This window comes from Lynx canadensis, chromosome A3 (genome assembly GCF_007474595.2).
Source record: "Lynx canadensis isolate LIC74 chromosome A3, mLynCan4.pri.v2, whole genome shotgun sequence".
Lineage (NCBI taxonomy): Eukaryota > Metazoa > Chordata > Mammalia > Carnivora > Felidae > Lynx > Lynx canadensis.
In genome coordinates this window covers 118,733,307-118,835,039 of record NC_044305.1, presented here as the reverse complement: position 1 = coordinate 118,835,039, position 101,733 = coordinate 118,733,307, and the positions used below count along the sequence as shown (strand labels likewise).

The following is a 101,733-nucleotide window of genomic DNA, read 5'->3' as shown; positions in this document are numbered from 1 at the left end:
GAGGAAACTGAGGCTCAAAGAGATGATTTGGCTGCCAAAGGGCACAAAACTACCCAGTGATTGAGCCATTGATTCATTCATTCAATGTTTCCGGAGGGCTGACTGTGGGCCCAGAGCTGAAAGACCTGAGGAGTCATCAGGGAGCTCCCAAGCATAGTGTCGGTCAAGAACACGCAGTTCTAAAGAAATATTATTTCCCTGGTGGTGATCTGTACCAATCCAGAGATTACACTGAAGAAAGCCCCCAGGGTGACCTGTGAGAGTCTTCACAGACATAGAGGCGGCATTTGAGCTGAGACTTGAAGAATGACTAAGAATTTTCCACAGAAAGCAGTGGTATTCCAGGAAGGGAGCAACATGGGCAGAGATACCCAGCATGAGAGGACGCAGAGTGTTGACAGAAACCACAAGATGTTCTGGATCACTGAATCACACAGAGGCAGGGAGGGGGCGTGGCGCAGAGACTGGGACCGGCTAGGCTGAAGAGACATTCGTGTGATGGCCAGCGTGTATGAAAGGCACAATCCTAAACGCATGCTAACTCAGGGAATCCTTCTCTTGCCTCGGGGCTGGGCCTCCGGAGCACAACTTACCCTCCAGAGCCCCTGACGGATCCGGCGGGAGCTGCCTTCTGAGGGACTTCCTCTGCCCTAGCTTGGGCTCCTCGGTCCTGCCCTGCTTCTCTTTCCCCTACTCCTCTCCTTGGGAGCACTTCCCTAACAAATGCACATCTCAGCGACTGCTCCTGGGGAGCCCACCCCAAACCCCTGCTCTATTATTTTCAACCACTTACGGCTACTTGGGCTGTGCTTTATTCGTTCACTGTCTGTCCCTTTCCACTAGAACATAAGTGCCACGAGGACTCACTCACTTGTGCCTTCTCATGCCCGGAATGGCAGCTGGCACAGAGTAGGTACCCAAAAGGTATTTTGCTGACTAAATGATCTCGATTAATTCTCACACTGACCCTGCGAGGTAAAAATGATCAGCCCATTTTACAAACGAGGAAACGGTTTCAAAGAAGTTTAATAACTTGGCCAGGATGACACAGGGAGCGTCCCGCACCACTGTGACTCCAAACCAAAGCTCCAAACCAAAGCTTAGGCCTTCAAACCCAAGCCCGTGTTTGCAATTTCCAGAACATTCTAGCGTGCAATAATCTAAACTGCTTCTTTGGCAAAGAAGTATCCTCCTTCCTCCTTACGCCACCCCCAGTTGACTACTTCAGTGCCCTGTGAGGCCCCCCCCCCCGGTTCCCGGACAGATTCTGGCTCTTTCTCACGTTTGTTTCCTCCTTCTCGCCTGTGAAATCTTTTAGGATAAGACTTTAGCTTACTCATCTTTGCTTCCCTAGCACCACGCTGGGGCCCGACAGAAGACTGGCGATCCGCGCATGCTTGTTCAATGGAAGAAAGCAAGGACTTGTCAAGTTTGTTCATTTCTGTGGTATAAATATGTCTACCGTGGTCCAGAGCAGGCAAACCAACCTCTGTGTTACTGGATGCGGAACCGCAAAGGATATGCACAGCTGGCCTTCAGGAGCCACAACGAGCCGGCTCCAGGGCATCACTGACGGCGTCCACTTTATGTAAGAGAACGCGGAGATTCAGAAACTTACCCCAGTTCACACAATCAATACCAGCAGGGGACGGGACTCAGACCCAGGCCTGACTGCCTGCAAGCTCGCTACCCCTTCCCCCCGCACCACACAAACCCTCTCTGCTGAGGCCGAGGGGGACTGTGTTCACAGACAGAGTCAGAATTCAAAATCAGGAGACGTAGGTTTGGAGCCTGGCGTTACCACTTTCTAGCTGTGAGGCCGAGTGGCACCACTCGGCTTCTCCCAACCTAAGGCCTCAGGCTCCTCATCTGTTAAATGGGAGTGTGTGATCAACCTACATGGTTTCTCTGTGGGCTCAGTCTTGAAACGAAAGCAGCGCCCCCCACCCCCAGTGGGATGAGGGTGAGGAACTGCTCCCCGAGGAGCCTCTCTGCTCTGAGGACACTGCTTCCCCGCCGCCCTTGGGGCTCCTGTCCTGCCTCCTTCTGTGTGGGGGTCTGTCACTAAGGCAGGAGGAAGCATCCTTTGGCGCCTGCTTCAGGCCCCACCACAGGCTCCGTCCCTCAACCTCCTAACTCCGAACATTGCAGCGCAGGCCCCTCCCTTCTGCCCTTCCCCAGGAGCTCAAGCCCAGCGAAAACCAGAACCCTTCCCAGAGCGGCTGGAATCCTGTGCCCCATAAATCAGGATGCGTCCTGAGCGGTGAGACCAAAAGAGTGCTCTGGAAAAGGGAGAGAATCCTTTGATGATCATTTCCAAATGCCATCCCACACCCCAGAGCTCAGACCCATCACCTGAATTAAACCATCTTCCACCACCCCCCATAAGGATATCTGGGCTCAAACCCCCCTCCCTCGACACCCAACATCCCTTCAGACCCCACACTCACTCAACCCAGCTGACTTGGAAGGAGGGAGGCAGAAGGTCTTTGAGGACCCTTGTAAAAGGGAGACTGAGCTCTCTGGGGACCAAGTACGTCCTCAAATCAGGCGAATTCACACACGCACGCACGCACACACTCCCATCTATACCTTTATACTGATCTGAGCCTCCCCGGATTTCAGAGCTGCACATTGTGATGTTGACTCCAGGCCTCAGAAGAAGCAAAAGCTATTTCCGGGTGACCTGAATCCCCGCGGGGCACATAGGGAAGCAGAGTAGGGGAGAGCATGGGCTGGAAACAGAGCAAACAAGAAAGAGGAGGAGAAATTCCTGAGTGGTAGGGCTCCTGGAACTGACAGGAGGGCCTCCTGCCCTGCAGCTAACTGGTAGCACCAGCAGCTGGGGCCTTCCAGAAGGCAGGTTCGGCCTGGCACCCAGGGGACGACTTGGGTCTGAGAGAGGGACCGAGTTTTCTGATTTGATGGGGAGCTCAGAGAAAGTGCTCTAGCCTTAGAGGATGGAGGAAGGCTGGCCCACAGCAAGGTCTGGAAACCTCTCCCCACTGGGCTGGTGTAAGCAACCAGCCGGAGTGAATCACAGGGGCCAAGGTTGTCCTTGCCCTGGCTTGTGTGCAGGGCCATTCCAGTGCTTTCCTTTAAGTATGCGCCTGAGGGGTGGTGTGAGCAGAGGCAGGCTGGGGACAAGCAGAGTTCAGAAGCAGTGGTGGCCTGGGGTCAGGTTTGTCACATCTCCTCCGCATCAAAGGGCGAGGTAAAAGGCACTAAGAAACATTCTCTCTGTGGGAACCTGAGCCAAGAAGAGGTGATTAACGATGAGAGGAGGATCCAATAAGCCAGGCAGCATGACCAGGGGACCAGATGACCATGCGGCGTCGCCCTGGTGAATTGACCATTCTTCCAGACCAGACCTTGCCAGGGTCTCAGGACTGATCCAATCCATGGAGCTGACTTGCCAATCGAACTGCCCAAAGTTGGGAATCTGTAGACCGGCCTTGGCCGGTGCACTCAACTCTAATGGGGGCTCTGAATACCCACAGCCCCCACCCAGGCTGCCCCCAGCCTGCCACTGGACCCCCCTGGACAGCTGAGGCTGCGAGTGTGGGATCCGGGCAAAGTCTGAGGGCCACTCCTTCCTGGCTATGGTGAAACACGATGACCTTCTCAGCCCACATCAGAACATGAGGCCTGATTCCTGGAGTGGTTCTAGATTCAAGGACTTGCCCCTGCATGGTGTTAAACAAGCATTGCCCCCTGTGGCTCAGGTCTCTTCTTTGCCTCTCCCAGGTCCATCACCCCTGAGCCTCTGCCCCTAGTCTTTGAGTGGAGTGAGTCCATTTCATTACACTCACCCTGAGCCTGCCGCCCAGGAAAACTCAGCGGGTGCTGAAAGCTGTCAAAGTCATTGTCCTACAGCTACAGATACCGTTGGCTGACTTCTTCAGAGGGTGAGCGTAAGTCTCTTGAGGGCGGCTTCTGAGAGTTGCCCCAGGTCCTGCCCACGAAAGGGGCCTTGGGCTCTCCCAAGGCAGATGTGGAATCCCTGAGAAAATGTAGGCCTCCACCCACAGAATGCCAGGGCTGGCCAAGAAGGCTCGATAGACCTCCCTGTCCCATACCACACACGACACAGACAAGGACCCTGAGACCCAGAGCAGGGACACGGCTACTCCCCGGTCACAGAAATGGGTTCCGGGCAGCCCTGGGCTGAACCTTGGGCTCCTCTTTCTCGTGCAGTTCACCCTACCGCTCCTGAGCCCCTGCTCAGACATGGAGGCACAGCTTTCCTGAGCCTAGGTACGTACCCACACCTCTACTCACTCTCTCAGGATGAGTGTTGGTAAAGGCCAGGGCGAACTCTGGCCAGGGCAGGAAAGTGCTGTCTAAACACACAGTGGGGCCTGCGCGTCTGGCTCGGCTGGCTGTCACCCGGGCCAGGTGGGCCTCTGACACACAGCAGGAATTTCCATTCGCGCATCCTTTGGCTGGTTGGGATCCAAGGCATTCTTTAGCCTTTTTTCTCCACCCCCCAGGTGTCTCCCCTGCCCTATGAAGCTGCACTCTGGGGTCCAGAGCATGGGTTCCTAAATTCACAGGGAGGCTTCAGGGACCCCCACCTTCCACCACCCCGGAGCCACCGGTTAGTACTAAAATATAGGATTCTAGAATGTAGGAGCCAGAAAAGAGCTTTTAAAAATTCTCCACCGTGCACTTGAAGCTCAGAGAGAAAGGTGACATTATGTCTGAATTCACTGCACCAGTGAGTGGTGCCACCACGATCAAACACAGGTTTGTCTAACCCTGACACTACTTTCCAAGGTCACCTAGAGACACCATAAGCCACGGGAGGGAGTCTCAAAGATGAAGCTGTAAGCAGGAGCTGAGCCACCCATGTGGGGAAACTGCCAGATCTCAGGAGAAGACCCCAGAACGGACAACTGAGTCGCCAAGAACACGCGCCTCCCGTCACCCCTTCTCTTGGCCTAGCGACAGCTTCAGTACCTCCTTCACAAAGGCAAGGCCAGGGAGGGGTTGCTGTCCCCCTCGTGGGCCCGTGACCCTCTCATCCTGCATCACAGCGGTGGGGAGGTTTCCTGGGTTGGGGTGAACTTGACCCTGTTTCCAGGGCATTCCTTGGGCAGTAATAAGGGCCTTGACCTGGTGGACATGCGCGAAATGCAGATAGAGAGGCCGGGCCCACATATTGGAGCTTGATTCTGGTGGGATCTTTGTCAAACTGTGCAGGGGCTGCAGAAGGCTGCCATAGGCAGGAGGTTTGTCCCCAAGGCAGGGTCCCTGGTGGTTAGGGCAATACCTATGCCTGCAGACCAGGTTCACAGCCAAGGGGAAAAAACTGACTTACAAGTTGGATGGCCTTCTGCGGGCTCCTCCCTTGGACCCTGGGAATGTTCCCCAGAGTCATAACTAACACCCCAGAGTGGGGGTCTTCACAAAGCTGGAACTCTGGAACTCTGTTCAGGGAGGTAAAAGTGGGGGAGGCGATGGCAGGGAGACCTTTTTGCCCCTGGGGCCATTTGGCCCACGCAACTTTCAAGCCCCATGAAATTCCTAGAATGACGTCCCCAGTTACCAGCCCGGCATTTCTCCAAAATAAGTTCTGTGAGATAAAATCAAAGGGTGCTACAGGAAAAAATTTTCCGTGGTCAGTAAGGCTAAACCAATCCTGGTTCCTCAAACATATTACAGATTTCCCGCAGATCTCCTGAAGCAGCGGTTCCCAGCCAGGGGCAAATCCATCCCTGGGGAACATTTGGCAATATATTTAGACATTTTGCGTTGTCACGACTGGAGGAGTGCTGGTGGCATCCAGTGAGTAGGGAGCTGGATGCCGCTGGACATCCTGCAGTGCACAGGACGGCCCCACCTCACGGAACCATCTAGTCCAAAACGTCAAACAGGGCTGAGATCCAGAAACCCTGGCCTGGAGCTTTGCAAACTCCCAAGGGAAGTGTCCAGGGTCCACAGTGAAGAGAACGGTTGTGATGCTTAGGGGACACTCAGGGTCTGCTCTCCCCTGCCGTATGTGAGGCTCTCCTCTCTGCTGTGAAGCAGCGGCTGCCGCCCAGTACAGAAGCTGAAGGGGCCAATTCACACTGTTCCAGCCTCTCGTGAGGTAGGGTGCAGGCGCATGACCTCACCCAACCGACAGGATGCATCTCCCCAGGCTTTGAACCCCAAACTCGTGATGCAAAGTGGCGGGAACTATGCAGAAGCCACTCTGGAGAGGACGGAGGCTACCTTCTACCTCCAGAGCCTACACTCGTGACAGTTCTAGAGGCAGCACTCAGTGTTGGTAGAGCTGGTGGCACAAGCTAATGTATGTGCCCAGTGGTGGCAGCGTGGGGCCAGTCCTTTGGGCCTTGTTCCTGGCTGCTTTGCCTCTGACCTTGGTTTTCTGGCTCTACAGGAGATTCTGTGAGCTACCCAAGATCCTTAGAATAAACCCCTTTTAAACTTAAGTTAGCAGAATTGGCTTCTGATGCTTGCAAACAAGAACGAACTCTGAGGGATGCTCAGTTCCCCTAAACACATTTGGACACAGGATCCTTTCTTCTGGAGAACATCTCAAGGAGCCTTTGTTCCATGAGCCCTTGAGGGATGCTGACCAGAATGACAAAGGGGGTTCCTATAACCTCTGCTCCAGCCAGAACCAGACCACCGTCATGATCTACCTCTCCCCAAGGCCACTGAGGATACCCCGCACCTCTCTCCTGGTCCTCGCGGAGTCAGGGCTAGCCCACAGCTGCCCTCCACCCCAGGGCCCAGAATAACCACTGTTGGCTCCAGTCCTAACAGCGGAACAAAATCAAAGGGTGAAAACGATCGGGCTTGTTGGAAGATGCAAGGAACCGAAACGTGGATGTGAACTCTGTTGCTTGCGCCGGCTGATAATGTTGGCAGGTCAGAGAAACGTTTAAAAAGAAACTTGAGGGAAAAGGAGGAAGCTTTAGGAAAGGCCAGCTCTCTATCCAGAGAAGAGTAAAGCTATTTCAGGGAACTCTGTGCCCCGATTTCATGGAAGGTGCGGAGCCGTGTTTCAGGTGTGTTTAAAGAGAGCAATTTTGGACGCCAGTCATTCGTGTACTCAAAAGTACATGTTGAGCATCAGACGTGCAGGTGCTGGGGAGACGGTGTTGAACCAAACAGACGCACCGACCTGTCTCTGCCTTCCTGGAACTTACGGTGCAGTGGGAGAGACAGACATCCAGTGTTTGAGGTGCAACTGGTCTTTTCGTTGGGATGGTGGTTCATCGTCAGGGAGGAGAGGGGAGCCAGAGGACCACAGGATGAGGGACCTGACCTCTCTGGGGCCAAGGAGGATTTCCCTGGAGAAGGGACCATCAGAAGAGCAGGTGTGTGCCGGGTGGAGACAGGGTGAGCCCGGGCAGAGGTAGGGTTCACGCTGAGATGGAAGGAACATGGTGAGTTTGGGGACCTGACAGAAGCCTCGCAAAGCCCAGAAGGCCAGGGCAAGTGGACCTCACAGCCAGGCTGGGGAGGTCGGGGGAGAGGATCCCTAAGAGTCCACAGGCCACAGTGAGGTCCAGGTCTTCAACCTGAACGCACAGAGAACCACCAGTGGGTTCAGACTGGACCCACACGACACAGGCTGAGGAGAACTTAAACTAGAAAAAACGATGTGGCTTCTTCCGTGGGTGAGGCAGATGAAAGGGAACATGGCCCCAGATGTGGATAGGCATCCGGGTGAACTAAAAAGGGGGAGCAGGAGGGGGAAAGTGGGCTTTGGGAAGCACCTACCTCATGCTGAGTGCTTTCCATGTGACTTTGCACCTTACAGCAGAGCTGAAAGTACCATAAAAGTCATCCTGGCCCAGCACAGATCCAGAAGGCATGCCTCTCCGTCCCCTCCCTCCCAGGGTTTGCCTGACCAGGCCTGAAGGCTGTCAGAGAAGTTCTGGAAGACACAGGCAGGGCCCTTGAGAAGTTGGGGGGAGGAGGAAGAGTGGGAAATAAGGGAGCGGGCAACCCACAGTGCTCGAGCAAGCAGCTTCCAGAGGGCAGGCTGGGAAGGAATCTTAGAGAACGGGTTGGTCCAACCACCCCCTTTACAGATGAGGAAACTGAGGTTCAAGGTTCAGTGACAGAGCTGGAAATAAAGCTCAGGTTTTTGGCTCTTTTTCCAATGTTCTTTCTACTGCCCCAGGTGTGTGTGTGTGTGTGTGTGTGTGTGTGTGTGTGTGTGTGAGAGAGAGAGAGAGAGAGAGAGAGAACATATGTAAATATGTGGCTAAGACAAGGCCATCCTTCTCTCCAACCATCCACAATCCAGGCTGGCCATGATGTTGGCATGAATTAAGATGCTTATGGAAATGAAAAAAAAAATGCTTAAGAAAGAAGTTAATCTCTATATGGGGGTGTCCAGTTCATAAGGTCAATATCTTGCTTTTTTATAAGTCCTCTTCCTGTTTTTTCAAAGAGGATTTGGTGTTCTGAGTCCCAGCTGGGAGCTTAAGAAAACAGAACAGTGTTTCTCTGTCTGCTATATTTCTTGCAGCTCTAGGCCTCTCTTGCTGGACCTGGGGACAGGGACGTTGGCTCCTGGCCTTGGTGCAGGCCAGTTCTGTGCCTCGGTTTCCCTCTGTGTACAGAGGCATGGAGCTTTCCCTTCCTGAGTCCCTCTCTCCATTCTTGGGGAGAAAGTTGGTCCAGCCAGAAAGCAAAAAGGCTCAGACACAGGAGCTAAGAAGTGGGACTCAGTTAAAGGAGTTCAGGGGACCTGGTCTACCAGCTGAAGGGAACCACAGGCCACAAGGAAGACTCTAGAGGCGTATGCAGAGGGAGGAGGAAGATGCAAAGACCACAGGGTGTTGTGGGGAACAACCCAGGAGTCCTACATCCACCATTTACTGTCCTGGTGGACTGTGGAGACTTCCTCCCTCCTTGGGAAAATGGATGTGACAGTGCGACCATACGTGCACAGGATATGTGCTCTTACAACTGAGTTTGGGGGAAAATAGGAGAATTATTTCTGGGGTCATCACTGGCAGGTGGACAGAGGCCTTAGTGTGGCCATTTGTTTTTCCCTAATTTTTAACTTTTTTTTAATGCTTATTTATTTTTGAGAGAGAGAGAGAGATCATGAGCAAGGCAGGGGCAGAGAGAGAGGGAGACACAGAATCTGAAGCAGGTGCCAGGCTCTGAGATGTCAGCACCGAGCCCGACACGGGGCTCAAACTCACAGACCGCAAGCTCATGACCTGAGCTGAAGTCAGATGCTTAACCAACTAAGCCACCCAGGCGCCCCTTAGTGTGGCCATTTGTATCCCCCAGCCAAGCCCCTGGAGGTCAGCCACCTTTTGGAGTCCCTGCCTACCAGACCCTAAAGCTTCCTAGCCCAAAATTCCCAGAAGAAGACCCCCCTCTGAAGAAGGCTGGGCCCCCCCCGCCCCGCCCCACCAGGGCAGCGGGAGGTGAGCTGGAGCCCCACACAGGGCTAACTGGATTCTCAACAATTTGACTACAGTAAAAAAGTAGGTTCCAGTTTCTCCAGATTCCGAAGGTCAACACAACTACCTCCTCTCAAGTCTGGTGCCCTGGCCATTGCCTGGAGGCCCATCACCTTCTGCGCTAGGCGGAAACTCAGCAATGGGGTTCCGACTCAATCAAGATCCAGGCGCTGTCATCATGTTGCATTCCCTTGACCCTTCCCCTCTCTGGGCCTGTTTCCTCACCTCTTAAGTGGCAACTTAGGCCAGTGGAAGCCCCCACACCCACCAACCCACTTACACACGCATGTAAGTTCCCTTTGGCGCTTATCTCGAGATTCTAAATCTCCACTGGGTCTCTGCTGAGTGTCTCGCCTGGCTCTAACCAGCTCAGTCTTTCCATGGCCCACCCACCCCAGTCAGACCCAGCAAGCCCCTTCCCTCGGCCAGATCGCCTCAGCCCACTGGGGATTCCTCCCTGGGCTGTGCCTCGGGGTTGGTTTTCCCCAGCCCTTATCCAGGAAAGGGGGAACAGAAGGAAGGGAAGGAAGTCCTCTCGGCATGCCAGTCCTGATTTAAGGACTAGTGGTCCAGTATCTCACCCAATCCTTCCAACCCATCTTAAGAAGGTAGGCAGGTTCAGGGTCACCTGAGTGTTTCAGTCTGTCGAGCATCTGACTTCGGCTCAGGTCATGATCTCGCAGTTCGTGAGTTCGAGCCCCACATCGGGCTCACGGCTGTCAGCCTGTCAGTGCAGATCCCACTTCGATCCTCTGTCCCCTTCTCTCTGCCCCTCCCTGGCTTGCGCTCTTCCAAAAATAAATAAATATTTTTAAAAAAGAAGGAAGGCTCACAGCCGGGCAGGAGTAAGACCCACCCAGGGATGCCAAGCCCAGAACCTGGCCTTTTTCCTCTGCCTCACAGCTGCCTCCCTAGATCTACTCCGTTGAAAAAGGGCAGAGTTCTCTGGCCAGCAGGTCTATCCTGACTCAATTCATCAAGCCTTTATTAATAGACCAGAAGGTCTGTTTGCCAAGGTATTAAGGGACAGAAAGGGTCCGCGAAGCCTATAGGGTAATTCTATTCTGGCCTCTGGGCTGGGGCTCAGTCCCTCCCCCAGGGCAGTGTCAGGCCATCATCAGACACCCCTGTGCCTCTGGCAGCCGTTTTCCCATTTGTCCTTTTGGATCCAACAAGTTACAGCTCATTCCTTTGGCCACATTGTTCCTTAACGACATCATTTTTTCCATCTCCCTGACAGCGTGGTGCCCTTCCGCCTGAGTGCCGCCTCCCAGCTGATCTCCATCTCCCCGTCGTGCTATGGATTCCATGCACCGTCTCTGGACCATCTGAGATCTGCACAGTGCAAAGACCAGGTACCGACCTGTGCCTCCCAGGATGACCCAACACCAAGACCCGCCCTCAACCAGGTGGTTGAATGGTTCTTCCCTGTCATATCCCTTGATGCACTGAAAACACTGCCCTTCTCCCAGGCACCCAACTCAAAGCCGCAAATCCATCCTCCAATTTGTGCACAGTCTAGAGACCCTTCAGAGTCCCTGTCTGGGCCAGGTGCTGAGCACTGTGCTAGGGCTGGGCCATGGGCAGCTTGGCCTCCTCCGTCACTCGGATTGGTCACTGAGTCCCGATTGTTCACGACAGTCCTATCTCCCAGCCCCTTGGCAAGCTGGCCTCCCCCTCAGTTCTGCCCTGTTTCCTACTCAGAGTCAAGCGTCTGTCCCTCTTGGAGCAAACCCGGGTGCTGGGTCCTGGACCTTTCTATGGCCATCCTCTCTGAGCTGCCTATTCATTCACACAGCTAGTATTTTTTTTAATGTTTATTTAGTTTTGAGAGAAAGAGAGAGACATAGTGTGAGCAGGGGAGGGGCAGAGAGAGAGGGAGACACAGAATCCAAGCAGGCTCCAGGCTCTGAGCTATCATCACAGAGCCTGACACAGGGCTCGGACCCAGGAACTGTGAGAACATGACCTGAGCCAAAGTCAGACACTTAACCAACGAAGCCACCCAGACGCCCCACAGCTAGTATTTTTTTTTTAATGTGTGTTTATTTACTTTTGAGAGAGAGCCAGAGAGGGGCAGAGAGAGAGGGAGAGCAAGAATCCGAAGCAGGCTAGACACTATCAGTGTAGAGCCTGATGCGGGGCTCGAACTCACGAACCATGAGATCATGGCCTGGGCCGAAATCAAGAGTCAGACACTTAACCAACTGAGCTACCCAGGCACCCCAACACAGCTAGTATTTTTTAAGCTCTACGTGCCAGGTCCTGTATTGATAGCACCTTCTGTTCTTCCCCCCCTATTGCTACCTTGTTCTGCCCTCAATCATTTTCTAGAGAGGCAATGTGGCAGAAAAGTCAAAGCATAGACTTTGGAGTCAAACTGATCTAGGCTTGAATGCTGTATCTGTCGTGCATTTACCTATAAGCACTTAGACAAATTGCTTCACGATGAGCCTCAGTTTCATCATCTGCAAAATGGGAATGCTGCCATTCCAAGGGCTTTGGGGAGCACTAAGTGCAATTACATACGTACCTGGAAAGATGTGCATTTCTGGCAGAAAGGCAAGAAAGAGCCTGGAGCATTTGGAAGGATCGTGAAGGATACAGGATGGCTGGTGACAAGAGCCCTAAGTGGACCAGAGGGGATGAGGCCAGAGAGGTCGGAAGGGCAGATTGTGGAGGCCACACCGAGGAATGCAGGCTTGGCTCGGAGGGCCACGACCTCGTGCTGGAATAGCTCTGCCCACACACCTTTCAGGCCCCTCCGCTGCCTCCAAGTAGCGCTGCAGATTCTCAGGCTGGTGCTCCAGGCTTTCCAACAAGCTCTGGGTCCAGGCTTCCCTCCCACCACTCCTGGAATAACATGGGGGAGAGAGTGGCTTCTTCCTTTTGGCCTCTCTCCTGGAAAATGATTCGTGTGGGGTGCTGAGGAGCAGGGCAATCCAAGCTTTCCTGGTGCCTCCACCTCCCTGCACATCCTACCCCCGTCCTCCTCCCTGCCAGCCTAATCCAGGAGACTCAGCTCTCCTCAACCCCAGCGTCTCAATCAAGGTTGCTTCTTCTCCCCGCAACAAATGCCCAAAGGCTGTGCATGGCCGAGTAAGGCCACTGGATGCCAGTCAGCACGAGGGCTCCTCTTTGAGGACAGACCAAAGCTTTGGTCTAATTACACCAGCTATCTGAGATCACCAAGGCCAGGGAAAGCTGGAAGTCAGGTGGCTCTCACGGTCCGCTCCCCCAAGGCCACCCTGCTCTCAAAGCTACAATCATGAAAACTGAAACAGAGAGAAGGGCCGGAGAGGGAGATCTGGGTCCCGGCTGTTAACAAGAACATTCTCATCTTTTTTTTCTTTTTTTTAATTGAGATATAACTGACATACGCCATTGTATTAGTTTAGTGCACAACATAATGACTTAACATCTGTGTACGCTATGAAACGATGGCCACAATAAATTTAGTTGGCACCCATCTCCACACATAGTTACAAGTTTTGTTCCTATTATGAGAATTTTGAAGGTCTACTCTCTTAACAACTTTCAAATATACCACACGGCATTGTTAATTGCAGCCGCCGTGTTGTATGTTACATCCCAGGAGGCTTTCTTTATCTTATAACTGGAAGTCCGTACCTTTTGACCACTTTTACCCATTTTGCCCACACCTCACCCTCTGGCAACCATCACTCTGTTTTCCGAGTTCAGTTTGTTGTTTTTTGGGGTTGTTTTTTTTTTTCAGATTTCACATATAAATGAGATCACGGGTGTTTGTCTTTCTCTGGCTCATTTAGCTCAGTGCAATGCCCTCAAGTTCCATCCATGCTGTCGCCAATGGCAGGATTTCTTTCTTTTTTATGCCTGAATAATATGCCATTGTGTATATATTTTCTTTATCCACCCAACATCAACGGACACTTAGGTTGTTTCCATGTCTTGGTTTTGTAAACAATACTGCAATGAACATGGGGGTGTAGGTATCTTCTCAAGGTAGTGACTTTATTTCCTTCACATACCCAGAAATGGAATTGCTGGATCATACAGTCGTTCTATTTTTAATGTTTTTGGAGAACCTCCATACAGTCTCCCTAATGGCTGCCTCAACTTACGTTCCCACCAACAGCGCGTGAGGGTTCCCTTTTCTCCTCACCAACACTTGTTATTTCTTGTCTTTTTGGTAATAACCATTCTAACAGGGGTGGGGCACAACAATCTCATTGTGGTTTTGATTTGCCTTTCCCAGGTGATTAGTGATGTTGAGCACTTTTTCATGTACCCATTGGCCATTTATGTCTTCTTTGGGAAAATGTCTATTCAGATACCTGTCCATTTTTAAAATTTTTTAATGTTTAGTTATTTTTGAGGCAGACAGACAGACAGAGCGTGAGCAAGGGAGGGGCAGAGAGAGAGGGAGACACAGAATCCGAAGCTGGCTCCAGGCTCCGAGCTGTCAGCACAGAGCCCCATGCGGGGCTCGAACTCATGAACCGTGAGACCATGACCTGAGCCAAAGTCGGACGCTTAAATGGACTGAGTCACTCAGGCGCCCCGTCCACTTTTTAACTGGATCGTTTGGGGGTTTTTTCTACTAAGTTGTATGAGTTCTTTATATATCTTGGATCTGAACCCTTATCAGATAAATGATTTGCAAATATTTTCTCCCATTCCATAGGCTGCCCTTTCATTTTATGGATGATTTCCTTCACTATGCAGGAGCTTTTTAGTGCATAGTCTCACCTCATAATCAAATTAATTAGTCTTAGTTTTACATTCATCATCTTGGAGTCCCCCAACCACCATGTGAGGGAGGCAATGTGGAGACCGCTCCACCATTTAAGGAGGAAACCGAGGCTCACAGGGGGGCCATGACTGGCCCAGGTCCCACAGCTGGTCACTGCCTTCTGTTTCCTCCATGAGCCTACTCCTCGGATGAGTTTGGGTCACACACCAGTTGCTTGGTCCCGACCCAGAATTTCAGGGCTGGAAGGGGCTGATGTTTAAAATCTCTCCTCCACATCCTACCAGTATCCGGAGATCTTTCACAGAGTTCTTCCTCTGGGAAGGGAGCAAGCACAGATAGAAGGGGCCCTGCCATGGCCCGGATGTCACCTGTCTCCGTCTTGCTCATCTCATCTCCAGGGACCTCCTCTGCCATTTTCTCCGTCTCTAGCATCACCTAACTTCCTTCAAGAATCTGGGACTCAGAAGCCGCTGAATTGTGGTTAAAAAAAAAAAAAAAATCATGGCTAGTTTTTCAGAAACACACATTTCATTCAATTTCTAGAGGAGGGCCTCCATCATTTTTAAAAATATATCACTTCAGGGGCGCCTGGGTGGCTCGGTCGGTTGGGCGTCCGACTTGGGCTCAGGTCATGATCTCACAGTTCGTGGGTTCAAGCCCCACATCAGGCGCCGTGCTGACGGCTCAGAGCCTGGAGCTTGCTTCGGATTCTGTGTCTCCCTCTCTCTCTGCTCCTCCCCTGTTCACACTCTGTGTCTCTCTCTCTCTCTTAAAAATAAATAAACATTAAAAAAATTTTTTTAAATATATCTTTTCAGTTATTTTTCTTTTTTTTTTTTTTTTAATTTTTTTTTTTTTTTTTTTTTATTTTTGGGACAGAGAGAGACAGAGCATGAACGGGGGAGGGGCAGAGAGAGAGGGAGACACAGAATCGGAAACAGGCTCCGGGCTCCGAGCCATCAGCCCAGAGCCCGACGCGGGGCTCGAACTCCCGGACCGCGAGATCGTGACCTGGCTGAAGTCGGACGCTTAACCGACTGCGCCACCCAGGCGCCCCTTCAGTTATTTTTAAAAACATAGTCTGAGTAATTAGACCCTGCAGCATATATTTCCATCCTGGACTAGAATCCAAATATGGACTAGATGGACCACGTTTCTGTTTTGTTTTGTTTTGTCTTGTTTTGTTTTGTTTTGATTAAGCCACTTTGTTGAGCTATGACTGACATACAAAAAGCTATATATATTTAACGTATACAACTTGCTGAGTTCAGAGATAAGTATACATCTGTGAAGCTATCACCGCCATCTATGCCATAAACATAACCATCACCCCGAAAAATTTCCTTCTGCTCTCCTCACTTACTATGATTGTTATTTGTCACAAGAACACCTAACAAAAGATCTTCCCTCCTGGGGAATTTTTAAGTATACAGTGCAATATTGAGATGGACTACAGTTTTAAACTCAGAATGAATCCTTTTCAGGTTATCTTATTCGCTTGACAGACCGGGAAACTGAGGCTCAGGTCAGAGAAGTGCTCTCCCCAGTGAAATTTGGCTCTTTAGCGGAAGTGCCAGATCTCGACCCAGATCTTTGAGTCCTCATTCAAGGCCACCTCCATATGCTGCAGCCCCACTGTGGCCTGAAATCTGGCAACCTGGGGAAGAGACCAGGGGACCGCTTCCTGAGCAGCCCCTAGCCCCAGACCAGCCCGCCTAGACCTGAGCCTCACGCTGCTTTGATGTTCCTACTCACACACATGTCTGGCTCAAATGGCTGTCCCTTTGGACTGCTGCAAGGGGCTGATTAGATGTAATTGCTTTGCCTAGAGCGAGCTATCTGCTTAATAGAATCAGCTCCCAGTAATTAGCCTGCCAAAGGCCCATTTCCCTTGCTGGAGTCCTAGGGCTTCCAGGCCCTTACTGCAACCTGTGAGCATCGGGCCTCTGCAGGCACATTTGGGATATAAGTCGGCGGGCCTTTGGTCGGGTCGGGGTGGCTGGGAGAAAGCAGAGCTGTGGAGGCTTAGCGAGGACTCTGGGTGCGGCCTTCCCTGGGGCTAGGGAGTCGCAGCCTTTCAAGGTCGGAGGGGCAAAGTGCCTGGCACAGAGGGACCGCTCCTTACATGTTGACCAGAGTCCGACTGAACCTCAAGGGGCAGGTCGTCCAGCCCCAAACCCAGTACATTCAGCAACCAAGTCGAAAGGCATTTCTTGGGTTGATGGGGGGTGGGAGGGAGGGGAGGGTGGGTGATGGGTATTGAGGAGGGCACCTTTTGGGATGAGCACTGGGTGTTGTATGGAAACCAATTTGTCAATAAATTTCATAAAAAAAAAAAAAAAGAAAGGCATTTCTTGCAGACCTACTATGTGGCAGGCGCTGTACTAGCTCCTTGGATCCTTCTAAAACAACCTCAACCCAAAGGACCAATCCGGCTATGCTTGCATACCTCCACTGCCCAGGAACTCATTACCTCACGGGCAGCCCATTCCTTCTTCAGAGCCGTAGAGAAAGTTTGACCAGTTTTGAGCTGAAAGGTCTTCCACTGTGCCATCTCCCACCGCTCACTGGTCCCTCCTAGGCTACCCAGAGCAAGGCTAATCCCTCCTCCACGGGACGGCTCACATGTCCCCTGCATCTTTGCCCCAAGCTGAACGTCCCAAGTGCTTCTGGTTGTGCCAGGTACATCATGCTGGTGAGGTCCCTCGGTAATCTCAGTAATCATTGATGGGTCTGAACCCTGCTTCTGTGGGTCGATTCCTGTCTCCCAGCATGACCAGGAGCCCAGCAACAGGCACCACAGGGGGCAGGAGTCCTCTCCCAACAGAAAGAACTACAGCCCCAGCCAGAACAGGACACTACCCAAGGAGTGCCGCGGTGGTGACCCAGCCCCTCCACTGAGGGAAAGACACCCAAAGCCTGCTCACTGGAAGTAAAGTCACCTCTCTTGCTCTCCCCCTCCCCCCCACCCCGACCTGGACACACACATGCGCACACACACTGCTGTGCACGCTCACGGGCGCCACTCAGTATTCACTGGCTGATTAATCATTGCAAGTGCTATTATAATTTTTGCGTTTGGTCCTGAGACAAGGCTGCCTCTGCTTGTTTCTCAGAAGCTATAAACCTGCAAAGAAGGATTTCAAGATTTGTGAGGATGTTGACTAGATCTTCAGACTCTCTTTTTTCCTTAGCAGCAACATGTTTGTTGGGAAATACAGGCCATGGCCAGTCCAGAATCTCTGTAGAGGACAGGCTCTCAGGGACTTAATTCTTGCTATGGGAAGGAAGCAAGTCTAGGGACTTACCCTGCAGCCAAAGGCTGGGAGGTCAGGAGAGTGGGGCTTGAGTCCCAGCTCTGGCCCACAGTCTGTGAGGCTTGGAGGTGCTCTCTCCCCGCGCTGGGCCTGTTTCCTTATCAGACTGCATGGTCTAAGGTTTCCCCTAGCTTGAACTATTCTGGAGCCATGGCCAAACACAGAGAGGATGTGAGTGGAGGGGAAAAGAAGGACCGGAAGATGGAAGAAGGGAAGACTAGGACCAAAGCCAAAAGTCTTATACTCACAGCCCACACACACAAGTCTTATACTCACCACACACACACACACACACACACACACACACACACGCCCCGGGCTGGAGAGCAGTGGCTGGTTTTCTCCCAGACCTCTCTCATCACCTGCTGGCCTGTCCAAGACCCCCAGTATTGGGGGCTTTGCTCACTGCCCCTGACCCAAGTGTGGAAGAGAGGAAGGTGTTAAAGGGAGAAGGGAAAGGGAGAGAAGTGGGAAATTAGTAGAAAATAGGGAGGCATACAAATGGCAAAAACAAAAGTGAATCAGGAGTGCCTGGGTGATTCAGTTGGTTATGTGTCCAACTCTTGATTTCGGCTCAGGTCATGATCTCACGGTCCATGAGTTCTAGCCCCACATAGGGCTCCAAGCTGACAACACAGAGACTGCTTGGGATTCTTTCTCTCCCCTCCCCGACCCCCACTAAAGCTCATGCGCGCTCTCTCTCTCTCTCTCTCTCTCAAAATGAATAAATAAACTTTAAAATTTTTTTTTAAAAAAGGGAAGTGAGGGCCAAGTAGGCAAACCTGTGCGTTGCCGGGGAGAGTAAACACCAAGACAGATGCACTGAGGACAGCCTGGCCGTGCTTAGGGACACTTGTGGGTATGCGTCCCAATGCAATTTCTCCACAGGTCCTCAAGGACACACGTGCCAGGAGGCTCATCTCAGTGTGGTATCCAGGACCAGAGATGGAGACCACCAAGGAAGCCCTCTCTAGGGGAAGGGATTCGCCAAACGTGGAGACTGTAGACTTTGGAGCAGGTTTTCTGCGCATGAACGAAGCAAGCCTGACCCCCCACAGCCACTCCGGGAAGACCGGTTGGTTCCCACTCTCACTAATAGGACAGGCAAGTCTGAACGCAGAGCTGCTCACCCAGCTCATCTGGGGCAGGACTAAGACAGAGCCAGGTATCCACCCCCTAGCACAGCGCTCTCTCCCCAACGGCTCCCACTGCCTCTCCTTTGTGAACAGCTGCCTTTTGTGTTTGGTTTGGGCTTGAGATGTTAAATAAATAGTGTCTCTTGACAAATGCAAGCCGGCTGCACTGGGACTGGTTACGCTCTGTAAATCCAGACTAATCCTCTGTGTCTCTCCCTCAGGGATACACCGAGAAACACCTCAGTCGTACCCGAAGCGCCCCGAATCCGATCAACCGGCCCCCGGCCATCAGAGGCCACGATTCCTGGTGCCGCTCTCCACCAACCGTGTCCCTGTCTGTGCTGCAGCTCCTGGGCCCACCAGGCCCCTCCCCGTTCTCAGGCCTCCATCTAGCTGGATCTTGAGATGGTTCTGGATACTCCTTCCTACAGCAAACCAGGGACCCTATCCCAAGGCCTTATCCCTGCTCTGCAGGAGCCTATGGTCTGGTCTAGACAAGATAGACCCGAATACCATGGGAGGCTCCGTTCCAGCTAGTAACGAATAGGGTCGGGATTTGAACCTGAGCTTGTCTGAGTCAGGGTCAGCTTTTTTACTCCCTACCTCACCCCTTTCCCCCATCCTCCAGCCAAACTGGCCAAGGATGGGGGCCTGGTTCTGGAAAAACAATGGACAGAGAGGGCCCTGGGCCCCTCATCCCTCACACCACATTCTTGGCCATTGCAGGATGAGCAGTTGTTAATCATAGGGCCAAGTCTGTCATTAACATCACAAAATGTCAGAGGGAGGGGATTCTTTGAGATAAGCAACTCTTTCATTCTACAGAAAAGGAAACTGGGGCACAGAGAGGCGATGTGAGTCTCTCAAGTCCACCAGCTAGTTGGTAGTTGGTTGTAGCTGGGACCAAACTCCAGGTGTCTAGACTCCTCTTCAGTGCCCTCTCCACATGCTTCCTCGGGCCTTAGGACACTCACATGGGTCTTGCCTTCTCTCCTTAAGCCAGGTAGGGCTTGCTCCAACTTTAGAAGTGTCTGTTGGCAAAGAGTCACAGAAGCAAATTGCGTGGATTTTTCTCCCTCCAGACTCTGCTGTCCGTGCTCCTGTCCCCGCTGACACCGATCTCTAACCCCGCAGGTGTAGGAGGCTTTAAGGACTTCACCGTGTACTGAATACACGACAAACGTAAGAGCAACTCTGATGTGCAAAGCACCGAGCTCCCCACTGCGGCGAGGCGTGGCACAAGAAGGGACTCCACCCTGGAGAAGATAATGAGCCAGTGGGGAAGACAGGTATTAAAGAACTGATCGATCGAGGCGCCTGGGTGGCGCAGTCGGTTAAACGCCCGACTTCAGCCAGGTCACGATCTCGCGGTCCGTGAGTTCGAGCCCCGCGTCGGGCTCTGGGCTGATGGCTCAGAGGCTGGAGCCTGTTTCCGATTCTGTGTCTCCCTCTCTCTCTGCCCCTCCCCCGTTCATGCTCTGTCTCTCTCTGTCCCAAAATAAATAAACGTTGAAAGAAAAAAAAAATTTTTTAAATAAAGAACTGATCGATCTACTAGGTAAGAGGAACGTCTGCTGAATTGAAGCTTCGGCAACGTGCTATGGAAGCCCAAAGGTGCTAGGGGTTCTGACTGGAGGTAACTGGGGAGTGCTTCACAGAGAGAGTGGCCCTTGAGTTGGGTCTTGAAGCCTGAACAGGAGTTCAATAGATAAAAAATGGAGGAGTCGAGGAAGTACCAACATCCCAGCTTATGGGAGCCACATGAGTCAGAAGTAAAGCATGAAAGTACTTAGATGTGTCTAGAGCTTAGAGAGGAATGGTGTGGAAGATAAAGCTGGAAAATAATATGTGTATAATGTTGAGTGCATAATAATACACAGCAACGAATGATAGTTAAATTCCGTACCATTTATCCTACCTCTGATTGCGCCCTTTTCCTCACAAACTAAAGTCCTAAAAGCAGTGACTAAATCTTTTCACCTGATTCTTGGAATAACTAGCGAAGCAGAAGTGGGCCAGGAAGGTCATGGGATGTTATAAATGAAGGGAGCAGAGACATGTCCTGGTCCAAACCACTCCATTTATGGACATGCAAACCAAGGCCCAGGGAAAAAGAGTGACTGGCCCTGAGTCCCACGGGAAGCAGGTAGAAGAGACGGGACCCCAGCCCAGGCCCCCCAACTCTCTGCCCCATGTTCTCTACGCTGCATCAGATTCCAGAAAACAATCACACATGAGGCTGACCAGTATAATGATTGGAGGGATGTAAAATATCTCTTTCTAACCAGCCCAAGGCTTCCTCCACTGGAGTCACCAATGGAGTGGGAAAAAATAGAGCATGGAGAAGCCATCGCTGAGCAGATTTTGTCATTTATAAAAGACAGGATTGATAGAGATGCTTTCTGACACTTGGCCCTGGGCAGAAGGTGAGGCAGCCCCATCAGGGGTGGGGACGTACAGCAGGCCACAGGAGTCCTGGACAGAGGGAGAGGTATAGGCTTCTAGATCTTTGGCACTATCCCACCTAGGTCAAGGGTGAGCTGATGGAACTCCTGTCTGCAGGACCCAGGGCCTTCTCAGAAATCTAGACCGGCACCAGCATCGCTCCCCACCAACCAGTCTCCCCTCCTGAAGAGTAGAAAGGGAAAAGGGGCAGGGGAGTGAGAACCGAGCTGCCCTCCTGGGCTCCAGGCACGCCGTGGATGTGTTGTGTTCCCCTGGCAGCAGGTGTCCTGATCCCATATATATGGGGGCTACAGGAGAGACCCCAGCCACGGGACATAAGTCTTGGCCCCCTTTCACTCCCTGTGTGACCCTGAGCAACCCCCTTCCTATTCTCTGGGCCTCGGTTTCCTCATCTGTAACATGAGAGGATCAGGTTAGCTGATCTTTAAAGGTCCTTCCCGTTCGAAGTGCTGTGAGAACAAGCTTCATCATAATTAATAATAAATGCCCTGCCCCTAAAGAGAGCTTTTTCCCTTTTCCAAAGCTCTTTCACTCATAATATCACCGTTCATCTGCCTAGCAGTCTGGCCTGGCAGCCAGAAGCAAGCAGACCCTGGACACACAGTCTTTCACACTGAAAACCGGGCCTCTTGAGCCTTGCTCATCTAGACTGGCTTTGGGGGAGTTGGCTTCTGGGGTAGTGTGGCCAGGAGGATGGAACCTAGCTTGTACCCTCACCCCTAGGAAGCCAGGAGAAGCAGCTCTTGTCTTCTAGGGAGCCAGAAGATGCCAAGGGGGAAGGCCTGAAATGGGCTGAGTAAACGACCAAGGGTGTGGGCCCAGGAAGTTTGTGTCAGATCAATGACTCCGGTATAATTACCTATCCCACTTACAGGTGAAAAAAACCTGAGGGTCCAGGAGTCATTATGGAGACGAGAATGGGTTTGGAAGGCAGACTGAAGTCCCTTCCTGCCGAACAACCTCGGACAATTCTCTGCACTGCCTTTTGCCTCAGTTTCTCTATCTATAAAATGGACACAACCATACCCACCTTTCAGGATGGTGGTAAGACTAGAGCTAATAAATGTAACGTGCCTAGCCTGACACACAGCAGATGCTTGATACACACTCTTTGGATGAATGGTTGAAAGAAGCAGTGGGTTGGTGGTCTCCCTCAGAGAAGCATTAAAAGGCTCAACAGTGACAGGTCAGGCCCGGATGTGGGCAGATGGCGCTCCTGCTTCTGGATGGCTGCCTCCTCAACCCACCCTCAGTCAGGGGCCTGGGGCCTCTTCCATCCTGTCTCTCCTCGTGGCCCGTGCCAGGGTCCCGTGAAAGACTCTCTGACCCTCCTTGGCAATGGGATTTGCATTCCGATCATTCTGCTCACTCAGCCCATCCAAGTCTGGAGTTGTTTGAAGCTAAGTAAGGCCTGCGGGATCATCTGCCACGGCACCTCATCGAGGAGATAAGGAAGTGAGACTCTGAGAGGGGCAGTGACGCCTCATCTGAGGTCCCACAGCCTGCGCCTCCTCACCACCACTGCCACCATTTTGACAGAAGAAGAAACTGAGGCATAGGGAGGCCTCCTGGTCTTCAGCAAGCCTGGTCTGGGCTCCAGCTGCCCTATTCTGTTCGGTTGGGATGCCTGATGTTGATGTCCAGTGCTCTCTCTGGCAGCCCATCCCAAGCCCAGGCTGGCCCACTGGTGCAGGACAGGGGCTATGGATGTCTGGACAGCCGGGTAACCGCGGGGGGGGGGGGGGGGGGGAGCCTGGGATTGAGTGCTACTGGCCTAGCCTCCCAGCCTGTGCTTTCTCAGCCAGTTCCAGGAGCCGTGCTGACCTGGGAAGGGTCACATTTCATGAGAGCAGGGCTTTCCCTTGGGTGTTGGCCCACCGTGCCCAGGTCCACAGCTGCGCCCTGCTGTTTCTAAGACAGCGGTGGCCCGGCGCAGGGTGGGGGGTGTGGCCTGGGCGGAGGGAAGCTTGGCTGAGTCCCAGTGCTGGCACTAATTCACTGTGTGCCCTTGCTTGTCACTCGACCTCTCTGCGCCTCAGTTTCCTCACCGACATAATAAAGGGCAGGACAGCGAGGCCCAAGGTCCCTTCCAGTTAAAGCATGCTGTGATTTCGGTGGAGGTTGGGGGGGTGGGGGTCGCTCTGCCCGTTCCTTTTCCCTTCCTTGCTCTTCTTTTTCCGTCATCAATTTATCTCCAGCTACCCAGGTCTCCCTGTCTCTGTCGCTCTTTCTGTTTCCATCTTTCGCTCTCTGCCTCTCTCGCTCTGTATTTTTCTGCCTACCGCTTCTTTTACTGTGTCTGTGAGTCTACCTCTGGTTTTATCTCCCTATCTGTCACACCCCCCTCTGCCTCTTTTTCCTCTCTTTCTCTGTAGTTAGAGCCGTTTCTCTCTGTGTCTAGTTATCTCTTTCCCTGGGTCTCTCTCCCTCGGTCCTGCCCGGTCTCTCCGCGGCTCTCCCGTTCGCTCCCCCACCCCTCCCCCTCCGCCAGCCCCCCTCCTCCCTCCCTCGGCGCGTCTCCCCAGTCCTTATTTGGCTGGGCGGGAGGGCTGGCGGGAGGAGGCGGCCTGCGGGCGGGGGGCGGGGGGCGGGAGCGGGGCCGGGCGGAGGAGGGCGGTGGGTGGTGCTGAAGGGACAGCTCCGCGGCGGCAGCGGCGGCGGCGTTGGCGGCGGCGGCCCCGGGGCGCGGAGCGGGTGCCCGGCGCGGGGAGAGGCGAGCGCAGCCATGCCCCAGGCCGCCTCCGGGGCAGCAGTAGCGGCGGCCGGGGCCGGGGCGCGGGCCGGGGGCGCCGGGGGGCCGGCGGCGGCTCGGGCGGGACGATGAAGCGGCAGAACGTGCGCACGCTGGCGCTCATCGTGTGCACCTTCACCTACCTGCTGGTGGGCGCCGCGGTCTTCGACGCGCTCGAGTCGGAGCCCGAGATGATCGAGCGGCAGCGGCTGGAGCTGCGGCAGCAGGAGCTGCGGGCGCGCTACAACCTCAGCCAGGGCGGCTACGAGGAGCTCGAGCGCGTCGTGCTGCGCCTCAAGCCGCACAAGGCCGGCGTGCAGTGGCGCTTCGCCGGCTCCTTCTACTTCGCCATCACCGTCATCACCACCATCGGTAACTACTCGCCGACGGAGGGCGGGGACCCGGGGGCTGGGCGCCGTGTCCCGGGGTAGTCCCGAGCCGGCCAGGGCTGGGGGGATCCCCCGGAGAGGGTCTAGGCGCCGAACCCCGCGCTGCCAGAAACCCGAGTTCAGCCTGGCTTGTCTGCTCCGCGGGGACAGGACTCGGGGGAGGCGTCGATTCCTGGCTCCGGACCTGACTCTCTGGCCGGGCCAGCCCTAACTTGTCCCTGCCAGGCTGCGCGAGGGCCTCAAGGGACTCTGAAGTGTGTGAGAGGGGCAGGAACGACCGGCGGAGGCTGGGGAGGAGGGGTGTGGCCGGGCCAGGCCCTGGAGCAGAGAGCTGAGTGTAGAGCGGCGGGGAGCGCGCGACTCCTCCGTGTCCCTGGCAGATGGGCTTCCGCACCTTGGCGTGTCTACACAGGCTAGGGCTCCAGGGAGACGTGTGGATGCAGGTACTCCGGCACTCCGCGGCACTCCCGCCTACTCCCGGTGCCTGAAACAACCCGTAACTGCTTCAGTGAGTGCCGCTTGGAGTGTGTGTATGTGTGTGTGTGTGTGTGTGTGTGTCTGTGTGTGTGTGTGTGTGTGTGTGTGTGTGTGTCCAGATCCCAGAGTTTGGGCAAAGCCAGCCAGTGCGTTTAATTTTCTTAGGGCAGCAAATCTGATGCTGGAAGCCAGATCCAGCTGTCTGCCTTCTCTGCTGTCCCAGGAAAACAGTCACCTCGCAGGAATGGCCTCAGTTCTCTTCTCCAAACAGCGGTGCAGCAGGCCACACACACACACACACACACCCAGACTCTCTCACAACATAGACACGGGCACATGTACACACAGGTGCACACACAAGCACACACAAGACATACACAGGCACACGTACACACAAAGCACACGAATGGATACCCAGGAAAGGGATCTCCAGAGAGGCCCTTGACGTGCTATTCAAAAAGTGTCCAGATAGGAGTAAACACCTCACTCGCAGCCCAGGACCCTGTGATTCCAGCCCAGCTCCATCACTTTTCCCACTATATGACCTTGGGCAAGTCCCTTCTCCTGTCTGGGTTTCAGGCTCACGCCCACACAATCAGGGGTTAGCCGAAATGATCTCAAGCATCCCTCCTAGTCCTGGCATGCTCTCAGCCCACCTTCCCCCAAAGCCCATTGGGATGCCTCCAGACCTCCATCCTTCCCATTCCTTCTCCTCTCTCTGGTCCCCCTCCTTGCCTTGGCTGAGCTCCCAGGGGCTCATTGCCACATGGCATAGCCCATGACAAGATGGCAGTGTTTTCCTGGGAGTCCACAGAAGTTGAGGGAGTAAAAGGCAGGACTGGACATTATTCCTGCAGTCTATCCACTTGGGACTGTGTCCCAAGGCTCCACTCCTCTCTGGGCTCCATGGGGGAACTCTGCTATATAGTCTCTGCATTCCCCTCTTGGAAGAGGAAGAAAAGGGCCCCTGGAGTGGATAGGGGTACCTCTGAGTCCTGCTGACAGGGCAGAATCGTCGGACTCAGACCTGCCCCAAAAGAAGCCTCCCCTCCCCACTTCCCTGCTACCTGCCAAGGTTTCAGGAGCAGTGAACAAGCAAGTTAGGCCTTCCCCCCATCTCTTCCCCCATGTGGTACCTCTGATTATGTGTCCCCTTTCTTAGTCCTGTGGTCCCTAGGTCCACAAGTAACTTCCCAACTGACTTTGCCTGCAGCCTCGTTCTCCCATGGAGCGAGCGCCCCTGGACAATGCCGCCAGAAAGAGTCTCCCCAAAGTGCAGCTCTGACCATACCAATACCCTCTCAGAGCCCTCAGTGACTTCCAGCTGCCCGTGGAATCTGGCCCATGCTCTTTATCCCAAATTTTAAGGACCTTCATACCTGGCGCCAACTGTATGTCCGACTTCATTTCTCACTTCTTATTGGCATGATCCCTCCACTGCAGCCATGCGGTCTGTCTCCCGAGAACACCTTAAGCGTGCCTGTCTGGCACACCTTTCTCTCGGTCTTCTATTTACCTTGTCCAAGCTAATCTTGCAAGTCAAGCTCAGATCCCACTTCCTCCTTGAAGTCTTCCAGACCATCTCAGGCCACCACTCTAGACGGCTACAGGACTTACTGTCACGACAACCTGGGTGACACAGTGTGGGCTCTCTTGCCCCGTGTGGGCATGGTTATTTACATTTTAGGGGATGTGTTTTGTCTCTTTGACCACATACTGAATTGACCTCCACGTGGGCAGGGCCCTGTGGTTCCCATCTCTGTTCTCCCAGTGCCGGCACAGTACCCTGCCCCACGCGTGAGCACTCAGAGAATGCTATCCATGGGCTTAAGGTGTGCAGAAATGAAAGAGTGTCCTCCTTCCCCTCTATCCCTGCCATTTCCCAAAGTGCCTGTAGTCCTTACCAAGAGAGATGCTAAAAGCTGGGGGTAGAGGCAGACAGAGTGCAGTTCTGGTGATATTTGTTGATATAGTGCTGGGCAAGAGGAAAGACAGCATCAAAGCACCACCCTAGTTCTGTGGGGGCCCCAGAAAGGCACTGCCCACTTCCTGCCCCACCCAGCCATCCCTGGCTTTTTGTCACCTCTCTCTCTGGCTACGCCATCTGGCTGGAAACAGTCCACAGGGGCTCTGCTCTAAGAAAAGCCTGTCTGGGCTGTGATCAGATGGCTGGAATGGGCCCTATATTAAGCTGATCTTGACCCAAAACTCAAAGGCAACAGCCTCTGTCCACCTGATCCCTCTGGAGACCCACATAGGTCTCTCAAGGCACCAGGACTCACACTGGGATAGAAAAATGACAGAACCTGCCACTTAGTGATCGCACTGCACTCCCATCTCACCTCTTGAATCTCAGCCTTCACCACTCAGGAAAGTTGCCAGGGCAGGCATCGTTAGCTCCGTGGCATAGATGAAGACATGGAAGGGAAAGTAGGGGAAGGGACTCCCCCAAAGCCACGCAGCTGGTGAGCAGCAGAGTTAGAGCAAGAAGCTAGGTCTTCTGACTCCAAGCCCAGTGCTCTTTCCCTGCCGGTCTCTTGGCTGCTTCTTCTGCTTCCATATGCCGTGAAGCCCGGAGCCAGCTGAAATTGGCATGGCCAAGACGTGCTCAGTGATGCCAGCTTGCAGGGCGCTCCTGGGCAGCCCTGATTGGTCGAGGGTCGGCAGGGTCTGAGTTAGTCATTCACCTGGTTAGTCACAGTCTCCATGAGCTGCAAGGATTCCTCCAGCTCCCTCGTCCCTGGCCTCCCAGCCAGGAAACCCTTCCTTTGTTGTGCCCTAAGTTCATCAAACGCAAATGGAAACTCTTTTCTGGGAAAGCTTAACCTCTCTAGCTGTTGAGTCATTAAACTCCTCCGGGGCCCCAGCCCCATCTATTCATAGCCCAGAGGCTGTCAGAGCTGGAAGGGGACTCAAGATCAGCTCGTGCCACCCCCTCCTCTTACAGATAAGGAACCAGAGAGGTGACAGGAGTCACACAGCCAGAAGTTAGCAAAACCTGACTCCCCGGTCTCTGCTCCTTCCGCTTGTTCAGGATGACTCTTTACTTATTATTATGACTAGGAGCGGTAACAGCAACAGTAATAATAGCGGCCACGATTTCTTGTCTACTCTTTGTCGGGCTCTACACCCTCTCGTTGGATCCTCTCACCAATCCCTCCAGAGGAGCATTATATGACCCCCACTTTTCAGCAGAGGAACCCAGGGCTCTGTGTGTAGATGACTCACCCATGGCCTTGTGACTTGAAAGTATGGCACCTGCCCAGATTCAGCTGGGCCTCTTTGACTCCCAGGCCCTGGGTTTTCCGCCAGTTCTTTCTCAACCTCGAGAACCCAGTCCAGACCCTCAGATCTTGAGGGCACCGAGGCGGCAAGGCTTGTCTTCTCCCCTGGCAAATCCCTTCCCAGGCGAGTGCCTCTCACTCCAGCGCCCCGCAGCCAGCCTGCTGCTCCCTGCACCCCGGCCGCTGACCAACCCAGACCACGTGGCAGAGCGGTGCCCGGCACCGGGCCCCAGCTGAGACTGCCGCGGGCTCACAGGTGCTGTGCTCCCATGTGGGCCCCCGTAATCCTCGGGGCTCTAAGGCAACGAGAGGCCAGGTGATTGATTAGCTGATGGAGCTGGGGCAGAAAACCTTCTGTTCTGCTCTCTCCTCAGCTTCCGGCCTGGTCTCAGCTGAGCACAGGCTCGCATCACCCACCACGTGGCCTGGGAGTCCTTAGATTGTGAACTCAAGCAGGCAGCTCATGAAGGAACCTGTACTTTTTACATCTTTCCAAGAAGGAGGAAAGTACAGAAGTGACCTGCCACCCTCTACGTCCCAGAGTCCTCCGATAAAAGAGTGAAAGGAGACATCAGCAGTGATCCAAACACCCAGAGAGGTGCAGGTACAACCCTGATTAGAATCGAGGTCTTTGGGAGCCCCCCACTGGAGTTCCCTCCATCACCCCAGCCTATTCCCCTCACCACCCACCATCTCTCTTAGCACCGAGACCTCTGGTTGCTTATCACTCCACTGTTCCCAGGCCTCTGTTGGCTTGCCGGGGTGGGGTGGAGGGGCAGCCCAGCCTGGACTGGTCCTACCACCCACTTTCAATCAGCAATTCCCTCCTCCCTGCCCACAGGCCACCCCTCTGCCTTTTCTGTGGCGGTGTAGGAAGGTGGGCCAGAGCGCCTGGGTTCGTTTCTCGACCCACCTCCCCACCCCCCACCACTAGTTATGCGATCTTGAGCAAGTTACTTAGTCTCTCGGAGCCTGTTTGGTCATTTACAAATGGGGAGAAGAATATCTGCCTCCCGGGATTAAAAGGATAATATAAAGGAGTGCCTGGTACAGAGCAGGTACTTAATAAGCAATATCTGCAATGATGAGTGCAATTAACATTATTTTTCACGTCTGATTACTAATACTCCCCACACAGAAGGGAACTGCTTGGTTTCCCAAGGATTACCAAGACCACAGCCACCTCTGCTCCCTCCTAACAGGTAGGGGACAGGGGGTTGGGCACCAGAGGCTGCCACATCCTTCCCTTTATTCTCCTGATCCCACTCTCCCAGCCCAGACTTTCCAGATCCTCACCCACGACTGGAGGCCACCTGACATCCAGGCTCAGAGGCAATGCTCCCTCCTTTGAGCAGGCAGACCCTGCAGAAAACCAGCTAAGGACAGTGAGGCACACAGTAGGAGGGGAACCTGCCCTGGACTGGAGCGAGGAAGCAGAAGTTCAGCTCCACTTAGCCCAGCTGCTGATCCTCTGTGACCATCAGTTTCCTCATCCACAAAGAGGGTGTATTTGGTCAGAGGTCCTTCTGACTGTCATGCCTCCTACCTAAGTGTCCCCTTCCCACCCATCACGGTTGGGGGACTGGAGACACGGAGGGAGTGGGGGCAAGAATAGGACGGAAATAGAAGACACACGCCTGGCCACAGTGGGGACAGGACAAACACAATAACTATTTTCAAAGAAAACATAAACAAGCACAGATGAGAGTAGTGCAAATCACCACCATAAACAGCTTTCAGCTGGCAGCACGAACGGTGAATCTGCGAGTCAATTTTGTAATAAAAAACAAACGTAAAATGACTCCCTGCCGCCAGCCAGCCAGCAGCAAGGGAAAAGACCCAGGTTCTGACGGAGATCATTATCAGAGACCCAGATGGGCACTCCCTCACCCCCCATCCCTGCCCTGGATGCAGGGAACTGATGTGTGTCCACAACACGTCAGGCAGTGTCTGGGGCACTTGTCACAGCCTGCGTTCCCACTGCCGCCCTGAGAGGGCAGGCGTTATCATTCTGTTCCCGGCAAGGAAAGGGAAGCTCAGAGAGGTTCCAAAATTGGCCCGGGACGCTACAAATATAAAATGGTAGTGCCAGGGCTCACTCCCAGGGCCGTAGGGAGTATCTTTTCACAGAGCCATGCAGCTCCCCGCCCCCCAGCACCCCCGCCCCTGGAACGTCTGCTGCCCCTTCTGTAGGCACGTCACAAATGATGTAGGATGGGTGCCAGGGTCCGGCTGTGGCCTCAGCTTCAGGATCTCTAGCCCTCAAGAGTATTTAGCCCAGAGAGAAATCAGAATTTTAGCTCCAACCCTCTTATTTTACAGGGTGGAAACTAAAATTCAGATGGGAGAAGGGGCATGGTCAAGGCTGCAGTTATTGTCAGAGCTGGCCTTGGAGCCTCCCTTGGTGTTCTTGCCCCCCTCCCACCCCCCACCCCCCCGTAGGCTCTTAAATAAAAGAGCAAGCTGCCAGCCAGCCCGCTCTGCTTGCCCTGGGTCTCCTCCTGACCCGCCTGTTAGCCTCTGGCCATCAGACAGCCACATGACAAATGCCTTTCTAGGCTGTTGTCGCCGTGGGGAGAGCAGTCAAGGGTCCCAGTGATGCCGCTGCCTCCCCACTTGTCCACAATTCCTCGTTGTGGACAACTGCGTTGTCCCGAAACTGAGGTCCCAGGCAGCTCCCGGAGACGCATCCCGCACCCTCACCTGGAGCCACCCCACCCCAGGCTACTGCCACAAGTCACACCTTCCCCTTCCCCTTGTTCAGAGCCGGCCTCCGCTGCCATCTAGAGCAAACAGCTCCAGTCCTCCTGGTCCTGTGGCCTCCTGGGATCCCTGCCAGGCGGGGGCCCACCTCCCACCCTCCACCCCCACAAAAACTGCCTCCTCACTGTCCCTGATTCCCAGTGACACACAAGGACTCCTTAGTGAGGGGACGCACGGCTGCTGGCAATTCAAAGCAGGAGCCAGGCCTGGGAGCTAGAAACGGGGTTCTTTCTCTCTCCTTAGACAAATCCTTCCAGCTCTCTCTCGCTTCTGCTGCCCCTGAACTCACAGGAGGAGCAGACACTTCCCTGGTGTGCCTCAGTCTTCCCATCTCTACAGAAGAGATGTTCCGCAGGGGAACTAAAGAAGCCCTGCTCAGCAACGTGGAGCCACTAATGGTTTGCAAACACCGCTGTGTAGGGAAAGACCTGGTTGATCTTATTTAAACGCAGAATCTGAACCAGTAGGTCTGGAGTGGGGGCCTGAGATTCTGCATTTAGAAATGCAGAAACCCCCAGGGGACACTGATGCTGTTAATTCATTGTCCGCACTTTGAGCAGCAAGGATCTAAACAACCTGGAGACCTGGGAATAGACATGAGGTGTAGACTGTGGTTTTAAGGACGAGAGTGTGTAGAACTGGAAAAATCCCTAGGTATCTGGTTGTGGAGCATCAGAGTCAACGGCCTCAGAGCCGGTGGATCCCTACTCTGAGGCCGGAGCGGGGCTGCGGCTTGCCCCGCAGGACAGGAGCCCTCCGTGGAGCCTAGGTGGGGCCCCGAGCTGTGCGGTCACGCAGGTGGGGGAAAGTGAGGAGGGGAGTGAAGAAGGGCTTGTCCCCCTGGGAAAGCCTGAAAACAGGTGTCTGCTGTCCTCAGCTCATCCACCTGGGAAGCTCCTTAGATCCATGGACAATGGCTGCCCTGGAGATTAAATGACCAAGTGGGAAACTGGCTTCTCCCTCATGGAGACTACCCATAGTCCCAAGGGGCGGTACAGCCTCCAGTCCCCATTAGAAGACGAGGTTTGGGAGCATTTCTTCTTTTAAGAACCCCAGCTTCCTGTGGGCTGGGACCCAGACAGCTAGGGCCCACGGAGGTCCCCAGGCCCAAGGTCCTCTGGCTACTAGATACACTGACTCTGCCGTAAGCGACAGTGTGGAATGCAGCTGGCAGGTGAAGGCCAAACTTTTAAGAGAGACATCAACAACCTAGGAAACAGTCAGAGCAAGGGAAGAGCATGTCAAATGAGGTACACTTGATGGGGACAGGCGTGGAAAGCAGGCATGCAGCCTTCAAATATTTGCTGGGCTATTGCAAGATTAAAGACCCGACCTCAGGCTGCTTGGGCCCAAGGGGTTGAACCAGCACCAGGGGGTAGAATCCATAGAAAGACTTAAGTCCAATCTAAGGAGAACTTGCTAAAGTTGCAGCTGACCAAAGATGGACTGTGCTGCCTCGAGAGGCAGTGAGCTCCCCATCACAGGAAGCATACAAGAAGACACTGGATGGGCAAGCTGCAGAGGATGCCTGTATCAGTCAGGGTTCAATCAGAACCAGTAGAAGAGATATATTACAGGGAATTGGCTTACATGACGGTTGTGGCTAGAGTAGACCATCAGGACAGACAAGCTGGAAGTCTTTCCAGCAGCAACCCTAGATTAGTGTTTGATTAATACCTAAGGCAAGTAGATACATTAAAAAGATCACTGGGGACTAAAATAAATGGCTTTTAAAATTCTTCCCGACCTTGAGATGCTCTGATTTCTTGATCTGTAAGGGGGCAGCCTGGAGAGCCCAAGTACCCAAAGTGGACTCAGCCGTGTCCTGGGGGCCCCCAGGGCCTCCGGATCACCTTCCAAATGGAACTGTCTTCAGCCTTCATTTCAGTTCAGTTTACCAAAAATCACTGAGGTCTCCTGAGTGCTAGGCACGGTACTTGCCACCAAAAGAATAGAAAACTAAGACCCAGCTCCTGCCCCAAGGAGCCTCTGGTCCAGTGGCATCCTGAAACCACAAGTTGAATGTTACCCATGCTAAATCCTAGTAAAGTGACTCAAAACAGGGATCTGAGAAGGCTTCCTGGAGCAGGTAGCACTTGAGGGAGCTTGAATGAGGAGTGAGGACTCCAGTAGGTGACGATGGGCAGTGAGAACTTTCTGGATGAGGGAATAGCATCAGTCTGAGGGGCATGAATGTACCCAAGGAAAGTGGCAAGGACAGATCCTAGAGGGGTAACTTCTGGACTCTGGTGGGTGGACTTGATTAAACCACTGGGTGCCCCATGACCCTGGACGAACCAGTGGATCACCTTAATTGAATAGTAGGTACCTCCTTGACCTTGGTTGAACCCGAGGGTGCCCCAAAACACAGCTGAACAAGTGGGTGCCCCCAGGATTCCAGTTGAACCACAGGGTGATGAACCTGAATCCCGACTGTCTCCCTTCACCCTCGCCCTGGTCACCCAGCAGACCTCAGCCCCCAGGGAAGTCCCTCCCTCCTGTCACCACACTTCCTTTTCTGGGCCACAGGGCCACTCGGGAGCCCAGACCAAATCCAGTTTTATGGATGGTATGCAGGAGCCCCAGGGCAGCACTGAACTGAAGGAGATGATACTGTCACACAACACTGTGTGGACATCTTCTGCATGGACAGCCCCAGACCCCAGCTCTCAGACCCCTTCACTCTCCTTGAGACTTCACAGCTTGGCATGGACTCAGTGTCCCTCTTCAGGAATGTGTAGGGCCTCTCCCGACCACAGCCCCAGTGCAGAAATAACCATCTCAGAAACATCCGGAGAGGCACATTCCAGCCCTCCAGCCACAGGACCATCTGGGGGGCTCTCTCCAGTGACCCAACTGTCAGGCCCCAGTGGAGCAGCCAAGAGAGAGAGAGAGAGAGAGAGAGAGAGATGCCAGACTCCCATACAGGAAGCAGCTCTCTCCTCTGGGATGGATCCAGTCCTCCTCCTAGTGTAGAAGGGCTCCCTGGGACCTTGGGGGCAAGCGGGGGTGCAGGCAGTCGCAGGCAGGAGGAAGCCTCCGATTGATGCACCAGGGGGGTCTGCCCTGGGCCGTTCCGTCCTGATCTTAGACCTGATGAGAAGCACCCACTCCCCACAGAGCCTGCCTCAGTTTCCACGGTTAGGAACCAAAGCTGCCATTAGCTGGGAGGTTTCTCTGGGCTGAGCCTGTGACACGATCACCTCATGCGATCCTCACAGCCAGTGGCACTGTTACAATCCCCATTCTACAGACCAGGACCCTGAGGCTCGGAGGAGTTAGGGAAGGCGTGCAAACGCACACTGCTGGCAAGTGGCAGACAGGGATGTGTAAAGCACACACAGCCCGTGGCGTATAAAGCACTTGTTCATATAGTATCTCTTCTGAGGGTCCTGTGGACCCAGAATCACGGGTATCATTACTCCCACTTTGCCAATGAATAAACCAGACTAGAGAGCATAAGGTCACTTCCTACAATCCTAAGCCAGTGATGTGGGAGCAAGAGTCAAATCAGGACCCCTCCCCAAACCTAAACCACCCTCTCCCCCAGAACACAAGTGCCCTCGCCTCCTACACAGTGGCTAAAGGTAGGTTATTCCCATGACATGGATGTGGGGACATTGCAGATGCCAGCCTATGGAGGGCAGAAAGGGAAATATTGGGGGGGGGGGGGACAGTTGTCACTGGGTGGCCTTAGTTTCACACATTTGCCAAAGCCATCTTTCTGAACAGGATGGGAGCCCAAGACTAGAAATGAGAACAGAGTGACGGTTCTTAGGAGTGGCCAGTGAGTGAGAGAGGGGGCTTTGCCAGGGGCCACTTGGGCAAGTCACCTGCTTCCCAGTGTGTAGGGACAGGTGAGATGGCCCCTGCGTGCCGAGTAGGACACTTGTCCCCAGTAACAGCTGTTGTTTGGAGCGAGTGATGGGTGTCAGGGCCTGACTTGATTCATTAGGCCTGAGCTAAGCCCAAGAGCCTGGAAGTTTTAGAGTCCCCCAGCGAAGGGTCTGCAGCCAGGTTTGGGAAGCACAGGAGAGAGGAGAAGTTATTAGAATCAGCATTCTGTACTTTGGAGGCTGGGCCACTTACCAGCCAGCCTCTAGCATTTTCTTTCTGGGTTTCCTTGGTACTTAAGAAACATTCAAGGGATGGCTAAAGAAGAACCTTTGGAGTTTGCGAGCCAAAGCTCCTGGGGCGAGCCAGGTGGCGGAGACGGCAGGAGTCGGTGGGTGGCCCCAGGAGAAGGCGGCACCCCCCTCCAGGTAAAGGGGACTGGGAGTCTTAGTGGGGTCCTAGGGACAGGCTCCACCTTCACGGCTTTAGCTCTCAGGCTGCTCTTAACCCCAGGGAAGGGAATCAGCCCCAGCGAGGCCCGTCAGCCATGTGAGCACCACTCACCTGCGAACAAATCGGGGGGCTTTGGTCCAGCTGAGCCACGTGACTCCCTCTTCAATATGACCTTGCATCATGGGTTTTCCAACAGTGAGGGTTAAACACGGTAAGACCCTCTGGGGCCGCCCTTGGTCCTTGATCCACCTCTAGGTGGGGCCAGAGAGAGAGAGAGAAACCTGGACCCAAATTCAGTGGCAGGCCTCCTTCCCTAGCGTGTCACGCCCAGCTCAGTGCCCCAGAGTTGGAAACACTTGTCTTCCGTGGGACCAAAGAGGCCCTGAGGTCCCCTGCCTGCCCCTCAGAGTCAGCCACTGGGTTCATGGAGGTGGGCTATGGGTCCTTTCTCAGAGCTGTGGCTAACGACAGCTTACTGCAGTTGAGTAAGGAAAGTGGGACACACGATCCCCTCCGTGTTTCTCAGTTCTCTGGCTGGGAGACCCACAGCAGGTCACATCCCCCCGGCCTTATCCATGAGGGACCGGACTGGTGTGTCCGAGCCCCCCGTATAGCTCTGACCGTCTGTGTTGGACCTGCTCCTGGCCTCTACCTCCAGCCCTTCCTAAGAAGCACACAGGGTGACACGCTTGTCCCCACTTCACCCCATGCTGGCTGAGCCCTGGAGGGACTTCCTCTGTGTCAGTCCCAAGAATAGAGCTCTGTACAGGACCTCCAAGTCACCCCTTTCGGAAAGAGAGCATTTCTGACTGTGGCCGAGGCCGCGCTTATCAGCAGAGCAAGTCTGCTGTCCCAGCCCCTGGGACAGCTGGAATGCAGGAGCCTCCCACCGGAAAGGGCGGCACCCCGGCTGGAGCTCCCACAGTAGTCCGTGGGTGGGGTGTGGGAGGCAGTCACGGTGCTGGGAGCAGGCTGACCCCAGCCAGCGCCGTCTGACAGGGGGTGGCCAGGAGAGAGGCTGCAGGGTGAGCTCAGGGCGCTGACGCTGGCATACTTGTGCAGAACAAGGGCTCAGCTTGGCAGTGGATGGCATCGCAGCGAGCCCTGGGGTCCTCGGGATTCTTTGAGAATCACTGATTCAGTGCAACACTTCTCTCTTCCAGATGAGGAGACGGAGATGCAGGGCGGGGGCGGAGGGAGCTGGAGAGTGAACCAGAAGTTCACAGAGCCAGTTCTCAGACCCAGCCTCCCGGCCCTTTCCACTCCCTCAGTATGCCCGCACAGTCATCCCTCCACTCCCTCTGGTTCTCTGAGCATTTTCCATGTGTCAGGCACCACTCTAGGCCCCAAAGACTCAGCTCCTTACAGTGTCTACAGTTGAGAGGAAGTAGGTAGGTGTACCCAGGGCCATGTGGTCACAGGTAAACAACGTCATCTCACTGGTAACAAGTGCCAAGAGACAGCAAAACAAGAGGATGTGGCAGAGACAGGGATGGGCAGAGGGTTCTAGACGATGCAAAAATCAGGAAAAGCCTCGGGGGGGGCAGAAGAGGGAGGGACAGCAAATGCGAAGTTGCCCGTGGGCCACAGTTGGGCATGTTTGAGGAAGAGCGCAGGAAGGGCAGTGAGCTACAGCATACTGAGCCAGGGGGAGGAAGCGTGGAAGGGTTGGGTCTTGCAGGGCCATGGAGGCCACGGTCAAGAGCTTGGATTTTGCTCAAGGTGTGACGGAAGTCACTGGAAGATTTTAAGCGCTGTGTTGTGTGATATGACTAAAGTTTTTACCAGATCCCTGTGGTAGGGGTCAGGGGAGGTCAGGTGGTTGTAATTCAAGAGGGAAGCAGGGAGACCTGCCAGGCTTCCGGTGGCCTGAGAGAATGAGGGTAGGTTGGACCCAGGTGAAGACTGTGGATGTGGTGAGCAGGCATGAATTGAGGGCATGTGTTGGGGCAGAGTGGCCGGACCTGATGCGGGTGTTGGGGAAGAGGAGGGTGGGAGAGGACTGTACGCATCAAGGAAAGAGGATAGTCAGGGGTGGCCTCTGACCTAAGCAACCGGATGGAGGGTGAGCATTGTCTGAGACGGAACGCAAAACCCAGGGAGTAACAGGTTTGGTAAAGAGATGAGATTCGAGAACTTCTGTTTTCAGACATACAAGTTAATTTGCAGATGCTTATTACCAGCCCCTGTGGGCAGTTAGATAGACAAGTCTGCAGCGCAAGGGAGAGGTCAAGGCTGAAATACAAATCTGGGAGTTATCAGATGGAAATAATATTTAAAGTCACGAGGCTAGATGAGATCACCTGGGAGGAGCGGGGAGCAGGGGAGAAAAGCCCAGGGCCAGCAGCACCACCACCGCCCCCAACACGGGGAGGGAGGGAGAGCAGGAAAGGGGGCCTGCCAGACACTGGAGAGGAACCTGGAGACCAAGAGCAGTGTTTCAGGAGAGAGGGAGCTGTCAGCTGCCAGCTGCTGCTGGGAAATCAAGTCAGATGACCGCAGGGAAACCACCAGTGCAATTGGCAGCCTGGCGGCCATGGGAGACACTGACTATGAAAACAGAGCGCCACGTTCAACAGCTTGTTCCGGGAGCAGAAGGTGGTAGGGGCGACTTCTGTATCTGTGGAGCCGGAGGGGGAACAGAGGGACCAGGTTTCAAGAGAGGCAAGGGAGAGAACGCACGGCCGTCACGGCTCCCCGTCTTCAGGCCTTTTTCCTAAATGCTTCGCAAACCCTCCTGCAGAGGCCCGTGAGCAGTTATCATTATGTCCATTATGCAAACGAGGTCCAAGTTCCAGCTCAGTTATCAGCTCAGGGCTCCCAGCCAGGGATCCAGTCCAGGCCCATCTGCCCCCAAAGCCCCTGCTTGTCGTGCAGCAGCCCCCCAACCGGCCCCTGGTTCTGCCAGTCTCTCCTTGCTGCTGCCTCCCCCGTCTGCCCCGTCGGCCCCACCTCCCCATCCATCCTTGTCCTTTGATCGTTTCTGCCGGCTTCCAGCGGTCTTGGCCTCTGCCTCCCTCCTCTGGGTGAGCTCTGCTTTTTCTCTTTGATCCGGCAAGTCCGTCTTCAGCTGTGTCCTCAGCTGGGCCCTGTGTCCCTCTCCCTGTCAATGCAGGATGTCCTCACACCTCTTCTCAAAGGTGGGGGGTCTGCAAGCACAAGGGCCTTGGGGGAGCCCGGGTATGTGGGATGGGAGTGTGGTTCCTGCCCACCCCGCAGCTGCTGCTGGGGGCTCTTCAGGCCGGGCCCAGCCGCAGTCCAGTCCCCACTTAGCACTGAGGGTCCCGAGATGCGAGCTCACAGGCCACAGATGCACGTGGAGGCAGCCAGGAGTGGGCAGCTGGAAGGGCCAGGCATTCTTACCCTGATGGATCAAGACGGGCCTCAAAGTTCTTCTCAAGAGAATGGGACACATGGGAAGCGGTGGTCAGGAGTCCCAAATAGGGCGACATAGCTGACAAAACGAGCCACCTGGCTGCCACCACATGCCTCCAGAGAAGAGCGGGACTCAGGACCTCAAAGTCCGTTTTGGAGCCAGATGATTCCAGCGGAAAGTCACGAGGCAAGGCCTAGAGACAAGTAAGGTAGAGAGGAAACCTGCCGGGACCTGGGCCACGTCACTCTCCACCCAGCCTGGCTGCTCTCCTCCCCACCCTGCCTACATCCTGACCCAGACGAAGGGAGGCCCAGAGCCCCCTTCAGCTCCTACCTCGGATTCTGAGGCCCTGCCGCCCCCGGCTGTGCTGTGACCCGGCTCCCAACTGGAAGAGATGAGCAGAGGGGACACGCAGGCACCACGGGGCCCAGCCACTCCCCAAAGCCCTGACAGGGGGCTGTGGTAGTAATTAGCTTCTCACACATCCCCGGGGTTATTTTTAAGCCTCGTTCTTCCCTGGTTTATTTTTAAAGTAACACTGGCACGCGGCTGGCCAGCTGCCCTTCCCAGGTGCCGTGCCGATTTGGGCCAGGAACGGAGCAGGGCAAAATGTGTCCCTCCCCTGGGGCCCCCCACCGGGTGCCAGAGTTAACCAGCCCCTCACTGGATGGCAAGGGAAGTCCCTGCTGCTCTGAAAGCCCAGGTCCAGCCTGGGGCGAGCAGGTGGGCTGGCGGCGGGAGAGCCCCCCCTCCTCCCGCTCGGCCCGAAAACTCTCACATCTCTGTCCTGCCACTGATGCACACGCTCCATGACCTCGACCAGGTCAGCTCACCTGCCCAGGCCTCAGCTTCCTCACTGCTCAGCTGGGAGAGTGATAGCCATACCTGCCTCCCTGACTGTCAGACACTCAGAAAGAGAGTGAGAAACTGAAGCAAGGCTCGAGCATACAGGAAGGCACTGGGATGAACTCTCCATGCAGCCGGGCTGCCCCCCACTGTCCCACTAAACTCCCATGAAGCCCTGCCTCTCCCCCTGGGCGAGTGACTCCTCCGTGAGAGGCTCCTCGGTTCCCTTCATCTCTTACCCACCTGCCCGGAGACCAGCCTTCCACATTTGCAGTCTGGCCGAGCTCTGATCCAGGCTGCCCGGGGTGCAGGGGCAGCTGTCAGGCTGCTGGTGGCCATTACAAGGCTTCTGCTTGGGATGGGGGTGGAGAGGGCAGAGCCCCCACCCCCACCACCCCCACCCACCTCCTCCCTGGCAGCCTTCCAGAGAGCTCAGCTATGGAAAAGCACTGCCAAGGGTGAGCTCCAAAACACTTTCCTCAGCTCCAGAGCAATAGCTAAGCCTGGAGAGGTATGACATATGGTAGAGGACACCGAAAGGCAGGTTGAAAGTTTGGGCTTCCTTCCCTGTAGTCAATGGGGAGTCACAGAAGGTTTTTGAGTGGAGGAGTGACATTTTGAGCCGAAAGCAGGTTTTTACGCAGAGAGCAGAGTGGGGCATAATCTGGAAGTTGGGGTGGCGAAGGTTAGGGAAGGGGCTGGAAAGCTGCCAAGGAGGTCAGGAACCACTGCCCAAGCCCAGACTGCAAAGGGTGAGGGCCTGGATGACTCTGGTGGCTAAAGGAACAGAAGAAAAGGACAGGACTAGGAGGACTAGGACAAGGTGTGCAGGGGAAAAGAGGAAGGGACGGTGTTCAGTCCGGCTAAGGAATGAGCACATTAACAGGAATTGGGCAGTACAGAGAGAGCCAACGTGGGACAGAAGGGTGCTTTCGGGTTGTCGCAACAAGCTTGGGTGTCCCAGTTCAACCACGTAGAGCATGGAGTAGAGCTGGAGGCAAGTTCTTGGCGGCCCGCTCTGGGAGCCAGCATCAGAGCAGCTCATGCAAAGTCCTGCCCCACTCTTACAATCAGGGTGCAGCGGGTGAGACTGCAAAGGACCAGCAGAAGCAGGAGAGTGGAGTGTCCACAAAGGCGGCAGAGGAAGACTGGCCATCGGGGATGAGCGTGGCCAGAATATGAAGGACAGTAAGGATGCCAACATCCAAGACCCTGTGTGTGGTTGTCCAGGTTGTACACTGTCCAAAAGAATCCAGCTGATGGGTTAGGAAGCTGAAGTTCAACATGCTCAGCAAACTATGCACTCCCAGAGGCTACATCCAGCCAGAGGGGCCCATTTTTTTTTTCTAATTTATTCTAGAGTTGCCACATAGGTACGGACAGCCCTGTGCCACAGGGTCCGACACTCAGGAAATTCCCGAGGTTTTCAGCAAGAGTGGTCTTGGTGAAGTGCGGGCAGCTAAAGGGGTGAGAGGGGAGGCAATTCTTGGGGGAAGTAAGACCAAGGAAAGAGCATGGTAGGCCTGTCTCCCTCCCTTTAAAAAAACAAACAAACAAAGAGACAAACTTGCGGCCAATACTGAGACACTAGGAGAGGACAGTTTGAAAATACCGCCAAATGGGGGGCCTCCAGAAACAACGCCAGGAGGAAGAGCCCAGGACCGGGGCAGAGTGCAGTCAGGGGGTCGGCCTTGGGAAGGGAGTCTCTCCTCCTCTGAATGGGAGAAGCTGGAAGGGAGCAAGGCCCACAGAGAGAACAGGAGAAACAGTATGGGGAGGGCCTCACTCTGCCATGTTTTAGATGTATGACCTTGAGCAAGTCACTGAACCTCCCTGTGGCTCAGCTCCTGCATCTTTAAATGGTAATAATAATAGTACCTACCAAATAGGGTTGTTTGAGGATTAAAAGAGGAGCATGTATTAGCTCGCTTAGAGCAATGTGGCACGTGGTAAGCACCATATAAAAGTCAGCCAGTATTGTTTTGAATTGGGGAGGAGGGAGCCGTGACAGAGGCATTTAATCATTTGAATAAAGTCAAGTGCAGAGAAAGCTAGCTTGCCCAGATTCCACATTGAGGAGGGGTGGGGAGGGGGGGGGCACAGCAGAACTGTAAGCAGTAGCTGGAGAGAGCTGGGTCCCGCGGAGACAGCCTGGGTCCTGGGGACGCTGCCCAGCTTGGAGCTCTTGGCACCATAAAAAGCAAGTTCAGGGCACCAATGCATAAATAGGAGCCTCTATAGGCCATAGGAGCCATGAAGTCATTCTCCTATTATACCGGATTCTGGGCTGTGAACAGCGGTGAGGGTGGAGGGCTTAGAAGGCGGCAGAATGGCAGAGATAATTGAAAAGGCTGGGAAATCAGAGGTCAGAAGAGAGGTGGCAAGCCCAGGGTGAGTCAGGCAGTGGGAGGCAGGCTGGGGGACGAGCGTCTGCATCCATGTCTCTGTGAGAAGGGCAGCGTCCCCAGGGATGGGGACAGCTGCTTGCTGTCTCCAATGAGGACAACAGGCTGAAAGGGAAGGGTCCGAGCCTTGGTCACCTCATTCTGCCTGAGGAGCATTTCCGACAGGGCGTAGGGTGCAGTGAAATGTGTTTCCATGGAGAGTGATGGAATCTTAGCCTCTGAGCGGAGTCTGTCTTTGTGGGGGAGGGGCTGGATCTGGGGACTTCTTTAAATCCTAAACAACTTGAAGGGACAGCAGGGCCCAGAGGCCAGGTCCTGTGAGGGGCTCTTCCTGTATCGAGGTGCAGACTGTCCACCCATCTGGTTCTTGCATTCTCTGCCCTGGATGGTGGACAGAGTCACGCCAAGAGGCTACTGTGGGGACATGTGGGGTGCTGGAGCCAGTGTGTATGTGCATGTGTCTGTGTGTGCACTTGTGCACACATGCTTGTGTGACTAGTGGGGGTGGGGACACCACATCTGCAGGCCGGCTCAGAGGGAGAGAAGGTCCCGGCAGCTGGCTCCAGGCTGAAGTCCCTGTTGCCTGGAGTCCCTCTCCTCCTGGGCACTATGCCAATCTGCACCATCTGAGCTCCTGAGCCCTGGGGAGAGTGCTGAGCCTAAGAAAAGCCTCCTTCACATCTCCTGGCATCTGTTCCCAAATTCCCTGCCAGCCCAGAGCTGTCTGGGCCACTAGCCACGACCAGAAAGGGGAGTGTGGAAGCAGGTGGTGGAGACAGGGTCCACAGGGGCCACACTCACTCCAAGACCATCCCACCCAACCCAACCCCTCCATTAAGACTGGCTCCCTGCATCTGCCGGGAATCCGCTGTGGACGCTGGGCAAGGTGGGCCAGCGGAGAGAGACCCACCTCCGTGCAAAAGCCTAACACCTGGCAGAGAGTGGCGAGGGCAGGAAAAGGTGCCATTCTTCCAGTTGGGGGAAAGCGTGTCCAAAGAGGGGGCCCGGAGCCGTCCTTGGAGGGCAGGAGAGATGGAGGAGGCAATTCCAGGCAGCTGTAACATGAGGAAGTGCCCAGAGGTGGGATGTGGGAAGGATGCAGGGAAGCCTCGCAACAGAAGGTACTAGAAGTGTTGGGCCAGGCCAGGTAGGGGGTTAGTTGTGGACACCGCAGACTGCATTTATACATCTGGGGAATAAAAGAAGGCTTCCGAGGGTGGGTGGCAGCTCAGAGCTGTGCTTAAAAAAGTAATAACACTAATAACAGCTCCTGCTTCCTGAGACTCTCCGTGTGCCAGGCCTTGTGCTAGGCACTTTACCCACTGTATTTCTAATGCCCAGGCCACCCAGCTACCTAGCAAGAGAGGGGCTCACGGGGGCAGTGTGAGTTGTGGGAGAGGCAGCAGGTCTGGAATCAGGAGACCTGGGTCTCAGGTTCAGCTCTGGGGCTCTAACCTTGGGTGAAACACCCACTTTCCCAGGCTTCACTGTCCCCAGCTGTTGAACGTGGACCACCCCTGCCCAGAGGGCCACACAGGGCTGCTGTAAGGATCAACAGGAATGTTCCTAAACACTGTAGAGTGCTGTGCCCACGTGGGTCTCCTGAAACTCAGCCAGGGCCCTTCCGCTGTGCTGCTCACCTCGTAGGGCACACCTTGTCTGGTGCTTGGGAGCCCAGCCCCTCCATCTGTAGCCGCTGGCGCTTAGTCAAGGCCCAGCCCCTTTGGGCCAGCGCAAGTAAAAGGGAACAGCAGCGCTTTGCCAGTGTGAAGGTCAGTATTCAAAAGCCAAGGCCTTTCCCTCCCTCTCTCGGGCCACCCCTGTCTCTGCTATACCCAGCCACCCTGGCTTCTCTTCCCCTGCAACTCCGACTCCCGCGTGACTTTAGCTCACAGTGGTCCTAGCCAGGACCCAGTTCTTTGTAAACCCAGCTCCCCAAAGCTGACCGGCCGGTCAGCCTGTAATCACAGTCCCTGAAAGAGATAACCTGACTGGCTCAGCCCAGCGGACAGTTTGGGTCCTCTTGGATCAGGTGTCCATCAGTCGTCCAACCAACTGCAGGCTAGGCCAAGGTCACATGGGGCAAAGGGGCTGGCCAGGCCCTCAACTAAGGTTGTTGCAGGAAGGGGGAAGGCACTCCAGCCATGTCCATCGAAGACAGCCTTCCTTGGAGCCCTGTCCCTTTGCCCTCCAGCTTCCCCCTCCCCACTTCCTGCTCAGGGCCATATTGAAGTATCCTAGGAGTCTCCAAAGAGACCTCCAGAGGGCTGCTCCCTGGGACAGAAAGGACCAGCCTTTGGAGGGACACCATTTCCCTCCTCACATGGTTTGAACACCCACTGTCCTGCCCTGAGGCATTTACAGTACTCTTAGGATGATGGCCCACTACACACGTTTTCCATGAGCTGTCAACCAAGTGCATGGTCCCAGGGACACCCAAGAGTGTCTGGACTCCGAAAGCCAAAAGATCTATGTCGAATCCTGGCTTTGCCAATTTTTATCAGTCCTTAGCTTCCCTGAGCCTCAGTTTCCTTATCAAAATGGAGCTAACAGTGCCTACCTTGAAGGTCACGGTGAGGACTGGAGATAATTAACATAAGGGTGCTGGATTGGGTTAGCGGTAGGGGCACTAAGGGCAGAGAAAGCATAGGCTTCCCTCTGGCCTGGGAATGCCCTCCCTTGCTCTCCCTCCTTCCTCACACACTCCCCCCGCTCCCCATTCCCACCTGCCACCCCACACTCAGCCTCACACAGTGGGGGCCAGGAGGCAAGTCTCCACCAGGGGACCGAGCCTGGGCCCTGACCGCCTCTTAAAAACCGTTGTCCAGTGTCCAGCACCACCCGGGCCAGCTGGCCCCCTCCCCGCTTTCCGTGCAAGCAGACTTGACTAAATGAAGCTTTGCTCACGGAGGCATCACTGCGCGTTAGGAGCTGGGTCAATACGGCAGGCGGGGTCCGCCAGGAGAGGCAAGGGAGTGGCAGAGACGGACGCCGTGAGGAGAGCTGAGAGGACGGGATGCTGTTGGGGCCAGAGCAGGAGGAAGGTTCCTCAGAAGGCTCCTCAAGAGGGAGAAGGCAGGGGATAGGGGGGCAGGGGATAGGGGACAGCAGCCGCCGTTGCATCGGCACAGGGAGGCGGTGAGTGTGGAAAAAGGGAGGAAGGTCTTCACCATAAGTCTATAAGTCGAGGATTGTGCTAAAACTAAAAATTTACTTAAACAAAAGAGTAAATGGTAGAAGGAGGAGGAGGACAAGGAGGAGAAAGGGGGACAGAGAGAGTACGGCCTCAGACAATAACCTTGGCCCAGTTTCTGGCGACAACAAGGGCCAGGCAGCTCCGTGCACGAGCCAGGTGTTCACGCCAGCCCTGAGCAAGACTCCCAGGTATCCGGGGACACCCTTTGGAGGCCTGAGGGAACATGAGTGCCACGTTCCCAGCCACAGGAGCGCTGGCAGGATTGCTGTGCCTTTCATCCCCCTCCGGTTTCCAGGTGCCCACAGGAGCCCCCTGTCTGGGTCCCCCTGTCACAGGAAGGTGCCTCTGGCATAGACTCCACACATCCTGGGGCAAGTCTTTACTTCAGGGACCGTCTCCTCTCAGCCTCCCACTCGCCTGCTTCTCTTCCCAGAGGGCAAGACCGAGCCACCCTCAACTCCATGTCCTCTCCTGGCACGGAGCAGAGTAGCTGGCGCAAAGCAGGGGATGCTTAAGAAATGTCTGCTCAATTAATTAACTAAGACAGGCTAAGAGGAACGAAGCCATCTTTGCCCCTCTGATTTTCCAACTGATATTCCTGAGACCAGCCAGGTGCTGCAGCCTTCCTGGGTCCCCTGCCGCCCACTCGGCCTCTGTAGGCACCACGCCCCCCTCTTCCAGGGCTGGCTCTGAGCTCCCCTCTGCCTCTTGCCATCCGGCTCAGGCCAGGAGGGCACCTTCTGGGGCACAGCAAGGCCCAGCCTCCTGGGAGAAGGGCCTGGATGGGAAGAAGGAGGAATGGTAGCTGGAGGGGGCACCTGCTTTGACCCCAGTCCAGAAGCCCGGGAGGCCACCGAGACGCGGAAGAAAGAGCGGGAAGGCCTGGCTCTGCCACGTGCCCGTGCGGCCTGGTCCAAGGCACCCAGCCCCTAGGCTCAGTCTCCTCAGCTGAACACCCCAGGCACCTGCCTTCCAGAGTGTAGCATCTAATCCGCCAATGTTGGCTAGACTGTGCACGGTGACAGGCCTGAATCTGTGCCCCGACTCGGCCACTCACTGGCTGTGTGGTCTTAAGTGAGTAACGGGAACTTTCTGTGTCTCCGTTTTCTCACCTGTGAAATGGAGATAATATCTCTCTCATACAGGGTTTGTGGAGATGAAAGTAAATGATGTGCATGAAGCACTTTGTACGGTGCCTGGCACAGCAATGCTCAAATAGATGTGAACTTGGTCATTATTACTGTTATTACTACTGCTACATTGTACTACCACTGGACCTAGAAGTACAAGCTACCACTCACCCTCAGAGTCCAGAGGGAGACTCGGAAAACAAAATGAGAAAAGGGTGGGGGGGGGCGCGCAGCACCTAGGTGGCTCAGTCGGTTAAGCGTCTGACTTTGGCTCAGGTCATGATCTCACGGTTCCTGGGTCCAAGCCCGTGTCGGGCTCTGTGCTGACAGCTCAGAGCCTGGAGCCCGCTTCCGATTCTGTGTCTTCCTCTCTCTCTGCCCCTCCCCTGCTTGTGCTCTGTCCCTGTCTCTCAAAAATGAATAAATGTTAAAAAAAAAAAATTTAAAGGAGGAGGGGGAGGAAAGAAGGAGGAAAAAGAGAGAGAGACGGAAGAAAAGGCAAAGAAGAAGCTAAAAAAGTAAAAAGAAGCAAAGATTCCAGGGCCCAGGAGGCTGGACTCCAGGGCTAGATGGGGGTCCACTGGGGACCCCTGGGGGCTCAGCAGTCAGTAGGGGGAGCCTGGGGACCAACAATACTCCCTAACGCCTTGGCCCATGTTAGCCCCGGGAGACCTAGACAGGGAGACGTGGTCATCTCCTCCCTGACTCCATGTGGCCTCCTGCGCTAGGAGTGGGGTCGCAGACCCCATGTGGCCTCCTGCATGGGGGTGGGGTCGCAGACTTCAGTCTGCCTCGGCTGTGGGCCGTATTCAGAGCACTGCCGGCCAGGCCAGCCTAGCTCCGGCCCCCTTGCAGGAAAATGCAAAGGGTTCTCAGGCGACCCACGGCATCCGCTCAGCGCAGACTGGAACAGCTCTGCGGACATGCGGGCCCCAGTGACTGTGCGTCTGATGTGCAACCAGAGGCCCAGTGCCATTGTTTGGGGGACCCGACAGTGCTTTCTCCACTGTTTGTGGGGCAGGATGCACGGCCCCTCTGGAGGTCCAGAATCCTAGAATGTCACAGGGCCTCAAGAACATCTCTAGCTTCTTCATTTCCCACAGGAGGGCCTCCAGGCCAAGAAAAGGGCAAGGTCTTGCCTGTGATTACACAGTGGAACAACTCAAACCAGACCCCGGCCAGGTCTTCTGACTTTCACTCCTGTGGAAGAGTCCTGGGGCAGCCTGGGGCAGTGGAAAGAGAACTGCCTTCGAATTTCAAGTTTGGTTGTAGCATCCATGGCCAGAGATAAAACCCTTTACTTCTCTGAGCCTTAGTTTTCACATCCGTAAAATAGGAAGGAAAAGAAGAAGAACGCCTAAGGGTTGCTGTGCAAGCTCAAACGATAAGAGGTAAAGAAACTGCTTTGTAAATGACAAAGCTCTGCACAAGTAAAACACAGAACATATTACTATTTTAGAACTTGGAGCACTTGCACGTGTTAAGGACTCAAAAAGTCTGCTGGTTGAGGGGATGAAGGTTTGAGGCGTGTTGAGTGATGAATAAAGGGCTCTGAGCACTGATTTGTTCAGGTGGGTAGGATCAGGGAGGCTTCACCGAGGGGGTGACTTTTGAGATGGGCTTGGATGGAAGAGTAGAAACCCATCAGGAAGAAAAAAAGCATGTGGGGCCTCCAAGGAGCCGCGGATCCCAATTTTACATGCAGGTTTGAGCTCCAGACTCTGCTCGAAACTCACCCCTCGCCCCCGGGCCTATGCATGGTACATGGAACAAGGGGAGCTAGCAATTTATTAAATCTTCAACTATAACATGGTCAGAGAAGAAATAACCTTCCGATCTAACATCCCATTTGACAGATATGAAAACTGAGGCTCAGGAAGCCAATGTGCCTTAACAAAGGCCCTACGGCAGACTCAGCAAACTAGGGCCCATAAACCAAATTTGGCCCACCACCTATTTTTATAAATCAAGTTTTGTTGGAACATGGCCACACCCCTTCATTTACATATTGTCCATGGCTTTCGTCTCGATATAATGGCAGAGCTGAGTAGTTGCAAGAGGCCATACAGACTATGAGACCGAAAATATTTACTATCTGGCCCTTTAAAGAAGAAAGTTTGCCAACTCCTGTCCTACAGCAAGGTAGTGGCAAGAGCTGGGATGGGAGCCAGGCCTCTGACTCCTGGTTGGGTGCTTTTTAATTCCATGCACCCTTGCCCCTCTGGGCCCATGCTGTCCCCTGTAACACTGCCTGAAGGGCGAGCTTTCAGGCAGCCAGGCTCTGCACAGGCTCAACTCCAGGACGCATGGTGTGGCCAACAGGGAACACCTGGGCGGGCCACTGTTACCCTCATGACAAAATAGGGCTTCTTGCTGGAGGCAGTTCAACCCCTTTGGGGGGAGTCTGACACGGAAATGCCAACATGTGCCTGCTTCTCCTCCATGGGCAAAGCGGAAAGAGCCAGAGAGTGTTACGTGTAGGACTCAGGCCAGCCAGATGCCAAAGTTATAGACACAGCCTTTCAAGAAGCCCACAGAGGAGGACTGGCATCTCCAGCCATCTGCTGAGGTGGCCAAGTCCGCTTTAAATTGTGCTGTAGAATTACTTTCTCGGTGCCAGACTGTCCGTGGTGAATTCATTTAATTAAAACCCCACCAAATCCAATCTGTTAGAAGTTCTGAGTTCACACATGTCCTGTCCAATCGGTCATAAGGATGCAGATAGGCCACGGGCCTGGGCCACAGCCACCTGGTACAGTGACTGGCCTATAACAGACCCCATAAGCCCCAGGTCAGTGTGCTTCCAAGGACAACCGGAGTCACTGCCCTATTGTGTGACAGAGCCCGCTGCGGACCTCACGCTCTGTTCATCCTCCCTGTCTCTACCCCGTTCGCCTCTCAGGCTCAGTGTTGAGCCTTCCCTAATTTACTCATTCAACAGAGATTAATTAAGTGCCAGCTATGTGCCAAGCATTCTTCTGAACGTGGGGAAAATAGCCGTAACAAAAGAGACAAAAATCCCTGCCCACATGGAGCTTACAGTTTAAACCCAGAAATGCAAGAGCATCTCACACACTATGTCTCTACAAGGGTAGAACTCTCGTTTAGGGTTCTACTGAACTCAGTTTAGGCCTGAGCACTTGACAATGGAACCGTGCAGAGGCCTCCTAATTAAACCTCCTGCCCTGCCCACCCCCCCCCCATCTCCTACTGCCAACCATCCCCTGCCCCCGCCCCGGAAACAGACACCTCTTTGGTATGTCCCTCCCCTACTCGGGAGCTATCAACAGGTCCTCATTGCCTCCAAGTTGAGATTTGAACTCCTGCCCCTACCCTTCACCTATCTTGCTCTCCTCACCAATCTATGCGGCTCAGGTGAACTTCCTGCTCCAAGAAATCCAGAGTTTTTGTTGCTGTTATATTTACAATATTCATTGCTAGCTACTTATAAAAGTAATAGTTTTTAGAAAATACACAAGACATAAAAGCAAATTAAAATTAATCATGAGCCCCATGATTCAAAGATAAGCTCTCCGAGCTTTTTCGTGTATTTCTTTCCAGGTGTGTGTAGATACATTTTTTTATATTTATATATTTAGCGTGGGATCCCATTATACATAAAGTGTTGTATCCTGCCATTTTTATTTAACATTCTATGGTGGTTTTCTATGTAATTAAGAGACTGCTGAGGAGTATATTTAATCGCTGCACAATATCCCACCACATAAACACACCTTAATATGTTTAACCAAACCCTATTGGTGAACATTTGGACTGTTTACAATTTTTCACAATGAAAATGCTGCTATAAACATCCTTGTTCATAAATCTTTGTTCCGATCTCTGGTTATTTTCCCAGCAGAGATTCTTAGAAGTGGCACTCCAGGGTCACTGGGCAGACACGTTTCTAAAGGTTCTTGATGTGTATCATGAAGCTGCCTTCCTGAAAGTCTGTTGGTCCCCCTCCCCTCTCCCTTTGTGAGAATACCCACTAGCCTCGGACAGGTATATTTTCTCTGCCTCCTATGTGCCCTGTGTCTCTTTGCATTGTGTCTTTGCTTCAGCAGCTCCCCTCGGTCAGAACCCTGCATTTCCCATCCATCCTTCAGAGCTCAGGGCAAAGACCACCTCCTCCATGAAGCCCCTCCTGATACGCTAACTAAAGTTCTCCACCTCTAGCCTTCCCTCGGCCCCTGTCTTAAGTTCTTCCTAAGATAATTCCCACCGTTGCCACGCATTCTAATAATGTGTGTAATAATAGCCTCTTCTTTGTAAGGTACATTGAAGTGCTTCCACTGAGATGCTTCATCTGATTCACTTCAGATAGAATGTGTTTTGAGGTCAAGGACCATGGTTTCATCATCAGAGTCTACTTACTCTGGCCCCATCACCAACCTCAAGTCTAGCCCAACCTCAAGCTAGATCCTGATTTAATGGAGTTTTACAACAGCCTTCCCTATTCCTTGGCCTACCAGAACAGAGTTTGGGATGTTCCCCTCTGCAGCAAGGACTGACTGGAACAGGGGGCCCTGGATTCCAGTCCTCACTCTGTGAGGGACTCACTAGGTCTTAGGGCCAGTCTCCGTCCCTCTCTGGGCCTCAGTCTACTCATCTATAAAATGAGTGTGTTGAACTACATAGTCTCTCACCCTCCCGGACTGATTGCTGCTGCAGCCCCAGGTACCCAGAGCAGCCCTGGGGTGCCTCTGAGGGCCCCTGTGCAAAGCCAGCCTCTGGGATAGGCCGGAGGGAGCTGGCCGGGTAGGCAGGCCTGGCTCCAGGCCAGGCTGTGTCTGCAAACACTGACCTTGGCTGCCGCAGGGATTTTCCATGACACCAGCACCCTCCCCCCCCCCAGCTCCCCCTAATCCCACGTGGGCCTGGGGCGGGTGGGGGCTGGGAGTGGTGGGGGCTGTCCTATACCAGAGGACCCTGAATCACAGCAATGGGGCACCTGTGGATGGGGTACAGCTAAAAGAGAGAGAGGAGAGAGCAGTGGTCCTACAGGTGGAAAGTCTGGTGGGAAAGCAGGAGTAAAAAGAGCACCTGCCAGTGCAGAATGGGGAGAAGAGCCGAAAGAGGGGCTGGGGAGATGGGAAAGAGGCCTTGGAAAGGGGCAGGATGGAGGGAGGGAGGGTGCTGTGCTTCACAGCTGTCCTTCCTGAGAGCTCTAGCCTGGAGGGGACAAACTCCAGACCCAGCTCTGCACACTGGTCCCTCCCCCCAACCCAGGTCCATGAGGCCCCGGTGGTTTCCCAGGCCTCAGTCAGGGCCTGGCCAGGCCCAGGGTAGGGGGGATTCCTCCTGGGCCCCTGAAGCTGACCTCATTTTGCAGGGGCCCGGGGCCACTGGAAGGACAGGAGGTATGAGTCACTAAAGGCCTTCCTGCCAAGGCCACCTCCCCTCCCCCCTGAGGGGAGGTTCCTCTCATCAGCACCCCAGACTTAGCAGCTTCCTGGGTTGAACAGCATTTTCTTTTCTTTTTTTTTTTTTAAGTTTTATTTCTTTATCTTGAGAGAGACAGCATGAGTGGGGAAGGAGCAGAGAGAGGGAGAGAGAGAATCCCAAGCAGGCTCTGCGCTGCCCACTCAGAGCCGAATAAGGGGCCAAACCCATGAAACCCTGAGATCATGACCTGAGCCGAAATCAGAAGTCAGACGCTTAACTGACCGAGCCACCCAGACGCCCCTGAACAGCATTTTCTGAGCAGCGGCTCCTACCAGGCCTTGCACCGGACACTGAGGGGACTTGCTGGCCCCCTGGGAGCTCAGAGCCCTGCAGAGCTGAGGGCAGAAAGGTGAGCACTGCAGCCAGGCAAGGGGAGCGGAACCTCCAGCTCCAGTGAGGGATCCAGGAAAGTTCTGGAAAAGGCGTTGTCTGAGCTGGACCCTAAGGCTAGAGGAGAAGGCGGGCATTCTCTTCCCTGTCTCCACCAGGCAGCCTCCTCCCTCCTCCCCAGAGCCTGGGCACTCCTGCCAGCTTCCTTCCGCCTCATCTCCTTTAACACACCAATTAGACTCCTGCGGAGCCTCCTATCCCACTTCCTGGCCCCACAGCATCTCTAGACCAAGGGGGCGGCTCCCTGTCTGCGCCTCAGGCCCCTGGGGAGGCAGGGTGTTCAGTGGGCCTTTCTGAGGGGACCCACGGGTTCAGGCCTGACTGCCCCCCTGTGGACCCCGCAGGAGAGCCCGGCCTCCCACGGGGGGCACCCCTGTCCTGCAGCTAGTCCGCTGGCTGCCGGTGTTTCCCTCGAGCCCCCACTTCCCTCTGGCTGCCCCACCAGGCCCAGGCAGCAGCTCCAAGGTCAGACCCCCTCCCCGTGTCCAGCTCTGCACCAGCCCAGCTTAGCCCAGAGTTCACCGCCTTTGGGCGCCTGAGGCCACAGGTCAGATCCATCTTCCCTCAGGGCAAACATTAGCCTCACTGGTGCCCTTATTTACATTAGATAACTAGGGCTACGGGGAACCAGGAAACGGGATGCAGCCAGGCATTGCCAAGGGCTGTGTGTTTCTCATCTACAGAAGGGACCGGACATCCGAGAATCTCAAAGTCAGAGACCTAGAAGGAAGACCTTAAAGTTCTAGACGCTATAGCGGAGCATTTTCCAAACTTCCAGCAACACGCACGGTGAGGAAAGCCCTCGAAGGACAAATAAGTGGAAAAACTTAGGCCATTCCCCCAACTTTGACCGACCTTGCACATGTACGGCTCTGATAAAGCCTACACTTAAATCCAGTGACAACAAACCCTGTGAAATTCAGCATTCCTCCAGTCCAATTGAACCAAGCAACCCTCTCCTCATCCAACAGTTATGAACAGTCCATGGAACTCTGCTGTTCCAGGAAATTAACTTTTGGGAAACACTAATCATGGGCTGCTGGTGCTAAAAGGAACTTTAAAGACCATCTAATCTTGATGTCTCCCAAAATATTCACACTCATAATTAATATTCATCAATCCCAATGTCCTAAGCATCCAAAGCCTGCCAAGGCCTCAAAGTCCCCACAGCAACTCTATGAGGTAAGTATAATCATTATTCCCATCTTACAGATGCGGAGACTGAGGCACTTAGAAGCTTCCGTTACTTGGCCCAAGTCGAAATATGTCTGGCTCCAGGCACTCTGCCGTCATCTATGCCACTAAGCTGCCGAGATCCCCTGCAGAGAGTAGAAATATCTGTTTTTAGTATTTCAAAAGCATAACAATAAGTTAATTCAGTCTCTAGAATCAGTTAGCCCCTGCTAATTCAGAAGTTCTGATTGGCAGGTGGGTTCTTAATTAATTTTGGTGGGGAAAGAATTAATTATTCCTTTCACAATGATCTATTCAGTGCCCGGTCTCTGTAGGAGACTGATTGACACGTGGCGCTTCATAAATAAAGGCTTTCAAAATTTAGAATCTACAAATGGGTGGGTTAATACAAAAAATAATAAAAGGGGGGGGGGGAGTTGACGGACACCTTTTATCTTGCCCTATCCTGCATGTCACAAAGGAGGAAAGTCGAGGACCAGGGAGGGGAAAGGACTAACTCGAGACACAGAACTAGTTCTGGCCAGGGCCAGGTCAGACCCCTGGATCTCCCACCTCCTTAGCCCCATGCTTTTTTCCTCCATCCAAGGCTGTGGCCAGAGTTCTGGCTTTGTAGCGAGCTAGGCCAGGGGCAGGAGGTCAAGCACTCAGACTGACGGGCACACGGTATCAGTGGGGAACAGCAGCTGAGCCCGGTCTGGCCAAGGCCACCACGAAGGATTCAGACTGGCTATCTGTGCTTTAACTGGAAGGAAATAGGCTATAGGGAGAGGCCCTAACCCCCTGCATCTCCCTGGGAGACAGCTTTGGCCAGTTTCTGAGGTCCTTGGTGATACCAGGAGGAAAACAAAGAAACTGAGGCCTAGGGCTTCCTGTCCCACCTCTCATTTTTCCTGCTGCCCCAGATAGCCAAAATTAATATTTATGTCTAACCACATAGTTAATTTTATGTCCAGCCACCTGGCTTCCTCAGGTGGATTCTATGCCTCCAGCCAGGTTTCAGGGCCATCTCTTAGCCTAGTTGCTCCCAAGCAGGGGCTGCTGGGCCCTTGTTGAATGAACAAGTCAACCTTGGTCACACTGAGCCAGAGGGCAGAGGACAGAGCACTGCGTTGGGAACCGAGTATCCTGGGTTATAGTCCTGGCTCTGCCATTCGCTGGCTGTGTGCCCTGGAACAGATCACTCTCCTTCTCTGGGCCTCTATTTCCTCATCTCTACATCATAAGGACTGGGTCATATGATCACTGAGGGATTTTCTGGCTCTGAGAACCTAGAAGTCTAGTGGATTCAGGAAGCGGTGGCTGGGAGAGGAGGGCAGTGACAGCCCCGGTCAGTGCTCTGACAGGCAGCGGCTAGAGTCTCATGATCGGGGGATGAGTTCTGGCTGGTCAGTCCACCAGGTCCTACGAGGGAGGGTCCTCAGGGGATCAGGCGCGGGGCGCAGCTTCTGTGTGTGTCAGTGACACACAAGGACAGACGGAGCCCCTCGCCCAGTGAGTCACAGAGCTGGACAGCAGGGAGAAGACTGGGATTATCTTTTGCCCCCTCTCTCAAAACCCACGCCTGATGTGGGCAAGGACCAGGCAGGCAGCGGGCCTGCTGGCAGGCAGACAGGCCTTGCCAAACTCCCAATTACTTCCCAGAAGTTCCAGGGCCCCCCGGGAGTGGCTCCACCCCAGCTGGCACCGCTTCCAGCTGGGCACCCACGTCAGCAGGTCCTCACAGCTCCCTTGCCCTTTCACCCAATGACAGGGAAACAGATGAAGGGACGGGGCCGTGCTGACCCTGGGCCAGGTACTTGGAGAAGCATCTGGCTCCCCCGGCGTCACACTCCTGTTGCCACTGGGCCACGTCTGTCTCGGAGCAGTGCCCGAGGATGCAACCCCTAGTGGAACGCTCCCCTCTCGGGGCCTCAGTTTCCCATCCCGGTCACCCTTCCTGGGTGATGAATCGGCTCTGAGGCATCGGAATGAGCGATGAGTCAGAAAGTCCTCGAGGCCTTGGCCAACTCACAAGGCCTCTCCAGCCCTTTTCAGCTATAAAACAGAGATCGTCAGAAGAATGGCCTTGTGGAAGTTTTTCAGGATTAAGGTTCAAAATGTGTCCGGAGGATAAGACCTCAAGCCTCAGTCTGTGGCAGGGAGGGACGACGAGCCCCGGGGGGCTGTCTGACCCCAAGGGTGAGGTACATCCAGGCTGGGGACACCCTGGACAGGACAGTGGGTCGAGTGGGGCATGAGGCTCTGGCTGGAGAAGAGCCTTCGGGTAAGCCTGGCTGTGCCACCGCGTAGCACCAACAGGGGGAAGGCAGGGAATGGAGTTGTCACTTCTGGCTGGGAGCTGGAGAAGCACGAGCACACTCAAGATAGATCTGAGTCGGCAGGGGCAGGGCGGATGCCCTGTGCGGACAGGCCCAGGGGAAGAAGGTGGCCGGCCACATGTCTGCTGGCACGTGGGCTGTACTGAGACCAGGGAGGGCCTCTCTGCAGCTAGGGGACTTTGTGCGCAGCTACGGTGGACACTGGGTTTTCCTGAAGTCAGAGCCTCTGAGCGAGCACAGGGAGAGGTGGCAGTGGCAGTGACAAGGGGTCCTTCTCGCTGAGCCCGCACAGGTTGCCCCCCCACCCCGGACCACGCTCTCAGGCGGCCTTTTCCCTGTGAGGTCCCGTCCCCCCTGCTCCTTCACGAACCCCACAGGTTCTGAAGTACTTACGTGTCTAGCTAACATGGTGTGTCGGGCAACCAGGCTGGGTATTAATAGCTGTAGCTCAAACCCCTAGAGTGCAGACAGGGCAAAAGAGGTCCAGAGAGGGGAATGCCTGTGCCCAAGGTCACACAGCCAGCGTGCCGTCAGGCTGGGGCCGGGCCCACGCTACCTAACCCCTGTCCAGCCCCACCCGCGGTGCCATGCCCTCCCCCACGCCCAGTGCGGCGCTGGCCTGGGGGACAGGGAAGGACAGGATAAGAAGCAGTTCTGGCTCAGGGCCTGCCCAGCTGTCGAGGTGAGTTGTGGTCTGGCTGCCGTGGCCGAGCTGGCGGGCACAATCTGTTCTCACCCTGCTGGGACGCAGACAGGCCGGGCATGGCAGCTCAACAGCTCAGCTATCCAGGCCCCTGGCACAGAGTGACACAGTCAACCAGCTAGGTGTCCTGGTTGGGGGGGAGGGGGCGGGGGGGAGGGGAAGGGGAGCCCATTCTAAGGGCAGTCCACAGCCCCACACACTCCAAGCGGCTATCCCCAGATCTCCCTGAGCTTTAAGATTCAAATGGCCTTGGGCTAACAGAGATGCCAGCTTTACTGGAACTGAGCTGCCCCCCGGCCTGGAAATGTGACGGAAATCTGGCACCTCGCTCATTAGTAATCATAGCGAGCCATTATTGAACATTTGATACGTACCAGACTCTAGGTTAAGTGCATTATACACATTATCTCATTTATTTCTCCCGAAAAGCCCTGGGAGGCAGGTTCTACTTATCAGCCCCATTTTACACATGTGGAAACCAAGGCCCACAGAGGTTTTAAAAAAAAAAAAAAAAGGCAGTCCTTGGAAGAGTATGAAGATCTGAATTCATATCAGATACCAAAGCACATGGTATCCTACCTGGCCATGCACATATTCTGAGCATACTTCCTCGGCATGGCAGGCAATGTGGAGGGGGAAGCTTGAGAGAAACATGACAAGGTCCAGCCAGGGCCCACTCTGCCACCCCAAGCCAGCGTTTAGCTGTACGTATGGGGCGCTGGGGGATAGGGCAGGGGTGGTGGTAATAGTGGCCCTGGAGTCCAAAGCTGAACATTCTCAGTGTCACTCAAAACACAGAAGGTCACTTCCAGTGCGGAACCCAGGACAGCTGCACGGAAGAAGCAGCACTGGGTTGGGGCACCTGGATGGCTCAGTCGGTTAGGAAGCAGCATCAGGTTACATTTTGATAAGGCTTAGAAAGGAGGAACAACTGGAAATCCTGCCAGCCAGCAATATTTTATTATAATAATCCTATTAATAAAAGTAATAAATATCTTAACAGCCCAGTGAAAACAAGCAGGGCCAGGACCGGCAGGCCTCAATTTACAAATGAGGAAAACCAGCTCAGAGAGGGGGTGTAATTTGCCTAAGGTCACATAGCCACAAGTGACAGGGCCAGAACTTGTGCCTAGGGCTTCTGAACTCCCATCCAGGGTCCTTTCCTCTCCAGGTCTCCAGACACAACTCCTGACTTAAGGCCACTTGATGGTTGGCTCAGAGGGAAACTTTGCCTCTTCCCGGCTCCCGGCGCCTGGCTCTGTGAGGGCCAGGCATTGTGTGGAGGAGACGGGGGTTGGGGTTGTCTGGCTGGTGATAGTAACAACGGAAGGACAGGCAGGGGCCCTGCTTCAACAAGGGCAATGCCACTCCCCCCCCCCCATGAGGACAGACCCTACTTTGGGCACAGAGGATGACCCCGGGGCACCAGACTGGGGGCTAATGGAGACCCTGGAGCACCATGCATCCAGCTGGCAGACAGGCACCATCCCCTTTCTCCCTGACACTGGTAGGCCAGCTGCCTCAGGGACATTGGATGGCCCCAGTTGCCAACTACCCCTCATAAGCTTCGGCTGGCAGCAAGGAAGTTATCAAGGAGCCACCATGCCTCAGCGTCCCTCCCTCCACACTGAATCACAGGCTAGCCAAGCTCCACCCCTTACAGGCAAGGAAACTGAGGCCCAGAGAGGACAAGGAACAGGTCCAAAGCCGACAGACACTGAACTAGAAACCAGGTCTCCCAAATGACCTACCAGTACCCTTCACACTATCCCTGCTGCCTCTGGACGAAGTTCCCACAGCACTATGAATCAGCTCCTTCTTTAGGTTTAGAAAACGGTTAGGTCTTTGAAGTCAAACAGACTCTGGTTCAAACGCAAGGTTGCTCTACTTCCAAACGGTGTGACCTCAGAAAAGGCGCTTAATCCTCCCTGTTTCCTCCTTCCTCCCTACCCTATGGTGTCAACCAGGGGCATCAGCAAGGAACTAGCATGGCGTGCGGGGGTCAAGGATGTGCCCATAATCGTGCGCTGTCTTCTCTCCGGTCGGAAGGAGAGGCCCGAATCGGCAAGGTTGAGGAGGTGGAGGGCAGAGATCTCGGGGAAAGGGGTCAGGGTTTCCGGAAGTCCAGCGCCACAGCGCGTGCCTTCTCTCCTCTTCCCCGGCTTTCCCCCAGGCTATGGCCACGCGGCACCCAGCACGGATGGCGGCAAGGTGTTCTGCATGTTCTACGCGCTGCTGGGCATCCCGCTCACGCTCGTCATGTTCCAGAGCCTGGGCGAGCGCATCAACACCTTCGTGAAGTACCTGCTGCACCGCGCCAAGAGGGGGCTGGGCATGCGGCGCGCCGACGTGTCCATGGCCAACATGGTGCTCATCGGCTTCTTCTCGTGCATCAGCACGCTGTGCATCGGCGCCGCCGCCTTCTCCTACTACGAGCACTGGACCTTCTTCCAGGCTTACTACTACTGCTTCATCACGCTCACCACCATCGGCTTCGGCGACTACGTGGCGCTGCAGAAGGACCAGGCGCTGCAGACGCAGCCGCAGTACGTGGCCTTCAGCTTCGTGTACATCCTCACGGGCCTCACGGTCATCGGCGCCTTCCTCAACCTCGTGGTGCTGCGCTTCATGACCATGAACGCCGAGGACGAGAAGCGCGACGCCGAGCACCGCGCGCTGCTCACGCGCAACGGGCAGGCGGGCGGGGGCGGCGGCGGCGGCGGCGGCGGGGGCGGCGGGGGCGCGGGCGGCAGCGCGCACACCACGGACACCGCCTCGTCCACGGCGGCGGCGGGCGGCGGCGGCGGCGGCTTCCGCAACGTCTACGCCGAGGTGCTGCACTTCCAGTCCATGTGCTCGTGCCTCTGGTACAAGAGCCGCGAGAAGCTGCAGTACTCCATCCCCATGATCATCCCGCGGGACCTCTCCACGTCCGACACGTGCGTCGAGCAGAGCCACTCGTCGCCGGGAGGGGGCGGCCGCTACAGCGACACGCCCTCGCACCGCTGCCTGTGCAGCGGGGCGCAGCGCTCCGCCATCAGCTCGGTGTCCACGGGCCTGCACAGCCTGTCCACCTTCCGCGGCCTCATGAAGCGCAGGAGCTCCGTGTGAACGCCCTGCGGGGCCTGGAGCGCCTGGGGTTGCGGGGCCGGGGGAGGGAGGGGCTCCTGCCGGGAGGAGCAGCCGGGGTGGGTGAGGAGGCCCCATGGGACCCTCCCCACACCCCTCACCACCCTCCTCCAGCCGCGCCCCTCCCCCCGCCCCCCATCTCCCGACTGTGCCTGCTCGCACCAGCCGGCAGGAGCCCGGGCTCTGAGGATGTTTCAGGACATCCGCGCCCTGCAAATTCCGAGAAATGTGAAATGTGGGGGGTGGGGGGTGGGGGAGGGAAGGCAGAAGCTGGGAGCCTCCCATCCCTCTGGAAATCTAAGGAGCTCCCTCCGTTCTCAGAGGCCCTGCTGGTACCCAGACCACCCCCCACCCCCCCTCCTCCATCCGGAGGAAACTTCGTGTTCTGTGTAAGTTTGCATCTCTATTTATACCTCTGTCCTGCCAGGTCTCCCACCTTCCCCAGGCTCCAAAAGCCAGGGTGTCTTTGTTCAGGTCACCCCCACTCAGCCCCACTCCCCTTCCTCATCCCCAGCTGTGTCTCCCAGCCTCCCACTACCTTTTGTGTTGTTTTGCATGGCTTTGCAGTTATGAAGAAAGTGGAAACCCAGCAGTCCCTAAAGCTAGTCCCCAGAAGGCAGGCAGACTGAAGCAAGGACAGGCAGGCTGCAGGAGGGACAGAGGAGGGAGGGGGAGATTGTGGCCCTCTGGTCTGCAGGGCAGCCCACGGGGAGGTGAGAGTTAACTGGCCTCCAGCCTCCGACACTGCCCTTAGAATCAAACAGAAAACTTCGTACCTGCCGTCCCCAGCTGCTGCTGACAATGACCAACTCTTACATCTGTGGAATGAGTTTCAGCCTCTGAAACCCTGCCCTGACTACCCATTCATCTGATTCTCACAGTACCCGGTTAGGTCAGCAAGGCAGGAGTTCTCATCCTCACTTTACAGGGGACACTGAGGCCCAGACAGGTGAAGTGACTTGCCCAAGGTGGCACAGACAGCAAAAGGCACAGGGGAACAAGAACCCAGGCTGCTGCTTCTGAGTTTTGGTGCCCTTTCCTCCTGACCACCCTGCCCATTGTTGAAAGCAGAGCTCCTGCCCGGTGCACCCAGGCACTGCGTGAGCCAGCACTGGGACTCAGCCTCGACTCCACTTGGCCAGGAGGCAGGGGCTCTGAATGGACCCCTGAGGCCGAGTAGGACCCCCTCAGTGTCCGGACTGCCCGCTTACAAACAGGGAAGCAGGGCCGGGGACAAACAGGGAAGCAGGGCTGAGGCTCATGGAAAAAAGGGCAGGAGCCAAGGGCTCTAGGGGTTTGGGAATCGGGCAGAATGAACTAGAGAACTGTCAGGCATATCCAATTGGGACCTTATCCCTGGCTCACAGCCAGCGTTGGTGCCTGTGTCCCAAGTAGCTAGAGACAAATTAAGGCTGCAGCAAGGAGCGCCCCTCTCAGGTAGGGAGTTTGGACCTGGTGTGCCCACTACCTACCCCACCTGCAACCCAGAAACCCAGGTGCAGAGCAAGCAGACCGAGGTGACGCCCTAGACTCCACAGCTGGAGCTGGTACCGTGTCTCAGGACAGCATCAGAGGTGGGTGAGGGGCGTCTCCCCACTCAGAACTGCCCTCCTATGTCGTTGCCATGGCGGCTCCCTAACCCTGCTGAGCAAGGCCAGCCCTGGTATTCAGGGATGCTGGAGTGGGGGTCCCACAGGGTGGTCAGCCTCAGCCGCGCCCCAGCCTCTGGGAACCCCTAAGAGAGAAGAAGTCTGGCCTGTGTGTGAGTCCTGTCTCAGCGTGGAGGAGCTCGCCGCCCAGGTGCCAAGAAGAGGGCCCAGGACCCAGGGGTGACCTCTGTGTTTATGTGTGGGGCTGGGGGACAGTGCTGGCTGCCTCTGTCCCACGTGTGACCCTGCCCTCGAGGGGTCCTGTCCCGTCAGTCCCGAGGGAGCCACAACCAAAGTTGCAGGGAGATGGCGAGGAAGGAGGCCAAATGGTCTCGAGCAGAGCATGGCAGGCTGCTCGGCCTCCAGCGGGCCTTTCCCAGGGAACTAGAAGGCCAGAGTGGCTTCCCCCCTCACCCCCTCCCCCACTGCAGGCAGCCTTTCTGCTTCCCCAATGCCTTATGCCTGGGCACACTGCCACAGAATATGCAATACATGTGGGTGCCCCCGCGCCCACACCCCCACCCCGGGCAGCCCCTGGACCCCAAAGGCTGCAGCTGCCACGGCCTCCCTTCAGCCCCTCCTGCCTATCTGTCTTCACAATGAGAATGGCGCCTAATAAATGCTGTCCATGGAGACCAGGCTCAGGCTCAGCCGCCTCTGTATCATATACCCTTGGCGTGCCAGGGAACAGCCGTTTCCCCGCCGAGGTCTACAGACACACCCAGCTGATGCACCTCAAGCTGACTGAACCCTTTGTGTCCGGGGTCTTAGGAAGAAGCCTGGGGGCAACACTGGTGTCCCTTTTGTAATTTCCTCCAAGGTCTCCAGATTGTCTCGGTGTCATCCTGGAATGACTATGAGAGCAAGATAAGACTTTAGAAGAGAAATCACCTGGTCCAGTGCTCCCCTCGTACGTGAGTACACCGAAGCCCAGAGAGGGCAGGCCGCTTGCCCCGAGTCACACAACAGCGAGTGGCAGACCCAAGATCAGAACCGGAACCGGGAACACCGAGTCCCGTTCCCCCTCCTCACACAGCCTGCAGAGTCCAGCCGGACACACCCCAGCTGATGGTGACACCTCCCTGTCTGCCAGAGTGGGGGTTCCCTTCCCCAGTGGGGATCCTGGCCTCAGTGGTCTGATGGACACAAAACTGTCTTTACCAGAAGGGGACACATCACAAGCCCCCGTCTTCAGGGTATTATTTCTCTCTGGGTGTGGAGGGGCAACTCATCCTGGGACTGGGCCCCAGATGCATGCTCCCAGCTGGTGCCAGAGGCTTCCAGACGTCACCGAGTACAACCTACAGTAACCTTGCCCACCACAACCCCATTTCTATCTGCATTCCTCCCTGCCTATGTCTCTTTCATGAGATAATACTTAACCCCGACCGTAGCCAAGGCATTCTAATACTTCCTCTCCTAGCTCATGTTATAAAATGCTGGTCACAACCCTCTAGATTGATTTCTCTGCCCACTAATGGTTTTCTCCCTGCACGTTGAAATGCTCCAGGGAAATAAAGGGGGAGGGGGTTGCTAGGGGCATCTTCTCCAAGTCCCCCATCTCTACCCACTTGGGTCGCTTTGAAATATACAGGGAGAGACCCATTTATTGGGGGCTCAGAGTTCAGAGAAGTGGTGATCCCTGCACCCTCTCCCAGGAGGCAGGACACAGCCAGTCTTCACGTGACAGTGCCCCTGGCTGTTCCTCACAGCTGCAGGCAGCCTCCTGGGACACGCCCCTCACCGGCCCACGGCTCTGAGGGTGGCCACGGCAGAACTGGACTTTAGTTCCTGTTGGCTCACCCATACCTAAGACCACCTCATCAAAACCCAGGGCTTCCTGCCCATGGCCCACCTGTCTCTGTCTTTCTTAGCAAAGCTCAATGCAACAACAGAAACGATGTCATTTCTGAGGTCAGCAGTGAGCACTACGAGGTTGCTCTTACTTTCTGAAGCAGTTCTTGCAGGACATATACGTGCTGACACCTTCTCTCCTCCCTTCCTCGCCCGGGGCAAAATCATCAGAACGCAAAGGAGTCCCCAAGGGGCTGCAGGCACCCCCGTCTTTCGAGGGGTGATCAGAATGATGGTAGTGATGAGCTACACCCCAGCCCCGGCCCCCAGCTCCTAAGGGCCCAGAATTGTCTGGGGAACTAGTGTGGGCTCTCTATCTCCACAGGACGCCGTCCCCACCCTCCTCACTTCCCACCGCATCTGAGGCATCCTGCACTAAAAAATATATGTACAGCAAAACAAAAATAGAAAACCAGCACCGCAGAGTGGATGTGGGGTATAAATATGCCAAGAGCTCCGCTGATGTGGTTACTCAGTGTAAGCTTCAGATAGAGACAGAATCTTCCTGGGAGCCCAGAAAGAGGCAGGCAATGACAACTCTTCCCCAAACGTGTCCCACGGTGTGCCTTGTGGGAAAAGGGTTCCGTGGGCGAATGGATCTGAGGAAACGCTCACACATCACTCGCTCATGGAGCTTTCTGAGCCCCCTTGGCTTAGTAAAGGTTAGGAAAAGCCCTGCGGCAAACACAGCCGTTTACCTGGGCTTAACCCAGCACGGCCCAAACTCGTTGGTGGCACCAGAACCTCTGCACGACATCTCCGCACCCCCTGTGTTCCACGGAGCACGTTTTGGGATATGCGGGCCTAGCGACATCTCTGCCTCCTAAAGAGAGAGGCTGGTCCTTCCTCCTCAATAAATTGCAAGAGGAGTTTGGCTTATAAGCCCTTCTACAGGGTGAGGCCGTGACCTTTGCAAAATACATAGGTTATTCCCGGCTTCGGTGAAGGTTTGGCAGAAGTCACAGAGCTGTTCGGGACACGTTTCTAATTCAGAACCTTGGTGAGAGGGGATACTACGAACCTAAAAACGTCACCCTCCAAAGATGGCAGATTCCGGTGGAGCTGAGGGTCCTCCCTGAGGTCCTCCCACCTCCCACTAAAGACTAGTCTTTTCTGCAGGCTCAGCATGGCCCCGTCCGCCAAGCCCACCGGCATCTCCACAACTTATCTCAGGAAGCCAGGGCTGGGGGAGGACTTCTGTAGGACAGACATGCTGCCAGAGGAAAGACCAACTACCCATGTTGGCCATGCCCGCCTCCCCACCCAAGGGACACTTCACCGTCTCCACTGAGAAGCATAAAGTGGCAGGGGGGTGGGGGGCAGGGGGGGGCTCTCTGACTCTCAGAGCTGGGTTCAGGTTTGAAGGCTGAAAGACTCCATTTCCCGAGAGACCCCCAAACAAACAGTGGACAGTGGATACAGTCCCCTCCTCTTGCCCGGGTAGCAGCGATGCTGGAACAACAGCCTTAGGCACTGCCTAGGAAGATTGCAAAGAAACACACCCACACCCCCACACACTCCCCTAGATCCCTGGCCCAGCTCCTCTTTTCCAGAGGATGAGATTTTGGCTCACAGAGAGGAAGTGAGACGCTCAAGGTCGTGAAGCAAGATAATGACGTCGCCAGGATTAGTATCCAAATGGGCTCACTTTCCTTTCCCCTCCTCGCGCACCCAGAGTAAGGGCCCAGATGAAAGCCGCTAATCTCTGAGGTTGAGTCATTCTGATGCTGGAAATTTCCCACATGTACATCTGGAGAGACACCAGGACACCCCCCTGCCCCTTCGTCTCCCAGCTGCAGGGGAGGACTGTGTGTGTGGTGCCAAGCCCTTGGGCCAGGGGCTGTGATGGAACTGACCTCAGTGATCTCCTCTGGCCGTGAACTCCCAAGAATTCACATTCTGGCATTTTCCATTTACGAGGCTCTCTCACTCCGTTCTTCATCTATCATTGGAAGACTCTGCGATTTAGGTGAGGATTAACATCCTCGTTTTACAGATGTCAGAACGAAAGCTCAGAAAGACCCAAGGTCCTGAAAGCTGGGACTGTTTCACATTGACCTCTGTATCTGAGAGCCAAGCTGACCACTGGGGCATCTCCTTGGCAGCAGGTGTGCTGGGCAGGGGCTACTGCTCAGCCCCAGAGCGTCCCACGCAGTTGCTGTTCCATGGGTCGGGGAGCCCCCAGGTGGACATGGTTCGTGGAACCCATTAGCACAAGGAGACAAGGGGTCACGAACACTTTACCCACTTCCTGGGCAGATACTGCCCACGCCCTAGACTTTGGACCGAGGGAAGCAGAATGTCCAGCCAACAACCCCTGCCCTTCAGATGAAAGGGCCAAAGGTTTCTGGGGAAAAGGTCATGCCTCCGACCCAGACCAACTCCCCAAAACAACACTCTTCCACAGTTCTGGTTCCCTAAAGAGGGAGCATGTAACCAGGTCATCCCCAGTTACAGAATATTCTGGTCTGACGACCGGATCAGAGTGGCAGGAAGAAAGCCCACATCCCTGAGCCTGCTTTGGAATTATCCTCGGGGCTGGAGAGGCCCTAGCCTTCCAGCGTGCACGGGTCCAACTGGGGAGACCACAGGGGCTGCTGGGGCCGGGAGCCTGACCTGGGCTTTGCTGTGCTCCGTCCTCACCTCCATAGTAAAAACTCTCCGGGGGCGCCTGGGTGGCTCAGTCGGTTCAGTGTCCGACTTCGGCTCAGGTCATGATCTCACAGCTCGTGAGTTCGAGCCCCACGTCGGGCTCTGTGCTGACGGCTCAGAGCCTGGAGCCTGCTTCGGATTCTGTGTCTCCCTCTCTCTCTCTGCCCCTAACCCACTCACATTCTGTCTCTGTCTCTCTCAAAAATAAATAAACATTAAAAAAAAAAACAAAAACCCTCTCCATCTGCCTCATCCAGGGCAGAAAAAGCTCTAAGGACACTTTTGGTATGGTACAGCGGGTGTCCTTGCCAGCTTCTCTCCAAAGGTAAAGGAGACCCCAAAGAATTAAGGGTCCGTTCATCCTTGAGTATCTACTATGTGCCACAGACTTTACAGAACTTACAACCACCCTGTGAGGCAGGTACTGTTGCCCTCAGTTTGGTAGATGAGAAAGGTGAGACTCAGAGAGGTTAAGTGATTTACCCAAAGTCACATAGCTAGTAGGCGGCAAAGCCTATCCAGGACCCTCTGACTCCTAAGCTCAGGCCCTTTCCACTGCACCTCCATGTCTGGAAGGCCTCTAATCCAACTTCCCTACCAAAGCAAGAACTGCCTCAGTGGCTTCCCAGCAGGTCATAGAGCCTCCATTTACAGGACCCTCACCCTCTGAGGCAGCCCCTTCGTTCACTGAGCAGCAGCTCTAGTGACCATAAATGTCTTCCTTCTATTGAGATAAGAACTGCTTCCGGGTCTGGCTGTGCCCTCCAGAACCACATGAAGTGATCCCCTCTGTTGTGGGCATCTCTCTAGGATTCAGGATGGCTCCCCATATGGAAAGGTGTCTCCCAGTGTTCTCCCGGTTCAACGCCCTGTTCTTTCAGCCCTACTTCCCATGACGGTGTGCTAGACACCCACCCATCCCACTCCCTTCTCTGTAAGAGCTTCTGCTTACTTCTTCCCCTAGGACTTGACACACCGTGTGTGGCCCAGCCAGCACAGAGACACAATGACTGCTCTCTCTCTCTTGCTCCGGATGCTACTCTCTTATTAAAGCAGCCTAGGAGTCCATCTGACTCATAGGCTCACACAGAGCTTGCAGCCCACCCAACCTTCCCCAGAGTTTGTCGTGTGGGCCACCGTGGCAGGTACCACCGGTCACCTAATCGAAAATCATCCCTGCGCCCTTCTGCCTCGATGGCAGAGGACTGACATTCTTCAGGTGCTCACCCTTTCCCAACCTCAGTTCTAGAGACTAAATCAATCATGGTGACCTCCAGCATTCTTTCCGAAGATCGGATCAGTTATGAGTGTGCTCAAGTCTGGTTAAGGGTCTCTTTGGGGGAAGTCTGTGGGGGTAGAAAGGCGTTTCTCCTCCTAAAAGAAATCGCGGTGGAGGAAACGCCACTACTTGGACCGGACCTCGCCAGGTCTACGTGCGATGCCCGGAACAGTGGCAGGCACCTTGTGACCAGGAGAGAAGACATCGCGGACACAGTGAGGATGGCAGAAGGAGGAGACGGAGAGCTTACTTGTCACTGTGACGTTGAGCGATCCCTGGAACCGCCGACAGCAGTAACTCGTGTCACCGAAGGCGGGAAGGGGTGCTGCGGGGATAGGATTTTCGCCTTCTTGGCGCAGCTGAAAGCCCCGTGGCCCCCAGGCTCCTGCAACAGGATTATTGCACAGTGTGAACCAGGCAGGCCGCGGGGAAGAAATGGCTTTGTCTTCCCTCCCTTCATGGCCCTTAGCAACACTAGGTTGAGTTCCCCTGTTCCTGTCTCTTAAATAACAGCCAGGGCCAATCCCAAAGCTTTGTGGTCACTCTTGGGTATAAGGAAGTCCAGTCCAGTGTAGCTCAGTTAACAACCTTAATCTCAAATCCATTTTAATGCTAATATTCTCCCGGCTCCAGAAGGACTTCGAAAGGGGAGGAGGCACGTTCTTCTCCCCCAACTGCCACCCTCTATTTCTGGCGGTTCCACAGTCGGGCTGCCAAAGGGGGCTGAATGACAAGGGAAGCCTGCCCTGTGACCCGGCTCTAAGTGCTGGCCCTCCAGGGCCCTGTGTGGGATTTTCAGAAGGCATAGACGAGTCCCTTCACCGTTCTGTTCCTCAGAGGGGCAACCCAATGTCCCCACAGCTCCAGCCCTTGCTGGGGGGGGGGGGTGGGGGGTCCCCTCCCAGCTACCTCTGGCCCCACAGCCAGCACTCTTGTGGAACGCTGTAAAAATCCCAAGGTGACCGCACCACCTCGCAGGGTCTATGTGACCCACAGGGATAGTCACACATCCTAACCATGCCAGATAGTGAGACGGCCCCCAGTGAGCCTTGCCACCACTCCCCAGAATTCTCTCCCTTGTTCAAACAGGCAGAGGGTAGAGCAGCAGTTCACTTCGGCCGTAGACGCCCAACCTGGGAAGAAGAGGCCATCTCCCCCTGTAGCGTAATTTGTATGAGTAACTCCCTGGAGCCCACTGCCGCACTTGGCCAGGTTGGGGGAGGGGGACCACAGCATTCTTCCCCCAAGCTGACAACTCACAGCTAAAGTGATCCTTCCTCCTCTCCCTGCTTTCCTGCTTATTGATCCAAGCCAGGGAGGACCGAGGACATCACTCTGTCCTTGACTGGGCATTCTGGTAGCAAATCGGAGAAAAAGTCAGTGCCTGTTAGGTACGTGGCGAGCCAGGCCTCTCCTGCGCGAAGCCCGGTGGTTGCTCTTTTTAATGTCGGTGCACAATCTCACCCACTTAGCACTGCTAGATCTTATCTGGTTTGTTCCAGGCTTTTGATGGCGTTCCAGGTGTTGAAGCCAGGTTCCACTATTAAATCTATACCCACTCTCTCCCAGCTCCATATCACCCACAGATTTGATAATCCAGCCTTCGGTGCCATTATTCAAACCTTTGATGAAAATATCAACGAGGACAGGACAAAACAGAGGGCCCTTAATTCACGGTGACATTTATTCCCGCATGTTCTCGGTGAACTGTTATTGCCTCCATCTACTTACCCCCTTCCTTTTATCTATGCTCTAAAATTGTCTGCTTAATCAAAGCTCACAGGTGGCTGGGCTCCAGTCCCATCAGCTCCGTTCCTGAGTTCCCGGATGTCATTGACCTGGGCCGGGGATTTGAATTTGCTGAAAATAGCAAGCGCGTCCTCGCCTGGCTCAGCTTTCACCCCCTTCTCCACACCTGAGCCCCAGCTCCGGAGCGGAGCGCGGCCCTTCCTGCCCGCTTCCCAGCTCAGACCCAGCCCCTCTCTCAGCCACCTGGCCTGTCCCTGAGGGGAGGGCAGTCGCTAGAGCAATCAGGTGGCCCCAAGAGTTGAGATCTGCCACAGGAAACTGCCGGATATCCCAGGCCCTTAGGTCAGTCGGGGCTGAGGTGGGTGGGACCAAGAATATTTATTAAGCGTGTGTCAGGAGCTGGGCTAGGTGTTAGCAGAGCCTCATCACAACCCAGGGGAAGTAGGCACAATTGTCTCCACCACCTGGGTGAGGAGAGGAGGCCAGGGCTCTCACATCACTTGCCTAAGGTCACCCGACCAACCAGTAAGTGGCAGAACCAGGGTCTGAGCCCAAGATTGTGTGGCTCCACCTTCCACGCCCAGCCGCCACAGCCCGTGGCTAGTTGTGCCGCTTTGTCTTTTCACCTTCCCAGGTTCCCCTCCCAGGTGACTGGGGACCCAGGTGCTGCTTCGGCAGCCTCTGGAAGGCAGGGTGAGCCCGAGCACAGCGCTTCCCGACCCACTGGAGTGGGGGGGGAGCAGCAAGTTGCGGGGGGACATCAGGCTGCAGGGAAACCATTGCATTGTTCCCGAGTCCTGAGCGATTTGGGATTAATCTTCCAGATTTGGCACCACACACGCGACACAAGCCTGCTGCCACCCCACCCCCTCCAGCCCGTCACAGTGAACAGATGGGCAGACCCCTCCCTGGGGTCTAAGTAGGGCGCTGCTGAGGCTGCTGGGAGCAGGGAGGGAGGCCAGCGATCCAGGGGGAGAGAGAGCAGGGACAGACCCAGCTCCACCCCACCCCGTCCACCTGTCCCCAGGAGCCGGTGGAATCAGAGGGCGGGGCAGTGGGTGGGGCGGCCACGTGAGGCAGACACTCCTGTCCCTGGGAGTACCCGAGCAGAGCCTGGGCCAGCAGTGCAGGGGACTCGTGCACGAGTCAGGGGTCCTCTCAAACTCCAAAGTCCTTAGCCTAAGCCCCTGGAGCTGCCGAGCAACAGGACGTTCCCCCCTCGGGGCTCCAGGTGAGGCTCAGGCGGCGAGGCGCCCGCAGCATCCAGGTCCTGACCAGGCCCTCACTGGCCGTGAGCCCAGCAGTGTGCGGGGGGCCACGGAGTGCTCCAACAATGCAGAAACGTAAAGACAGCCAACTATCAGCGTTGGTGGGACCTTAGGAACCACACGTCCTCTTTATGTGGCAGAAGCCATTACCGAAACTCAGACAGGAGAGGGGATGTGCGGGCAGCGAGTGGGGGGATAGAGCTGGGGCCTGCAGCCTCCCTGATTAGTGCTCCTTCCACATCAACACACCCCTCAGGGCTGCATTTGTAATAGCCAAACACCGGAAACAACCCCAACATCCACCAGCGGGTAACTGGATAAACCAACCGCGATACCCATGCCGAGCACAACTCGTTACTCAGAAACGCAGAGCGATGGCCAGCGCTACGTGCAGCACGGACGGGTCACAAATCACCAGACAGAAAGAGCCCACATCGTACGACTGCACTCATATAAAGGTCTGGAAAGTGCAAACTAATCCAGAGGGACAGAGAGCAGATCAATGGTTATGAGAGAGGGTAGCACCAGGAGGGGCATTAAAAAGGGAGCCCAGGGAAGGCTTGGGGTGATGGGTACATTTGCTGTCTTCACTCTGCTGTGGTTTCAGTGATAGGAACTTGAGCTGGGCTCAGGCAAAGGAATGTTCTCGGAAGGATCTGGAACAATGGGAAGGCTGCCTTGGGAAGGGAAGGGAGTGGAGCTGAGAAGACCAGCTCTGTATCCGTCGCCTCCGTGGCTATGTCGCTGGGGCCTCACAGGCATCAAACGATGGTGTGCAAGCGTGAGAGGGAGGGAAGGAAGAAGGAAGGAGGGGGAGGAGAATGGAAGAAAGATCTTGGAGGCCTCCACCCAGCCGGGAGTGGGTATCTTAGCCCACAGGCAACGGGGAGCCAGGGGAAGCTTCAGAACAGGGCAACAATGCGTATGATTTAGAGTTTCCAGAAAACGAGCCCGGCAGCAAAGTGCAGGCTGATGGAAACACCAGCTCCCCAGGAGGGGGGCTCCCACTCCACACAGCCTAGACAGAGGAGTGGCGGGGAGCACGCAGCGATCCAAGAGCTGGCAGGGCCTGGGATGCCCAGCTGCTGCTTCTAGAGCCAAGAACGAGCTACTCCCCCTGCCAGGGAGGCCAAGGAGGGCCCGCGGCAGAGTCCGGAAGGGAGAAGATTTTTAAAACCCTGTGATGGAACCTCGCTGGCTCTCCCTGGCCTCACGTTTCACAGGAGCTTCCAGCCCACAAATCAGACCCCTGGCGGCGGCAGAGGCAGCCATTGCCTCCAGGGCAGGGAGGAGGGGCAGAGGCCTGCAGGAGTGAGCTGAGGACCCGAGGAGCAGGTGCCCGAAGTCCACCTGGCTCCTCCACCCCCCAACAGCTGAAGACACTCAGGAAAGCCAAGTTCCCCTGAACACACCTCCCTCAGGGCCAGCTTCGAGCGAGGGGTCGGGGTGGGCAATTGAACGGGTTCCCAAGAGGCCGGGGCCGGCTGTGTGCCTGGACCACACTGCTGTCCTACTATTCCCACTTCGAGCATCGACAAGTGACCAGCAGCCGCTTTCACTCCATCCTGCTCTGAGGTGTTCAGATGGGCCTTGTAATCCATTATCCCCGGCCCCCCCACTTTACACTTAGCCCCTCATCTGCCCCCCCTCAACCTATGAAGCGGCTGAAGTCATGCCCACCTTGCAGATGAAGTCTCCACACTTCAGCTAGTCCGGGGGACTTGCCCAAAATCCCACAGCTAGAACACCTAGGAAGAGGAAGCTTTCACATCCAAGCCCGGAAACAATGAGGGCTGGATGGACCTTCATGGGGAAACTTACAGACAATTCAGGTTAGGACCAACCCGTCCCAACCTTGCGGGTCTGCCATTACGGAAAGGCCAGACAAGGGAGCACCTGACTCTGCCCCTCCATTTGCGAATCGGGAGACTCGATGTAGTAAGCCGAAATAACGTGTCCAAAGTCATACAAGGGAAGAGGCAGAGCCAGGCTCGAGCCGAAAGACCTCTCTGGCTTTCACAACCGTGGAGAGTCCTTGTCCCCTTCCTTCCTGTCAGTCCAGGGCCAAAAATCTAACCCCTGTATCCAGACAATGCCCCGTCGTACCAAGGATGCACTAAGGGCTGTCAGGAGTCAGTGCGGGCCCCAGGTCACATCTACAGCAGGGTCGTCAAGTATCCGCATGGATCTCCCCTTTCCCTGCCTCAGCATAGCACAGAACTAATCATTGTACAAATTTGGCCAGAGTTGGAAGGAACCCCAAAGACATCTCAACCTGTCTCATTTCACTCATCAGGAAACTGAGGCACTAACCAAGGAGGTGGTCATGGGAGTCTGCACCTTCAGCTGCTCTGAACTGAGAGACTAAGAGTCAGAGAAGGCCAGCCATGCTGGCCCAGGGGAGCCTTGGCAAGGGGAAGGGTGGGTATGGGCAGAGTTTTGAGGAGCACAGGCTTGCCCCCCCCCATCCCCTGTGCCCACAGCACAGGCAGACACGAGCCTGCCCCCAGGGACCCATGGGCCAAGTTAAAAGGACCTATTATAGGGAAGAGAACAGCTGTCACTGTTGAATACCCACCAGATGCCAGCAATCACTCTCCCCCTTTTACAGATGACGCCAAGGCTCAGGGAGGTTGAATAACTTGCCCGCGGTCACAGGGTGGGAAGGAGCAGAGCGCAGACTGAAAATACAGTGTTCCCCTGCCCCTCATTCCCCCAGCCTGGCCTCCTGGGTGGCTCTTCGCTTTGGGATGGAATGGTCCACTTCATCTGCTCAGCCAGCATCCCTGAGATTGGGCCTCTGTGGCCCTTCAGCTGGCTCTCCCCAGCCCCTGCTTCTGGGATCATTCCGTGCCGTCCCCTGGCCCCTGGCCCCTGCCCACTTGCTCGCGCAAGATTCCCATCATCACACAGGGCTAAGGCAGCCCAAGGCCTGCCAGGACCAACTCACCAGACCCACCCCTTGAGACTCTCCAGGTAGTCGACCTGGGTATCCACATTCTAACAGGAACATTCTGGAAGCACTGTTTTGAAGAAACAAAGTGAAAAAAAAGTCTGAGATCTGCTGCTCTTTGGGCCTCTCTCCATTGGGGAAAGGAAAACCAGTTTCCACTCTACCCTCTGAAGGCTAAAGCAAGCAGGGATGCGCCTTTGGTAGAACTGAAAAGGAGCCCCTCCTGGGAGGGACAACCTCATGGGCTGAGCAAAGAGCCCCTTTGTGCGGCAAAAAAGATGTCCCTTCCTCCAGGCACATCGCACAGGGGGATGCTCCGCTGGGCCAGGGAGCCAGCACTGCCAACGCCCCTCCCACACGGTCACTTTTTCAGCCAGGAGAAGACTGTCATCCCCTGACACGTTTTCTGCCTGCCCCCTCCCTGCTAAAGCCTATCTCTGCTGCAAAGAAAAGGTCATTTTTCCCCCGGAGCCGCTAAAAAGTACACATTAACGGCCCTACTGATTTCCAGCAGTTTCAAATGCTGGCTTTGGCCAAAAACTTCTTAAAAAGGCCATCCTCCCTTCTTATTCCATAGCGTTTACATTTTGTAACATTTAAACAGAACTGCTTTTAAGCGAAGATATGCAGTACTTTCCTCTCATGTCCCCATAAAAAGTAAAATCTGGGAAACGTCGACATCAGATGGCTAGGGAATGCCTTCCGAGCCCAGCAACGATTAGCAACTTCTGCAAAATAGTGCGGAAAGACTGCTGCCTCAAACCCGGGAAGCTCCTTTCTCTGAGGAGCCCCATCTGGGCTCGGGGCTGGGGATGTCAATCCCCAGGAGAAGGTGTCCTCTGTAAAAGCGGCCTCTCCACTCTTTATCCACATGACAGCTATACCTACTGACCCTTCTGATGTGTCAAGGGTAGAGACTACGAAAGAGAACCACACGTAGCACTTTGTCAGATCAACCCTGTAGGGTAGCTGTGATTATTACACTCATTTTACAGATGAGAAACACAGGCTCGGAAAGGTCAGCAGACCGCCCACCCCTGATTCCACAGCGCATGCCCTTCAAGGCTCCCTGCCCCCCCGCCAAGGCATCCCTGAACTGACACGGAGCCTGAAACCTTGAGCCAGGCCTGGGATCCCGCCACCTTCTCTAGCGAGGCCCCCTGCCCCCCTTGACTGAGGATACAGTCACGTTGAGGCCACTTGACTGTATTCTCCACCTCAGCCTTCAGCCGCTCTGTTTTGTCATTCGGCACCCCTCTGAATCACTCACCCCACGATGCTCAAGACGGGGAGGTTGCTTTTTGACGTAAAAAGTCCCTCAGGTGACTCAATTGGTTTTAAAAGCTGGGTGGGCCTCAGCCACAGCGTCTCTTTCAGCGGCAGGGGCAGCGCGCCATCTAGCGGCAGTGCAGTGACCCTCACATTGGCCCTCCGGCAAGTGCGGAGCCCGGGATCTGGGAGGCCCGTAAGCTGTCAGGTAGTCCGGCTGAAGTTCAGAGAGGGGAAGTGACCGGCCTAAAGGCACACAGCAAGTTAGAAGCCAGTCTCTCGGGCAGCAAGACTGTGCTTCCCAACTCCCCTGGTATTCTGGGGAAGCCGTGGGCGTGGAAGCAGCCGACACCCCTGGAAGTTTCGAGTGTGAAGGAACGGTCCCATCCCCGGGGTGTACCATCTTCCTGGTGCTGCGTCCTTTGTTCTGCTTACCACTTTTGAATAGGTAAAGGTACATGGTATAAAATCCAAAAGGTACCAAAAGGGTGTGTCGTGACAAGTGAGTCTTTTACCCCAGCCCCCCAGCCACAGGGGCATCCCGTGTTATCAGTTTCTACACATCAGTCCACAAATTGTCCTGTATCTTTTACAGGGTTGTATTTCTTAACACTCTTTACACAAATGGTCGCACTTCCGACACAGAGCACTTAACAAGGCATCTTGGAGGTCATCGAACACTGGCACATAAAGAGCATCCTCGTTCCCGCGTAAAGCCACGCTGCATTCTGGGGGAGGGTGTACGAAGGTGCCACCACTCATTTAACTACTTTCTTAATTAACTTTTTAAACGTTTTCATGTGTATTTATTTTTGAGAGAGACAGAGACAGAGTGTGGGCGGGGGAGGGGCAGAGAGAAAACGAGACACAGATTCGGAAGCAGGCTCCAGGCTCTGAGCTGTCAGCACAGAGCCCGATGCGGGGCTTGAACTCACGAACTGCGAGATCATGACCTGAGCCGAAGTCGGACGCTTAACCGACTGAGCCACCCAGGCATCCCACTACTTTCCTTTTGATGGACATTGAGGTGGTTCCACTCCGCTCCTATAACACACATATCGGACAACTTTTAGAATAAGTTCCTTGAAGTAGCATTGCTGGGATTATCAGTTAGGACTCATTTTGGTCTCATACACCAGAAAACCCAGCATAACAGGAGCTTAGTACCAAAGACCTCTCATGTAAGACAAGCCTAGAGGCAGATGGCTTCAGAGGTGCATGGCAGTCCCGTGCAGGCACAGGTGTGCCTATATAAATGTAATAGATGTCACCAAATAGCCTTCCTCAGAGGTTCTGTGTCTTTATTTCCATCATTGGTGTGAAAGTGTTTCCCTACAGTCTGGCCAATAAATTTCACATTGTCACACTTTGCTTAAAATCTCCCAACCGTGGGGTGGCTGGGTAGCTCAGTCAGTTAAACCTGACTTCAGCCAGGTCATGATCTCACAGTTCATGAGTTTGAGCCCCACATCGGGCTCTCTGTTGTCAGCAAGGAGCCTGATTTGGATCCTCCGTCCCCCTCTCTCTCTGCCCCACCCCTGCATGTGCACCCTTTCTCAAAAATAAACATTTTTTTAAAAAACTCTCCCAGGTGTGCTTAGGTGGCTCAGTCGGTTAAGCATCCAGCTCTTGGTTTCAGCTCAGGTCATGATCTCACAATTCATGAGTTCGAGCCCCGCATCTGTCTCTGCCCTTACAGCGTGGAGCCTGTTTGGGATTCTCTCTCTCCCCCTCTCTCTGCCCCTCCCCAACACACTCTCCATATCTTTCTCAAAATAATTAAAAATAAACTTAAAAAAATATTTTTAAAAAATCTCCCAAATAGGTGAAAATGGTACTCATTATCATTTTAATTTATATTTCTCTTCTTATGAGTGAAGTTGAACCTCTTTTCATGGGTCTAAGAGGCACTTCCCTTTCCATGGATTGTCTGCTTATGTTCACGTCCATTTTCCTTTTTGTTTCTGGTCTTGTTTGTATTAAATTTTGGTTGACATCTTAATTAAGAAACAATTCACATCCCACAAAGCTCACCTACATATAAAGTTGTACAGTTCAGGGGTTTTAGTCTCTTCGCAAGCTGTGCAATCATCACCACCGTTGGATTTTAGAACATTTCGTCTCCCTCACAATAAGAAACCCAGGGTACCCATTATTAGTCCCTGCCCCCCAACTCCAGTCCTCACCACCCCTGCCGGACTGAAACAACCGCTAATCTATTCTCAACATAGTTTTGCCTATGCTGGATGTTTAGTTCACACGTATAGAATCATATGGCTGACTTCTTTCACTTAGCATATTGTTTTCAAAGTTCACCCATGTTGCAGCAGATGTCAGAAATTCATTCCCTTTTATTGTTGAATGATATTCCATTGCAGGGATACACCTCAGTTGGTATTCCTCTTTCTTTGGTTGATGAACATTTGGGTTGTTTCCACTTTGTGACTATTATAAATAATGAACATTATTGTAACAGTTTTGGAGTGGACATATGTTTGCTTAGGGAGAGAAAGAGGTAATGGAGAGAGAGAGATCGAGCAAGCATGGGAGAGGGGCAGAGGGAGGGAGAAAGAAAGAGAGAGAGAGAGAGAGAGAGAGAGAGAGAGAGAGAGAGAGAAAATCCCAAGGAGGCTCCATGCTCCGTGCAAGCCCGATATGGGGTTCGATCCCCCGACCCTGGGATCATGACCTGAGCTGAAATCAACAGTCGATTGCCGGACTAACTGAGTCACCCAGGCACCCTAGGTGGATGTATCTTTTAATTTCTCTTTGAAAAAAAAATTTTTAACGTTTTATTTATTTTTGAGACAGAGAGAGACAGAGCATGAACAGGGGAGGGTCAGCGAGAAGGAGACACAGAATCTGAAACAGGCTCCAGGCTCTGAGCTGTCAGCACAGAGCCCGACACAGGGCTCGAACTCACGGACCGCGAGATCATGACCTGAGCCAAAGTCGGCCGCCCAACCTACTGAGCCACCCAGGCGCCCCTAAAAAATACCTCAGAGTGGATTGCTTAGTCTTAAGGTAACTCTATGTTTATGTTCACCATTTTGAGGAACAGTCAAACTGTTTTCCAAAACAGATGTACCATTTTACATTCCCACCAGCAATGTATGAGGGTCCCAGTTTCTCCAAGTCCTCTCCAGGACTTGTTATCTCCCCTCCCTGCTCCACTCTTTTTTTTTTTTTAGAGTGGGGGGGAGGGGCAGATGGAGAGGGAGAGACAGAGAATCTTCAGCAGGTTCCATATCCAGCAGGGAGCCCAGCACAGAGGCTGCCGCGGGGTTCAATCCCTCGACTGTGAGGTCACGACCTGAGCCAAAACCAAGAGTCAGCCGCTTAACCGCTTAACCGACTGAGCCACCCAGGCGCCCTCACTGTGGTTTTGATTTGCATTTCCTTAATGGCTAAGCATGGCTGAGCACCTTTTCCTGTTCTTATTAGCCATCTATAGACTGTCTTTGAAGAAATGCCTATCACACTGATTGCTGAGACCTCTTTACATGCCGAGGAAATTAGCCCTTTGTGACATGAGTTGCAAATATTTTTCAGAGGCATCGATCTTTCATTTTATTTATGCTTTTTTTTTACCTCCAGGCAAGGTTTTGTATCATACTTAGAAAGGCCCTTTCCCCGCCAACACCGTTACAATTTTTTAAATGGCTTCACATGTTCACTTCTAGCAAACTTATGGTTTAATTTTTTTCTAGTTAATCAAATCTTTTATCAAATTAGAATTAATTTTGGTATAAGGCAAGAGTTAAGAACCCAGATTTTTTCCCACATATCTAACCAACTGTCCCAATACTTTTTAGATATCCCTACTGATTTGAAATGCCACACTTTTATTTACTAGATTCCTACAAATATTTGGGTGTATTTCTGGACATTCTATTCTTTTCCATTGACTTACGTATCTATTTGTGTTTTAGTTTCATAAAGATTACATGTTTAAGACTCATAAATACAGAGAACAAACTGGTGGTTGCCAGAGGGGAGAGGATTAAGGACCCCCTGGGTGGCTCAATTGGTTAAGTGTCCCTTTTTTTTTTTTTAATGTTTACTTATTTTTGAAGGAGAGAGAGACAGAGCAAGAGCAGGGGTGGGGCAGAGAGAGGGAGAAACAGAATCTGAAGCAGGCTCCAGGCTCTGAGCTGTCAGCACAGAGCCCAACGTGGGGCTTGAACCCACGAATTGTGAGATCGTGACCTGAGCCGAAGTCGGCCGCTTAGCCAACTGAGCCACCCAGATGCCCCAAGTGTCTGACTCTTGATATCAGCTCAGGTTGTGATCTCACGGTCATGGGATCAAGCCCCAAGTCAGGCTCTGCACTGAGCATGGAGCCTGCTTGGGATTCTCTCTCCCCCTCTCTCTGCCCCTTCCCCACTAGCACTCTCTCTCTCTCAAAATAAATAAAATTTTTTAAAGTTTTAAAAAAACATAGGTGAAGAAGATTCAGAGGTATGAACTTCCAGTTGTAAAGTAATGAAGTCACAGAGATAAAAAGTACAGCGCAAAGAATACAGTCAATAATACTGTAATAACTTGGTATGGTGACGGGTGGTAACTATACTTACCGAGGTGAGCGTTTTGTGACGTATGTAATCACTGAATGATTATGGTGTACACCTGAAACTAACACAATAGTATATGTCAGCTCTACTTCAATTAAAACTTCTAAAATTTCTTTTAAAACTTGCATATTTGTTTTTACTGTGGAAAATTTCAAACGCGCAGAAAATCTTTCAAATAGTACAAGAGCCCCACGTCTCCAAAACTTAGCTTCAACAACCAGCAATTTCTGCCATTCTTGTTTCCTGTTTGGTTTGGGGGATTTTTTTTTTTTCCTTTTCTCCTTGTTCTAGAGTTGTCTCAGTCTTCTCCGGCTGCCATAACAAAATACCGTAGACTGGGGAGTTTAAACAACAGAAATCGATTTCACACAGTTCTGGAGGCTGGGAAGTCCAAAGTCAAGGAGCTGGCCAGTTTATTTCGTCGTAAGAACTTTCTTTCTGGCTTGCAGATGGCCACCCTCTCCCTGTGTCCTCACATAGCCTCTCCTTGGTGTGTGCATGAGGAGAAATGTCTTCTTATGAGGCCACTAACCCATCATGAGGCCTCTACCCTCTAACCTAATATCACCCTAATTATCTCCCAAAGGCCCCATCTCCAAATACCATCACATTGGGGATTAAGGCTTCAGCAAATGAATGGAAAGGTTGGGGGTGCAGGAATAAACACTCAGTCCCTAACAAGAGCATTTTAAAGCAAATCATTTCACCTGGGACTACCCCGTCTCTAATTGCTAAGAACTTTTTTCAGAAATGTAATTCAGACACCTCTATCATAAATGTGGTAGGAAGAAAAATGGACCCCTAAAGATGCTCATGTCGTAACTGCCCAAACCTGTGAATATGTTCTCTCATGTGACAAAAGGGACTTTGCAGATGTGATTGAATTAAGGCTTTTGAGGGGCACCTGGCTGGCTCAGTTGGTGGAGCATGTGATTCTCGATCTTGGGGTCATGAGTTCAAGCCCTGCGTTGGGCCTAGAACTTACTTTAAAAAATAAATAAGTAAAAATTTTAAAAAATAAATTAAGGCTTTTGAGATGGTGGCGGGGAGGGTGTCCTAGACCATTCAGGCAAGAGGGTCAGGGTCAGAGAAGGAGATGTGATTACAGAAACAAGTCAGAGTGAGGGGGGGCCAGGATCTAAGGAAGGCAGGCAGGCTCTAGGAGCTAGAAAAGACAAGGAAACAGATTCTTCCTTAGAGCCTCCAGAAGGAACACAGTTCTTGATTTTGGTCCAGTGACTAAATTTCAGACTTCTGACTTCCAGAACAGTAAGACGATAAATTTGTATTGTTTTAAACCACTATGATTATGGTCATTGGTTACAGCAGCAATTAGAAACTAATATAACCAATAAAATTAGAAATAACTCATTGTCCAGCCCACGTTCAATTTTTCCCAAATGTTTCAAATCTTTTTTCAGTTAGTCTGTTCACAGGTTGTGTGTGTGTGTATATATATTTATATATATATATATATAATTTATTTATTTATTTATATTTAAAATATATATAAATATATAAAAATAAATTTTGATAAAATAAATATGTTTATATATAAATATATTATATAAATATAATAAATATATATATTTGAGAGACAGAGAAGGAGAACTTGAGGGGGAGGAGGGGCAGAGAGAGAGAGAGAGAGAGAGAGAGAGAGAGAGAGAGAGAGAACCCCAAGCCGGCTCCACACTCAGCCAGGAGCCCGACGCAGGGCTTGGTCCCACGATCCTGGGATCATGACCTGAGCTGAAATCAAGATTCAGATGCTCAACCGACTGAGCCACCCAGGTGCCCCCACAGGTTGTATTGTTTTAAATGTAAATTAAGCATATACAGGGCCGGTGAGTTGTTTTATTACGATCTGGTTTAAACTAAATTAATAAAAACTGAATCCAAATAAATAAATACGTAATAAATAAACATAGCTCACAAAGTCACTACTGACCTGGGCAAGTCGCCTGCATTCTGGGCCTGGGCTTCCTAACCTGAAAAGCAAGAACATTAGGCTAGATGAGGTGTTCCCTATGCGGGCTCCGGGTCTGGGCTGCACGGGACCTGGGAAACCGTATGCAAAAGCGGGAGAGTGCTCAACCCTGTCTGTGTCTTAAAAATCCCCTACAGGGGCGCCTGGGTGGCTCAGTCGGTCAGACTTCAGCTCAGGTCACGATCTCGTGGTCCGTGAGTTCGAGCCCCGCGTCGGGCTCTGTGCTGCCGGCTCAGAGCCTGGAGCCTGTTTCAGATTCTGTGTCTCCCTCTCTCTCTGCCCCTCCCCCGCTCATGCTCTGTCTCCCTCTGTCTCAAAAATAAATAAACGTTAAAAAAAAAAAAATCCCCTACAGATGCCCTCACCCCTAGCCAGAAGGGTGTTAAACACAGGAGCCTGGGGGGTTCCCTGTGTGAGGCTCATTTCCTAGAGGTTGATGTAAATTTAGAGACTTAACAGAGTCAGAAAAAGAAAACATCATGGGCTTACTCAGCAGCATATTCAAAGGACGATGTTTACCTAAGACACACCAATTCAGTGCAGCCACCATCATGGCTCATTCTCTGTGAGTGAGGGGACTGAGCTGGGTGCCAGTGTGAGCAGATGAAATTCGGGATGCCCAGTTAAATTTGAATTTCAAATAAATAATGAATCACTTTTAGTATACATGTACCCTCCCACACAACCTTGGAGATATGCTTACACTGAAAAATGATTCATTGCTGATCTGAATCAAATTTAACTGGAAGTCTGTGCTTTATCGGGATCCAACTTGATCATGCTCCCAGAGGACCAAGGCAAACACCAGCTTCCAGGATCTAGTGACCGGCTCTAAAGGACAGATGGAAGGGGCTCCAAAAAAAGACTCTAAGGAAGAAAGGCAGAGAGGTTTGAGAATGACCTCATGAGAGTCTGAAGCTGGAAGGAGCAGGTGACTCCTAATCTAATCATCTCCAGTCACCATAGAAACCACTAAAGTCAGGCGGAAAGAGCTGGTGAACCCCAACACCCACCTCCTCTCCACCAGTATAGATCGTTCACATTCCCTTCCTAGGTGAGGTCTGGTCGGACGGGATCTACTGTCTCAGTTGCTCTCCCAGGAAACAGCTGGGACCTGACCCTGCCCTCTTCCTCCCAGCCTCAGATGGCTGCCCCAAAGCACCCACCCTGTTGTGAGTGATGGCACCTGAACACCTAACCCTGTGTCAGAGAAAAACCAGGGCCAGAGAGTAGTTAAAGCAATAAAAACAGATTTTATTCAGGACTATTGCGCTAGAGGACAAGAGACCTTGGTGTAGAATCGGGCTCCATTCCAAATACAGCAGGGGCAAGTGGGAATTTATAACCAAGGAGTGGGGGCAGGGGGTCGGCAGATGGAAAACGACTAAGAAGAAGCCTCAGCGATAAACGGGGATTCTGGCTAAACCAACCTAACCGGATTCGTGCTGAAGACAGGCCCAGGTGATCAGACACCTGGGAGATGGTGGGGGATGAAGAATCCGGTAAGATATGGAAGTCGATCAGAGATATGGAGAATACAGGGTTCTGGTTACACTAACTTAGCAGGGCTCTTACCAAAACTGGATTTTATATGGAAGTGCCCATACGAGCCTAGGAGAAGATTCAGGACTAAAGTCTGGTTGAGCAAAAGAAGTCTTTGTCACCTGCCCACAGGGAGGTCACATTCTAGCAGGGGAACAGTACCCAGGAGGGAAATGGCCCAAGGACATACAGCAAAAGCCTGTTCAGAACAAAACAGGCCCGTCCTGGACTCCCTGTCCACGTATCTCTCTGTCCCTTCCTGGGTAAAGTAACTCTCCTCATCCAAAATGTGATTAAATTGATCAGGACAATGTTCAATCTTTCAGACAAGACATGGGCAGGCAGTAAGCTCTGCATACAAATGCAGGAGTTTGCAGTGACACATTTTGTATTTGACTCCGGAAATTAGAGGTGCTTTGGAGGTAATGCAAATTGATTCAAAATGTCCCCGGCCAGAAGCCTGGGTCATGCACTTAGGCAAATCATGCGAAGTGCTTTTTAATGCACTGCCTCAGATCCTTCTGTGTACCTCTCTGCTGGACCAGCCCTGACCTCACAGCAGCTACACTGATCATCCCCATGGGGCCTCCAACTGCACTTCTGCGTCTGTCCTCCTTCCCTTTGCACACAAGCTCTGAATGCTATTGTTTCCACTTTACAGACAGGTAAGTAGGGCGCTGAGTGATTAAGCGACTAACCCATGGTCAATTTACTCTAAGGGACAGAGCCCGCTGGAGGCCACCCTCTCTCTCTTCCCTAGTCTAGGACAGCTTGCACAGATGTTACTCCATTCCTCTAGGTTCTGCAACCTTTAGAGGATCATGAAGAACGTCGTATGTCTGTCCGTCTACCAGCCTATCCACACACAGGATTCTGTGGAAGGAGCACCCCTAACGCTTAGTAAATTTCCTCCCTTTGCTAAAAATTTGCTAAATTTCCTCCCTTTCATGTAACTCCAATCTTCACAGAAGCTGCTGTCTTTAATCAAGACAATCAAATCTGAGCAATTATGACAGCTGTTCCTCTGATGGCCAAGATCACCACACAGAGAAGACTGACCCACCTTTGACTTCCTACAGGCTCAGAAAGTTTTAAGGTTTGCTTTGTGGACATGTTGCTTAACCCAGGAAACCAGGGCTTCCAAAATTACGAGGCAAATTTGTACCCAACATACGGATTAAGCTCTATCCCTGAATTTCATCAGATAAGAATCCAGAGGATTTTGCAAACATACCCACCCAGATTCCTCTCTACTTTTCTCGGAATCTCTATCTCCTGTGACTCCAGTGCCTTTGTCCTGGGCTCACTGCCACCTATGGTCACTAATGTCAACCCTAGCTTTCACCTGTAAACTGCCTAGCCAGGCTAGGCTGTCAGTGTGAAGGCTGGCTGGCCACCTCCACTGTGTCCACATGGTGGCCTCTGCCTGGAATGCCCCCGTCTCCACCTGGAACAATCCTGCTTCTCCTTCAAGTCCCTGCTCAAATATCCCTAGAATTCCAGCTTCATGGGGCTGCTGTGAGGACTAAGGTCAAGCACAGATGGGCACAGACAGGGGCACCTGGTCCAGGACAGCACTGACTGTCACTGTCATGCCCTCGCTCCTGCCCCTCTTAGGGAAACCATCCCCTTCCCAACTTCCTCTGCCTCTTCCTCACACTACTATGTGGTTACTCGTGTGCTCACCCCTATCCTCCATAAAGTCCTGAACTCCTGGAGGGCAGGGGTCTTGTCTTGCTTGTCTTTGGGGCCCCACACCTGACTCAGGGCCTGACACTTAGGGGGTTCGATGTATATTTGCCCCCAAAATCCTCCTGTCTCCTGGGCTCCAGGGACAGCAGCTTGATGAATGGTCAGAACACCGTGATAAGTTAAAATTCATTGTATGATGTGGCTGTGGACACAGACAAAGACTGTGCTGTTAGTGACATCATGTCGGGCTGGTGACACCACTGGTCATTAGGAATGTTTACTTCAGGACAGAGCCCTTGGCTTGTCGGGAAAATGGTCCAGAGTCCCATCCAGTGTGTCACTATAGCCTGTAGGAACTGTCTCCAATAGGGATGGGGCGATCCAGCTGGTGTGGTCTGCCTGTCTGCCTTCATGCACCTCTACAGGCCTCAGCGTCTCGGTGAATATATTTTGATAACTGCATGGATTCCTTTTAATATCACATGATGCGGCACCTGGCTGGCTCAGTCAGAAGAACATGCGACTCTTGACTTGGGGTCGTGAGTTCAAAACCCACGTTGGGTGTAGAGATTACTTACATAAACAAACTCGCAAAATAAAGTAAAATGGGGGTGCCTGGGTGGCTCAGTCAGTTGAGCGCCTGACTCCAGCTCAGGTCATCATCTCCATGAACTCATGGTTCATGAGTTCAAGCCCCACATCGGGCTCACTACTGTTAGCCCAGAGCTCGCTTTGGATCTTCTGTCCCCGCCTCTCTCTCTGTCCCTCCCCTGCTCGTGCTCTCTCACTCAAAAATTAATAAACATTTTTAAAAAACGAAAATAATCATGCAAACAAATAAATAAATAAAATATATAAGTCACATGAAACTAGTTGCATTACTGAGGACAAGAAGCTGGGAAGAACCCTCCTCTGTATCTGCACGTCACCCGCTGACAGAAGAGAGCAGGCTCCAGTGACGGAAGCAGAAAAGTTCCTGGCAGGTCTGTGGGACCCAGACACACTCCACGCCCACTCGAGCCTCCGTGCCATCCCACTGGCATTCCCTCCTCCAGGAAAGCCCTTCCCCCAGTAACCTCCTACATTTTGTCCAGGACCCCACTCATGCACCTTCTCTTTCAGGTCTTCCTGCAATAAAGAGGTCTGGTGCAGTCCCTTCAGAGTTTTTCTGATTCAACCCTGGCCATTTTCACAAGTTCAATGCAGCGTTAGGGCAAGAAGGAGGAGCTGGCAGACAGGTCCTGTGTCCGCACCTCAAGTAACAAGATCTGCAGTAATGGGGAAAATGTGTCCCCTGGGTCTTAAGCAGTTTCCCCAAGGCTTTGCACTCCAGCATGTGATGTGACAGGCATGAGGTGCAGACTAGAGGCCCGGAGAAGAGAACAGAGGACATGGGGGGTGGGGGGCGCTGAGAACTAGGACTAGGATCTTAAAAGCCGGAAATCCTCAGCAACCAAACCGCGGATGCCTCAGAGCAGCATCCTGGGAATGCACGTTGGGAGCCCTGGTGGAGGGGCTGTGTCAGAGGTAGGGATCTGAAGGAGACTGAAGAACCCCCGTGCAAACCCCCCACTCCATCACTCACTAGCATGATCGTAATGACGCAAATCACTTGACTTGCTTTGATTTGGTTTCCTCAGCTATAACATGGTCTCCCGGGGACCAAAAGTGGACTACGCCACTTTTCTGGAAGATGTGAACAACACATCTTAGGGACACGTTCCAGGCCTCCCGGGCGCTTCCCTGTTCAGACGAGACTCCCAAGAGGCCGTTTCCACTTTGTGGTTCGTCTCTGACAGCGCTCAGCTCAATCTCTTTAAACGGTTTACAAAACGCTCCGACATCAACAATGCATTCTCACCGCTTTTACAAATGGGGAGACCTGGGTCCCGTAACTTGCCACCGTCACGCCGTGGGGACCGGCGCGCCCCGGGCGGCTCCGCACCGCCTCCGCACGGCTGCCCGGCGCGCTCCTTGGCGGGGCGGGGCCACGGCGCGGGGCGGGACCTGGACGGGTCACGTGACGCCCGGCCCGGAAGCGCTCGCTCCCGAGACCCCCTGGTGACGGGGTCGGGAGCTGCTACCTGGAGCGAGCGCGGAGGTCACGGGGGTCCCTGCAGTTTCTCGCTCCCTGCATTCGCCGCCATGGCCTGGACCAAATACCAGCTGTTCCTGGCCGGGCTCATGCTCGTCACCGGCTCCATCAACACGCTCTCGGCCAAGTGAGTCCGGGCCTGGCTGGAAGGGGAGGGGGCTCAGCCGGACCTGCCGCGGCCCGCGAGGGCGCCAGCGACCCCGCGCACCTTCCTCGCCCTCCCCTTCCTTGGCTCTCCTTTCCCGGCTTCACCGGCTCGCCTAGTTTCTCCGGTCGGTTCAAGCGATTTGGGGGCCCCTAAGGGGCGCGAGGCCCGGGGAAATATGGACAGAGGCCGGGTCGCCAGCTGGAGGACCCAAGCCCCGGCTCATTTGATCGCTGAGTGTTTGATCCCGGCGAGTCACCTTCCGTCTCCGTGCCTCAGTTTCCTCGTCTTTAAACGGGAGGGTTGGAGCCCAACGCTGGGGTCGGAGGCAGGCTCTCCAAGAGCTGTAGGCAGAGGTGGGGTGAAGGGGCACTCCCACACTTGTGCACACGGGCTGCGGTAGAACCCATACAGGCCGAGTAATCCGTGAGCGTGGAGGCGACAGAGAAGGGGTGCCCCGTGGGCTTCTCACGGAGGAGAGGTTACAGCTGGGCCTTGAAATTTCGGTGGGATATCTACATGTGGCTGGACGTCGAGGCAGGCAAGAGCAAGGTCACATCGAAGAGTGTTATAACCAGCCCCAAATGCCCAGGCCGCATCTTAATCCCACAATCAAAGAAGGGCTTTTGAGCAGAAAGTGACAGGTTACAAATAGTATGATGAACCTGATGGTCAAGATGAAGAGTAGTTTGGTGCAGGGAATACCACTCCAAGCCTGCTACATAACAGATGAGGGAGGTAGGAAAGGAAGGGACAGGTGGGAGAGACCAGGTACAGAATGAAGCCATAAACCCTGACCCACAGAATGGAGAGACAATGACGAGTCCAGGGTTTCTGCCTGTGAGAATACAAGTGTCATTAACCCAGACAGGGAAGGCAGGTGGGCAGTTCAGCCCTGATGCATGAGGGTGAGGTGCTTGTGGGACAGAGGTAATAGTCCCGAGGAGGTTAGGGCTTGAGGATCCAGGGCTGTCATGAGACTGAGGGGTTGAGCACGGCCTCCTCTCTGTAGTGCACAGGAGACCCTGGAGGCAGCCCCTTGTCTGGGCAGTGCTTTGTCTCTTGCTCTGCCCCCGCCTCAAGACAGGGCTCTCCTGCCCCCTCTGTTTACCATCTCAGAGCCCCCAGTACCCAGATCCTGGCCTCTCTCTGAACCGATTCCAAGGTGCACGTGGAGAACAGTCGACAGTGGCCCTCTCCCAGCCAGACCTCACTTCCAGCTGGGCCCTGCCAGTCTCCACAGCAAGGGGGAGGCATGCCAGTCACCCTCTGGGCTGTGTTCCAGGCCCCCTGAGGGCTGGGGGAGGGGGGCAGTCATCTCCTATCCATTTTTGAGGTGTTTGTTCCTAGCACACTCCATCAGTGATATGAGACATGTTCCAGAGGAGAGTTTGGAAGAGAGGCATCCTGTTCAGTTGATCAGACATGTATAAGGTACCTACAGGGTGTAAGGCACTGTCTGGACTCAGGGAAGGAGGCTGAAGCAACCAAAAGAAAGCTTGAGATGGTTAGAATCAGAGGTGAAGGGGTTAGAATATACAGCCTGGCAACCACGGTGTCCTCCCTTCTCCAAAGGAAGTAAAGCTCTGTGTGAACCCCACTGTCTCTGGTTGGGTTATGGCCGGCTGTGTCTGTGCCTTGAGCTGGTCTCCTGGGCCCTGTGGCCTCCTGAAGGTCACTGCTTTTGCTGAGCCCTTAACTGTAAAGGTGACTCAACATGAGAGCTCCCATTCTCAGGATCTGAACACAGCGGCCAAGTTGTCTGTCTGCCCATCTGTCGTACTAGCTAAGGCCTTAGCCAAGTGCTTCCAGAGTGGCCGTGGGTCTGCCAGGGCTTCTGTCCCCAAGGAGAGTTGAGACTGCCAGTTACTACTGGGGTAAACTGTGCTAACTCAGCTCCTTCCTGGTCAGGTAGGAGGCCAGGGGAATCCTTGGCCCCAGGAGGCCTTGCCCTTGGAGGCTGCCTCAGAGACAGGAAAGAGACTCCCATGTGAGGACCCAGCCTTTGATCCTGTCACCTGATGTGGGGTCTCTCAGGAGCCTCCCTACCTCAGATGGACCACCAGAATTGGGCCCCAAACATTGTTCTAAGGCCAGACTGTGAGAAGGACACCCTCAGAGAGAAAATGTGAGAGAGCAGCTATGTACATCCTGATGGGAATTAGCAATTTGAACTCACACTCTGACCTGCAGTTTCTGACAGGGACAGACTGGCTAGAATGTGACCACATCCAGTGCTAACTAAGCAACTGCTATCCAGAGAGCATCCCGTGCCCGAGGACTGCAGCCACCTTTCACGTGTTAGTTTAATGAATTCTTGTAACCAGCCTGTGAAGGAGATACGCTCGTTGTCCCCGGATGAGGATCCTGAGGTATGGAAAGGTGGAATTGCTTGCCCAAGTTCAAGTCAGCTGTCAAATGGCAGAGTTGATAATTGAACCAAAGTGATCTGGCTCAAGAATCCGGGCTCTTCATCGTCAATATGGGATGAGGCTAGAGACTTCTCTATTCATTTTTCAGGGCATTTCAAGTTGTTAGAAACGTAGAAGTCACCCATTCTCATCCCCACGATCTGTGGTCAGGGTCCCATGAGAAGTTTCTTTTTGTGGCCCAGCTGACTGGTGTCAGAGTGGGCACCAGAACCTGGGTCTCCGCATTTTTTTTTTAACATTTTTTTTTATTTATTTTTGAGACAGAGAGAGAGAGAGAGCATGAACAGGGGAGGGTCAGAGAAAGAGGGAGACACAGAATCTGAAACAGGCTTAAGGCTTTGAGCTGTCAGCACAGAGCCCGACGCGGGGCTTGAACCCACGGACCACGAGATCATGACCTGAGCCGAAGTCGGCTGCTTAACCGACTGAGCCACCCAGGCGCCCCATCCTGGGTCTCCGCATTTTAGCCCAGTCCTTCCACAGCTGCAGAACCCCAAGCCGCTCTTCCTTGGGGATCTCCTCTCGTATCTCCGCAGGCAAGAGCAGCCAAGCATGACCCTTGGGAGTTGTGATCCTGCAAGTGGCAGCTCCCCTCCCTGCCACCAGAGTGCCTGACCTCCGGGACTGGGCAGCAGGCCTGCGTCCCAGCCCAGGGGATCCTGCTGTTACCCTGCTTATTTCCCCCCGCCCCCCCGGAGCCAGGGGCTGCTCTCGGTTCCCACGTTGCATCTCCAGTAGCCTCTTTCAGTTCCTTGGCCTGTTAAAAGGAGCACGTTTCTGTCCCCGGCGTCCAGGGGAGACTAAACATAGTAGAGACGGAAGTGGCTGAGCACATGCCACCTGCTGTCCTGGGACCACAGGGCAGCTCTCCCCTGGAGGGGGCCACTGCCCGCTCGGCAGGTTTGGGGACGCTGCAGGAGACAGGCCTGCCCTGGCTGGGGCCGGAGCAGGGGGCACATACCCACAGGAGGGAAAGCCGCCCATCAGGTTGGCCCCGTGGCCCTGTCCCTGGGCCTTGGCAGAGGGCCCCTCCCGGTAAAGTAGCTGCTTCTCCTTTCTTGGCTGCCCTCACCCCCCCCTCACCGGGACCTTCTGCTGATGTGTCTCCTGCAGACCAAACATTTCCCCCGCTCAGCACTGCTTAGGGCTGTCTGCCTGAACCAGAGCCTGCCTGTGGGGTCCTGTCCCTTTCAGAGCCCCCTTTTCCTGAATCCCGCTGGGGGACTGCATGGAAAGAGCCAGTGTCAAGTAGACACTAAGTAAGGCTCAGATCGCCACCTAAACCGCCGCAGACTGGGAAGCTCACCCGGCCCGGGAGGGGCCGGTGGGGGGCGGAGGGGGGGGTGACTTCCCCTCCAAAGTCAGGCCCTTGGTGCAGGAACCCTGCCAGGAAGGTGGCAGGAGGCCTGGAACCACCGGGCCCCTATTAGGGAAGGACTTGTATATGGCCTTTCTGTGCCAGCTCTAACTGTTGCCTTGGTGGCTGTCCCTACCCTTAAATCCCACGAGCTGGCATTGGATAATTGCTTCAGAGGGTTCCTTTGCCAGCCTCAGGAGGGCCGTATGTAGAGTGGAAAGAGTTGCAAGGCTTGGAAGCTATGGGATTAGGTGAGTCATGGGGCCTCCCCAAGCCTCAGGTTCATCTGTAAAATGGGCGTCATTTCCCCACCTTCCACCCAGAAACAAGGGATCCACTGAGGAAGATTTTGCAATACTTAGATGAGAGGGCTCGTGACTGTTTATTACCAACCGCTGTGACACCCAGAGAGTGGAGAAGCTCTGTGGCCCTTCCAAAGATCCCAGGCAGGAGAAAGAAGCTGACTCACCAGGCTTGATAAGCCGGGGGCGCCAGAGGAAGTGGCAGAGATTGTGAGGGGGATGGGACGCACAACCGGTCAGTCCGAGGGAGCTCCATCAGCCACATCCTCAGTCTGTCCGCACCCCCTGCCCTCACGTGGTTGTGCACGCTTCTCAGAGTGCTGAGCTTTGAGTTTGGCCATGCCAGAGTGATTCACCCCTAGCACGGGGAGCCCACACCGCCCCCTCCACCGGCCTGCCAAGACCCCATCTAAAAGAAGCCAGTCTCCGCCAACAGAAGGCATCTACTCATGTAGCGTGAGCCGGACCCTTGCGGGGTCCCACAGGCCTCCTGCCCATGAGACCATGGCTTTCCCTTAGGGTACAGTATCTAGAGAGAAGAGAGGGCCCATCTGCAGAGCTGACCTCTCTCCACTTCAGCGAGGGGAGTGGGAAGAATCTGGAATAAGAAGGTGATGGGAGAAATTCAGGTGCTGAGGAAGGAGCACAGAACTGGAGGAGGAGGCCCCTGGGTGCTGGCCTTTCCTCTGCACCCGAGGAGCCCCGTGTCCCTCAAGCCAGCCCTCTCTGGTCCCCGGGTTCTTTGCCAAATAAGGTGCTTCCTGAGATGATGGTTGCGTTTCTTCTCCTGTATCGGCACTTGTTGGCCCTGTGGCCCCTCCAGCCGCCCCTGCTTCAGCCAGCAGGGTGGGTCACAGAGAATGCTCCAGCTTTAGGGCTGGAGCAGAGCAGGCAATGTTGACCCAACACGAGGGGTGAGACTCCTGCTCAGTAGAGGGGAAAGAGGGAGAAGGGGCAGAAAAGGACTTTCATTGACTACCCGCCATGGGCCACCTCTTACATATCTCCTATTATTTATTGCTTTTGACAGTTCATCAGTATTGGCATCATCATCCCTATTTTATAAATGAGAAACCTATTCACTTGTCCTACCTATGAGGCTCAAAAGTCGTGAGCTTTCCACATATCCTGCCGCCTCTTCGGAAAGCATGTGAGCAGTTGGGTTTGGCGCTAGACCCGGCCCTTTGTTAACTGTGTGAGTCTGAGCCCGGCTCCCTCCACCCCTCCACCCCTCCACCCCTCCACCCCTCCACCCCTCCACCCCTCCACCCCTCCACCCCTCCACCCCAAGCCCGCAAGTCCCCGCCTGGAAAATGAAGTACTTGAAGTGCTCAGCACAGGCCTGGCACGAAGTCGGTGCTCAGTGACTTGTTCCTTCCTAAAAACATGTAGTGAAGCGTTTTGCAAACAACAACCCCACCCTAGGGGCCATTGCTGTCATCCCCCCACGAACTGGAGCTGGTTTTGGTCTCTTGTTCTGTGCTGTCTGGGGTCCACCTGTGCCGACACAGTGAGCTGAAGCCTGTCTCAGGACCAGGACGGGAAGCCTGACTCCAGCCCTAAGTGCCTGCAGGTCCGAACTCTTCCCTGCCTGCAGAGAGGCTGGGCAGGGCCGCCGGTCCTGACACCCAATCCCTTGGGCTGCAAGCCTGCTCTGAGCCTTCAGATACAAGAGGACTCCATTTCCCAAGCTGGGAACACTGCCAGCCCCAACTTGTTGAGGCAGACCCACCCCTTGGGGAAAGCAAAGAAGGCCTTCGGGGCAGGAGGGGGAGCTCAGCATCTGCCTTACAGCCGGCTCTGCACTCGCTGCCCACCCCTGGGGACAAGCCCGGCCGGCCCCACCAGCAGGTGGCACCTCACCCAAGTGGGCAATTAGGACCCAGAGGACGTTGCCTCTGGACTGTAGTACCTGCCTGTTTGCTAGGTGGAGTCTGGCAGTCCCATTTATCCGACCACAAAATGTTGGAGCTTCTGTATAGTGATGTGCCAGGAGCTGGGGGTCCAGAGGTGGAGAAGTTGCTGGATGCTGAGCTTCCACTCTCTTAAGTGATAGTGACTCTGGAACACACAGTGAGACATGTGAGTTGTCGTTGCTATAAGCTGCATAGGCAGTCACCCCGGGGGAGTCCCGGGAGATGGCTCTACCCCTAGATCGAGGCGGGGGCGGGGGGGGGGGGCACTTCATGAGCCTACCATGTATGCTGGGTGTAGTACCATGATGAGGAAGGGGCTTGCACGCATGCCCTCGCCCTGAGCTTCTGGCTCACCTTCACGGACTTGGCAGGACCTCCCTCATTCCTCCTGGCAGAGCCCTGGCTCCAGCTCCAGGAATTTCCATCTCTGACTTGACCTGGGGCAGTTGGCTATACACCTTGGTAAAGCCTAACCTCTTTACTCCTCCTCGCATCTCCTCTGTTACACTTGGGTGCCTCACCCCCAGGGCCTCCCAGAGTGAGAGTAGTCCTTCCTGCCCGGGGATCCAAGAGCCCGAACTTGCCGCGAATCGGACAGAAGTGAGACCTCAGAGAGCCGGTGGTTTCTGTGGTGGGGGCTTTCTTTGCCACATTGGTACTGGGACTGCTCACAGCCTGGTCCCCGGACCCAGATTTCTCCCTACATTTCCAACCAGTCCTGTCAGAACTCCCACCCTTCAGCTCTCCTCTGACCCTCACCGTTCCCAAGAACCACAGGCCCTCCTACCTGCCCCTGTTGGCATCTCTGGAGTGCCGGGGTCTCCCGCTCATTCACTGCGAGATAAGTTTGCCACGGCCCTGTTTTGTTCACTGGCCCTGGGGTGTGGTCAGATCAGTGAATGGATGTGGTCTCGCCCTCATGGCTGCCCAGGAGCTCTACCTGCCCTTCATGCTGCCAGCATCCGGGCCTTATGCCCTTGCCCCGGGCTGTGGGAAAGAGCTCCCTGGTCCCCTCCTCAAACTCAGGGCAGAGAGAAGCCAGGGCTGGCCAGGATCTTTGTCAAACCAGTGGCCCATACTTGTAGCACTGTGGAGGGCACAGGAAACAAAAGCCTCCCCTTAGCTTTTGGGACCTTGGCCTTGTTGCAGAAATGAGCCAGCAGAGCAGGGCTAGGTACTACCGTGTGGTTGCTCTTGACAGACATTGCAAGGAAGGACATTTAAGAAAAAGAAAGTCCTGGGTCTTGCGGTTTACAGACAGCCTCCACCTATGCGTGGGGTGCTACACAAGGAGCAGGTCCATGGCCCGCAGGACATTGCCCTGGGTCTGCATTGGCTTGAGTCAGCTTGTGATATGACAGACGCGGTTGAAGCCATGTCGATGAACGGCAGGATATGCAACATGAGGGGGGTGGGGGTGCCCTCCTGCCAGGCTCAGTCCAAGCCAGATCACCCAGCTCTGGGCCCGGGCCCACCTGCACGCTTCCAGAAGTCAGCAGCCAGGGGACTAAAAGGTTGGGAGGAGCTGTGGCTCTTTAGGCAGGAGATGAGAAGATTCAAAAGAAGGTGGAAAAGTCTCCAAATATCTAAAGGACTTTCAAATGGAAGAGGTTAGACTAGACCTCAGGGACACGACAAAGCCCAGCAAAAACGAAGTTCAGGGGCAGGAGCTGTAGTGCACGGACGGCAGACGGTGCAGAATGATTGGCGGTAGCTGCCAGGGCACAGGGCCGTGAGGGGTCCTGGGCTCGTGTCTGGGGTTGCTGGGGAAGCACGCCACACTCGGTTATGCCATCTGCCAGGGTGCCGACTGGGCGTCCCCTCTGCTAGAGCCACGCACTTGCCACCTGCTTTACAGTCAGTGCTAGAAAGACCCTCCAGACCCTTCAGGTGATATGAAGGTGACCGGCTGCTCTCTGCCAGACAGTCATTTCCCAGGGCCCAGATGCCCTCGTAGACCACAGGCGCCTGGTACTTTTCGTGCCATGGGCCCCTTTGACAGTCTGGTAAAGCCTGGAATGTTGTTTTAAAATATGCAGATAAAGGATAGGATTACAGAAAAAGCCACTTATGTTGAAGTAAAGTTATCAGAACATTGAAAAATCCTATTTGTGATAGAGTGATATGTGTGTATATGCTTCTTAACACAAAATGATAAGCAGTAGGTCTAATTGCCGTAATTTTGTAGTAGCGATGGATGTAATTGGCACTTCACAGTATCCGCAAGGACTCCGATGGGCTGGTGAGAGTAACTGTGACTTGTGCGCGTGACAAAGTCACAGGTACTGCGGGGCTACGTTCCCAGTTTGAGGAAATGCTGTGTTTTGGCTAAAAGTTTCTAGGCCCCCGCTTCCTGTCCACGGTCCCAGATGAAGGCTTCGTGCTGTGGAATCCGGCCCCTTCGAGCGGGAGTCTCACGCTGGGCCAAGTCCCCTAAGTCTGGCCTCTTGGCTCTGAGAGGAGCCAGCTTGTCCGCAGGCCCCAGAGCCAGGCTTGCAGAGCCCGCACGCGCCCAAGGATTTGACCTTCTCTCTCTCTCCGCTGCAGGTGGGCAGACAACTTCGTGGCCCCGGGCTGCGGAGGGAGCAAGGAACACAGCTTCCAGCATCCCTTCCTTCAGGTATCTAGCCCCGTCCCTGCCTCCCCACCTCTGACCACCCAGGCCTCAGGTCATGTGTGCCCACCAGGCCCTGCTGCTTCCTGACCCAGGGTGGTGCCTTCCCCTGCTCCCGGGAGAACCATCTCCTTCCCTCCCTCCCTCCCCAGAACAGACGCCAGGGTGTGAGTGCCCGTGGAAGAAGGCAGAGGGCACAGCCCTCTCTGGAAGGCCTGCGTAAGTCCTGGTGAGCAGTCCTGCCCCGGACGCTGTAAGGCCAGCCCTCCCATGTCCAAGTCAGGACACATTTGGAAAACATCAACCCCAGGAGCAAAGCCCGCTCTGCACCCACGGGCAGCCCAGACTCCTCTGGGATAGAGCAGACACCATAAATGGAAAGCACCTTATCGCTAGGCTGGGAAGCGGGAGGCTAGTATTTCAGCCCCAGCTCTGCCAGCAGACTTGCTCTGTGACCTTAAGTAAGTTCTTAACCCTCTCTGAGCCTCTGTTTCTCAATCTGGAGCTTGACCAGAGGTTGGCCTACCCTGATGGTTTTCAGACCAGCTGTACACAGCCTTAAGGTTCCCATCAGGATGTTTCTAGAGCTGAGGGCTTAGACCTAGGAGGTAGTGTCTAGCCTTTCACACACAGTAGCTCTGCTTTGGTCTGTTGGACACATCAAGTTATAGATGAGCTTTTGTTTGAAGAAAGGCTGTGTTAAAATTTTGTCAAAGGTGATTCTCCTTCCAGCTCTAAACTTCTAGGGTTCTGTCCCCTGCAGGCAGTGGGCATGTTCCTGGGAGAGTTCTCCTGCCTGGCTGCCTTCTACTTGCTCCGGTGCAGAGCTGCGAGGCACCCAGAGGGCAGCATGGATCCCCAGCAGCCCTTCAATCCCCTTCTTTTCCTGCCCCCAGCCCTCTGCGACATGACGGGTACCAGCATCATGTATGTGGGTGAGTAGCTGGGCCAGGCTGAGAAGAGCCCGGGGGGCCACTGGTGAAACAGCCACCTCCACCCCAGTTCATCTCACTCCTGCCCCACTCCCAGACTTACACACACACACACACACACACGCACGCACGCACACACACAAGATTTACTGAGTACATGCTATGTGCAAGGTGTGTCTTCAGCCCTGAGGACACCTCAGTGAAAAGATAGCCTCAGCCCTTGGGAGCTAACATTGTGTGTCTCTCCTCTTCTAGCCTTGAACATGACCAGTGCGTCCAGCTTCCAGATGCTGCGGGGAGCAGTGATTATATTCACAGGCCTGTTCTCGGTGGCCTTCCTGGGACGGAGGCTGGCGCTGAGCCAGTGGCTGGGCATCCTTGCCACCATCGCGGGGCTGGTGGTCGTCGGCCTGGCTGACCTTCTGAGCAAGCATGATGATCAGCATAAGCTCAGCGAAGTGATCACAGGTACGACAAGGGCCAGGGACCCAGGGGCTGCCCATCCTGTCCTGTCCTCCCTGGGAGCCAAGCACAGAGTCCGTCAACAGACTTTTGCAAGCTCTTCTGTATGCCAGGCCCTTGGTGAGGGCACATGGGGGACCTACAGGCCGACTTGGGCACGCACCTGCTCTCGAGGTGGCGGATAGAGTGCACAGAGGCACAAGCAGCATGAGAGAGGGGTGGCTAAGGAGGGGAGGTCAGGAGGGAGAGGGTCTGTGCCATGATAAACACACAACCTACTGGGTCTGCGAGAGGAAGGGAACGGATGTCTCTTGAGCATTTACTAAGTACCCAGCCCGGCGTGAGTGCTGAAGGTCATCATCATAGTAATCCCCACGTTCCGGAAAGGAGGCCTTGCAGCCTCTTCTATGATGATGGGACCCCTCTGGTCCTCCGAGGACGGACTAAACCAGAAATGTCTATCACAAAGGCTTGTGCTTCTCAAAAGACCTGCTTATCACCCTGTTGTGCCACTCACAGTCCCAGGCAGGCCTCTGGGCCTTCTGGAGCCTCGGCCCAGAGTGGTGACAGTGCCTGCCCTGCGGGGCTACCCCACCCCTCAGGGACTAGGAAACCAGGCATAGGACTGTCATGATTGCGTCATAAACTATATGGTGCCCTGCAAAAGGCAGGGGCTGTGGGGGTGGTTGTGTCCCTGTGGGAGCCGTCTAACCCTGCACTGGGCCTGCCACCCTGCCTCTGGCTCCACAGCCATCCTCCATCCCTGCCCCCCAGCCCCGTGCAGCCCAGTCTCACCCTGGCTCACTTCCCCCACAGGGGACCTGTTGATCATCATGGCCCAGATCATCGTCTCCATCCAGATGGTGCTAGAGGAGAAGTTCGTCTACAGGCACAATGTGCACCCACTGCGGGCAGTTGGCACTGAGGGTATGTGAGCACGGGGGCTGGGAGCAGGGCGCTGCTGCCGGGACACCCCGGAGGGCAGCACGTGGAGGGGACACACAAGCAGGAGCACGGGGCAAGGTGCCAGGGTCCACGGGGAGGGGGTGACCCCCCCATTCCTCCCTCCCTTCACCACGTGTGTGTTGACAGATACTCTGACGCCTGCCATGCACAGAGCCAGGAGCTAGGGGGGCCGAGGTGGAGGATGAAGGGGATACATGCCCCACTGTAGAGGAGTTGGCCAGCAAGAAAGGACCAGACAGCGCATTTGGGCTCAGGCCACTTGTGCTCAAACGATGTGTCACTTGCCAAGCACATCTGAGTGTCTTTAGGACAGGGAAGGTGGCACGTGAGCTGCAACAGGAGTGGGAAGGAGGGAACTCCAGACAAAGTGAAGGCGTGGGGAGCTGGCCATGAATGTGGAAACCAGTGAGGAGTAGTTGGGTGAGGTATGGGTTTGATGTTGGGACAGTGATCAGGAAGTGAATGGGTCAGGGTCTCATCCCGGAGAACCTTGAACGTCTGGGAAGTTGATTAGACTTTCCGTGATGGGCAGGGAGGAACCACCAAAGGTTTTTATTTTTTCATGTTTTATTTATTTATTAGACATAGTGTGCATATGCACATGCCAGTGGGGGAGGGGCAGAGAGAGAGGGAGAGAGAGAATCCCAAGGAGGCTCCGTGCTTCCAGCACAGAGCCCGATGCGGGGCTCCATCTCACGAACCATGAGATGTTCTGAGCCGAGATCAAGAGTCGGACGCCTCACTGACTAAGCCATCTAGGCCACCTGGAAGCACGACGGGTGTTTGAGCAGGAAAGTAACTCCCAAAGCGGATAAGCTTTAAAGTTATGAAACCAGCAGGGCAGATTAGAGCAGTCCTAGCCAAGTGTGGCCTGCGGGCCAGTCAGGGAGCTGTGTGCGCCTGGCCCACAGGGCGCCGAGGGCTTCTGGCACAGTGTTAATCAGCTGGATCATCGACTAGTTAGTCAACCACATCATCAAGGAGTTTGTTTGGATCCGCTCATTTTTTTTCTCCCTTGCAAGACTTTCTGAATGGAGCAGCGCATTGATTTACGTTCAGATCCAGCTCCTGGTCACAGACCAATGGCACTGAATTAGAGAACGGTGTTTTTCCACACTTGGGAGAGCAGTGCAGTGGCGGCAGCGGCCATTCTTTTTTAAATGAATAACAGAATTTAAAAGAGCCAGAGAACATTGCGAGGGTGCCTGTTGGTTTGTGAAAGTGCGCATACAAGCGTATCCGTGCCTGTGCACACATATACTGGTAACGATATAGCGCGTGTCTTACTCTGGGTCCAGACAGAAAACACGATTAAAGCGGAAGAGGGCAGCTAGAGCCCCCTCAGCAGGCCGCTGTGAATTCCAGATGAGCAGGCAGCCCCAGGCCCTGCAGGGAGGCGCAGGTGTGAGGGAGGAGCTGGGAGGGGTGGCGGGAGGGACACCAGGGGAGCCCCTGCTGGGCGGGCTAAGCTGGGGATCTCCGGGTGGGCAGAGAGTGCCGCATACTTCTTCCACTCCCACAGGCCTCTTCGGCTTCGTGATCCTCTCCCTGCTGCTGGTGCCCATGTACTACATCCCCGCCGGCTCCTTCAGCGGAAACCCGCGAGGGACGCTGGAGGACACGCTGGACGCCTTCTGCCAGGTGGGCCGACAACCACTCATCGCCCTGGCGCTGCTGGGCAACATCAGCAGCATTGCCTTCTTCAACTTCGCGGGCATCAGCGTCACCAAAGAACTGAGCGCCACCACCCGCATGGTGCTGGACAGCCTGCGCACCATCGTCATCTGGGCCCTGAGCCTGGCGCTGGGCTGGGAGGCCTTCCACCCGCTGCAGATCCTGGGCTTCCTCATCCTCTTGATGGGCACCGCCCTCTACAACGGGCTGCACCGGCCGCTGCTGGCCCGCCTGTCCAGGGGCCGGCCCCCCGCAGAGGAGGGCGAGCACGAGAGACTGCTCGGCGGCTCTCGGACTCCCATCAACGATGCCAGCTGAGCCTCTTGTGGGTTCTCTGCTGCTACCTGGATGCGCCTTGTCCACCCTGAGGCTGAGGCCACACGGGCTGGGGAGCCTCCAGCGCCCCTTCCCTAAGGCCTCACCCTGCCCCTCCCCACAGACCCCCGGGGCAGCTGCTGCCACAGAAGACCACCAGACACCCAGGTCCTCCTCTGTCACCACCCCCTGCATCCCCCACAGGCCTGGGTGCAGTGACCCACTCCTGGCAGGCTCCCCCCCAGCACCACCACCCCCCCTGCAGCCCTAGCACTAAATCATGAAGTGGGATCGCAGGAGCTAACAACCCTAAGATTTCCTCCTGAACCATAAGCTAAACGTGGTTCTCCAAAGAAGAGAGGTCAGTGAGCAAATTCAAACCAGAACTAAGCACCATATTTTCTAAAACGTGTAGGGTATTCCCTAACCCTGTCTGGAGACCTAAGTTTTAGCTGGGCTGTCCCATAAACTCAGCGAAAGTTCCCTCAGCCCGTCACCTAGTTGCTCTGGGCCTCGGCGTCCTCCTGTAGAAAGCAGCGGGTGTAGACGCTGTGGCTTCGGTGCTTTCCAGACTCAGCTGGGCCCATTCTGTGGGAAAGGAGTAATAGCCGCCCCTTCTTGGGAATTGTCCCTCTGCCCATGGCGCCTCCTCCCCATGCCAGTCTTGCTGTCCTTGCCCACACACTCAAGGCCTCCCTGCCTGGCAGAGATCATGAGGGGAGTTCCAGGCAGCCCTTAATAGCAGCTTTTATGATCTCTTCACCTTCCCTTTTAAAGATGAGAAAACTGAGGCCCAGAGATGTGAGTTGTTTGGCAAAGGGCTCTCTGGCTGTGGACTCTAGCCGTGCAGCCACGTGATCTGATCTGGCAGCAGGCTGGGATCCGGAGCACATGGACCTCAGCCCCACCCCCAGCAACCTGACTCCACCGATTACCCTCCAGGGTGATGAATTTACCGGGACTCCACCATTTAAAGTAACTCTGGTATCCTAGGCATGTGTTAAAGGCTTAACTTTTGCATAACAGCCTGACAGGTGGATGCAGATGAGGAAACCGCTGGCCCAGAGAGGGTTAAGTGACTTCCTCACAGAACCAGCTTTCCAAAGCTAGGTTTGCCTGATTCCAAACCTACAGCCCCACCCACCTTACTGGTTTCTCTGGGCAATTTTCCCATGGCTGGGTTAGAAGCTTCATGTGCTGTTGTCCTCCCTGTAACCCCACCACAAAGGGAGGGGACTGGCAGTGGGGACCCCAGGGAGCTGAGCAGCCCTTCACTGCTGAGTTCCTCACTCCGTGGCAGTTTCTGGAGCCTCAGACCATTTTTTCTGGGCAGCTCCATCATAAAAGAAAACACCAAATGCCTTCCTTAAAATAGATTCTGGGGGAAGAGATATTTGACAAGCAAAGCCTTCAGGCAGTGTGGGAATCAGCAGGTTATTACGGTTTCTTGGGTGAGGAGGGACTCTCCCTATCAGCAGCTCCAAGTCCCAGGGGCCCCCGAGCTTCTGCGGGGAACAGTGTGTAATCAGAGAGTGAGTGTGCTGGGACTCCAGCTGCCCTGTCCAAAAAACTGGGGCCTTAGAATGTTTTAGGCTTTATTTTTAAAAACAAAAGGGAAATGAGCAGTGTAAGCTCTTTTTTTATCTTATTTTTTTTTTTTTTTAATGAGAGGGAAGGAGCTCAAGGGTTAAACATCAGGCCTGCCACTGACCGGGGCGAATCACTTTACCTCTGGAGCTTGGGTCTTCACATCTCCCAAATAGGAAAACCAGCCTCCATCTTGCAGAATGAGCATGAAAATTACATAAGATAATAAATTGAAGGTGCCTGAAAGTGTCAACACACAGTGGAGTGTCCTGTAAGGCTGCGCTGCCCACCAGGGTGGTCCGCCAGGGGCACGGAAGTCCCAGCAGAGGCCCAGCACAGAGCATCGGTCTTGCTCAGAGGGGAAGAAAGGTTTCATTAAAATTCACCATCATGGAGGCCAGTGTAAAACCTCCATCTATTTTAAGACAACAAGATGCCTCAAGAACATTTTACGGTGACAGTAGGTTCACTCTCTCCTGTTGTCAAGGATGCTTTGGAGGGGGAGTTCCCGAGGCCTTGTTGGTCATGTGGGTGGGAGGGTAAGGACCACCACTCTCACTGAAGCTGGAGGGTTGTGGGGAATATTTTCAGTGGAGTAAGGTGGTCCTGAATGGTGGAAGTTTGGTGTGAAGGTTCTGAACCCCCAAATCAGAATTGACTGATAACAGACTTCTGCAAACATCGGTTCAAACTGACGTTCAATTTAAGCGTCTGCATTGTGGTGGACTGCTCAGTCCATCCCCCTCGCAGGGTGGTCCTGGGAGAGCTGGGGGGGGGGGGGGGGGCAGGGGCTTCCTGCAGGACTGCCATCCAGGACCTGCAGTAGCTCTCAGGCTCCTCTCCTCCAGGAAGCTGCCCACAAGGCAGAGATTTAGGACCAAGCCAAGTGGTTCTGTTTTGTCTTCACTTTGTCCAAAGGTCTCTGCCACCTTAACAAGCAAACAGCATTCAAAGAGGTCAGAAGCTCTGACCCCTGCTGAGGACAGGAGGAGGAGTGGAGCGAAGGGCCACCTCGTATAGAGGAAAGAAGCAGAATCCAAAGTCAGAGAGCTGTGTCTCAGCCCCACCTCTATGTTGGCTGGGTGACCTTGGACACCCTCTCAAGACCTTAGCTACCTATAAAAAGGAGAGGTTCTCAGCATTGCCAAATATGTACACCTGCCTGACCTGCTTTACAGATTGACCTCGTTTCATAGTTGCCTTGGTTCAGAACCCTTCAGGCCTTATGTTAACTACATCCTTTCAAAACGTAAAAGTCAGCAAGGAGTTTCCCCTAGCTATAAAAGTTCATAAATCACC

The 101,733-nt window shown here is 54.3% G+C and overlaps 2 protein-coding genes across 2 annotated transcripts; both read left to right on the top strand.

Moving 5' to 3' along the window:
• The first annotated feature begins 23,923 nt into the window (after nucleotides 1-23,923).
• Nucleotides 23,924-59,151, top strand: KCNK3 (potassium two pore domain channel subfamily K member 3). The gene is made up of 2 exons (XM_030311477.1): nucleotides 23,924-24,206; nucleotides 58,214-59,151. The coding sequence occupies exons 1-2, from the start codon at nucleotides 23,924-23,926 to the stop codon at nucleotides 59,149-59,151; spliced, it is 1,221 nt and encodes a 406-aa protein (XP_030167337.1).
• A 26,490-nt stretch (nucleotides 59,152-85,641) lies between these two features.
• On the top strand, nucleotides 85,642-100,829 carry SLC35F6 (solute carrier family 35 member F6). The gene is made up of 6 exons (XM_030311476.2): nucleotides 85,642-85,859; nucleotides 94,432-94,504; nucleotides 95,262-95,433; nucleotides 95,686-95,898; nucleotides 96,709-96,819; nucleotides 98,381-100,829. Exons 1-6 carry the CDS (start codon nucleotides 85,783-85,785, stop codon nucleotides 98,848-98,850), a joined length of 1,116 nt encoding a protein of 371 aa, XP_030167336.1. The 5' UTR covers nucleotides 85,642-85,782; the 3' UTR covers nucleotides 98,851-100,829.
• The last annotated feature ends 904 nt before the right edge of the window (nucleotides 100,830-101,733 follow it).

Bases quoted from the DNA above. Each gene is read 5' to 3' on its own strand.
- KCNK3 (XM_030311477.1), top strand. From the start codon at position 23,924: ATGAAGCGGCAGAACGTGCGCACGCTGGCGCTCATCGTGTGCACCTTC. The intron at 24,207-58,213 runs GTAACTACTCGC...GCTTTCCCCCAG, and splicing joins CACCGTCATCACCACCATCG to GCTATGGCCACGCGGCACCC.
- SLC35F6 (XM_030311476.2), top strand. From the start codon at position 85,783: ATGGCCTGGACCAAATACCAGCTGTTCCTGGCCGGGCTCATGCTCGTC. The intron at 85,860-94,431 runs GTGAGTCCGGGC...TCTCCGCTGCAG, and splicing joins ATCAACACGCTCTCGGCCAA to GTGGGCAGACAACTTCGTGG. The intron at 96,820-98,380 runs GTATGTGAGCAC...CCACTCCCACAG, and splicing joins GCGGGCAGTTGGCACTGAGG to GCCTCTTCGGCTTCGTGATC.